At 36.6% G+C, this 144,179-nt stretch overlaps 11 protein-coding genes and 1 pseudogene across 17 annotated transcripts; 9 read left to right on the forward strand and 3 right to left on the reverse strand.

Annotated features, from left to right (window-relative positions):
• The first annotated feature begins 9,331 nt into the window (after positions 1 to 9,331).
• Positions 9,332 to 12,013, forward strand: LOC114271199 (serpin-ZX). The gene is made up of 2 exons (XM_028212807.2): positions 9,332 to 9,849; positions 10,974 to 12,013. The coding sequence occupies exons 1-2, from the start codon at positions 9,484 to 9,486 to the stop codon at positions 11,802 to 11,804; spliced, it is 1,197 nt and encodes a 398-aa protein (XP_028068608.1). The 5' UTR covers positions 9,332 to 9,483; the 3' UTR covers positions 11,805 to 12,013.
• A 27,219-nt stretch (positions 12,014 to 39,232) lies between these two features.
• LOC145822194 (serpin-Z10-like) lies at positions 39,233 to 40,402 on the forward strand. Its single transcript, XM_082918795.1, has 4 exons — positions 39,233 to 39,462; positions 39,780 to 39,852; positions 39,910 to 39,993; positions 40,304 to 40,402. The coding sequence occupies exons 1-4, from the start codon at positions 39,233 to 39,235 to the stop codon at positions 40,400 to 40,402; spliced, it is 486 nt and encodes a 161-aa protein (XP_082774921.1).
• Positions 40,403 to 42,250: 1,848 nt separating this feature from the next.
• Positions 42,251 to 44,854, forward strand: LOC114271172 (serpin-ZX). Its single transcript, XM_028212783.2, has 2 exons — positions 42,251 to 42,775; positions 43,890 to 44,854. Exons 1-2 carry the CDS (start codon positions 42,410 to 42,412, stop codon positions 44,721 to 44,723), a joined length of 1,200 nt encoding a protein of 399 aa, XP_028068584.2. The 5' UTR covers positions 42,251 to 42,409; the 3' UTR covers positions 44,724 to 44,854.
• Positions 44,855 to 46,109: 1,255 nt separating this feature from the next.
• EMB1427 (Spc97 / Spc98 family of spindle pole body (SBP) component) lies at positions 46,110 to 65,109 on the reverse strand. 5 transcript variants are annotated; one of them, XM_028212737.2, is made up of 17 exons: positions 64,476 to 65,109; positions 62,510 to 62,628; positions 62,136 to 62,399; positions 61,924 to 62,021; positions 61,334 to 61,496; positions 61,125 to 61,235; positions 59,677 to 60,714; positions 59,425 to 59,577; positions 59,230 to 59,329; positions 59,030 to 59,124; positions 49,286 to 49,477; positions 49,083 to 49,139; positions 48,732 to 48,803; positions 48,411 to 48,509; positions 46,960 to 47,091; positions 46,658 to 46,831; positions 46,110 to 46,501 (listed from the first exon to the last, which is right to left on the reverse strand). In XM_028212737.2, exons 1-17 carry the CDS (start codon positions 64,483 to 64,485, stop codon positions 46,331 to 46,333), a joined length of 3,048 nt encoding a protein of 1,015 aa, XP_028068538.2. In that variant the 5' UTR covers positions 64,486 to 65,109; the 3' UTR covers positions 46,110 to 46,330. The 5 variants fall into 5 exon arrangements, with proteins under 5 accessions (XP_028068538.2, XP_082778238.1, XP_082778236.1 ...); XM_082922112.1 differs by having other exon boundaries at positions 61,334 to 61,485; positions 64,476 to 64,902; XM_082922110.1 differs by having other exon boundaries at positions 62,510 to 62,863; positions 64,476 to 64,785.
• Positions 65,110 to 65,183: 74 nt separating this feature from the next.
• Positions 65,184 to 74,979, reverse strand: LOC114271130 (mitogen-activated protein kinase kinase kinase 5). 2 transcript variants are annotated; one of them, XM_028212738.2, is made up of 11 exons: positions 74,184 to 74,979; positions 72,126 to 72,758; positions 71,944 to 72,031; positions 69,521 to 69,583; positions 69,255 to 69,418; positions 68,857 to 68,932; positions 68,360 to 68,419; positions 68,155 to 68,280; positions 66,591 to 66,800; positions 66,288 to 66,382; positions 65,184 to 65,978 (listed from the first exon to the last, which is right to left on the reverse strand). In XM_028212738.2, exons 1-11 carry the CDS (start codon positions 74,606 to 74,608, stop codon positions 65,741 to 65,743), a joined length of 2,178 nt encoding a protein of 725 aa, XP_028068539.1. In that variant the 5' UTR covers positions 74,609 to 74,979; the 3' UTR covers positions 65,184 to 65,740. The 2 variants fall into 2 exon arrangements, with proteins under 2 accessions (XP_028068539.1, XP_028068540.1); XM_028212739.2 differs by having other exon boundaries at positions 65,184 to 65,858; positions 74,184 to 74,974.
• A 4,773-nt stretch (positions 74,980 to 79,752) lies between these two features.
• On the forward strand, positions 79,753 to 81,998 carry LOC145823077 (fasciclin-like arabinogalactan protein 8 pseudogene; annotated as a pseudogene). The gene has a single exon (XR_014365182.1). The product of XR_014365182.1 is annotated as a fasciclin-like arabinogalactan protein 8 pseudogene (transcript).
• Positions 81,999 to 98,586: 16,588 nt separating this feature from the next.
• LOC114271173 (uncharacterized) lies at positions 98,587 to 103,898 on the reverse strand. The gene is made up of 4 exons (XM_028212784.2): positions 103,839 to 103,898; positions 103,235 to 103,308; positions 98,964 to 99,097; positions 98,587 to 98,891 (listed from the first exon to the last, which is right to left on the reverse strand). Exons 1-4 carry the CDS (start codon positions 103,896 to 103,898, stop codon positions 98,587 to 98,589), a joined length of 573 nt encoding a protein of 190 aa, XP_028068585.2.
• Positions 103,899 to 104,693: 795 nt separating this feature from the next.
• On the forward strand, positions 104,694 to 105,849 carry LOC145822195 (L10-interacting MYB domain-containing protein-like). The gene is made up of 2 exons (XM_082918796.1): positions 104,694 to 105,086; positions 105,193 to 105,849. The coding sequence occupies exons 1-2, from the start codon at positions 104,694 to 104,696 to the stop codon at positions 105,847 to 105,849; spliced, it is 1,050 nt and encodes a 349-aa protein (XP_082774922.1).
• Positions 105,850 to 109,667: 3,818 nt separating this feature from the next.
• On the forward strand, positions 109,668 to 111,137 carry LOC114271174 (uncharacterized). The gene is made up of 3 exons (XM_028212785.2): positions 109,668 to 110,216; positions 110,326 to 110,557; positions 110,674 to 111,137. The coding sequence occupies exons 1-3, from the start codon at positions 109,668 to 109,670 to the stop codon at positions 111,135 to 111,137; spliced, it is 1,245 nt and encodes a 414-aa protein (XP_028068586.1).
• Positions 111,138 to 112,636: 1,499 nt separating this feature from the next.
• LOC114271133 (protein OSB1, mitochondrial) lies at positions 112,637 to 116,126 on the forward strand. Its single transcript, XM_028212741.2, has 4 exons — positions 112,637 to 113,169; positions 114,277 to 114,412; positions 114,529 to 114,610; positions 115,485 to 116,126. The coding sequence occupies exons 1-4, from the start codon at positions 112,817 to 112,819 to the stop codon at positions 115,760 to 115,762; spliced, it is 849 nt and encodes a 282-aa protein (XP_028068542.1). The 5' UTR covers positions 112,637 to 112,816; the 3' UTR covers positions 115,763 to 116,126.
• A 699-nt stretch (positions 116,127 to 116,825) lies between these two features.
• LOC114271132 (pentatricopeptide repeat-containing protein At3g26782, mitochondrial) lies at positions 116,826 to 122,506 on the forward strand. The gene is given in 3 exon segments (XM_082922114.1): positions 116,826 to 117,928; positions 121,226 to 122,142; positions 122,144 to 122,506. Coding segments are annotated over 3 exon segments (2,100 nt in total). The 5' UTR covers positions 116,826 to 116,974; the 3' UTR covers positions 122,373 to 122,506.
• Positions 122,507 to 128,984: 6,478 nt separating this feature from the next.
• LOC114271134 (putative disease resistance protein At4g33300) lies at positions 128,985 to 132,577 on the forward strand. Its single transcript, XM_028212742.2, has 5 exons — positions 128,985 to 129,829; positions 130,057 to 130,454; positions 130,530 to 130,885; positions 131,015 to 131,220; positions 131,500 to 132,577. Exons 1-5 carry the CDS (start codon positions 129,139 to 129,141, stop codon positions 132,330 to 132,332), a joined length of 2,484 nt encoding a protein of 827 aa, XP_028068543.2. The 5' UTR covers positions 128,985 to 129,138; the 3' UTR covers positions 132,333 to 132,577.
• Positions 132,578 to 144,179: the final 11,602 nt, after the last annotated feature.

The raw sequence follows: 144,179 nt of genomic DNA on the forward strand, positions 1-144,179 counted from the left end.
AAGGGGTATGTAATTTTTTTGAGAATAATATACAGATTTGCTATTTTCTTTTTCTATGTTTCTGTTTCTTCTTCCCTAGCTATTACATGGAGGGAAGGGAGGGTTAGGGTTCCGATGATGATTGTTGGGTGATTCAAAGATTTTAGGATTCTAGGGTTAGGATTTTGGTTGGGAGGAAGCGGGTTAGGGTTTTGGTTGGGAGAAAGGGACTTGGTAGGAGTGGAAGGAGGAGATATGGAGCGGCGGCGAGAGAGAGGACGCGCCGGTGAGGGGGCTAGAACGGTGGAGGAGCTCGGAAATTGTGATCACTTTCGCGCCTTCGTCTTCTTCCATTAGATTACAATTCCAAATTGAAACAAAAAATATGTCTGATTAATGGGGTGTTGAGTCAGTGGAGAGGCGGGAGAAGGGGAAATGGTTTGAATTTTTTAAAATGATTTTTTTATAGTTTTTTTTTAGTAACATTGTTTTAGTTTTTAAATGCAATTCACTTCAGTTATAAAAAAAAAAATTTAAAAAAAGAAAAAAAAAAGAATGCAATTAAGTTAAATTTATTTAAAAATTAAAATATTTGTATTTTTTTTTAAATTTAACAAATACAACAAAAATATTTAAAAAATTAGTAATCAACTTCTTAGAAAATAATTTGTATTAATTTAAAATATGTTTGTTAGTTTAAGAATATCAACTTTTTTTAGATAATTAACATTAATCAAGTTTTCATTACTTTTGACTGCCACTGCCACTCCTATTTCCAACCTTGGGCGATAATTTTTGGTATGCACTGTTGATAAAGATTTCAAACTACCACTGTTGATAAAGATTTCAAACTAAACTATACAGATAAAGATTGATGTACAAACGTTTCTTTTATAGCATGACTAAAATTTTTATAGTATGACTAAAAATAGAGAAAATTAGTCTAAAATTTCTATTTTATTTTTAATAATAGAAGAAATTTATAATATTATTTTGTGATGTTTAAAGTCCTTCAACCGCAATACCCATATATTACAGAAAAATTTGATTCTCTCAAATTAAACTGGCCTCTCCCTTTATTCATCTCTCTCTACTTTTCTCTCTTCAACGAACTCCACCTCCATCGTCGCCATCGACAGCTCTTCCCTATCGCCGTATCTCCTTCTACTGCCGCCACCGCCATCTTCTCCCACATCTTCTCTCGTGGTCGCCTCTACTCCATTATCTCTCTCTCTCTCTCTCTCTCTCTCTCTATATATATATATATATATATACATATGTACACATACATTAATAGATTTATAAACCTCTATTTTGTTTTGTGCTTATGGTATGACAGCTCATTCTGTTATGGTGATGGGTTTGATTGTTGGTGTAACCACCCAGAGATCGTATCAAGAAGTGTTATAGTAACCCAACACTTCTTGATCTGCAATTCCAAACCTAATCAGCACAAGAAGACATGATGTGTTGGTAGACATTCACCTCTCTCATCAGTTATCTACTTAATGCTTAATTATCTTCACTTCATTGAACCACCCAGGCAGCCCGAAAACAATAAGAATTGAAAAGCCTTCCACTACTATTCTTCAGCTTTTTACCCAATTGACACGTAACAGAAGAAACACTCAATTAGAAAGGGGAGGGTTATTTAGATTTGCTTTCAATAGTATAGATATTTCCACTCCAACAACGCTAACTGTTATTGCCAATACCAACATGAACCAAGACAAAAACTTCTTAGCATGGGTCAAAAACCATGCGCTTGTTTACTTAACTTCAATGCAATAAGTGCTGGAAATGTAAAGCCAGTGAAAGTGTAGTAGTTGCCCCAGTGACCTTAAAAGCTGTCCAAATGCTGGGAATCATTGTAGATCCAAAATATTTAAGCACCAACAGTACCGCAGTTAAGGCCAAGACCTCTTCCTACTCTCTATAAGAGGTGCTGATCCCTCAAATACCAAGGCATCTACAATTTGCCGGAAGGAAATCCAGAGCAAATCTCTAAATTGAAATTTAGAGAATTTATTTGGCTCTAGGAAGTCCAGAGAAATTCTCTGAATATATGTATATTGGTTGGTGTTATTGCTTATTTGGGTGATCAATTTGTGTATTGCACATCGTGATTGGGAAGACAAAAAAAGTTTTTGATTTCAACTCAAAGAAATTATTGCGAAAATCAGAGAAATTATTTGGAAATCCAAAGAAAATCTCTTAATCGAATTTTTACTAGATCATGTTGAGGGACCTTAGGCATTATGAAAACATTGGATATCCTTTATGTTATAGTCTTAATACCAGGGACACTAAAAAAAATCCCCCTAAAAATATTCTAAACATTACTACTATATATTTTTTTAAGTAAATTTGTGTATATACACTTAAAAATTATTTTTAAAACATAAATTTCAAAATAATTTGTATAACATAAAGCAATCAATTATAATTTATAAAATATTATTTGCTTTATTTGGTTTCAATTTTTATACTCAAATTTTCTGAAAATTGACCTTTTTTTATTTTTTATTTTTCGTGTTATTTTTGTTGTATTTTTTTAATATTTTATGTAATTTTTTTACTTTTTAAATACACCTAACCTAGATGTAACTAAAATGTAAAATATTCATAAAAATATTTTAAAAAATCAATAAATACACAAGAATATGAAAATATACTAAATTTATATATATATATATACATATATATTTATATTTGTGGTATTTAGTGAATTATTTAAATATTTTCTTTACAAATATTAAAATTTTTAAGTGTATTTATATTAGGTGTATTTAAAAATTTATTTAAAATATTAAAAAAATTCAATGGACACAAAGAAAAAATACAGAAAACAAAAAACTTAATTTTCAAAAAAAAAGATTCAAACCAAACAAGGTGATTTATTTTTAAATTTCGTGAATTGTTAAGGGAGTGGCTAATATAATAAAAAATCACTACAAATTATCACTTCACTCTCTATATTTTTTTTTTTACAAGTCTTTTAGTAAAAAAATTAGAAAACCAACTACAATAGTCAATTCTCAAAATCAACCTGAATAGTGAGATTTTATCAATCAGACTCATATATATAGGTTGTTGATTCAATGGTAGGTCTTGGTTTTGAGTCTCAGCATCTTCTCTATATAATTTTGCTTCAATGGTTTCAATGGTTTGGGTCTTGTCTAACAGATCAAAGGTTTTGATTTTGAGTCCCAACCTTCTCGCTATATAATTTTGTGGCTAAGGTAAGGTGTATTCGAGTTGCAACCTCCTTTCTTTATAATTTTTTTTTTATTTTAAATAGGCTAAAATGTATTTTAAAAAATTAAAATATGGCATTCTGTCAAGACCATAGTATAGATATATCAAAAAATAATATTTTGTCTAACCAAAAAAATCAAATAAGTTACCAAATTTTACGAAAGAAAAAACGATATGTGCACCATCGACGCTCTTCGGTGAATTTTTATGAATTTAGTTTTTGTGAATTTTGTGAATTAAAAACGATAATTTTGTGATTTTTTTTATAAATAAAAAATAAAAATTAGTTTATAAAACAATTTGAAAAAATTTTATGATGAAAACAACTAGTAGTTTTATTTATTAAACTAGCTTCTTAAATTTTTTTTGCAAAACATATTCTAAAACTTGAGTAAATAGATACTATCAATGAGATTTTTTTTTTAAAATCCTTGATATTAAGATTTTATAAGATAAAGAATATATAATATTTTTATACTAGTTAAAGTCTCTCAATATTTTCACAAAGAAAATTTGACTAAAAAAAATTTAGCCCGACTCAGAGAAATTTTAAAAATTCTTTGTAAAAATTAAAATTTCTTTGCTCAAAATTTGTCTAAGTTTGACGAAATTTCTCAAAGTTAAATTTTCTTTGTGAAAATATTGAGAGACCTTAGCTAATAAAAAAAAAATATTTTGAATCTCTCCTACTATACAAAATTTGAAAGAAATATTTTCACTAATTTTTCCTACTACAAATACAATTTAAAAAATTATGATTATTTCTTTTAACTTATTTACCAAATTATGTATTTAACAACCACGTTCGTTAGGACTTTTCTGCTCTCTCAAGCCTATCTTCAAATTTTTAAAAAGAGTAAAGTGCACAGAGTCCCTAATTTTTTTAATTAATAAAAAAATTACACAGCCCGTGTATTATGCGTGTAATTAATTACTTCTCGTTTTCTTTGTGTGGATTCTTGGTCTTACCTTGTCATAACCAAGAAATTCATTGTATATAGGTCACGATTGGCATGATGAAATACGTTAAAATGGAATGTCCATTTTAACTTTACATTCTCTTTTTTTTTTTATTTGGTATGCCATATATAAGTGAAAATAATCATTTTATTGAAATAATTATTTCGACAAAATGTAAAAATGCCTATTTCTTTCTCCAACTTAATCAGAGAATCACTATTAAAAAAATAAATAAATAAATAAACTTTTTTTTTTAGTTGGTGCTTACAAAAATGTTATCATTTTAGCTACCACCACCATTTCCTTCTCCTACCACACATTCCATTACCCTACCGCCACCACCACCCTATTGCCACTGCAACCACCACCACAGTTGCTGCCACAACCACCACACCACCATACTACCACAATCGTACTACCGATGTCGCCACTACTACCACCATCATTACTGCCACAACCACTATCACTACATCCACAACCATAAAACCACCAATGTCACCGTTGTTAAAACCACTACCTTAATTACTACCACCGCTCCTACTATCACCATTGTCTCATTTGTCACAACCACTACCTTACCACTACTATTACTACCTTCATAAACATCGCACCACCACCATCACCATTGCGAGAACCACCACTCCACTACTGTTGGCTGCCGCCGCTGCCACCATTATCGCAACCACAACACCACCTTACCACCACCACTAATGCCACAACAGCCTACCACCATCCTATTATCATTTCAATCACCACCACTGATACAGCCACTGCCACCACCACGACTCACACCATGACTTCCACAACTATCACCATTATTATGATCTATATAAAATTTTAATTTATTTGTTACTAATTTGCTAAAAAAATAAATAAATAATAAAAATTTATTCCATTCTATGAGTTTAATAAGTATAACCAAACATGAGAATAGGAATTATCTCACGATTCCTATATCATTCCATGTTGGTAACCAAATAATAGAATGGAAATGAATATTTCATTCCATTCAACCTTATATTGCATTCTCATTCTCATTCCATTCCTACTTCATTTCATTTCATCGAACCAAACATGCTTATAAAGTGTATTCCCCTGGATAAAATAGAATTAGCCAAAATTTGCTTTCGATTCTTAATTCTCAGTGTTCCTCAGAAATCTATTAACATAAATAAAAAGTACAAATTTCTGAACATGCTAACTAACACAAATTCTCCATTGCAGAACCTCATGCATGCTGTGATTCAAATACTAGAGAAGAAAACATGTAATGGCGAGACCAATTTCGTGTGCTCACCGCTATCACTAAATGCCACGCTGAACATGGTTGCTGCAGTAACAAAAGGCCGCACTCTAGAAAAGTATCTTGATTTTCTTGGATTGAAAATTGTAGAGGACGTCAATTCGATTTCCATGAAAATAATGGGTGTGACTTGCAAAAGAGGGCCATCTTAGAACATCACGGGAGGTCACGGAAGAGATCTGATTATCTCTTTTGTTAATGGAGCATGGGCATCAAAATGCTTTCCTATAGTCCCTTCTTATCAAGAGCTTCTTAGCAGAGTTTACAATGCCGAATCCAAACTTGTTGATTTCCAAAACAAGGTATATACATCTTTCTCTAAATAATTCCTCCGTTTTCTAACTGAAAGTTGCAATCAATAGTTCCTTTTGACAACCACCATGTTACATAGAGATGATGACTTATTGCAGGGAGCTCTATTTGTAATTTGTTGACTAATTTTGATTACAATGTTGTATTGTATCTACATAGGCTGATGAAGTGGTGGATGAAGTTTACTCATGAGCTAAGGCCGCAACAAGAGGGCTTATCACAAATATTCTTAAACCTAAGTCCTATCCCTAGACATAGCAATCATCCTTGCAAATGGACTCTACTTCAAAGGAACTTGGTCTAGAGAATTTGATGCAAAATACACTAAAAACAGAGATTTCTATGTACTCAATGGAGATACAGTTTCAGTTCTGTTTATGACCAACCACCATGACAAATATCTATACAGATCATGTGAAGGTTTCAAAGTCCTCGAAATAGTGGGAATGGGAAAGCAGCACTCAACCCCCAATTCGCTATGTTCTTGTTTCTCCCAGGTGCACGAGATGGATTGCAAGATCTCCTAAAAGAGTTTGAGTCCAATCTCGGGTTCTTGCAGAAAGACTTGAGATCAAACATGGATTTAGAAAAGCTTGATGAAATTTGGATTCCAAAATTCAAATTCTCATATGATCTTGATGTTTGTGGTGAAATGCTGGATGTGGGACATTCATTGCCTACCAATGAAAATCCAAGGGACTTTACAGACATGATACATGTTCCTAATTCTAATGCTGTGTTTGGTTAGGGGATTTGAGGAGGAATTTGGAAAGAGAAATGGAAAAGTAGGTGAAATGTGAATAAAATGTACCTAAATTTCACCTAGTTTCACACACTTTTTCCCTTTCCTTTTCCAAATCCCTCCCCAAATCCCCAACTAAACACAGTGTAAGGGTATCCCAGTCTTTGTCACAAACAAGTTTCACCAAGCTTTTATTGAAGTAGATGAGAAAGGCACGGAGGCTGCAACAATTAGTATTTATATTATGGATGGATGTGCGATGTCCCGAATAGAACATCCAATTTTCATTGCTAATCACCCTTTTTTTCTTCATGATCAAGGAAGAGATGTCAGGGTTGGTTCTTTTCACTGGAGCAGTAGAAAATCCAATCTAAGATAATTGACTACTTACATCTTCTAATAAGGAAAATTTTAACTTTTTGTCATATGATTTTCATTATCTTTAGCTTGATAATCTAGAGTTTTAGTGAACTTGAAGTTTATATTTGAGAGAGGAAGGATGAGTGGATAAAGGTTCAAAGCAAAATTAGAACGGTACCAAAAAACGAGTCATGTCATCTATACAAATAGATTAGACATTAAACACTAAAATGGTTCAATCAGAAAATGAGCCAAAAAAAAAAAAAAAAAAAAGTTTGTGGACCAACTAAAAATTATTTTATATACAAATATATTTTATTTATTTATTTATTTATTTAATAGATTAATTCTAATAGTGGCATATAATTCAAACAATGGTAATTGTTTTGTTAGCTCTAGACCAAGAAAAGTTATTTTGAGAGATAAGTTTATATTGATAAATAGTTTAATTTATCCTTTTTAATATGAATTTTTTAAAAATATATATGTATTAATTTTAAAATTATGAAAACATTGGTCCTAATGGTGAAGTCAGACCACAAGAATGACTTTGGGTTGGTCTAAATGCTAGACTAACCTACTCCAAATTTGAACTTTAATTTTTATTTCCAATGGTTAATTTTAATTTGGAGGAAGTGGAACATGACAGGTTTTGGATACCCAAATTCAAATTCTCATACGGTTTTAATGTTTGCGAGGCCTTGGAGGACACATGGGAATATAGTTGAACGTTGATCCGAGAGAGGAAATGTTTGTGTCAAACATATTTCATAAAGCTTGTGTTGATATAGACGAGGAAGGCATGGAGGCTGCGGCTCGGATGAGGAATGTTCGTTCTACATGCTGAAAAAACAAAGTTTCGTAGCGGATCATCCTTTTGTGTTCATGATCAAGGATGAGATTTTGGGGTTTGTTTTTTTCACAGGTGCAGAACTCAATTCAGCTGTTTATAGTATTTGTGTGAGGAAAAAAATACTTAAATTGTCATATGAATTTTCGTTGTCTTTGGTTTAGTTGTTAATTTGGAGTTCGGTAATTATGTCAGAAAGATTTTGATTAGGAATGAGATGAAGTTATGATCTAGTAGAAAAATAGTTTGTCTTCATTTATTTGTTTTTGTTGATCTGAATTTGAGCAAGCTAATTTTGGTAGAATGAGGAATTATGATGATGATGACAGAATAATCATAGAACCTGAATTTTAGTAGTTTGTGTTCTTCCAATGAGCGACTTGAGACATCATCACTCTATTACAAGTCTTATTTCAATGATTTAAATTATTTATTTTATTTTAATAATTACATTATTTATTTTGTAAGACAATTATGTATATAATATCATAATCTTTTTATTTTATCGAAAATAGACAGAAAAATAATAAACTTACCCATTACAACAAGAATAGATTGATAGTGTTTGATTTAAATTTGAGAAAAAGCAAAAAAATTCTAGACCTAAGCTCTAAATTTTATCAATTTAAATTATAATATTTTAATTTATTCTTAATCTAAACTTTTCTCCTACTTTCGCTAGGTAAAACTGATAAAAAAAGTTATTTTAGCAATTAAATTCAATGTAAGTGTACATAAAATGTCTTAAATATCCTTTTAAATATTGTTGAGTTTAATAACTCAAATACATTTTTTTGTCAGTTTTACTTAGCAAAAATAAGTAGATAGTTTAGATTGAAAACAACCAAAATATTAAAAATTAAATTGAGAAAATGACTAAGATTTATTTGTTTTTTTTTTTATATACAAAATAGCGGTTAGTATATTAGTAGTTAAATTATAACGCAGATTAACATCTCTCCATAGACTCGAACCTCAAATCTCACTCACCTTGACACTTAAATACTCTCTCCATGACAACTTAGGCAAAATTAAAAATTGAGTCCATATTTGTTTTGATTTTAAAAAATTTGTTTCAGATTTTTTTTTTAAAACTAAAGTGAAACAAATAAAAAAAAAATCTCAAAAAATCTCAAAAAATATCATTTTTATAGAATTGTATCTTTTGGGAGGTTAGAAATAATTTTTAAAAATTTTAATTATATTTTTGTTATCTATTTTTATTAAATAAATTTTCATTTTTTGTCCTGAAACACAAGCCAAACAGGCGACAGTGTTTCTTTTATTAAAATGGTCAAATCTTGAATTTTTTTCCTTTGAATTTTGACTGTTTTTCTTGGCCACCAAGTTAATCAAAATAATGCAGTAATAATAATAATACAAAAATGTTAGAGATCCTAAAAATTCTACCAAAAGTTTTACCAAATGTCTCACATGGTGTGGAACCCATGTGAGACATTTGATAAAAATTTTGATAAAATATTTAAAATCTCTAGCATTACTCATAATAATAATAATAATAAATTTCATTATATAACCATAATTGCACTACTAAAAAACCGGGATTTGAAGAGTCCCAAAAGGAATCTTACGTTATTGGCACCAACAACTAAGGCAAGTCTTGTACAATACATATACCTCCACACTATCTTTGCTCCTAGAAGAAACTCCCTTCTACCTCAAGACTCCATCTTCAAACAAAAAAAGAGGTTACAAAAGATGGAATTCTGCATGAGAATTACCAAGCATCTATTGCTTCAAGAGGTTGGAAAGAGCATTAAGAACAACTTAGTGTTGTCTCCATTATCGATCAATGTCGTTCTAAACATGGTGGCTGCTAGATTAGCTGGCCCTGCTTTAGAACATGTGATGGGCCATTTAGGGTTCAAAACTATCTCTGATATTCATTCCAACTCTTCTGAGATCATGGCGGTCGCGGCTGGTGATGGAGAGAATGGGGGTCTTGTTTTTACTATGGTGAATGGTGTTTGGGTTGATAAAGAGTTTGCTTTAAACCCTAGTTATGAGGAGGTTCTTAGAGAGATATTTGATTGTGAATTCAATACTGTTGATTTTCAAACTCAGGTAATTAATCTTTCACCTTTTTTCACTTTTTTTTTTTGGATCAGAATTATATCTTTCAATTATATCTTTCATTTTAATCTTTGTATTATTAGCGATTTTGGTCTCTATACGGAGGATGGTATATGAAGAAGGGATTGTTCTTCCGACTCTGTTTGACAATAGCAAGAAAGATCACAATTTATTATTATTATTTTTTTTTGGTAATCTTTTAAAAATTTCTATTAAAATTTTGAAAAATTTACCACAAAAAAAAAAAAAAAAAAACACTATGGTTTGACGCATGTACCAAAATTTTAATTTTGCTAATTTACACTTTAATTTTTTGATTTATTTTCAATCGCCTAGTTTAAATTTAAAACAAATCAAAATATTAGAGTTTAAATTGATAATTTAAAAAACTTTTACCGAAAAATTTTACTTTTTATTTAAAAAAAAAAAAAGAAACTTCAACTTCTTTATTTTTTTTTACTTATCAGATTATTTAGAATTTAAAAGTGAAAAGTTTTTTTTTAAAAAAAATTAAAAAAAAAAGAACAAAAAAAAGAGAAAAGAAATCAGTCTTGAAGAACTTTGAGCATATGATTTTCAAACTTGTTTCTGGAATATTTTCGCAGGTGTTTCCAAAGTTTTTTGAAACCTTTGAAAAAGAAAATAATGAATCCCTATAGACGCATTCTTAGGATCAGAATTTCCAATTCCTTGATTTGAACTTTGATCTCCTTTTGATTTGATTGAGTTTTGGGGTTCCTTTTTATTCCCCAGAAAATCAAGACATACCATTATGTTGAATGTATCTGTCTTAAAATAATAACTCCATTTGATTTTGTATTATGATTTTGGAATATTTTCAAAACTATCTAACCATCAATGCAAAATCATAAGGGCAGCATTGTTTCATTATCATGGGTTTTTGTTTCTAAATATTTTCTCTACAATAACATATAATAAAATTAGATTTTATATTGCATTAGTAGAAGGAAAAAAAAACATGACAAAGTGTCTTGAAAAAGAATAAAAAGATTACAGCATTGAATCCTTAATTTGATTTCGAGAGTTTCTAAATACATACATAATATCATAAATTACATAGTTTCTAAATACATACATAATATGATAAATTACAGGCTGAGGAAGTGATAGAAGAAGTGAACACATGGGCTGAGAAAGCATCGAGAGGGCTTATCACAAACATTCTAGAACCTGGTTCCTTAGATCCAATGACACAACTTGTTCTGGCAAACGGACTCTACTTCAAAGGAACATGGTCCAAAAAATTTGATGCAAATCTCACTCGAAACCGAGACTTTTATCTTCTCAACGGAGATAAAATTTCAACCCCATTCATGTCTAGTCGAAAAGACTATCTATTCAGATCATTCAACGATTTCAAGGTCCTCAAAATACCATACCATTGTGGGAATTTCAAATCACTCGACAACACCAAAATCGATGACATCAATACCGATGACTCCGATTACGACTCTGATTACGACAACACCAACGACGGCACCCCCCGATTCTCTATGTTCTTCTTGCTCCCAAACAAGATAGACGGACTTCCAAATCTTTTGGAAAAGCTAAATTCCGATTATGGGTTGTTGGATCAGAGCCTCATGAACTTGTGGAAAGCGGAGCTCGACAAGTTTTGGATCCCGAAATTCAAATTCTCGTTCGGTTTTGAGGTTTGCAAGGCCATGGAGGACATGGGAGTATCATTGAATGTTAAATCAGAAACAGTTGTTTCAGCCATTCTTCATAAAGCTTGTGTTGAGATAGACGAGGTAGGTACAGAGGCTGCAGCCATTACTGTCAGCATGTTGATGGGATGTTCACTCTATGAGCCGGAAAAACATAACTTTGTTGCGGATCATCCTTTCTTGTTCATGATCAAGGAAGAGGTTTCGGGGTTGGTTATTTTCACAGGTGCAGTACTCAATCCGGCAGTTTCGCTTTAGTTTGAAGGTGGGGAAGTTCAATTATCGTGTTTAGTTTAGGAATTTTGAGTTGCAATAATGCAAATTATGTATTGGAGATTTTAGTTGGAAATAAGGAAAAGTTATGATCTAGTCTTTTATAATCAACTTTAACCTTGCAAGATGAAAATAGTAAAAAAATATATGTATTGTTTTTGGTTTTTAGATGTGAATATTTTTGAGCATGCTGTTGTTGGAAATTTTTATGATGATTTTGATGATACAGTAACAAAAGAGGATTGGATGAAATTTTTAGTTACACTAGCAGCATAAAGAGGATGAGCCGTGCTTCAGACCCCAGTGGGGGTCGACCCCCAGTGACGTGGCGCCGCCCCATTCGCTGAAACAAAAAAAAAGAAAAAAAAGTTTTTTTTTTTTGGCCAATCACCTTTTTACACGCACGACTCCCCAGTGACCCCCACTGGGGGTCTTAGGCATTTTTCAAAGAGGATTGGATGAAATTTTTAGAAGAACACATCAAAACAGCTTAAATGGCGATGATGTAGCATAATGAGAATAATACAGTTCACATTCATTTTAGATGAAATGGTGCTTCAGAGTAGGATGATTTTAGATTTATCTTAAAGATTTTAAGGGATTTGAAGGCTGTACATGATCTTGTTCTGTTAAAAGTGTTTTGCTATATTTTCATCTTCACACTTGCAACATAATAGTAATTAGCTTGGTTAATACTACCCACAAGTCCTATACAACCTTTTGAGGAAATCTCTTGAACTCATACGCAGCTTAAATGGAAAAAGAACAATTTTTCTTTTATATTCCCTAATGACTTGAAAATAATTTTCAAAAAAAGAAATAAAATTTGTTGTATTAGAAATAGGAACCAGATATGGAGTTGGAGTTGGCTTCTTGGATCGCAGGATTCTTTGGAGCATGCTTTAAGATGGATGGTGGTGTTAACAAAGAACTGCAGGAAATTCTAATAGTTGTGGAAAAGAGTGACTGAAGGCATGTCATGAACTTTTCTAAGCATTTACAAGATTTTGCAGAGAAAATTGAAAATGCAAAGGAAATGTTAATTGCATGATTGAGTAGCAACAACAAAATGAATATTGACCCCAAATATAATTCCCAGTCTAATCTTTTCACAATGATTATATACTGCAAACTGATTAACATAGCAGAAAAGCACAACATAAACCACTAACCCCTTGGTATAGATATCAAGCATAATATGCTTAATTTGAAGAACTCAAAAGCTTGTATAGATATAATGCATAATATGCTTAATTTGAATTCTGTACAAACAATGCAATAACTCACAAGTAGATGGCATCTTTAACAATTCCAAGCAACTCCAGTCAGTCTGCTCTAACAGCGAAGGCCTTCCCCATCTTTGAAGAGACGGTTTCTGAGACAGGGGCAGTAATCAAGTTGTCATTGTCAGACATGTAGAAGTAGTTGTAGTTAATTCTAGTGACCAAACCTGCCAAATGAGGGAAATGCCCCACATTGAGCTTGAAAGATAGGACTTGGACAGTCAAAACAATTTCAGAAAATTTTACATACCCATGTCCATATATTATGTAAATATGCAAGTGTACACATCTGCTTTTAAATGTCTTTGTGCTTGGGCATGTACAAGTATTTTTGGCACAAGTGAGCCATGCACATGGATAGAAGATTACTCTGAGAATAAAGGCAGTGCAATCATCAAACTGTTTCTCTATTCGATCCACTTCCATTTCACATCTAGCCTTGATGGCAGAAACTGCTCCACCACTAATGAGTGTCTGCTGTATGGAATAGAAGTCTAGAGCTAATCCAAGGATACTGTTGATCCGACTGGCAATCAATGCCCACTAAGAGCAAAAGAGACAGTTGAACAATGTTCAGATTTATTTATGCGATGGTATGCTACTAATAGCCAACTGAACTATGGGCAAATATCTGATAATTTGCAAAGTGTAGACACAAATTTTGAAACATGAAGTGTTTCAACTCATTTTAAAATTTTATGTTACAAATGTCCACTATTTAGTTTTTGGACTAAGCAATGTTAATTATTTGAATAGCATATTCCTATTTCCGATCTGTATTCTAGATCGTTAATTGCACATTTTATATAAATTAAAACTCTGATTAATGAAGAACAAAATAAATAACAGAAGACAATTTAAAAATAAATAAATATTTTATTGAAATTATTATAGGTTTTGAACCCTCGAATACAAAGAACAATTCTTGGGCTTGGAGCCCTTTACCTATTCATTGCCATTTTGCGTTTGTAGCGTAGACTCTTGAGTTCTCTGGGTTTCTCTTCTTCTTTCTTGTAACGACCTCTTTAGCTCTTGATTTCTTTCTCTCTCTCTCTCTAATCTTCTCTAGCTCTTGATTTCTTTCTCTCTCTCTCTGATCTTCTCACTTCTGATTTTCTGATCCCCGATCTTGAGTGATAGTCCTCGTATTTATAGAGGGCCATCCAGTTGATAAGAATGCCTCATCCTTAATTTGAATTTCAAATTGAACGATAGCGCCATTTGAATTTTGAATGATATTGCTATATGATTAATTATATATCTAATTAGCTGGATTGATCTTTGGAGTTTCATCTTATGTGGTGTACTTGCTGTAGGCTCTACAGGTGTCATCTTTCATAGGCTCCACGTGTCATTTGAGCATATTGAATAACGTCGTTGAGATACGACGTTGTTTTATTTATACACTTCAACGGAACAAGTTGATCATTTTGGGAAGTGATTGCCTACAACAATCTTATCATAGGCTCCATGTGTGTCATTGACTGTATTTGAAATTTAAATATAAATTTGATTGAAATTTATGTGCCAACACAGAGGTAATAAAGTTTTAGGGCATGTTAACAATTTGAAGCTCTTTTCTTCTTTTTCGATCGGTAGGTCGATAATAAATACAGAAGTTGCACTTAATAAGCCACGTATCACCAACACATCAAATCATCAAATCATCCAACATGAAGACAATATTCCCATGTATAAAGCACAAACATGATAGCCTACATATATTGCCAAACACATACCTGAAAACAAGTATTCGGTGAAAAGTTGCAACAATGCAGGCCCAAATCCAATAGGATAAGCATGTTTAATTAGTGTGGTAGCCCTGTCCTGTATTATGCTAATTAATCTTAATTATGATTGTGATTATGTGTTTGATATGATTTTGTGCGCCATTTATATGAATATATGTGGTTTTGAATTTCTATCTGTTCACCGTAGGAATATTTGTTCAACTTACTGTTATAAACTGAAAATTGAAGGCCTTGTCGGCCACAGAAACCGAAATTGACTACGCCATTGTGATTAGCGTAATTTTTAGAGCCTACGGTAAAATTTAATTGAAAATTGATTCGGATCAAATTAAACGGATTAAGTTGATAGTATAGTGCCCAATTAATTAGTATTAATAAGTGTGATTGAGAGAGAGACTATAAAAAGGGGCTCTAATCTATACTCTCTATATATATAATCAAATGTAGTGGTTTTGTCAAAAATTTGTAAATATTCATTCCTAAATTCTCATAATTTTAAAATTATCTCTTTCCTACGTGGCAACCCTTTTTTGATTGTCTTTCGTGTTTTCTATTTTTCTCCATTTTCTACTTGTTTGATTAATTAAAATGAAAATTAATTTCATGGCTTATGGATAAAGATTTGAATTTCAAAATTCCTCCATATAGATAAACATATAAAAACTGATAAATAATTTATGAAAATTAATTTCATAGTATACAGATAAAGATAAAAATTAAATACTTAATTTCATAACTTATAGATAATTTAAAATTTCTCCCCATAAATAAGCATATAAAAATTGATAAATAATTTATAAAAATTAATTTCATGGCCTACTGATAAAAATAAAGGTTAAAAAATTGATTTAAAAAAAAAAATTACTCATGTTTTTTGCCCTTCATTTTGTACTTTAATTAATTTCATCATAAATAAACATATAAAAAATCATAAATAATTTATGGAAATTTATTTCATGACATTTAGATAAAGATAAAAATTTTAAAAATTATTTGAAAAATAATAATTTCATGACTTATAGATAAATAAACATATAAGAATTGATAAATAATTTATAAAAATTAATTCCATGGTCTACAGATAAAGATAAAGATTAACTAATTGATTTACAAAAAAAAAAATTTAAAATAATAAAATTTAGATAAATATATGATTTGTTAATCCATATCTATCAAAAACATATCTATCTAAATCTTTATTTTGGTTTACTTATATTTTTTTTCTCCTTTTATCACATATTATTTTTTTTATTTTGAATTTTTTATCTTGTGAAATACTCTTATCTATAACTTCTTATCTCTTCTTAACCTACTTCTCATAATTTTTATTATTTGTTATTATCTACCAAGTGATAAAGATATATATAAAAAAAGAATGGTTAGCTATGAATAAGAAGAGTATTAATAATTAAATAATGAAAGCTGTATGGGAGAAGGCAATACAAAAATCTCACAAAATTATTTTCCGACACTATATTTATCAAAGGTAATAATTTGATATTCTTTCTTTTAATTTTTAAAAATAGTTTACATTAGATCATTGCTATGTGTTTTTTCTTTTTCTTTCTTTTTATTTTTTTTATAAGATTGTCATTTGTTATAGTATTTTTTCAATCCCATCTCTAAATTTTCTCTTTGAAATTTCTATTTTTTTAATAATAAAGTTTAGAACTAATTTCTTATCAAATTTGCTTTGTTGAGATTATATTATCAATTTAGAGCCCATATGATTTAATTCAATGTCCATGACTTTAGTTATATTCGACCATTTTGTTGTTGAGTAACCTATATAATTTTTTTTTTTGGTATATAATGATTAAAGCTATCATTTGTTATATTTCTTCAAATACAATTCAAATAATTTGTCATCGTTTTTTTTTATAAATAAAATGGATTAAACTATTTTCTTATATAATTTTTATAATCCTACGAAATTCTTATCTTGATTTTTTTTTTTAAATGTTGTAGAAACTATACAAGTATTATTCAAGTTATGGAGAATGATTACTTACAAATTATAATTAAAAGTTGAGATTTATTCATAATTTGGTCCCACAATAATAATATAAATCATTGATTTAAAATAAGTAAATTTATGATAACTTATACAATTTATTTCTTTTAATGCTTTGTTTTTGTTTTTGTTTTGTTTTTTGTTTTTTTTTTTTTTTTTTGCATGACACTATAGTCTGATACAAATTATTTATATTAGCAAGTGATTGTAATACTATTATCCTAACAATCTTTATAATTAACAATTTTTTATGTATATCAAATTTTTATTGTGAAATTTTGTAAATTAATTATTGTTAACATCAACCAAGATAGCCTAACATCATGGCTTGCTGTTATTAAAATATAATTCAAGATTAGAATAATTTATATATCACACAAAATGTATATAGTTTATTTTTCCGTGCATCGCATGGGTTACCGCTAGTACACTTATATGCATTTGCTTTGAGCTCAAAGCTGAAAATCACTCTAAAGAGAGAGTGTGAGGGTTGGCTAGAGAGAGAGGGAGCTCAAGTTGATGAATTGCTCAAGAAGCTTGAAGATTTTGGAGTATAACTCAAGAATTAACCATAGTTTGGAAGATTTGAGCCTCTAGGCGAGTAAATTCATGGATTTTAGTTGTAACTTTGTGAATTCAAAGTTGAATGATGATCAAGAACATAAATTGAATTGATTATGATGAAATTGAGTTGGTTTTCATGAATTGGAAGTCAATATACACATGCATGTGAGAAATTGCTATGAATTTGCATGCTTGAGCATAAAATGTATAATCCATGTGAGATTTTAGTTGAAGCTCATAGTTTTAACCATCTCTTCATCATCTAAGTTGAGAATAGAAGTTGTGTTCTACATGCAAGTGCAATTCATAGAAGCGTGGGTGTTGAATATATGAATTTGTTGTGTTGGGAATAAATTTGGTATGATTTGGGGCATGCATGTATTTGATTCATGGGATTTGAGCTTCATAATGTTGTAATTTGGTGTTTGTATCATGTTAGTATATATCTATGAGAAATATGGGCTGTAAAATGCAAGAAATATCAACTTGAATGCATGATTGAAGCTCAAAGGGAATTCTGCAAAAATCTAGAATTCGGCATGTCCGCTCGAGCAGGGAAAGCGCCTCTCGAGCGTGAAATACGAGCTCCCAGAATTTTTGCAAACATTGATGTCTGCTCGAGCGAGGACATGCACGCTCGAGTGGGGAGCTATGTAGAGTGACCTTCAGCTCGAGCGTCCGAGTTCACGCTCGAGCATAAATATGAGGTAACCAGTACTTTTGCAGACCATGAGGGTCCGCTCGAACGGAGGAACCCACGCTCGAGCGGGGACCCCTGTTTCAGAAATTTTGTAAAAGTGTTCTATGTTTCATTTTCCGTTCTCTTTCACTTTTAAGTACTCTTAGGCATGCATTGAGCATTATGAATGAATTAAAAGGATAAGAAGGAAGCTTAAGAGAGATGTATGAATTAAGAACGGATTAAATCGTTTGTGACCCATCTGTGTTATGTAATGTGTAGGGTCGAGCTCAAGGGTGAATCTACCAGCAGAACACTATGAGTAATATCTTAATAAAGATATCTGAAGTATGTTATTTGTCCAATTGCTTATTTCTATATAAGTCTTATAAGTTTGTTACATTGAATTGGGGGACAAATATTTGTATGACATGAATGAATGGGCCAGAGGCCGTATGACATGAATGAATGGGGCAGAGGTCGTATGACATGAATGAATGACCCAGAGGCCGCATGACACGAATGAATGGGCCAGAGGCCGTATGACATGAATGAATTGGCCGGAGGCTGTATGACACGAATGAAGGGGCCAGAGGCCGTATGACATGAATGAATGATAGTTTGACACGAATGATAGTCTCACATATGAATGATTGGGCCAAAGGCCGCCTGACATGAATGATAGTTTGGTATAAACGATTGGGCCGAAGGCCGTCGAATCTGAACGATTGGGCCAAAGGCCGTCGGATACGAACGATTGGGCCAAAAGGCCGTTAGACATGAATGGATGGGCCAAAGGCCGTCGGGTATGAGTTAATTGGGCCCGAGGCCGTTTGATACGTCTAGAAGTTTAGTCGATTGATACATTAAATAGAGACATGAATTGGGCCCAAGGCCATCTGATGTAACTGTCTCAAAGATTGTCCATGTATCTTCCTTATTTGATATTATTCACTGGGCTTTCGCTCACGCTCATTCATGTCTATGTAGGTGAGCCAAGGGACGTCCAAACCCAGCCTCGGTAAAATATGTGAGAGACAGTCAAGGTTTTGGAGAGTCAGCCCAAACGTCTCACGCACGAGACTTGTCTTCGCCTCTTTTGCTCTTTTGATATGGTTTTATTGTATTGGCGAAACATTGAATTACTTTTGTGTATAAACTTTGGGTTTGACCGACTTAGACTTAATGATCCTATATGTACAAAACTTTGTGTTGTTATCCCTTTGGTGTGAGTTATTGACATGTATATATATGGATTGTTATGATGTGCCATGTAAGCACAGCTCTATGGACAATTTGTAAGTTTGCTTCCGTTTGGTCCTTTTTTCTCTGATGAGTTATGTTTGGTGTGGTTTGAGGCCATAGGTAATCCCTTGATTACTGGCCGGTTATGTCCTTAACCCATAGGGGCGGGTTCGGGTCATGACACTTAGGGTACCAAAAACCCTCACCTAATCGATTAAAACAATGAAATAAGACAACGTAAATCGAAATACAAGATGACAGATAAGGCATAAAGAGGGAATGTTACAATGTAACGGTCCACCAAAACATGGATACAAACACTGTTTGTCACTTGAAAGAATTTTGCCCAATGAATATCAGGGGGACTTTTATGGGTTAGATTTGCGGCAAAAGGACTGCAGCCACAGTTATGAACAGCCAACACATGCCCATGGAAAGATATTAAATTGCCCTCTGGCAATTCGAATTCAAGATTAGAAGTTCCCTAAGATTGCACTGATCCAGTGATCATGGTCCCATTGCACCAAGAAATGTTAGCAAGCTCTTTGAGTAAGACAGATGACATAACCAGAACTTCATCCAATACCTTAAGATCTTCATTCAAACACCTTGCAACATCAGTAGAGAGGTGAACACAGATATCTAGACGAATTTCAAGAAACTAATTATTCAATCTCAGGAGTGGAAGATCGTTTTGATGAGGACATTCAAAGAGCTCCACAGTATTGCTGACAAATGAATCAACAAATCTAGAAAGTTATGCTAGTTCGTTATTTGGGAGAATCTCATCTAAAGAGAATGAAAGGCTCCAAAGATGTGTTCTAGAAGTGATAACGACTTTACCACAGCTGACATCATTAACGCCCTTAACACTATGTAGCATATCTTCGTCATTGTGCTTTATGATGTAATACACACCGATTCTCAACAACTGCAACATAGATCAAAATGAAACATCCTTGTTTTAGTTTGTTAAGCGACAGAAGATAATTTCCTCATCTCTACAGTAAAATCAGGAGAAATTAAAAGGAGAAAAAACATGACACACCTCATACTTGTAAAAACTTTCAGGCATGAACTCCAACAATACTTTCTTTGCACTTAGTTTGCAACCAGGACTGGCCTTTACATTAGCTTTTGAACAGCACATGAATCCTGAACTAACCAGACACTAATTATCAATGCTTCTACTAGTAACAAGACATGGAATATGATGGGGAGAACTTAAATTCAAACATTTCCGCTCCTGATAAGATTTTGTACAAGTACTAATGGAGCAACAATTTTTGTGGCTACATAATTCATATCCAACACCAATTAATCCAGAACTCAAGTCCCTACCAAATGCCTGATCAATTTTATATCTCTTATTTGGAACACATTCTGGATAGTTTCTACTGGCATAATGTTCCATGGATTCTTTCAGCAGGTCTGCAGGAAGCATAGTTGGATGTGAATACACATCCTTCCCAGCAATAAAAAGATCTCAAGGCAGGGTAAATGCCTCAGCAAACATGGTTGAACTGTTTGAAATAACTTCTTGACCTTGAAACTGAGAAAGCATATAAAACATTTTAACTCAATGAACAAATTAATAAGATAGAATTGTTACTATTCACTTGTGTTTGAAGTTTTTGGGGGCAGTTGGGCAGGGGAAGGGTTTGGCTAGAGTTGGGTTGTTTTTATTTAAGAATATTGAAGATTATCAACGAAGGCACAAAGATATAACAGCAGCATACTTTTTGTTGCACATGATATTTATGTGTTACTAAAAGCAGGTGGAATCTTCCACTTTGAAGCTCATCAAAGTTTCCTCTACCCTTGATGTAAGAATGGAAGGTTTGATTTCTAACTTTTGTGTCCCTAAAATGGTAGAGAAGGTAAATTGCTAGCTTTATCTCTCTCCTTAATGGAATGTTACTAAAAACATTTCTGCATAGGAATGATTCATTGAGGTGTAATCACGAACAATCCACTTTTTCAGGTATGCCTTCCATAACAAGCGAGAATTTATTTACCTGAGAAAGGCAAAACAATCTTAGCAGAGTCTAAGCTGTTAAATAAAATGCTTTGCACCTTTAATCAAATTCCACACAGCTACTTTACAAGATGAAGCAGAAAATACTAGGATTACCTCATATATGCTGTTGATATTCCAAGTTGATGGGAGGTTTGGTATAATGACATCAATGCTGCCTGATACATCAATCAATTACAACCTTTCAAAAGATGGGGAAATCTGAATGAACACACAAGCATTATTAGATCTAAAGAAATTTAGTTACTTCGTGTAAGTTATCTTGTGCCATAATGTGCACAAAATAGCTTTAATCTGCCTAGTTAATCTCTTCAAGAGTAACCATTATAGTATGGACTAAAACACTGTCCTCTTTTTTTCCCTAATCAATGCAGATATCGAAAAAGAACAAAGCAAATTTCCATTAGTTCCACATTTGTGAAATTTTCAAACTGGCAAATTTTAATTACGTTCCTTCGAAAATAGGCAAACCCTGGGCCTTCAGATTCCAGACTTGAGTTCCTACGTCGCAGTGGACTTTCCCCTCTTTCAGATCATAGATTTCCTAGCTCCCACGACCGAAACGATTGTCAAAATCGTAACAGAGATGGCCCAAGACAAAGCGGCATCTATGGGATTAAAGTCGTTAGGAGAAGATGATGCAGTGGAGTTGGCGGAGCAATATAGGGCAGGAAGGGGTGTGGAGCGGCCAGTGGGACCCGTGCTAGCGACGATGATGGCACCCGTCCAACCCATTAGCTAAGTGGAACTCGACCACTGGCATATGAAGGCAGACAAATCCATGTTAACGGCAGAAGATCTAGAGGAGATTCATAGCAGATATCAAATTTCGGTGGAGGTGGAGTTGAGAGTGCCAACAGCGAAGAATAGGGTGTCAGACGTACCGCTGATGGAGTTTACTTTGTGTGAAGAGGTGTCACATGGGGGCGTGAGGTTGCCCCTCCCGTAGTTAGTGGTAGATGTGCTAAATCGCTTAGAGGTGGCCCGAGGGCAATTAATGCCGAATGCGTGGAAAATAATATTCGCATGCACGATCGCGTGGCCACGGGCGACTGAGGGGGAAGCGATGATGGTGGATGAATTTTTTTCATGCTACAAAGCCTCAGGGTAGCAGGAGACCTGGGTGACCCTGTAGGCGGTGGCGGGAAGAGAGCTGGTGGCGGAGTTGCCCTCTTCGATGAAGGGATGGAGGCCGAGATGGTTTTACGCGTCAGCGAATGGCGGGAGGGGGTGCGCACGAGTTGGAAGGTTCCCACCAAGTCGCTGGAGCCGAAGTTGGGGGGCGGCGGCCGAGAGGATGGTGAAACAGGTGAAGGAGTTGAGGAAAAAAGAGGGACTGAAGTGGGACGACCTTGTCTAACCTTCAGCTTTATTTGCCCTGAACCTGGGGCCTTAGCCAACCAAAGAAGACCCAGCTCCAGAAGAGGTGAAGATAAAAATGAAGGCGTAAGAGGTGAAAGACAAACGTGATTTCGCGATGGCCGAAAAATACAAGGAGCAGCAATTAGGCCCAGCACCTAAGTTGGTCGCGAAGAGTCCGGTCCAACCACGACCGAAGCCCTTGGGCAAGAGGGACTTAACCAATTTCATGTCGTTGCAAGTGCCAGTGGACTCGCTGAAGAAGAGAAGCGAAAAGAAGTTAGAGCTAGTATTGAAGAAGAAGATGAGGAAAATGATCGCAAAGGGCAGAGAAGAAGGACCCTTGGTGAAGAAAATGAAGAAGGGAGCGGCGGAGAGGCCTCCAAAGTAGGGAAAGAAGAGACTAGGGTTGGTGGGGGGGAGGGAAGTTTGACCGGGCTCTCGATTGGCCAAGTGAGGAGCAAAGTGGATGAGAAAAAAAGGTTGCCACAGGGCGATCGGTCGACAGACCTGCCTCCCAAGGACATGCCCTTCAAAGAAGTGCCCCCAAGTTAGGAGGTGAGAGTAGGGCAGGTGAGCAAAGTAAAGAGGGGCGCCGCATTGAGTATCGCTATGCATCATGTTCGCACAGTGGTTGGCTGCCTAGAAAGTGATGGGAGTGAAGCGAGATTGGCCTCAGACCGTCTTTTGGGGGCTGTGAGGACGCGGTCGTGCGGAGTGTGGCGCAATTTACAGAGGTAGATGTCCTGAGAGGATTCTGCTCAGTGTAGATAGAAGTAGTGACCCAAGCTGCTGCCCTTCTAGGCAAGGCAGTGGGGGCGAAGGTAGAAGTGGAGCCGCCGAAGGCCCAGTTGGAAGAGGTACATGCTCAAGTGCAAAACTTAAGGGGGGAGATGGCTGGCTGGAGAAAAACGGCGCGAAACGCTTGTGCAAAAGGTCTGGCCTACGCTCAGAGGGTAAAAAAGATGAAGGTGTTGGCAGTAATGCAGAGTTACTTGACTGAGCGCACGAGGATGAGCCAGGGTGAGGTTACATCCGAACCGTCAGTCGCCAAGTCTGAGCTGGAAGTCGTGCACCACAGGGTGATATCACTAGAGCTTGAGCTAGTGAGCGAGCAGAAGAGGACTAGCGAGGCTCAGCAAGCCTGTACTACTGCCAAGGAGAGATTGGAGGAGGCCCTTGTGAACAATAAAGAGCTACGTAACTCGACAGTGAAAGATAAGAAGGAGGTAGATGCACGCGTCGCTGAGTTGGAGAGGGCCTTGGAAGAAGAAAAGGCCAAGACAGTAGAGTCGGCTAGAATGATGGCATCTAAGAAGGTTGTCTATCCAGATCTGTGTACTGCGACAGTGGAATAATTTAAGTTATCCTCTGAGTTCCAAATAGCTGTGGACGCAGCGGTGGCGAGGAGCTTGGCCAGAGAGGGGGATGGTGGTGCTGGACCATCAAACGGGGCCGCTGCTAAGCTGGTGGAAGGGCAAACCAAAAAAGAGATAATTTAACGGTTTCAGCAATCGGATTATTATAAGCACGAGATGAGCATGTATTGAGATAGTGGTTGGAGAAACTTTAAGTATAGAGGGGAGGAGTTCTTCCTAGGCATGGATTTCAACAGGGTGAGGCCAGGAGAGAGGGACATTGCCCAGACCCCGCTGGATGAGGGCGTCGAAGAAAAAGATTTGGTATCCAGCGAGGGCAAGGAATGAGGAGTTTAGGCCTAAGTGTTGTTCGTTTTGTGTTTTGATTGTAGTTGTGTTTGTTTTTGTTTTTGTTTTTGTTTTTTTTTTTTTGTTTTTTTTTTTTTTTTTAAGAGAAAGAGCTCCTTCTAAAGAATGGTTGAAATTTGTAAAGAACTTGTGTTTACAAATTGGTATAAAGAATTTGTGAGGATCTTGAAATTTGTTTGGTGTTGGCTCTCGTAGTGGCTTACTTGGTTTATAATGAATTTGTGTATGCTAGGATGTAAAATTTGGTAATGAAATTGGTTATAAAATAAAGAAAGGTTATGAATATTGTGGAATTGCAACAATTTGTCTAGGGAGACCTATAAGTGAATTAAATGAAGCATGTAACTATCTTATGTACCAATTTGCCAAAAAGTTGACAAAACAACTTGTTATTACAGTTAGTAATAAAGTTAAGATATAAAAACTGCTGTATGTTTTTCCATTGGGAGTGTGCTCAGTATGGCTGAGGCTTGGCTTAACTCAGTCTGGCTGAGCTCTTCAGGCTCAGTTTGACTGAGGCTTTATTTAGCTCAGTCTAGCTGAGCTCTTCAAGCTTAGTCTGGCTGAGGCTTTGCTTAACTCAGTCTAGCTGAGCTCGTCAGGCTTAGTCTGGCTGAGGCTTTGTTTAGCTCAGTCAGGCTGAGCTCTAGCTAAGGCTTTGCTTAACTCAGTCTGGCTGAGCTCTTCAAGCTCAATCTGGCTAAGGTTTTACTTAGCTCAGTCTGGTTGAGCTCGTCAGGCTCAGTCTGGCTGAGGCTTTGTTTAGCTCAATTTGGCTGAGGCCTTCAAGCTCAATCTGGCTAAGGCTTTGCTTAGCTCAGTTTGGCTGAGCTCATCAGGCTCAGTTTGGCTAAGGCTTTGTTTAGCTCAGTCTAACTGAGCTCTTTAGGCTCAATCTGGCTGAGACTTTGCTTAACTTAGTCTGGCTGATAGTACAAACAATGGAGAAAGCAAAATGTGTTTGTCATTGATGCACAGTGGTGCCACTGTCAATGTATACATTGCATTGAAATGTCAAAAAATAGGTGGATCTGCTAGTAAAAGGAACAAAACAACAGGAAAGAGTTACATGTTATTGGAAATACTACTTCAAGTGCTCAGTATGCCATGGGTTGGGGAGGTCTTGGCCTTCCATGTCTTGTAGACGGTAGGTGCCTAGTCGCGGACTGGATTTGACAATGTAAGGTCCTTCTTATTTAGCCACTAGCTTCCCTTCAGTCGGGTTTTTGGTGGCAAGGATTGTTTTTCATAAGACCAGATCTCCGACTGTGAACTCCCTAGGTCAGACTTTGCGATTGTAGTGCTGCCTTACTTTCTACAAGGCTAATTAAACGAAGACTGAGTCTCGCAACTCTTCAATGAGGTCCAAATCGACCCTCTGAAAGTCTTCATTCAGTTGTGGATCCGAGTAGATGACCCTAGGCGTTGGTAGGCCAACTTCCACGGGAACGACTGCCTCGGGGCCGTATGTTAAGCGAAACGGGGTCTCCCCAGTCGAAGTTCTGACGGTTGTCCAGTAGGTCCAGAGGACGTTTGGCAACTCCTCTACCTAGAGGCCCTTGGCGGTCTCCAACTTGGTCTTGATGATTTTCAGCAGGAAGCGGTTGGTGACCTCCACCTGACCATTAGCTTGAGGGTGGCCTGGGGAAGAGAAACAGGTCTTAATGTTGAGTTCATCATAGAATGCTTTGAATTTGGCATTGTCAAACTGTTTGTCGTTGTCAGAGACGATGGCGTGAGGAGTCTCGAAGCAGCATACAATGGACTGTCAAATGAACCTGGTAGTATTTCGCTCAGTAATTTTGGCAAGGGGTTCTACTTTTACCCACTTAGTAAAGTAGTCAATGGCGACTACAGCGAACTCTACTTGGCCGCGGCTGGTCGGCAAGAGGCCTACAAGGTCAATGCCCCACTTGGCGAAGGGGTAAGGGCTGCTGAGTATGATTAGTTTTGTTAGAGGGGCATGAGGGATGTTGGCGAAACGCTGGCATTTGTCACATTTGAGTGCAAATTCGATGGTCTCTGGATTGAGTGTGGGCCAAAAGTATCCCATGCGAAGGATTTTTTGTGCTAGAGACCATCCCCCAGAGTGGTTGCCGCAGACTCCTTATGTATTTCTCTCATAACGTGGGTGGCTTGATCATTATTAAGGCGTTTGAGGTATAGTCGTGCGAATCCTCTTTTATACAAGATGTCTCTGAAAATGACATAATTTGACGATTGAGTCCCGACCTTGGCGGCCTCTTACTTGTCTGCAGGTAGTGTTCCCTATTCTAAGAATGTGATAATGTCTTGGGCCCACGGGATAGGTTTGTTCTGGAGTAGATGGATCACTTGATCATTTGGTGAAATTGTTGGATGGGTCAGGTACTTAACCCGAACGCCATGGCAGAGGTTTAATTGATCTGTTGAGGCTAACTGTGTCATTTCATCTGCTTGGGAGTTCTCTAACCTGGGGACATGTCTAATATGAAAGCTATTAAAGAGGCGGGTCAAAGGAAGAGCAATGTCCTTGTATGATCGCATGGCTTCTTCCTTTGCATCAAACTCGCCCGTTATCTGTCTGATTACAAACCGAGAGTCGCTGAACACTCGAAGATTGTCGACTCCGATGTCTCTAGCCAGTCAAAGACCCGCTATGAGGGTTTCATATTCGGCTTGGTTGTTACTTGCCGCAATAGGAGTCGAAGGGCACAGTTAAAGTATTCTCCTTCTAGGGTGGTGAGGATTAAACAGGCTCTGCTACCCTCTTTGTGGGATGAACCGTCGACACTAAGAGTCCTGAAGTGGGGGTCTTCCACCTCAGTGGTGACGCTTGCTAGTGGAGGGGATGCGTGCGGGGTAAGATTAGTGAACTCCAGGATAAAATCTGTGACAGCCTGGCCTTTGATGGCTTTTCGGGATCGGTAAGAGATGTCGTACTGGCTTACTTAAACGGGCCATTGCATGAGCCTGTTTGATGATTCTGGTTGCTGCATGACCTTTTTCAAAGGCTGGTCGGTGAGGATCATTATGGAGTGGGCCTAAAAATAAGGTCGAAGGCATCTGGAGGCAATAACCAGGGCTAGAGCCATTTTTTCTAACAAAGGGTAGTTTTGTTCGGCTCCCCTAAGTGTGCGGCTGATGTAGTAAACTGGGCGCAGTACTGAGTCGTCTTCCCTAACGAGGACAACACTGACTGCGGTGTTAGACATAACTAAGTAGAGGAAGAGGGTCTCTTATGGAAATGCTTGAAAGAGGAGAGGGGGGTTAGCCATGTACTGTTTCAGTTGTTAGAAAGCCTCCTCAGACTTAGTGTTCCATTCGAAAGCCTGCCAGAGGACTTTGAAGAATTGAAGGCATTTGTCAGTCGCTCGAGAAATGAAACGGTTGAGGATGGCAACTCTGCCTGTGAGCCGAACCTCCTTGACCATTCTGGAAGACTGCATTTCTATTAGGGCCTTGATCTTTTCTGGGTTAGCCTCAATGCCTCTTTGGCTAACCAAGAATCCTAAAAACTTACCAGACCTGACACTGAAGGCGCACTTCTCTGGATTTAGCTTCATTTGATACTTGTGCAAGGTCTGGAAAGTCTCTCATACGTCTGCTAAGTGATCGAAGGAGAGTTTGCTTTTGACAAACATGTGATCAACGTAGACTTCCATGTTCCGACCTATCTGGTTTTTGAAAACGATATTAACCAACCGTTGGTAAATGGCTCCTGCATTCTTCAAACCGAATGACATGGCATAGTAGTTATAAGTCCCTTTGTCAGTGATGAAAGAGATGTGCTCCTGGTCAGCTGCGTGCATTAAGATCTAGTTATGGCCGGAGAAAACATCCATGAAGCTAAGCATCTGATGTCCTGCCATTGCGTCGACCAATAGATTGATCCTAGGAAGGGGGTAGCTATCTTTGGGGCAAGCTCAGTTGAGGTCGGAGTAGTCGACACAGAGTCGCCATTTTCTGTTGTTTTTGTGGACCAAAACCACGTTAGATAACCATTTGGGGTAGTCCACGTTTCTGATGAACTGTGCCTTCAACAGCTTGTCCACCATAATAGCGATGAAGCTATTGCCTTCTGGATGAAAAATGCGTTGTTTTTAATGGAACGATCGAAATTAGGGCTCAATACTAAGATGATGAGTAATAAAAGAAAGGTCGATGCTTGGCATGTCTAAATGGGCCGAGGCGAAGACATCGTTGTGATCAACTAAGAAAGTCGTGAGGTCAGCCTTGGCCTGAGAGGACAGCTGACTGCCTATCTTAGCCATTTTTTATGAATCGGTAGGATAGATAGGCACTTCAACAAGTTCCTCTACTAGTTCCCCTCTAACTAACTCTTCCTCATCTCTGACATCAAGGCCTTTAATGATCATAGCCTCTCTCATCTTGACTTTCTTCAGCGAGGTGACATAGCACCCTCTGGCTACCGTTTGTTCACCCCTTACTGTGCTGACTCCCTGATCAGTGGGAAACTTCATGGCCAAATGGTACGTGGATGTTATGGCTTGGAGAGAATTAAGGGCAGTGCGACCTAGTATGATGTTGTAAGCGGTTGGGCAATCGACGACGAGGAAAGTGAGTAGTTTAATAGACTGTCATGGATATTCCCCGATGGTGATGGGGAGGTTGATGGAGCCTATGGATGTCACCTAATCGCATGAAAAATGACCAATGGGGTTTGTAGAGGCAACAACTTCTCTTCCCGACCTTGAGTTGGTGGTAGACATTGAGGAAGATGATGTCCAAGGAGCTTCCATTGTCGACGAGAACTCTCCGGACTTTGTAGTTTGATAAGAGAGTAGAGATGACCAAGGGATCGTCGTGTGGATAGCGAACACTAGTGCAGTCTGCTGTTGTAAAGGTGACCGACTCAGACCATTGCCTGGGTTGCTTGTAGGGTCGGTCCACCGTTGCCACCTCCTTATCAGAGCCTTGTCTAATTTTGCGGAGCTCAGCCCATTATGTCGACCGCGATAGTTCGCTGTACGCGAGTCCGTCGGTAATGACCCTTATTTCACCTAGCAGATGGGCAGGATCATCTTGTGCTCAGGGTTGGTGTTAGGGTTGGTTGTCATTCCATTTATGTTGTGTAGGCTGCCGGGGGGAGTGTGTCAGCGGTTATGCCTTAGGGGGTCAGTCCTAGGCCTTTGCTAGGGACGGACTGTTATGAATCGGTTGAGACGTCCTTGGCGGATCAAATCCTCGACCTGGTCTTTAAGGTTGACACATTCTTCTGTGTTATGGCCGTGGTCTTGATGGAAACGGTAGTACTTGGATTGATCCCATCGATTGGAGGGAGATTTTGAGGGTTGAGGCCATTTTAGGTTATAGTCTCGTTGAATTTGGTTCAGAACTTGTTCCATAGGTGAATTGAGATGAGTGTATCGTTCGAACCGACCAAGTGGGCGATTTGGAGCCGGTTGGTCCGAGCGTGTTGGTCGATCTGGATATGGCAAGGGTCAGTGTGTATATTGTGAGGACCTGGCCTCAGGCTCTTTTATTTTGTCGTTAGGGATGGCAATTTGAAACCGACCTGACGGGGACCTGACCCCCTAACCCCGATTAGAGCGGTTTTTTCTTAAAAAATATCCCCAACGGGTCGGGGATGGTACTCAAAAATAAATTCCCGATAATTTTCGAGCCGGGAATAGTGATATATTTTTCACCCTCAGTCCCGGCCTGTCCCTGGCCCCAACCCCGTCCCCGTTAGCCCCCCGAATTAAACTTACTATATATACCCCTTAATATAACCCTTATATTCTGTTTTGTCTCTCTTTCTCTCTTCCCTCTACGCTCTCTTACTCCCGCACCTCTCATCTCCCCTCTCTCACTCTCGCACCTCTCCTCTCCGCCTCTTCAACACAACCGTCACTGTCCGTGACGCCGGAGTCGCTGTCCACTTCGCACTGCCACTTCACCTCCGTCGACTCCGTCGTTCGCTCCACCTCTATCGTTACCCTCTCTCTTCCTGTCCATTGAGTCACCGTCATCACGGTCACACAGAGATCTCAGATCTGTGTTGATCTCATCCATCGTCGTCGTCTCTCTCTCTCTTTGTGTATACATGTATGTGTGTGTCTCTGTGTGTATGTATAATGTATGTGTGTATCTCTCTCTGTGTGAATGTATATATGTAAGTATGTATGTATGTGTGTGTGTGTCTCTCTTTGTGTATGATTTTTTGAGGATGTTGCTGATGATATGGAAAGTTGTTGTTGATGGTGTTAAATGTTGAAACAGATTTGAATCGGGGAATTTTCGGGGTTGAAGAAACCCAATTCCCGTTGGGGGCGGGGACGAGGACCATGATAGGTTCCCCGTCGGGGATCGGGGCTAGGGACGGGGAAGTTTTGGCCATCGGGGATCAGGGACAGGAGTGCGATCCCCGACCCGCCCCGTTGCCATTCCTATTTGTCGTTGGAGGGTGGGGTTTTAGATGTGGAGTCTTGGCGGGCTGCCAGGGAGTTTTCAACATTCATGTATTTTTAGGCTTTGGCGAGAAGGCCAACCATGGCGGTCGAGGGATATTTGGAAAGGGAGAAGAGGAAGTCAGATGGGCGCAAGCCAGCCATCCATGAAGCCTACGAAAATGACCTTGTCATCGTTTTCCTCCACTTGTAAGGTTTTGGTATTGAAGCGAGTGACATAGCTGCGTAGCGACTCCCCTTCTGTCTGCCGGATGTTTAGCAGTTGGGTTGTTGGATGTCGTTGTTGTTGAGCGCCAATGAAATGACTCAAGAAAGATTCGCTAAGCTGGCGGAATAAAGTGACCTAGTCTGGGGGAAGCTGACTGAACCAGAGGGGCGCCGACCCCTTCAACGTGACGAAGAATACGCAACACATTATTTCATCTGGGAAGGCATGGAGGATCATGAGCGTCTGGTATGCTTCTACATGGTTGACAGGATCGGTGGTACCATCAAAGGTGTTGATCGATGGCATTTTGAACTTGGGGGGGGGGGGGAGAGCTTTATCCCTAACGAAAGTGGTAAAAGAAGAGTTGACGGTAGAGGAAGTTTTGTGCTACATATTCTGCATGACCCTCTGTAGCTATAGTTTCATGGCTCGCAGTTCTTCGTCCCACACGGGGGCATGATCCCCACAAATAGGAATCAGGGATTGAACACTGCTAGCCTCTCCTTCATGGGCGACAGTGTGGGGTGGTTATAGAAAGGCGGCGGTATATCTTGGCGAAGCTGCGAGCCTAATGGAGGGGGGTGTAGACCGTCAAGGTTCGACGGTTGAGGCCACGGGGCGAAGGGTGGATATATTCCTTGGGACACATGTGGAGGGAATTGGTGGTGATTATGGGCTTGTTCCAGGTTGCGGGGAATTATTGGTGGTAGTGGAGGAGGAATGGGTAAATCACGCTGGAGTAAAGTGTTAATCAGGGCTTGGTTTTGTTCGGTTAGACAATTGATGCTGCTTGTAAGTTCTGCGAAATACGGAGATGGGTTATTCGGGTTAGAGGACTTAGCTTCAAGGTTACCAGCATTGTGTTAGGAAGCCATGGACCTGGTCGTTACCATCCACCTTGATGTAGGAGACGGGTGAAGACGGGCTTCCCTCTAGTGATAATGAACACAACTGTCGACCAGAGTTGGAGATTCCCACAGACGGCGCCAACTGATGATACAATAGTTTCGATGAAGGATGGGTCAGGCTGATCCACGCTTCTAACGGGTCAACTGGCCTTGAAGTACACGGAGCGTGCCTGCAAAAAGGTCCAAGGAGGGAGATGATTCCCCGGCGAACACACTGACGATTGAGTTAGGATAAAGTAGATAGATTGTGTAGAGAGAGGAGAGGGATAAAGAAGTTAACCTTTAACGTATATCGGAAGCTTCCTTATATCCTTTGGTTATCATTTTCCTTGTCCATTCCAGACTGTCTTGTTTGCCAAAAGTCTATAGTCTAGCTTGCGTCGTTCATGGTGAGTCTGTTTTCTTCGGCGTGAAGGGGTTGTCGTATTTAATGCTAAAAGAGCCTCATTAATGGCTGATGTGTGAGTGCAATAACTTTGCAGGATCTTTGTCTTCCAGTATGGTTGACTCCCTGCGCGACAGGTGTCTAAATGCTATTGGTCCTAGTCCATCATTGGTTTCTCAAGGTTACTAAGCTTTAGTATCTAGTCTGTGGGCTGGGTTCTGAGTTATGGGCTGGACCCTTTTGCGAGCCCACTCGTATCAAAATATATTCTCTACAATAACATATAATAAATTTAGATTTTATATTGCATTAGTAGAAGGAAGAAAGAAAGAAAGAAAAAAAAAAAAAGGGACAAAGTGTCTTGAAAAATAGTTAAAAGATTACAGCATTGAATCCTTAATTTGATTTCGAGAGTTTCTAAACACATACATAATATCATAAATTACACAATTTCTAAATACATACATAATATTATAAATTACAGGTTGAGGAAGTGATAGAAAAAGTAAACACATGGGTTGAGAAAGCATCGAGAGGGCTTATCACAAACATTCTGGAACCTGATTCCTTAGATCCAATGACACAACTTATTCTGGTAAACAGACTCTACTTCAAAGGAACATGGTCTAAAAAATTCGACGCAAATCTCACTCAAAACCGAGACTTTTATCTTCTCAACGGAGATAAAATTTCAATCACATTCATGTCTAGTCAAAAAGACAATCTATTTAGATCATTCAACAATTTCAACTCCTCAAAATCCCATACCATTTTTGACATTTCAAATCACTCGACAACACCAAAATCGATGACATCGATACCGATGACTCTGATTACGACAACACCAATGACGGCACCCCCCGATTCTCTATGTTCTTCTTGCTCCCAAACAAGATAGACAGACTTCAAATCTTTTGAAAAACCAAATTCCGATTCTAGGTTATTGGATCAGAGCCTCATAAACTTGTGGAAAGCAGAGCTCGACAAGTTTTGGATCCTGAAATTCAAATTCTCGTTCGGTTTTGAGGTTTGCAAGGCCATGGAGGACATGGGAGTATCATTGAATGTTAAATTGAAAACAGTTGTTTTAACCATTTTTCATAAAGCTTGTGTTGAGATAGACGAGGTAGGTACGGAGGCTGCAGCCATTACTGTCAGCATGTTAGTAAGATGTTCACTGTATGAGCCGGAAAAGTTTAACTTTGTTGCGAATCATCCTTTCTTGTTTATGATCAAGGAAAAGGTTTCGGGGTTGGTTATTTTCACAGGTCCAGTATTCAATCCAACAGAAGTTTAGTTTTAGTTTAAGGGGAAAAAAAAAAGAAGAAGTTAAATTATCATGTTTAGTTTAGGAATTTTGAGTTGCAATAATGCAAATTATGTATTAGAGATTTTAGTTGGAAATAAGAAAAATTTATGATCTCGTCTTTTATGCAGAGTAGTCAACTTTAACCTTGCAAGATGAAAACGGTAAATATATATATATTGTTTTTGTTTTTAAGGTGTGAATATTTTTGAGCGTGCTCTTATTGGAAGAATGTGGAATTTTTATGATGATTTTGATGATACAGTAACAGTATAAAGAGAAGTGGATGAAATTTTTAGAAGTATACATCAAAACAACTTAAATGGTGATGATGTAGCATAATGAGAATAATACAGTTCGCATTCATTTTAGATGGTGCTTCAGAGTTGGATGATTTTAGCTTTTTCTTAAACATTTTAAGGGATTTGAAGGTTGTACATGATCTTGTTCTGTTAAAAGTGTTTTACTATACTTTTATCTTCACACTTACAACATAATAGTAATTAGTTTGGTTATTACTACCCACAAGTCCTATACAACCTTTTGCAAAAATCTCTTGAACTCATACACAACTTAAATGGAAAAACAACTATTTTTCTTTTATATTCCCTAATGACCTGAAAATAATTTTCAAAAAAAGAAATAAAATTTGTTTTATTAGAAATAGGAACCAGATATGGAGTTGGAGTTGGCTTCTTGGATCGAAGGATTCTTTGGAGTATGCTACATAAAGTGCTATACTTAGGATTCTCTATCTTATAGAGTTCCAAAACTCTATTCACGTCACCTTTACTAAGAAAATTTTATGTGACTTAGTTACACCCCCACAAGGCTGCTTATCTATAGGCACTTGACTCGGAGGGTTTACATGACTGCATACAATAATGCAGTACATGACCCTAAGCGTTTACAAGACAACGTAAAATAATGTGCCATAGAACTCTAGGTCTTAACTTCGCAACCTTATGAGAAGTAAAATAAAGATAAGCTGCTTGATGGTTACGGATCGCCCATAGATGGCTCTCCACTAACCCATTACTCAAATAAAGTGTAAAACCTGATATGGTGGGCACTAGGTTAGGGACATAGGCAACAAACTAAAGTGCAATTCCCAATTGGGAAACATATTACGTCATCATTCACCTAACATAAACAATACTTAATTCCTTATATCTACTACACCATTGTGTTGCTGAGTACTAGGAAAAATTAATTTTCTAAGCATCCATTTCTCTTCACAGAGCTTTCTAAAAAACAACTCCAATACATACTCACCACCTTGGTCAAAACTAGAAGCATAAAAGCTCTTATCTAATTGATCTTGACCTCATATGTGCAATGGCAAAAATCATCTCAAAACTTTTGACTTATGGGAGATCAAATAGTCCTGACTAAGGTGCGTATCATAATCTATAAATGTGTCGAGATTGGGGCTAGCTATCATATCCTTACACATATCAAGTCACAAAAAATCATAGTGGACCAAATGCGCCAATACAAATGCCCTTTTGCATCTTTCCTACTTACTTGTGCAGTACCATTGCGAACAGAGTTATATATTCACATGAGAGCAGGATGTCACAAGCGAGTGGACTTGAGAGCGCCTATTGAAACCATCCATGTCATCTTCTCATTAATGTGATTAAGTATAATAAGCCACTGGTTTCATAACCAATGTCATAAACTAATTCCAATCATCCTAATGTGTGAGTTCTTACAGACAAGTGTAAAGGTTTGGGCCCAACTAAGTAATGACTTACGACTAATTCATGTTCACTAGATCATAAAAGGATGTCATGGAGATATCAAGTGTGCCTAAGTCGCAAATTTAACTAGTAAGTGCTAATCCCCTGCATCTTCAAGTCAATTTTATTCTCCATATACTTTACTGCATCTAGTTGAAACATGACGATACTCCTCTTCTCTATTTCTCGCTTCATAGTTAGTTACAATTAATTCTACTATCCACAAGAAGAAGAGAATAAGCTATCAATCTATGATAGCTCCTGAAGTAACTTAAGTGTGAATTAGGCTAAAGAGTCTAATTCAACACAATGCTCTCACGAGTGATGCGTCAAAATCTTAGAGTCATAACAACCTTGTCAGCCTTGACCTTTTCATTACTATGCTACAACTTTGGCACTTAGTGGTAAACATTTTTCAAAAGCGTTAGCCTAACTGAGGAATCATACAAAGAAGCACCTCCTCATGTCTCACACTCAAGTGTGGAAACAGTAAGTGTCCAAACTCAGACAAGTTTGCAATACTAATAGATTTTGCAGCCACTAGGTGCTAATCTTTTCACTTAGTGTTAATAGATTTTGTAGCTTCTTAACGCTAATCTTTTAACTTCAAGTGATTCTTCAACGTGCACTATTACAGTGCGTGAAATTTTGCTCCATCCACTTCCATCAGTTGGGTAAAGAGCAAAACATTGCTTATACTGGCTACTCATCTTACACTTAATGACTAACTCATTTAAGTTCGCATTTCTTGGATGACGTGACTCTTGAATGTTGCTTCATCCAATGATACAACATTGTTACAAGTCAAATTACAAAAGTCAATCCGTGTAGCTCAATAGTCAAGATCATATCTAGATCTATTGAGGGCTTACTCATTTCACAACTCCAAACTCGCCAATCAAAACTACTTAGCATGCCGCTAACCACGGCACACACATCAATTTTTATTGCGCCAAACAAGGCAGCAAAATCACGGCGACTTTGAGTCATGTTTCCTTACTTTGGCTCAATTAAGGTCTGACCTAAAATCTCCAAAACTTTTTGCTTATCTATAGAATAGGATTACATTATTCACATTTGAACATCTCTACTAAGTCTAAGTCAACCAAATTAACTTCCATAAGCTAAGTCAATTTAGAGGAAAAAATGTGCATTGAGATTAATTTGATTAGCATAATATAATTTTGCCACAAAATCTAAATTAAATAGTGATAATATTACACAAGTCGCAAGATTGAAAATTCGCTATGCTCGTAATCATTTCTTGCGCCACAGGTGACAATTATCCAAAATTTAATTAAATTTATGCACAAAATATTAGTTTTCAGGAGTAAATCTACAAAGATTTCTCTTAACTGAACAACCTCCCACTGAATATGGCATGTCTAAAGTATGATAAAATATTCTAATTCTATACAATAACATCTTAATGTAGATTTACAATCAACTCATGCTATGTTACATTTAATAATGGAATTTAAATAAAAATAATAATTAATCATGCTATTCTAATCATAACATATTAGAAACTCTAAGCAAAAAATAACAATATGCTGTGTTTAATATTTAGATTATGCCATAACAAAAAGTATATCACTTCTAAAATTTTTCTTTATTTTTCTGGTATTTTTTGAAATTTTAAATAATTAATAAATATACATAAAATCAGAAATAAATATTTCAGAATCTGGTAAAATACAACAATCATACCAGTAAATAGTAAACATTACAATAGTCTACAGTAAAAATTTCAGCCCCAGAAGCTTAGTCATGCAACACCAGAAGCATTTTAAAGTAGAAACAATGAATTATTATTTCAGGAAAAATATTTTTTATTTTCATAAAATTTTGAAACTTTTACAGTAGATAAAAATATAATTCTGAGTTTAACAGTACCAACTACGTTTAAAACAAAGGTATAATGAATTACTTATGACCATTTAAAGCAATTCTAGACTTTAAAAAAAAAAAAAAAAAAACAAACAGTGCCTCAACATCCAGCCGCCAAGCCAGCCAAGCGAGAGCGGAAAACGATGCGCATGCATGGGAAGAGCGCTTGGCGCGTGGTAGTGTGTGGCCGCCGCTGACGACATCATCTGGTGCGTGCAACTCACGCGCCGCCTTCCGTGGTATTTTCTGGTTCAATTTTGGTACTACCGGACTCCATTTTCTAAAATAAAAGCAATGGTGGACTCAAAAATGGCATTTAACAAACACAAATAATGGGGTGTATCATACTCTCTCTCTCTCTAATGAGAGTGGAAATGCAGAAACTATGCATTTTATCTTCTTTCTTAAGCCACCAAAAAGCCAAAATGAACCTAAATTAGGATTTGATTTTTCTCATCAACCGTAAGTCCAAATCTAACAAATAATATATGATTTCGAAGGTCTTAAAACAAGGATTTTAAATATGTAAGATTTGTAAACTGTAATTAAAGCATGTAAAACCATCATGCGTGTAAAGTTTCGGGAATATAAAATGGGTTTCTATTTTTCTTGAAATCTAACCATTGAATTTTCATGAAACTTTGCAGATATGTTTTACATGAAATGTACTACAACATATGTAAATTTCAAGTTGATCGGAGGAAGTTTGAAAAAATATTAATTTTCCATGCATATATCATATATATATAATTATATACATATCTTAATGCACAAAAAATAAGCACGAAAATATTCATTTAAGGCTTTGATACCAATGTAAGATATAGATAACGCAGTGAATAAAAGGATTTGGGCATACCTTATGTGATAGAATCCGAAACGAATAACCTTGTGGATAAATCACGTGCTTCACAACCACGAACTAAGAATACCCAGCAATTGAGTGATACTAGAGTATGAGTATCACCCACTCTAGTCGCAGTGCAAAGTCTTGATCGTTATTCTAATGGGAGAGAGTTAGAGAGAATATGGGAAAAATCATTCGTTATTCGATTCATCCCCCATTCCATATACCATGTCAGATATAGGTCAGATTCTAACGATTTATCCATATATCTAGATAAGATATGATAGATATAGATATTGAGATGGTGGGTTATCCAAACAAGACAAATCAAAATTCAAATTACATGGGTAATTTGAATGGGTTATGCGTCATGCCACATGAGAGTACCCAAATCCAGATTCAATACCCCACCTAATTTCCAACAATAAGAGTCTTGTGGGGTCTTATAAGGGCCGGAGGTCTAAATCATTGCTCATAATAATGAAACCAACATCTTCTTGGAATCGGAATGTCAAATCCCTTGCATATCCTTTGACATTTTGAATACTTTTCATTTTTTTTTTTTTTTTTTTGATATAGACTAGGTTTTCAATTTGAAGGATTGAGTTTTGCTTGAAGTTATATATATATTTTTATATATTATTTCAATTTTTATGTTTCCAGAATATTTTCCAAAGTATTTTGGCCATCAGTTGTTAAATCATCAGCAACGCTAAGTACTCAAAAAAAAAAAAATTTATGTGTAGACCTCACTTTAGAAGAATTAGATCTCAGTCATATATCAATTTTTTTGTTAGATTTCTAGTCCAAGGTTTTTGAGTTCTTAGGCTTTGTTCAAAATCATATGGGTAAAATCGTTAAATGATCATGGTCACTGATTGCCTCAATTTCAAATTGAAATCTCACACTAATTTGATTACAACCTTATTAATTACAACAATATTGAAAATCATTTTAGGCTGGAGACGTGATACATGAAATTAACTCATGGGCTGAGAAAGCCACCAAAGGGTTCATCACAAACATTCTGGAACCTGGTTCCTTAACCCCAATGACAGTACTTGTTCTCGCAAACGCACTCCACTTCAAAGAAACTTGGTCTGATAAATTCGACTCAAATCTCACTCAAAACAGAGACTTTTGTCTTCTCAACGGATCTACCATTTCAACCCCATACATGACCAGCCAAGAGGACTATCAATTTGGATCATTCGATGGTTTCAAGGTCCTCAAAATCCCATACAAATCAAAGAATCTCAAATCATTAAACCAAACCCAACTGTCTATGCTTTTGTTTGGAAAGAATTAATTTAGCCCGACTTTTTTTGGCTAATTTAGCCTAGCCAAATTAACTCCATTTGTGAAGAACTTTCGGTTTTTTTGGTTTGAATGTGATGGTTGTGAGAAAAAACATAAAATGATTATGGTTTGAATGTTGCATTTTGTCTTATTAACTAAATTGATCTATTTTGTCTTTTTGTGTTTATTTAGGTATTTTAGCCCTTCCCAAACAAGCTCTTTTTGCTTCCAAACAAGCTAGACGGACTTCCAGATCTTCTGGAAACAATAAACTCCGATTTTGTGTTGTTGAATCGGAGTCTCATGAACTTGGAGGAAGTGGAACATGACAAGTTTCGGATACCCAAATTCAAATTCTCATACGGTTTTAATGTTCGCGAGGCCTTGGAGGACTACGTGGGAATATCATTGAACGTCAATCCGAGATAGGAAATGTTTGTGTCAAACATATTTCATAAAGCTTGTGTTGAGATAGACGAGGAAGGCACGGAGGCTGCGGCTCGGATGAGGAATGTTCGTTCTACATGCTGAAAAGACAAAGTTATTCGTAGCGGATCATCCTTTTGTGTTCATGATCATGTATGAGATTCCGGGGTTTTTTTTTCACAGGTGCAGTAGTAGTCAATCCAACGGTTTAGTATTTGTGTGAGGAAAAAATACTTAAATTGTCATATGAATTTTTGTTCTCTTTAGTTTGGTTATTAATTTGGAGTTCGGTAATTATGTCGAAAGATTTTCATTTGGGAATGAGATAAAGTTATGATCTAGTAGAAAAATAGTTTGTCATCATTTATTTGTTTTTGTTGATCTTAATATTTTTAAGCATGCTAATTTTGGTGTAATGAGGAATTATGATGATGATGACAGTATAATCATAGAACCTGAATTTCAGTTGCTTGTGTTCTTCCAATGGGCAACTTGAGACGTTGGTGACTCCATTACAAGTCTTATTTTAATAATTTAAATTATTTATTTTATTTCGATAATTACTTTTTAAATTATTTATTTTATTTCAATAATTACTTTATTTATTTTGTAAGATTACTGTGTATATAATATCATAATCTTTTTTATTTTAGGAGCACTTTTTCATAAATCCCTTTCACCTACTTATGTTCCATTTAGTCCACATTATTTTCTTATATTCCAATAAGTCCTATGAGTGATACAGTTATCAAAATACCCCTAATAATATTCACATTTACAGTGTGAATGTTCACACTGTCAATGTGAATGTTGACACCATCAATGTGAGTGTTAGCACGTCAATGTGAATATTCACATTATAAAATATGAATATTCACATCACCAAATTGGTAACCGTTCAAAAAAAATTTGTAAGGCTAGAAATGTCCATAAAATACTTTAAATATGAGAATTAGGATTTTATAAATCAAATGTTCAAATAATAGGATTTATTAGAATATAAAAATATCGTATGGACTAATTGAAATACAAACACTTAAAAAATGATTTTCTAATGAATCTCCCTATATTTTATCAAAAAAATAGGCAAAAAAGCAATAAACTTACCCATTACAACAAGAATAGATTGATAGTGTTTGATTTAAATTTGAGAAAAAGAAAAAAAATTCTAGGCCTAAGCTTTAAATTTTATCAATTTAAATTATAATATTTTAATTTATTCTTAATCTAAACCTTCTCCTACTTTCGCTAGGTAAAAATGATAAAAAAAAATTATTTTAGCAATTAAATTCAATGCAAGTGTACATAAAATGTCTTAAATATCCTTTTAAATATTGTTGAGTTTAATAACTCAAATACATTTTTTTGTCAATTTTACTTAGCAAAAATAAGTAGATAGTTTAGATTGAAAACAAACCAAAATATTAAAAATTAAATTGAGAAAATGATTAAAATTTATTTGTTTTTTTTATATACAAAATAGCGGTTAGTATATTAATAGTTAAATTATAACATTAACATCTCTCCATAGACTCAAACCTCAAATCTCACTCATCTTGGCACTTAAATACTCTCTCCATGACGATTTAGGCAAAATTAATAATTGAGTCCATATTTGGTTTGATTTTCAAAAATTTGTTTCAGATTTTTTTTTAAAACTAAAGTGAAACAAATAAAAAAAAAATCTAAAAAAATATCATTTTTATAGAATTGTATCTTTTGGGAGGTTAGAAATAATTTTTAAAAGATTTAATTATATTTTTTATATCTATTTTTATTAAATAAGTTTTCATTTTTTGTCCTGAAACACAAGCCAAACAGGCCACAGTGTTTCTTTTATTAAAATGGTCAAATCTTGAATTTTTTTCCTTTGAATTTTGACTGTTTTTCTTGGCCACCAAGAATAAATTTCATTAATCAAAATAATACAGTAGTAGTAGTATTAATAATGGAAAATGTTATGAACTCCAAACAAATTATCAAATTTTCTACCAACCTCTCACATGGATGTGGAATTCACACAAATTAAGGGTTGGTTTGGGATATCCTAAAAAAGTGCACTTTTTGACTTATTGGTGGGTTTGGGTTGGATTTGGGTTGGGTTTGATGTGATGTGTTAGAGAGGTGATGTGATTTAAATAAGATGATGTGACTTAAATAAGATAGTGACTTTTTGACTTTTTGACTTATTTAGTACATGCCAAACTAGCCCTAAATGTGTGTGGGTCCCACACCCATATAAGAGATTTGGTAAAAAATTTAATAATTTATTTGGATTCCTTAGCCTAACTCATTAATAATAATAAATTTCATTATATAATCATAATTGCACTACTAAAAAACCGGGATTTGAAGAGTCCCAAAAGGAATCTTGCGTTTATAGGCACCAACAACTAAGGCAAGTCTTGTACAATACATATACCTCTCCACTATCTTTGCTCCTAGAAGAAACTCCCTTCTACCTCAAGACTCCATCTTCAAACAAAAAAAGAGGTTACAAAAGATGGAATTCTGCATGAGAATTACCAAGCATCTATTGCTTCAAGAGGTTGGAAAGAGCATTAAGAACAACTTAGTGTTGTCTCCATTATCGATCAATGTCGTTCTAAACATGGTGGCCGCTAGATTAGCTGGCCCTGCTTTAGAACATGTGATGGGCCATTTAGGGTTCAAAACCATCTCTGATATTCATTCCAACTCTTCTGAGATCATGGCGGTCGCGGCTGGCGATGGAGAGAATGGGGGTCCTGTTTTTACTATGGTGAATGGTGTTTGGGTTGATAAAGAGTTTGCTTTAAACCCTAGTTATGAGAAGGTTCTTAGAGAGAGATTTGATTGTGAATTCAATACTGTTGATTTTCGAACTCAGGTAATTATATCTTTCACCTTTTTTCTTTTTCTTTTTTTGGATCAGAATTATATCTTTCATTTTAATCTTTGTATTATTAGCGATTTTGGTCTCTATACGGAGGATGGTATATGACGTAGGGATTGTTCTTCCGACTCTGTTTGACAATAGCAAGAAAGATCACAATTTTTTATTATTATTTTTTTTTTGGTAATTTTTTAAAATTTTGTATTAAAATTTTGAAAAAATTACAAAAACAAAAACAAAAAAAAAAACACTATGGTTTGACCCATGTACCAAAATTTTAATGTTGCTAATTTATAATTTAATTCTTTGATTTATTTTCAATCGCCTAGTTTAAATTTAAAACAAGTCAAAATATTAGAGTTTAAATTGATAATTTAAAAAACTTTTATCTGAAAAATTTTGCTTCTTATTTTAAAAAAAAGAAACTTCAACTTCTTTATTTATTTTTTTTTACTTATCAGATTATTTAGAATTTAAAAGTGAAAAAGTTTTTTTTAAAAAAAAATTAAAAAGAAAGAAGAAAAAAAAAGAGAAAAGAAATCAGTCTTGAAGAACTTTGAGCATTTGATTTTCAAACGTGTTTCTGGAATATTTTCGCAGGTGTTTGCAAAGCTTTTTGAAACCCTTGAAAAAGAAAATAATGAAACCCTATAGACGCATTCTTAGGATCAGAATTTCCAATTCCTTGATTTGAACTTTGATGTCCTTTTGATTTGATTGAGTTTTGGGGTTTCTTTTTATTCCTCAGAAAATCAAGACATACCATTATGTTGAATGTATCTGTCTTAAAATAATAACTCCATTTGATTTTGTATTATGATTTTGGAATATTTTCAAAACTATCTAACCATCAATACAAAATCATAAGGGCAGCATTGTTTCATGATCATGGGTTTTTGTTTCTAAATATTTTCTCTACATTAACATATAATAAATTTAGATTTTATATTGCATTAGTAGAAGGAAAAAAAAATGACAAAGTGTCTTGAAAAAGAGTAAAAAGATTACAGCATCGAATCCTTAATTTGATTTCGAGAGTTTCTAAATACATACATAATATCATAAATTACATAGTTTCTAAATACATACATAATATTATAAATTACAGGCGGAGGAAGTGATAGAAGAAGTAAACACATGGGCTGAGAAAGCATCGAGAGGGCTTATCACAAACATTCTAGAACCCAGTTCCTTAGATCCAATGACACAACTTGTTCTGGCAAACGGACTCTACTTCAAAGGAACGTGGTCCAAAAAATTTGATGCAAATCTCACTCAAAACCGAAACTTTTATCTTCTCAACGGAGATAAAATTTCAACCCCATTCATGTCTAGTCGAAAAGACTATCTATTCAGATCATTCAACGATTTCAAGGTCCTCAAAATACCATACCATTGTGGGAATCTCAAATCACTCGACAACACCAAAATCGATGACATCAATACCGATGACTCCGATTACGACTCTGATTACGACAACACCAACGACGGCACCCCCCGATTCTCTATGTTCTTCTTGCTCCCAAACAAGATAGACGGACTTCCAAATCTTTTGGAAAAGCTAAATTCCGATTGTGGGTTGTTGGATCAGAGCCTCATGAACTTGTGGAAAGCGGAGCTCAACAAGTTTTGGATCCCGAAATTCAAATTCTCGTTCGATTTTAAGGTTTGCAAGGCCATGGAGGACATGGGAGTATCATTGAATGTTAAATCAGAAACAGTTGTTTCAACCATTCTTCATAAAGCTTGTGTTGAGATAGACGAGGTAGGCACGGAGGCTGCAGCCATTACTGTCAGCATGTTAATGGGATGTTCACTGTATGAGCCAGAAAAAGTTAACTTTGTTGCGGATCATCCTTTCTTATTCATGATCAAGGAAGAGGTCTCGGGGTTGGTTATTTTTGCAGGTGCAGTACTCAATCCGGCAGAAGTTTCGTTTTAGTTTGAAGGGGGGGGGGGGAGATTCAATTATCGTGTTTAGTTTAGGAATTTTGAGTTGCAATAATGCAAATTATGTATAGGAGATTTTAGTTGGAAATAAAGAAAAGTTATGATCTAGTCTTTTATAATCAACTTTAACCTTGCAAGATGAAAACAATAAAAAAATATATGTATTGTTTTTGTTTTTTAGATGTGAATATTTTTGAGCATGCTATTGTTGGAAATTTTTACGATGATTTTGATGATACAGTAGCAAAAGATGATTGGATGAAATTTTTAGTACACATCAAAACAGCTTAAATGGCGATGATGTAGCATAATGAGAATAATACAGTTTGCATTCATTTTAGATGAAATGGTGCTTCGGAGTAGGATGATTTTTATCTTAAAGATTTTAAGCGATTTGAAGGCTGTACATGATCTTGTTCTGCTAAAAGTGTTTTACTATATTTTCATCTTCATACTTGCAACATAATAGTAATTAGTTTGGTTATTACTACCCACAAGTCCTATACAACCTTTTGCGGAAATCTCTTGAACTCATACGCAGCTTAAATGGAAAAAGAACTATTTTTCTTTTATATTCCCTAATGACCTGAAAATAATTTTCAAAAAAAGAAATACAATTTGTTGTATTAGAAATAGGAACCAGATATGGAGTTGGAGTTGGCTTCTTGGATCGAAGGATTCCTTGGAGCATGCTTTAAGATGGATGGTGGTGTTAACAGAGAACTGCAAGAGATTCTAATAGTTGTGGAAAAGAGTGACTGAAGGCATGTCATGAACTTTTCTAAGCATTTACAAGATTTTGCAGAGAAAATTGAAAATGCAAAGGAAATGTTAATTGCATGATTGAGTATATACTGCAAACCGATTAACATAGCAGAAAAGCACAACATAAACCACTAACCCCTTGGTATGGATAGCATGCATAATGGACGTGTTGGTATGGATATCATGCATAATGGACGTGTTAGTAGTATTGTTAGTGTCACTGGCCAAATTTTAGCTAGTTACAGTAATGTTTGGATGCCACAATAGAAGTGCTAAGTAATGTGTTAGTGGGTTTTGTTAGCATCAGTTGCTAAGTTCTTTGTCAACTGCAGCTAGCGCAGGGAATCGTTTTTTTGTGTTACGAGTTGACCGGCCGGTTGACCGGTCAACGGAATTTTTTTTTTTTTTTTTTTTTTTACATGTTGGGATTTTTTTTTTTTTTTGGACTTGAAATTTAATTTTGGGCTTGAAATTTTTTATTAAACTAAATTATTTATTTATTTTATTTATTATATACACATATATATATATATATATATATATTTAACACACACCTTAACACATCCATTACACCACCACTCACTCTCTAAAATTAACAAACTCTTAACACATCTTAACAAACATTTTTGGGCCTCACTTTTATCACTTTTTGTCATATAACACACTTTAACAAACAATTTTAGCTATCCCATTGTGGATGCTCTAATATGCTTAATTTGAAGAACTCAAAAGCTTGCATAGATATAATGCATAATATGCTTAATTTGAATTCTGTACAAACAATGCAATAACTCACAAGTAGATGGCATCGTTAACAATTCCAAGCAACTCCAGTCAGTCTGTTCTAACAGCGAAGGCCTTCCCCATCTTTGAAGAGATGGTTTCTGAGACAGCGGCAGTAATCAAGTTGCTATTGTCAGACATGTAGAAGTAGTTGTAGTTAATTCTGGTGACCAAATCTGCCAAATGAGGGAAATGCCCCACATTGAGCTTGAAAGATAGGACCTGTAAAGTCAAAGCAATTTCAGAAAATTTTACATACCCATGTCCATATATCAGGTAAATATGCAAGTGTACACATCTGCTTTTAAATGTCTTTGTGCTTGGGCATGTACAAGTATTTTTGGCACAAGTGAGTCATGCACAAAGATAGAAGATTACTCTGAGAAGGAAGGCAGTGCAATCATCAAACTGTTTCTCTATCCGATTCACTTCCATTTCACATCTAGCCTTGATGGCAGAAACTGCTCCACCACTAATGAGTGTCTGCTGTATGGAATAGAAGTCTAGAGCTAATCCAAGGATACTGTTGATCCGACTGGCAATCAATGCCCACTAAGAGCAAAAGAGACAGTTGAACAATGTTCAGATTTACTTTTCGACAAGAAATGCTGACTTCGAAGAAAATCAGGCAATAAAAAATGCATTGCACATGCAAATATAAAAGGAGACAAGTCACTGACCAGCTTATCTGGAACAACGAAGCATTGGCGCTGAATTGACAACAAATAGGCCTCATGTACTTCTATGACTTCATCCAAAGATGCAGCTGTTGCCATACCTTCACAAAGTTCACGCCATGCACTATGATATACCTGCTTACCAAATCCAAGTCAGAGATCAAAGAGCAGGGTGCCACTCTCATGTAAATACTGCATTTTTATCTACAAAGGAACATGATGTTTGAAAAGTGTAACATAAGTCTAAAATTTAAAAGGAGACTAGTTTTCTTTATTACAGATTGGAAAACTGTGAAATCTGAGGCATGCAGCCAAATGCAAAGACTCTAGAAATAGATTTGGGCAAATTACACCAATGGTGCTTACATTTGCTCCTTGTGTCATTTTGATCAATACACTTTCAATTGGCTTAATTTTGATCCTTAATTTTAGATTTTGTGTCAATTTGATCCACTTGATAATGTCGTTAGTATTTTTGACGAAAAATAATCACTGAATTGGTTGAGGTTAACACACAGAGTTGAGTAAGTGTATAATTTTGCTCTCAAAACTACTGACACATGCCACTTATATGCTTATATTTCATATAAAAAAAATACTAAAAGTTGTAATCAATTGAATCAAATTGAAACAAAGTCATAAATTCAGGGTCAAAATCGAGCTAATTGAAATTACAGAGACCAAAATAATACAAGAACCAAAGTACAGAGACTATTGTCATAATTTGCCCAATAGATTTTGGTACTAGGACTGAAATGTGACTTTCTCACAATTATTGAAATGTTATATTTAAAAATCATGCCATTAACTATGTGTACTGAAATGTGATCTTTTAGAAGATATGAGGGATGACGTTCTTTGTAGGCCTTTACGGCAATTCTGCATGATCTAGCTCTTTTGCTATGACACAGATCCAGTAACTTTCAGAGATTTTTCAAAGTTCACTTAAATGTGAAAGTTGTCAAATAAATCCTATGGGAGACTAGCAACACCAAGTTTGAGCAACGCCCAAAAGAAAGAAAAGGCGAGCATGCTTGACGTGTCAAAAACAAATAAGCTCAGGAAACAGGATTAACTTCTATGTGCTAAAGGGATAAAAACTAACATAATCATGCAGGCAGTTATGTAAAAGTCAAAATTTCACTGACACGAGTACTGAAGATTTTTAGCTTCAAAAAAGGAATAATAAAGATTTTGGGTTGACATAGAGATTCAAGTATTCAACCACAGACTCTTTTCATAGGGAGTGTACCAGATATGTATTCACACAAGCACAACCCAAACATAAGTGCACAAAGAACTTTCATAAAACAAATATAGACAGAGTCCAGTTTAGCTTTATGAGACTTGCCAAGTCCAACATCCTACGTAAAGTCTAAATACAACACTCTTTTCCAAGCGCACAGATCAGCAATTATAAATAGCATGCGCATTAGGAGCTGAAGGGATCTTACTCGGTCCATCACATATTGGTGAAAAGCATCCACAAAATGGAGAAGTTTTTGTTCCACTAACCAGTGACGCTTGCGGTTGATTGTTGCAGTGCCTTTACACTGAAGAGCAAGAGCAATGGAATCAACAACGTTCCCGAAAACATCAAACTAAATCAGAACATTCACATTTAGCCAGAGAAAAGTCATTCTAATGATCACTTCCCAAGTTTGCAGCTTTCCATGTCACAATGTTCATTGTATAGAAATGACTTGAAGGAAGCGCGCGCACACACACACGAGGGTGGGTGGAGGAGGGAGAGGAAAAAAAGAAAAGAAAAGAACCTTCCACATCCACCTCCGAGTTTTATCAAGCACAAATTTGGCACGCTTGACTTTCAACAAGAAACTCATCACCTGCATCAAACTCGGAGCAATAAATGTGAAGTAGGGAATGAAACAATTGCACTTCTTTTTTTGATAAGAAACAAAGAAGATTGTAATAGATAATGTGCTAAGGGCTGGACAACCCAAGTACAATCACGAAAGAAAAGATAGAAAAGAAAACAGAAAAAGAAATGTGTACAGAGAAAACTTCAAAAGCCTTACACCAACCAGAAAAAAGCAACAAAGCCACACCCAACTAAAAAAATACATCAATGAATAGTACAATACAACTGACGTGAAAAAGGCTACCTGGTTATATTTTTTAATTGCTTCTGCATTAGCAATAAGTTCAAGTGGCCAAGACACCTATAACATTCAGTACACAGAAGCACTTAGAAAGATATGAAAACAGAGTGGCCATAAGTTTCAAATATTGAAGAATGGATAATGCATTTTAAACAGTGAATACGTGAATTGAAATAGTAGACAACATGCTTAACCAGAAAGTGGACCTTGTATGTGAATTTTAATGAATCAAGGCCATCAATTCCAAAGCTCTTCCCACGGCTTTTACGAGGAGTTGAGACAAGAGTAGATGCATTATGCTGCTCATCACCACTGAGACCATGATTTTTGGTGAAAGACACAACTAAAGAATCTGGACCACTCAGTAGCATGCCATCGGCAGAAGTGGCAATTGATTCCTGGAGTCAAATAAGAGTGATTCATTACTCTGATCCAAAGAATGAAGAAAACAAAACGCCTTCAACAGATACCAGATAACCTCATGGATATCATGGAGCTACCACCTTTGCTGTGTAGCCAGAAAGACATGATCCCAATTAATCCAAAACTGAAATTTCTAGAACCGAAAAGCACTCTAGTTGATTGACTATAATAATTTTGACTCCACAGGATTTTTTGAACAAATGTTGTGATAGTGTTATACTTCAAAAAAAATTATATCTTCGAAGAAGAAAGAAAGAAGTAAAGAAGAAAAAGTAGTTGTGAGGATGATAATAATATCAATATTGTGTAATTTAACATCCATTAAAAAACAAACAAACAAAAACTATTCCTAGTTTTTTATAGTGCAGTCAGGCATATGAACACTGGCCTTTGTACTGTTCATGACCTTTGGTCAAACCCCATAGACTAGGGGTACATTACACTTACCTGCCCTGAGATTTCTGACAAATACAAGAATCTCCCCTATAGTTTCAATAATTATAGAAACATTCCCTACTTTTGAAACTATTATCAAGATTCCCCCACTGTTACTCTCTGTTCGGTTATTTGTTGATGTCATGTTGATGCCATACCAATAACGACGAAATTACCCCTTAGATACCTTATCTATTCAAATGAGTAATTTCACTCACATCCCCTGAGATTTACATATATATTATCAAAGACCCATATATATTTTAACATTACTTAATAAAATTCTTAAAATTCATGCAATATTAGATAAAACTCTTAAATTGTTAAAATATTATTAAATCATTTAATGAAAAAAAAAACCTTAATTTTTATTGATAAAATACTTAAAAATAAATGATCTCTCTAAAATTAATGTTAGATAATACCCTAATAATTTAATATAAGACTTATTTCACACTACATAAACAACGTAAAATTTATTATTTTAATTAATGCATTTATTATTTGATTTTTTTTTTTAAAGTTGAAGTAAATGGATTTATTTTTTTGGATAATTTGCATTACTTATTTATTCATATGCACAAACATTATTATCTTATCTTTTCCCAATCATATATTATTCTCAAATTTTAATTTTATCTTTGTGTCATTAAACTTCTAGTCGATGCATATTTAAAAAAACACAGGTTAATATTTTTACATGATTAAAAAAAATTAAAAAATAAATATAAAAGTAAAAAAATATAATTACATCACAATAAATTAAAATTAGTTGAGAGGGAATGAAGGATCACAAAATCTTAGAATTAATTTCTCACCTTCATTAATGGTTAAATTTTATTTTATTTTTTCTATAAAAGTTCAAAAAATTGTGGAAAAAAATAGTCAAGCAATTACATTTATATTTTGAAAAAAGTATGAGAAATAAATAATAATTTCATATATATTTAATAGGGTAAATTAAATTTAGTGCATATAAGGTTGAGATTAATGTCGATAAGGTAGTTTTTTATTTTTTATTTTTATCATAACCAAACAAAGATTTTATAAAGGCACAAAGCCAAAAGAAGGGAGGATAAGGAATCCTCTGAAAAAAGTACAAGTTAAAAATAACAAAAACAACGAAAGGAAGCAAAACCCAAAATGATAAAAAAAACATTACAAATCATAAACTGACACCCAATTTGCTACAATCATAAAGAGAGGAATTCCTTTGAACAAAAGACTCCCCGACACCCAAAACGATGCTAAATGTCGAACTTTATCCCATAAAAAATCAACATCCCGAGATTCTTCTTCAAAGATGCGCCCATTTCTCTCCAACCAAATGACCTAGAAAATTGCAAAGATAGCACAAAGCCAAAACACCTTGGCCTTCTTCGACCAACCCAACACTTGAAAATCAATTAAAGTCATTTATGCACTTTCTTTTGGAGCCACCCACATAACATTTCCTAAACAAAACAAATATTTGCCATAAGCATGCTGCCACTATACAATGCAGAAATAAATGATCCAAAGATTCATCACCCCTCCTACACATTATGCACCATTGAGGACTTAGAGAACAAGAAGGCCTCCTCCTTTGCGATGTATCATTTGTTAAAGTGCCTCTATGAACCAAAATCCACAGGAACATCTTTACCTTAAGAGGAACACAAACCCTCCATATCTTCTTGTGAAAAGGGAACAAAAGTGAGTTTGTCGAAAAAAGATTTCCAAGAAAAGAAGCCCGAAGAATGAACAGCCCAAATCCACTTGTCCTCTAAAGTCGGAACCAAAGAGACATGTTCAAGTCTTGACAAAAGATCCACCAATTCCCCAACCTTCCAATCATTAAGATTTTTAGGAAATTAAAATTTCAAGAAATTGGAGCCAAAGATGAGCATGTCATGGAAGCAATAGAGCAATTATGAGACTAAGACACTCTGTACAAATGTGGGAAAGACACAACGAAGGAAGAAGAACCGATCCAAACATCCTCCCAGAATTTGGCAATTTCTCCTTTACCCACCCTCACAGAAATGAAACGGAACCAACTGGATAAATATAAGAGATTGATTTCCTAGGAGTTCGCCCATTACCCCTAGTGACCACTTGCGAATCTCTACCATTAACATGAATCCCACACTTACTTCTAATAACCTTATGCCATAATGAATCAAACTCATTTGAGAATCTCCATAATCACTTGCCAAGTAGTGTTGTGCTCCAAGCTACTATGTTACCTATGGCCAAACCCCCATTTTCCTTAGGACAGGAACCTGTCTCCCAATTCACCAAATGATCTTTTTTGCTCTCATCCTTTCCCTCCCATAGGAAGTCCCGCATCGATTTTTCTAAAGACCTTGCCACCTTAGCTGGAATCTTAAACACAGACAAAAAGTAGACTAGAATACGACTTAGAACTGTCTTAACTAAAGTGAACATACCCCCTCGCGAAAGTAAAGCCCTACTCCATCCTTCCAACCTCTTCCATCTTTTCCACAACCGGAGCCCAAAATGATTCATTTTTAGGATTACCTCCCAAAGGAAGTCCCAAATATTTAATCGGGAATGTCTCAACACTACATCCTAAAAGCACAGCCACTCTCTGGAGATGATCGCTTTCTACATTAATACCAACCACACTACTTTTTTCCAGATTAACCTTAAGCCCCGAAATCACCCCAAACAATTTTAACACCGAAAAAAGATTAACCATTTGACTTTCATCCCCTGAGAAAAAGAAAATAGTGTCATCCACAAACTGTAAATGTGTCACATTAACCATACTCATACCCACATGTAAACCTCCAAACAAGCCTTCCTCTCTAGCCCTATCCACCAGCCTACCTAACACATCTGCCATCAAAATAAAAAGAAAATGAGATAAATGATACCTAACACATCTGCCACCAAAATAAAAAGAAAAGGAGATAAATGATCCCCTTGCCTGAGTCCTCGCGAAGCTTAAAGCTCTCCCCTGGTTTACCATTGATTATCACCGACATATTACAAGTCGCTAAACACCCCCTAATCCATAATCTCCATCTCTCACCATAACCTTTCCTTTCCATTACAAAATCTAGAAACTGCCAATCCACGGGATCACAAGGATCATAAGCTTTCTCAAAATCTATCTTAAAGACAATCCCCTCCTTTCCTAAACTCCTATAATCCTCCAATACCTCTTTTGCCACCAAAACCACATCTAAAATTTGTGATGAAGATCATGGAAAGAAGAAAAATAGCAAATCTGAAATTTCACATGAAACACATTTAGGGCATCAAGAATTAAAGATGTGGAATAATTTTGAGTCTTCATGTCATTATAGTAGGTTTTAGTAATTAAGGGTATAGTGGTAATTCCAATAATTATTGGACATAGGTTGTAGGGGTCACCCATGGGTTTTTATTTTGGGTTAAGTTATTAAATGGGTTATTATATATGAATTTTATTATGTCTAAAATAATCTTAGTGGTCAAAAGTCCAAGTTTCCTAATTTGATATTGAAGTAGAATTAGAAGTCATTAAAGTTTCCTATTATGATTGAAGTAGAATTGGAAGTCATAATTGGTCTAGAATATTAGTAGTTGCCAAATATTTTTGGTTTCTAAATTTGAGAAATAATCCTTCTAGAATTAGGAGAGTCTTTATCCTATAAATATATGTGTAATCCCAATAATTCAATAGTAGAGTTAATATTATGAAAATTTGAGATTGTGTTTATGTGATTGGCCTATCCCTTGCGAGGGTGAAGCACTTCTCTCTCTCTCTTCTTCTTCTTCTTCTTCTATCCAGCAAGGTTGCTATTCACGTCACTGTTCACAGTGCATAGAACAACCACTCAACTGTCCCTAAAACCCGACCTTTTTACAAACCCTTAAACTCCAATTTTTAAATACTTTTGCAGCCACAAAATCCCACCAAATCTAGCCCTATAAGTCTATTGTTACTACTGCCAGTATATTTAAACCAGGCTCACTACTTATAGGAAAGTAATCCCTACTCGTCCTACATCAATTTGCCTACCTTTGACAAAAGCCCCTTGTGATGGAGAAACAGTAGCCCCCAATGAAGACCACAATCTTTTTGACAACACTTTTCTCAAAATCTTGTAAAGTGATGTGACCAAACTAATGGGTCTGAAATCCCTCATCCTAATAGCTCCTTCTCTTTTAGGAATTAAACAAATGAAAGTCGCATTTGAGCACAAGTTAACCACTCCCGTATCATGAAATTCCTTAAAAACTCTAAACAAATCATCTTTCACCACCTCCCAGCAATCTTGAAAGACAGCCATGAAGAAACCATCAGGACCTAGAGCTTTGTCTCTTTCACAATCAAATACCGTTTTTCTTATCTCCGATTCCTCAAAAGGTCTCTCTAACCAACTTGCACATGCTTGATCAATAGAACCCCACTCAAGTCCTTCTATCCCTGGTCTAACCAACTCATCCTTCGAATATAGCTTAGAATAAAAATCAAAGATCTGCTTGACTATATGATCTTCCCTTTCTTCCACTACCCCTGGACTAACCTCCAATCTTCTGATAAACTTCTTCCTTTTCCTATCTGCCATCTTGTGAAATTTTTTTGAGCAGATAATCCCCCTCTTTTAACCATTTTACCTTTTGCCTATTGGGTCCAAAAAGTCTGCTCCCTAAAAATCAACTCCTCCAACTTCAATCGTAACTCATTTCTTTCTCTTTTCATTGACCCATCCATCTCTCCTTACATTTCCTCTGCATCAATTTCCTTAATCCTACACTCAACCTGAGATTTTGAAGCCTCCAAGTTTCCAAAAACCTCCCTATTCCAGCTCTTCGCATCCTCTTTAATCATCTTCAATTTTCTTATGAATTTAAAACCCTCCCACCTATGACATCTAACATTATGCCACCATCCCGCAAAATTTTCCTTGAAAAGTGATGGTCCAACCACATATTTTCAAACCTGAAGGGAGTCAGTCCCCACTTAAAAGGACAACTCTCTATCACAATGGGGCAATGATCAGAAACTAATCTTGGTAATGTCTCCTGTCTCACATCGGGGAAAATCCCCTCCCATCCCAAACCAAACCAAATCAAGCCTTAAGTCCCATCAAATGGGGTCGGCTACATGAATCCTTCTTCTCCACGCAGCCCTATCAAAGGCCATTTCATTAGTCAAATTAAGTAGATTCATATCTCTATTTATAACGCTAGTCAACGTTAATCTAGGCCTACCCCGTCCCCTAACACTTCCATCTACCGTTACAGCATCGCATCTCTTCACTACTGCCTCTGTTGGTCTCCGTTGAATATGACCAAACCATCTCAAACGATTCTCTCTCAACTTATCTTCTATGGGTGCTACTCCTACCCATTCCCGAATACACTCATTCCTAATCCTGTCCTGTCTAGTCTTACCACACATCCACCTTAGCATCCTCATCTCAGCCACACTCATCTTATCTACATGTTGTTTCTTGGTTGCCCAACACTCCGTCCCATACAACATAGCTGGTCTAATAGCCGTTCTATAGAACTTACCTTTTAGTCTAGTGGGTATTCGTTCATCGCACAATACCCTAGACGCACTTCTCCACTTACGCCATCCCGCCTTAATCCTCTGGGCCACATTTGCATCAATCTCTCCCGCTGTTGTGATAATCGACCCTAAATAACGAAAATGTTCACTCTTAGGCAGTTCTTGGTTCTCAATCTTCACTTCTCCTCTGCTTTCATTGTTACTGTTACTAAATTTACACTCCATGTACTCTGTCTTAGTTCTGCTTATCCGAAATCCTTTAGATTCAAGAGTTTTTCTCCAAATCTCCAACTTTGTATTAACTCCTTCTCTAGTCTCATCCACTAACACAATAACGTCTGCAAAAAGCATACACCATGGCACGTCATCCTGAATATTTATCGTTAACTCGTCCATAACTAAAGCAAAAAAATAAGAACTTAAGGTAGGTCCTTGGTGTAACCCTACAGTGATAGGAAATTCATTTGTTTCTCCAGCTGGCGATCTAATAGTGGTCACCACCTCTTCATACATGTCCCTAATCACATCAATGTAGCCTTTTGTCACCCCTTTCTTCTCTAACGCCAACCATATTATATCTCGGGGCACTCTGTCATATGCTTTCTCAAGGTCGATAAACACCATATGAATGTCTATTTTCTTTTCTTTATACTTTTCTATTACTCTCCTCAAAAGATAGATCACTTCCATTGTTGACCTACCAGGCATAAACTCAAATTGATTCTCTGATACCTCTGTTATGTCTCGCAATCGGCGTTCCATCACCCTCTCCCACACTTTCATTATATGACACATTAGCTTAATTCCTCTATAGTTGTTACAATTCTGGACATCACCTTTATCCTTATAGATTGGCACTAAAATACTCTTCCTCTACTCATCTGGTATGTTCCTAGTCAACAAAATTTTGCTAAACAACCTAGTCAACCAAGCAACTCCATTTTTACCCAAACACTTCCAAACTTCAATAGGGATATCATCAGGTCCTAAAGCCTTATTTGATTTCATCTTCTTAAGTGCAATCTCTACTTTCAAAGTTCCTAATCCTGCGATAGAACCTATAGTCTTGGTTTATCGTATTACTGATTATTTCTTCCCCTATTGTCGTACTTCCATGTTCCTCATTTAACAATTTCTCAAAATAATTCTTCCATCTTTCCTTAATCTCATCATCCTTCACCAATACCTTAGAATCCTCACTCTTGATGCACTTTACTTGATTAAAATCTCTTGTTTTCCTCTCCCGTATCTTAGCAAGTTTGTATACCCTTTTCTCTCCCTCCGTACTATCTAGTCTAGTGTATAGGTCATCATAAACTTTCAACTTAATCTCTCTCACTACTTTCTTGACCTCCTTATTAGCCAATCTATAGCTCTTAAGGTTTTCCTCAGTCCTATCCTTCTGCCACTTTTTAAAGCACTCTTTTCTTGCCTTAACTACCGCTTGGACCTCTTCCCTCCACCACCAAGTTTCCCTAAAGCTGGATCCCGTTCCTTTCGACTCTCCAAGCACTTCCCTTGAGATTCTCCTCATACAATTGGCCATCGAATTCCACATAGTGTTAGCATCACCTTCTAAGTCCCAAGTACCTTCCTTATCCATTCAATTCTTAAATATTTCTAGTTTATCCCCTTTTAAGTACCACCATCTTGTCCTACGACGCCCACCATCCTTCCTAACTTGGTATTGCCCTCTAAAACATAAATCTAGTACCAAAATCCTATGTTGAGAGACCAGACTCTCACCAGGAATCACCTTACAATCATTGCATTTTAGGCAATCCACTTTTCTCACTAAGAAATAATCTATTTGGCTCTTAACTAATCCACTCTTAAAGTTATCAAATGCTCCTCCCTCTTCTTATACATAGTATTGGCCACCACCAGGTCAGAAGCCAACGCAAAATCTAAGATTCTCTCTCCAAGCCTCATTTCTGTCACCAAAACCGTATCCACCATGCACCCTTTCATAACCTGCTTTATCTATGCCCACATGGCCATTAAAATCTCCACCTATAACCAGGTTCTCTCCTACGGATATCTCCTATAAGATCTCATCCATTTGCTCCCAAAAATCCCTCTTAGTCTGATCATCTAACCCTACTTTAGGGGCGTAAGCGCTAATAATATTCACTATATTCCCTCCAATAATTAGTTTAATTAGCATAATCCTATCTCCATTCCTAGTGACGGCCACCACACTTTCCACAAGACCCTTGGCAACTATGATTCCTACCCCATTCCTGCGTCTATCCCCTCCCATCCCAACGAGAATAAAAATCTATCCAATCTACAACATACCATATTTTCCTGCAAATTTGACCAAGTGAACCTAGCATTAAAGAGAGGAGGATCCATTAAAGAGAGGAGGATCCTTTAACTCACACCCTCTAATAAATCCATCAAAATCCCTCATTCCCTTATTGATCCTATTCCCAGTGATCTTTTTCGAGACCTTCCTAACCACATTGAAATCCCCTCCTAAACACCAATTTAGAAAACACAACCCATATAACTCCTCCCACCACTCCCTCCAAAAGAGGTAATTCTTTTTTTTACTTCTATATTTATTTTTTTAATCATGTAAAAATATTAACCTATGTTGTTTTAAATATGCATCGACTAGAAGTTTAATGACCCAAAGATAAAAATTAAAATTTGAGAACAATATATGATTGAGAAAAGATAAAATAATAATGTTTGTACATATGAATAAATAAGTAATGCAAATTATCCAAAAAAATAAATCCATTTTACTTCAACTTTTAAAAAAATAATAATAATAATAAATGCATACTTAAAATAATAAATTTTACGCTTACATTAAATTATTAAGATATAATCTAATATTAATTTTAGAGAGACTATTTGTTTTTAAGTATTTTATCACTAAAAACTAAGTTTTTTTATTAAATACTTTAATAATGTCTTAACAATTTAGAGATAAATAATTTTTTTGCATATGAAAAAGTAAGTAGGACAAATTGTTGGAAAAAAAAAAATAATAATCCATTTGTTTCAACTTTAAAAAATAAATAAATAATTAATAAATGTATTAATTAAAATTGATAAATTTTTCGTTGTTTATATAGTGTGAAATAAGTCTTACACGTATTATGTTATTAGGATCTTATATTAAATTATTAAGGTATTATGTTAAAATATGCATGGGTCTTTAATAATATATATGAAAAACCTTAAGAGAGGTGAGTGAAAAATTTCATTTAAATAGCTTGTTGGTTTATTTGATAATTTTCATTTTCCCGCTCAATTCAAAGGGGTAATATGGCAATTTTGGATAGTAAATTAGCACCGTTTGTGCTAAATTAACAGGGTGGAGGAATCTTGATATTGTCAAGAAAAATATGGAAGGTTTCTATAATTATTGAAACTACAGGGGAGGTTCCTGTATTTGTCAGAAATCTTAGGGGAAGCAAATGTAATTTACCCCATAGACTAATGCTTAACAGAAGACTAATATATAAAAGATATGACCCAAATAGAATAGATACACAAAGAAGGAACAATCTAGGCCACCAGGCATAGTAGGACTAAGATATTAATTTGAGCAATGTACCTGTAATATCATGTTCAACTCAAAATCATCATCCCAGGTTTCTCCTTTATCCAGCTTGTCAAAAATCACAGTCAAGAAGTGCTGTAGCAAATCACCTGGATAAGCAAGGTTGCAAATTGTCACAAAACAGAAATTGAGAATGGCAACTGACCAACATACCAAAGCACAGAAAATTCAAAAGTTTAAAATTTAGAAAATACCTGAACCTAACAAGTATATAGCACGTAATACTCCCAGTTCGTCCATCAGTCTCCATTCATAAAGTAACTTTGACAATATATTCCTGCCGATATAATCAACCTGCATTCCATAGAAATAATTTTTTTGTTACAAAAACACGTAGGAGTAGGAGAATAGAAACTAAAGTTCTGTAAATAGGGATGAAAGCCACTTACCTGCTTCTTGATATAGACAACAAGGCATTCCTGTAGAATAACCATAGGAAGTGGAGTAGCTTTTGGTTCAACACTTTGAATCCAGTTAAGAACTCTGGATGGAAGAGTGCTATTTTTCTGGAAAGGTAAGAACTCTGACATATAGAGGTCCTCCTGTTTCAAAATTTCAACTTAGTTTTGGAAAACTAGGATCTGCTATAAAAGCTATAGCTATGTAATGTAACAGGTCTGAGAACTTTAATCCAGCAGTACCTGAAAAGAAGGAAGAAGAGTTGGAAATGGAAATAAGACTTCTAACATCTTTGTGTCATCCTGTGAACGAATATGTTCAGATTCACCAAACTGAAAACCAAAAGTATAGTTTGTTCCTTTAGCTGCAAGAAATGGTTCGTGTTTCCCACCAAAAATAGCATTTCTTAAGCCCTCATCATTAAGAGGCGGAAGAGAGAAACTTTCAGACAAGTTCAATGCACTCCATGCATCCTTATTCTCAAGAAGGGAGCTGCGGCATACAGCGATGACTGGATTTTCAGGACAGAATGAGTTCACAAGGGGAAAATCATCCATGCCACCTGCAGCAATATTTTTTTCTTTCACGTTAAGACAGCTGGTAGCATCCTTAGAAGCAGATTCTGAATTGATCTGTCTTTTTGGACAGAATGTATCAACCAAGAACCTATACCAAACCTTCTCTGAACATGTTATGGCTGGCAAGTTCTCACCATTCCCTCCTTCAAGTTTGTGCTTGTCCACAAAAAGTTGAAACAAAGGGGCAATTTTGGAGTTTAATGGCTCATCTTGCCAGAAGTATTTAGAGATATGATCACCATTCCCAACAAGACCTGCTAATGATACACAAAATACCTCTGACAAGGTTAACCCATCCATGCTCCGCCCATCACAAGTCTCACTCGAATCATTATTATTGGTAAAACTTCCGCAATCACCAATTTCATAATTATCCGCTCTTCCAGATGACATTGAAAATTTTGTAGGAGCATGTCGGATGAGCTGCAATGATTTTCCAGCTGAAACAATAGCTGACGCTATTTCCTTAATAAACAGAGGACAGATTTGAACATCTCTATTGTTCTGTTCTTGTCCTTTTATCGAGCTAGACAGAGAATTTGGTTCTCTTCCTGTCATTTCCTTCTTATCATTCATTAAAGGTATGCGATTAGAGGCACAAGCAACGTCACGCTTTTGATAAGCTATTCTTCTCAACAGATGGCTTTTCTCCCAAAAATCAGTCTCATCAACAGAAATTGCTTTGTTAGCATAAAAGAACATCTGGTATGAGAATGTAGAGGTGGTATGAGAAGGACAAACATTTTTAAAAAATAAAATTCTAGGAGTAGAAAATCACTTTGTTGATGGTAGTAGCAATTTTTTAAACAAAAATTAATTTCATCGGATCAAGAATCAGAAACACATGGTTTGGAAACATTCAAAAAGGAGGGGGGAAAAGAAAGATAGCAGAGAGTGATTAAGTGCTAAATACAATGGATCAATCATTGCACTCATACAGATGCTAACTAAGCAGAGATGCAAAATTTATGTACTCAATTTAGCATGGAGGAACCTGTATGGGTAAATTTCTGCAAAGGATGCTCCACAATGCAAAAAATAGAGATTTTTTGAAGGTATCTTTGCAAAACTTGGTACAAACTCCGAGATATCATACAATTTCCAATGATTACCTCCTCAAAGGGATCATCAAGTGTTCCTTCAAAAAGCCAGGAATCAAGACCCTCAATATATGGCAACAGACTCCCAACAAATATATAAAGCAGCATCCGGTATGCATCCTCCTGAAATGAGCATCAGCGCTAGATATGAATCACATTTAATGGAGACAACCATAGAAAATTAAGAATGAAAATACATGCAGCCAGGGAAATATCACAACCTCACCACCTTGCACGGGACAAATTTCATTGAGCTTCTTGTAAAGATGGTCAAGAATATGAACAACAATTTCAGCAGCCGGAACAGAAGAATCAGGCCCAAAAAATACTTCAGGAATGGCTCCATGCACGATTTGCAGTAAATATTCTGCACCTGAGCAAATACTAGTAAAAAAAAGGCAGCATCAGATATATCCATAACAGGAAGAACAAAGCAAAAACAGGTTCAGTCCCATAAATGAGTTGTTCATATAAATAGCACATAAATTCTCAGTTGATACAAACAAATGAAAAATAATAATATAATAATTATAATAAGCAGCAGCAACAGCAACAAATCCTTGCTACATGAAAGATGAATAGTGCAAATGCAAAGGACCAAAACATATTCAGTCTACAACTCTGCCATGGAATGGGAGACTCCTTTGGCCAATATTAGAAAATTAGTAACTTTCTAACAGAGAAGTCCAAGCTCATCTCTATTCAAAGTAGAAGAGCTTGAAGTGATATTAGTTTCTGCCAGCAAGGCCAAGACTGCCACAACTACTCATATCCTGAAATCCAAAACTTTTGCAAGCAAACCTGCACAAACCTTGATAAAGAACTTGACAAACCCAAGAGAGTTGGAGCAGTTCCACCGTCATAGTTGTTTATATATACTTCCTCCTTCAAAGCTATATCTCGTAATCTCTGCTCAAAAACAAGTCAGTTAAAAGGAATGAAGTCCATACTACAATAGAAAAAATGAGAAATCAAAAAAGAAATTAAAAAAAATTGATTCAACACTTGGTTGAAGATATATACTTTAAGCCAAGCTGAAACAGAGCATGCAAATGCCCTCAAAGTAGGGGAAGGTAATCTGGCAGATGCCTCCACCTCATTGACTATAATTTCTACCCGTTTTAGACATGTTGCAGCATACACAAATTGATTAAGAATGACATGAAGACTTGTCTGCGAAAGATGAGTAACATATATCCCACTTTTGGCATGAAAATTCTGTCTGACGTTGTCCCAAAAAAATAAAGAACTGGAAAAACCTTGTAATATATGTAACACACCTCGTACCTGAAATTTGAGAGAGAGAGAGAGAGAGAGAGAGAAACTAAGATGTGGAAGGACATGGATAAGATAATCCAACAGTTTTAATGGTTAGATGTATTATGAAATAAGCTTACCAAGTCAACTTCATATGTCCTCAAAGAGGAGATTGGTGTCACAAAATGTACACCATCAGAGAAGGCACCATAGATCTTATTGATTAAACTTGGAGAAGGTTCCATCTTTGCCCCATTCACTGAAAAAAAGAAACAAAAGTATACGAGAGCCAGGAAGATATGGAATATAGCAAAACTTGCAAAGGTGCTAAACAAGTGTTAGAGGGTATCAGTCGATGCCAGAAGCCTTCTTGTAAGTGTAGCTAAGTTTTTCCCAAGGAGTCTTTTGTTGCAATGTAGCCAACCCCATTTGATGGGACTTAAGGCTTGGCCTGGTTTGGTCTTTTGTTGCAATGTGACTTCAAGAAGCAGTGGCTGTAGAGATACCCCAAGACCACAGGTAACTTCAATGGTTCAACATTTTAGCTAACATTTTCTTTCAGTAACTATAACAACTTTATGAAATGTGCTAAAACCAAGTGTGCCAATATATCCTTGTAGTATAAAAAGCTAAACCTCATAGAGTAGAAGGATCAAAGGAAATATCAACTGCATATTTTTTCTCTTTCATGAAAAACAACATAGATTATAGTGATTATGTGAAAAACTTCTTCAGCACTAAAAACAGGACCCAAACTGGTTGATATAGAAACTAAGAAATGTTCTCCCATTTGTCTTGGGACGTAACTTTGCTCCCTTAGATTGACACAAAATTGACATGCTAATGAAAAACCCAACTTTAACCAGAGATGGCACTTTCTCGGTCACATTACATTAAGGCTGTGTTTGGTTCATAGATTTGGGGAGGGAATTGGAAAGGAAAAGGAAAAGGAAAAAGGTAGGTGAAATATGAATGAAATATAACTACATTTTACCTACGTTTCACACACATTTTCCCCTTTCCCTTTCAAAATCCCTCTCCAAATCTATGAACCAAACATAGCCTAAGGAATTGCAAATTTTCACTCATACGCAAAGGATTCACAAGGGATGGCAAAGGACTACATGAGGCAAGAAAAGGTGTATACAAGAACAAGGCTTTAATGAGTGGGACTATGTTCACATATGTATACTGTGGCCTAACCAAATGTCAGGCTAAGTGACAAAACGAAAATTTTGCAGTAAAGAAAACTGAATTGCGTGATAATCCCTCCACTATAATTTCAAGTGAATCTCATCAAGCAACAAATAACTATAATGAGCATAATTACTTTATAACCTCACAACTCTTGTAATAAAAAAAGTGCAACTGTGTGAGTATAACTGCGAAGGGCAGTATCAAAAGTTTCTAAAATTTTATTTGTTCTTCAGCTCAGTTCTGTGAACTAATAAATGGCCCAAAACTGGATGTCAGAGATAAGAGTGTTTACTGTTCAGAATGTCTGACTTGCGAAATGGCCAAAGATTACAACCGAACAACAAATATTGGTAAAAGTTATGCACCAAAGAAATGTGTAATTTTCGTATATACTGATTTGTTGTTTATCCAATTTCCAACTTCAAATCTCTTATTGAAATCATACTAAAAAAAGATTAGACAAATGAGAGCTCCAGTGAATAAGATAGGGTATTTCCAACTTCAAATTGGGTATTTTTTTTATCAAACAGTGGGAGGGCATAAAGAATAAAGCATAAAGCATAAATCGAAGGCTTCTTTAATTTCACTTTCTTTTCAAGTCTGTTCGATCAATTAGTGGATGACCCCTTTAAAACATCACCAGGGATACCCAAAAAAAATGAAAAAAAGAAAAAAAGTTTCTTCATATACACATTTTCTACGTTTGTGTGTTCGTATACCTTTTCAAACTTTCAAGTAACTTCACCATTTTTTTCCTTGAATTGAAGCTAATATAAAATGAATTAAAACTGTGAAGATGTGTATATTTCTTGAACAATTTTGGAGTTCTCGAAAAAAAAGAAAAAAAAAAGCCTTACACAGATTTCACTTTTTAATTCAAACTAAATGGTGTGTAATTCAAAAACATACCTATATCCATAAGAAGAAGAATAGAATGCGGATTGCAAGTGTTTGCGAGCTCTGATTGAGTGGATCAGTATTCGAATCTCTCACAATAGAGGGAGAAGAAGAGGGAAAATTTGGATTACAAAGAACCAAAATGCGTTCAAGTTTCTGTCCTTCAGCCCTAATAGTATCAAGCCAAATTTTGGAAAGATTGTCGAGTTCTCTGTATCTTTTGGCGGAGACACGAAGGAAGAAGATCACCGATCACCTCTCGATCTTGAGGTAGTTACCGGTGCCTCACAACCGGCATCTTCTTTTTGAAGTTGAACAAGACAAGAGAGACTACACCGACAGCAACGCAGAAGTAGACCCCCGAAATTTTTTATTTAATTTTGAGTTAATTACATTTTAAATTTTAAAATATGGATCCTGTGTGTGTATTTTTGTCTTTGATTTTGAGCTAATTACATTTTACATTTTAAATTGATGTGTTGGGTTTTTAAAAATGAAAATTTTGAAACCAGAAGTGACTTTCATATCATTTTTATTTTTGTAAAATAAGAATTCTCAAAATTTTTAAATAATTTTTTTGAATTTATTAAAAGTAAGTTATTTAAAAAAATAAAAATAAAAATAAATTATGTACTTTATAAAAAAAATAAAAACACAAATATTTTATTGTTTTGGTGTCAACAAGATTAAGAATGGTCAACAAACGAAAAACAAAGAACCTAACCACGAAGCCCAACTGCAATTATTTATAAGTAGATTACACAAGGCAGCCTCAAGCAGTAATGACTGTCATTATACATTTTGCTCTCTTCAATACAACAGCAGAAAAAGAGAGTGACTGAAATAGAAGTATGCTCAGAAAGGATTTCAATTACCCAAAAAAAAAATACCCCACAACATGTACAAATACAATGTCATCTAAAAGTCTAATAATTTTTTTGTCACACCTACTCCTGATTAAAAAGTATGTTCCTTTTTCATTCTTCTTTCGTGTTAGCATGAAGTTTCATCTGTGTGTTCTGTATTCGCCCAACAAAGTGTACAACAGTGACCGACTGAATTGGTCTGCTGATAAAAAAATTGCTTCTGTAACTTCAAAATCAGCAACAACAACCGTGTTGAAATGCATACTGAAATCCCATAGCCCCAAATGGGAAAAAAAAAATACTGTAGCCATTTGCCGGCTTCTTCACACCTGTACAATAGAGTTCTGTTTCCTCGGCTATACAAGAGAGATTCGATTCCCCGATCAATCCTTTGTAAATCACAAATAAATCTCAGAGGTGTGGGATTTCCCTTCTGTGTGCCCTTGGAGAAGTATGTTGACTGTTGTTCCCGGGTGCAAGGTGCAAATTGTTTGGACCAAATGCGGAAGGGGGGCTACCAAAATGTGACCTGCAGTGGAACAACTCTGATGAAGTCATACTAGGAAGGGCATCCAGTGTAGAACGAGGAGAGTGTCGGGATGCTACTCCGGTTTCCGGGCTTTCAGGATAAGATTTCGGGGAAGTTTCACTGGGAAATTTTTTTCAAACATAAGCCACATACAATTGACATGCAACAGCAAAATCACAAATTCAACACGTTTTACAAACATGAGGCCTGTTTGATATGACTTATTGCAAGTAGAAAGCTGATAATAAGAAAATAGAAGCTAAAAGCACTATTTTTCCTACTTCTCAATAATCAGATTTCCAAAATATATAAAATTATAAAAAATAAATAAATAAATAAAGAAGAAGCTGCTGCTATAAACAGCCATAAGTTGCACCAAACAGGACCGTGGTCTAAGTTCTATGGTATGGAAACAAGTTACAAACCTACCCATTACACGGCAGTTGCCTCATCCAGGCACCTGGCGAGATTGGTGATGAACCCTTCAGATTTTTTGTCCCGTCTCTTGGACTATGTGATGTATCCTGAAATCCAATAAATTTTAATAAGTAAAGCAAAAAAAAGAAAGAAAAAAGAAAAGAAATTTTTATTATGCTAGATTGCACAATGGTTTGAGGGCACACACACACGAGATAGAAGAAAAAAAGAAAAACTGAAAAAAGGAAAAACTAGAGAGAGATATTAGGATTCATGCATGGATGTAACCAACATATACTGGAATTTGGCCCTTACCATTAGTTTCATTCCAAACAATTCTCGTGCGCAACCCAAAACATCTTGATCATGTGAACTTTGCAAAAAGGAATGCTCAAGTAGCCTAGCAGCAGATGGTCGGTCCGCAGGATTTCTCTGAAAGCACAACCGGAGGAAATCCTTTCCTTCCAAAGATAATGTTTCTGGAATAGGTGGTGATTTGTTCAAAACACTGAACATTGCTTGTACCTAGTGGATAGGACACAATGGAACAATTAACTACTATAGTCTGACAACATGTAAAGAGACATCTCATACTTTTCTCCTCACAAAGCTACTTGTACAATAAGCAAAAGGATAAGAAAACATTTGGATATTCTTGAGAATTGAATCACTTCATTATGTCTGATGCATCACAGTTTTATTAAAATTAGGGGTTAGTCCATCTGCCTATAAATATTATGCAATTCTTCTTCTTTCTTCTTTTTTTCATTTTGATGGAATTGAGTACACGAAAATTTGGGGTTGTGTTTGTGTGAATTTGATTAACCCTAGCAAGGGTGAAGTGCTTTTCAAAATAAAAGTAAAAAAAGTGCTTCTTATCCTCCTCCTTATCAACATGAATAACTCAAGTATTATTCTCAATTACCAATTTACCATACAAAGCCACAGAACAGCACTGATTTCAGCCTGTGACCCATATTGTAGCTACTTCGTGCAAATATTGTCAAAGGTTAGGTCTGTAACCAATCCACTGATCCCAAACCCTTACGCAATAGGACTAAACTAGACATAGTTTTAAACCCCTAAAGTTACAATTATCCGGTCCTCCTGATGGCCATTTTTAAAATCTCACAGCTTGCCTTCTGAATATCAAGACAATTCTCTCTTTTTTCATTGAAAACCCCAATAAGCTTTCTTCTACACATTAGAACCCCAAACATAGAAACTTCCATAACCTAAATCCACCACAAACCCCAAAGTAAGCAGAATTGACAAAGTTTCCTAAATTCATCCTACATGATTCACACCTAACTTTCTAGAGGGTTTTGAGTAGTAGGCAAATCTCAACTATCAAATCTAGAACAAAAAATTTGAAGGCATAGCACCTATTAATCATGGCAAACTACATGTTTAAGTCTTAGTTTTCTAACATTCTAGAAGCAATGAAAGAGAATTGAAACATTTTTCACAATGGATGTACTCGCCAAATCATTCTCTTGCAATTCCAGTAAACCCAATACTGTAGCTCCAGCAACAGGCTTAATCTGGCACTTGAGTAAACGAACATCATAATATCATAAATTTTCATCTTGGAGAAGAACCAGAAAAGCAGCTTTCTTAACATGCACCTTACTTGCAATCTCATAGACACACAGTAGCCTTCCACCCTATTTTTGCTTTCCCAAGATGGCCCTAATTCTTTCAAAAGGAATAGGGTAATAAATATGATAACAAGAAAAATGATCTTATCAGATATTCTTCAGAAAGTTCATGCAACTCCAGAGAGGATGAATTCACACGAAAAAACAGCACACAGTGGGCATGTAGACAAACTTTAAGAAGCAATAGTAAAGCATAACAGACTAAATCACATGCTCACCCCATTAAACTCGCTCCAAGGAGGTCTACCATTCAGCATCTCAATAACTGTACAACCCAGGCTCCAAATATCAACAGCATAAGCAAGCCGAGGATTGGAATCTTTCCTCATCACAGCCTGCAAAACCTGCCGGGGAAAAAAAATCTAGTGTCAAGAATTACTACGAGCTATCTATAGAATCATAATTAAATGCAATGTGAGATACCTCTGGAGCCATCCAATGGGGACTTCCCTTCAGAGAAAGATCAATGGTACATCCCGAAAGCTGTATACAATGAAAAGCTGAAATGTTAGGACAAAAGGAGGAGTGGAGCAGTTGAAATGAAAAATATCGCATGCAAGAGTAGAGCTGACAGCCCCAGTCAGACCATTTGTCACATCTGCAGAACATTACTCTTTCTGATTTGCCATCACAAGATGTTAGCCCAAGGGAAAGTGCAGGGTTAAAGTCCCGGACTACCGGACGGGACATGGGTGTGAGTGGGGCTTACTTATAAAAAAAGAGGTTCTAAATTTTTAGCATCTAGATATGCAGAAAATGTTGAGTGAGGAGGGAAAAAAAGGCACATAGAAAAAAGGTGGTAGTCGTTAAAATAACAGCCAAGAGCATAGCTTCAAAAAATTTTTAAAAAAAAAAAGATCAGCATAAATAAAATATCAGTCGATAAAAAATTGATAGATGTTGAAAGAATATAAGCTCACATGTTTTGCCAACCCAAAGTCAGCAAGCTTGACAACACCAGATGAATCGACAAGCAAATTTGCACCTTTAATGTCCCTGTTTAAAACAATCATTCGAGTCATCAAAACACTATATCAACATAAACTACCAGAAATCATTGAGTCGTGGAAATTCATCAGATTTGCCAACAACGTTATTCGTTGAACCACATAGAAATAGAAGACAAACAATATTCTCATACTCATTGGAGACAAAACTGCAAGAATTTCAGTTTTTTCTTTTACAACCATGATTGCCTCTCATAAATTTTAACATAGCATTTTATACCATAAGTAATGTGATTGTCAAAATAGATGTTAGACTTGTGATTTTCAACCACTATCTACATTTATCCATTCTTATGAAGCATAACCATCACCTGTGGATTGTCTTTCTGCTATGCAAGTAAGCCAACCCTAAAAGAATATGGCGGGTAAAATTACGAACTACACATTCTGTAACAGCTCCACAATGATCACGGACATATTTGTTTATTGATCCCGGGTGAACATACTGCAGATATATGCAAAAGCGCTCCTCAAGCTGCACAGGAAACAGTGTTCTTCAAATGAATTGAATGTGGGAAATCAACTATGCTCAGTCAAATCTGGCTGCTAGAGGACAGCATGAAACCAAGAATCTCACCACTTCACAGCCATAGTACCGCACAATATTTGGATGCTTTAAATGTTGGAGAACTTTAATTTCCTAAAACAATAGAAAAACACAAGGAAAACAACAAATATTTAAAAAAATAACAATAATTTGAGAAGCAGTAAAGTGAAACACATATGCTATTTAGAACATAATTTCTGCATGCTATTCAACCTGCAACATGAACAGAGAAGTGTACACAACTGTTTTGAGCTATGTTATCCAATTAGGGCTATTCTGCATCTTTATTTTATCTTTCAAACAGTCTCAAGAATCAGTAATCTAGCATTGGTCACTCTTGAGCTACTGGCTCAGCAATGAAGATCATAGATGGGAAGTCTAGTAGTCTTCAGTTTTCTCCCCAAAAAAATCTGGTTCCTTTTGTTAATTGCCAAGCTTTCATTTTTATCTTAATTCCAACGAAAGGGGAAAAATAAGAGAGAAGCATAACATATAAATAATGGGAGTGGGTGGATGGGACTTAGCAGCTCACCTAAGTTTGAATGGGTTGGTTTGGCATAAACTAAATAATACAAAAAGTCAAAAAGTCACTATCCTATTTAAGTCACATCATCTTATTTAAATCACATCACCTCTCTAACACATCACATCAAACCCAACCCAAACCCAACTCATATAAGTCAATAAGTCAAAAAGTACACTTTTTTAAAACATCCCAAACCAACATTACCAACATTAAGTTGATATATGCAGGCATTGGATCAGGGAAATACTAAATTTTATTCTTCAGATAGTTGAACTCCAAGGCTTGTAGAAGTCAAAATAAGAGGATCCATGGATGAGAGATTGTCTTGGGAATTCATATCCTATGCATAACACAGACCCAGCCAAAGAATCATCTACCGAGCCTGTAGTTTTTAGCTAAGTACACCTATTTCAATCGCATCAGGTGTCAAACATGATGGGGTCCTTTCGTCAAACAGATACAATTCATATCGAAGAAACTTGGGTACCAACCAACATAACATAAATATAAATAATAATCTTCAGAGACAAAGCAAAATTATTGAACTTTTAGGACCATATGACCCAACACAAAATGAGTAACTGCAGTAACAACAAAACTATGAAAAGTTATTGAGAAAGAGGTTACACGGACAAAGTATCATGGAAACATACAAGCCTTAACCCCAAGTTATGGTCATTTTTATTTTTTTTTTGAGTAACAACAAAATTTTATTAAAACGGGAAAGAGAAAGAAAACAAGAAATCCTCATACAAAGAAAGAAAAAGATAAGAAGAAAAAGCAAAACAAAATTGCAAAACTTGTAACCCTAAGGATGGCAAACAGCAGTCCAATCCCTAGAGATCAAAAACAAAGAGACTCCTTTAAAAGGAGGAGATACAAATGCCCAAAATGAGGCCAAATATTCCGCCCTATCCCACAAAGCCTCTACACTTACTTCCTCACCTTGAAAAATTCGAGCATTTCTCTCCAACCATATAACCCAGAAAATAGCAAAAACAATGCCTATCCACATTGTTTTGGCTTTCTTGATACTCCCAAATCCGTCAAACCGAATAAGAAGCATATGCATACACTCCCGTGGAGCAACCCACTACACATCACATAACCTGAAAAGACGCTGCCATAATACAGAAGCCACCGGGCAATGAAGAAAAAAGTGATCCGCTACCTCCAAATTTCTCTTGCACATCACACACCATTGAGGGCATAAAGAGTGATGAGGCCTTCTCCTCTGGAAAACATCATTAGTTGTAACACCCTTTTGAGCCAAAGACCACATGAAAAACTTCACTTTATGAGGGACACTCGCTTTCCAAATTTCCTTATGAAAAGGGAACAAGGGAACCGAGGGATTATCAATAATCTTATCAAAAAAGGATTTGCATGAAAAGACCCCTGAAGAGACAAGATTCCACACCGTACTATCAGAAGACGAAGAAAAAGAAACCCTCTCGAGCACTACCAACAAAGATGCCAACTCCCCCGCCTCCCTATCATTCAAGTTTCTAATGAGATCAAAATTCCAAGAGATGGGTGCCATAGACGAGCAAGCCACCGACGCTTTTGACACATTTGGAGAACGAGCCAACCTGTAAAGAAGGGGAAAAGATCTAGCAAACAAAATATCCCCTAACCAAACATCCTCCCAAAACCGAACATTCTCCCCATTCCCCACTCTGAATGAAAAAAAATTAGACACAAGAGGATACAAACGAGAAATGGATTTCCACGGTGAACGACAATTGCCTCTATTAACCACATTAGAATCTCTACCATTGGATTGAACTCCATACTTATAACCTTCATTTTTATTGCATGCCTTCTCGCCAATAACTTTTTTTCTTGATCGAGAATCCAAGTAACCGTAAAGCTAGAATACAACATTATACTATAAATTAATAAGCTAAAGGCTTGACAAAATTACCTGTTCCAACTGCTTAACACATTCTGAAGATTTAGGGTCATCCCCAATGACATCAACTTCTTTCATTGCACACATAGCTCCGGTTTCACTATTAAAAATAATTATAAAAAAAAAGGAAGTAATGTTCAATGCAACTGAAACAAGTAGCAGAAAGCAGAAAACACTTCAGAGTATTCACATACCTATTGATTGCTTCATAAACACTGCCATAAGTACCTCGTCCAATAAGTTTGCCTTTTATCCATTTACTTTTTATTGTTGATACATCTTGCCTTTCCATAATGTTGTGAGTTGTAGTTGATTGTGATGGCTTCAGACCTCCTGGTGGTAGAGGTAATGGATGCAGATTGGCATGAATACTACCTTCAGGCCATCCCGCAGAACTTTCCGGGAGTGATTTATGGTGTGAATGAAATGAAACACCAGCAAGATTTCTGGTGTTTTGGCTAGCCTTTTGTAGTTTTGGGCTATGAAGTGGAGAATGGTCAGGAGTACATGAAAGTCTTGGTGAAAACATTTGGGAAGGAGAATGGGAGGAAACTGGTCCCTCTACAGCTGATGAAACCCGAAATTCTTGAGGAATCAATAAAGAGGAATGAAAAAGATCCACAGAACTAAATCTTTGTGGGCTAGGAACAGGACTTGAGAAAACACTGGTTGGAGCACTCCTGGTGGGTACATTCAGGGTGAAGTTGTGAGGAACACGTTCAACATTTAGATCTTTAGAAAATCCCCTACGGCGATATGCAGGAGATTTAGAAGATTTTGTGGCAGAATGATCTGTTGTATTCCTAACACTTTGATGAGAAAAATAGCTGAAAAATCCAAACATTGCTAACAAATTATTATGTGGAATCAACATTCTTTTAATTGAAACTAGAATGTGATAATAAATGACAAGAACCTAAATAAAATAGCATGTTATATGCTAATGTACACATTATCTCTTATATGAGATAATAAAATGAGAAGAACCAATGAAATAGCATGCTACATTCTAATGTGTTGTGTGCACATATGATTTAACAACCACAACTCCATTTAAGTAGTAGAAGGCCTAGGCTGTTCACCAAGATTTGAAGTTTTCATTTCTCATTTACTTGACCAGGCTTCTACTTTCACAAGTTGAATCCCTCAAGAGAAGAAGGATTGCCCAAGCCCAAACATGAAAATACAAGTTACTGAGATAGCAAAATATTTTTGGCATGGTTTCACCATGCACAATACTTAAACTGATATTCATTTCCCATTATGCACACATTGGCCCCCTCACCCCCTGATTAGTAATACCATTTCATTCTCTTAATTAATTGTCTACCTTTTCACTAACCCCCTCTTCCTTTTCTTTCTATTTTATTCTTGATTTCTTTTCTCTGTTCATTTGTTGGTTGACATTTTCATATGTAATAGCAATGTTTTTGTTTTTGTTTTTGTTTTTGTTTTTGTTTTTGTTTTTGTTTTTGTCCTCAAATTTGCATTTTACCCTCAAATCCCATAATTGATACTTCCATTTCTTACTTGTATCGAATCTTTTATTTTCCATGTACTTTATTCCATCCCTAAGCATCGGTAGTAATGCATTTCCCATGTTAAAACAGAATCATCTAACACCTCATGCTTTTTATTGTTCTTTTGGGAAGAATCACACTTTTCGTGCTGTTTAAACACAACAGGCTGTGAAATGTAGTACGGAAAGCAGCTGATCCTAACTTAAAAATCTAAATTAAAATCAAACAAACAAAATCATCTATCTGTACATGTTAGTACTTGTTTGATAGCTTGATATATATATATATATATATATATACATGTATTGTTATGCTTATTCCTGCCAAGTTAACAACTTAAACTTTTAAGACTAAGAGTGATCTAACATAGAGTCATAATACCCAAGGATGGGTAAGGTGCGTGTCCAAGTCTGCACTTACAAAGGAGAGCGTGAAGCGTAATCACACCTGTAATATATAACCATCCTCAGCTCAATAACTATAACTAACTTTTGGGTTGAGTTCTACCAAGACCATGTGCCAAGTACAATCACTTCTTTTTTCCTTTTTCTCTTTTTAAATCCCAGATAAAAAATTTAAAAAAAAAAAAAAAAAACCCACATGTAGTTGATACAATGACTTAACAAACAATTAAACCAGAAATTGAAGAATTATCAATCTATCATCATAGACACACAAAATTATACCCCCCAAAAAAAAAAAATGAAAATTAATAATCGAGAAAGAGAGTACCTTCTAGTGGGAGAACTTGGCGGGTTGGAACCACCAGTCCCATCCCTTCCATCTCCCTCCGCTCTGCTCGGCCCTTCTTTCGGCGACTGCGAATTGGACTGATCATTCTGCTTTACAAGGGTATTCAACTCCGGCAGAGGCAGAGGCTGTGGCACAGCCAAACTGGACCGATTGCCGGAGTTAGTCGGAGATCGCGACTCAGAACTCGGAGAAACCGGCAGCGAACGAGATTGATCGGTCGAAAACAAACCCAGCATGGCATCGGTAGCGTGGCGGAGCTTGCGCTGCCGCGTGAGCCGCCTCTTTGACCCTGACTTCTTAAAGAAATTAGAATCGTTAGAACCCTGTTTCAGAGGCGAATCACAAGGAGACGATGAAGCCGAAGACGAAGATGAAGAAGAGAAGAAGTTCCTCAGAGAAGGCATATCGATTGTTGGCCAAACAACAACAACAACAACAAGAATAATAGTCTACCCGCGTAAACATACATTAAAATTGGAAAATGGGTTTCGTAGTCAACTGTAATTAAGTTATTGGGTATCGTTGAGAAAACGTTTAACTGGGTTAGAGCGTAGATAAAACCACCTCTAGTAGTAGGAGTTGATCTGCCATTGAAGAGCTCTGGAGTCTTCGCCACGCCATGGGTATTCCAATGTTTGAATCGGAAGATTCAAGAGAGTTGCTTTAATTTCAAAGACGGAAGTGTCGCAACTCGTAAACAAAGGACACGACATCCTTTCATTCTCTGCAAAGTCAATGTATGTGTTAGAATTTTATAATCAGTGTTATTTACAGGAAGACCCATAAACTATACATATTTATTTATTTTAACTCCTCAAATTATAAAACTGTACAAGAGATCTAAAATTAAAATTATCAATAGTATGTATATATTTATTTTAACTCCTCAAATTATAAAACTGTACAAGAGATCTAAAATTAAAATTATCAATAGTATCACTTTATCTTTTATATTATAAAAACATATAAATTGACCCTCTAAATTATAAAAACATACAAATTATACTCACTAATAAAATGAGTTAAAGTGAAATACGCTAATAATTTAAAAAATTTATTTATACGCTTTTATAATTTAGAAGTTAAAGTAATACTTTTTAATTGTTTAAGGCCCCGTTTGTTTTGGGATGTAATAGATAGGAGGGGATTAGGATGGAGGTGTAGTTATTTAATATTGTGTTTGCTTGTAGAGTTGAGGAAGGGATTAGGATGAAAGAGGAGATTAAGATGAAGGTTGGAAGGGAGATTGGGATGGAGAAAGTGGAGATGGTATTAAAAAATAGTGAGGGAATTAGAAATCTTTTATTTTTTACATATTGGGAATTTTTAAAAAAAAATTAATGTTTAATTTTTTATATTTTATTATTTATATAAAAATAATTTAATAATTCCTACACTACACTAACAACTATTAGAGATGAGCAGCGGATATACCGATCCGCCAAAACCGACCAAACCGAACCGATCCGCCACATTTTGGACGGATGCGTGATGACGGCCGGACGGTTGCAGATTAATTTTCTCCAATCTACCAATCTGGCAGACGAATGGCGGATTTGAGATTCTTTTGGCCGCAACCGAACCGCCAAACCGCGAACACCCCTAATAATTTATAAGACTTTGTGTTTTCAGTTTGTTTAAATATTCTGTTGAACAAAAGTTTTTAACTTGAATATCTTTTTTGAATTGAAAAAAATAAACGTATTATTTATCTATATTTTTTTGTTTTTAAATCTATCTCTAAAAATAATAAATAGAAAATATAATATATGTTGGTTGATTTTTATTTTCAAAAAAAGATATAGGTGTAACAATACAGAGACATACAATCTCTACTACTACTTTGTTTATGGTTTTGGTGGTTCGAATTGTTTTTATATTTTAAGAACCACAAATTGTGATACTTTATATGGATGAGGCATGCTGTGATTGTAGTATGTGGATGAGGTATGCAGTGACTGTAATATTCTAAAGTTTCAAACTTTCTTGCTTTGAATGAGGCATATAGTGATTGTAATATTTTTTTAAGTCATTAACTGTAATTCTTTTTTTTTCTTTTTTTTTCTTGAGAAAGTGCTTAAGTTGAATTATGTTAAAAATTTATAAAATTTTAAACCGCCAAACCAATTCGCATCCATCCGCCAAACCACCAATTCGCTCAATCCACATCCGTCGGATTGGCGGAAGGATGCGGATTAATTTTCTCCAATCCGTCAATCTGACGGACGGATGGCGGATTGGAGATTCCGTGGCCGCAACCGACCCGCGCCCACTCCTAACAACTATCATCAAAATAAACACAATTTTACTTAATCCCCTCACTAACAATCCCTTCACTATTAATTATTTCTATTCTACCTCTGAAAATAAACAGAGCCTAAGAGTTTACTTGTCTAATTTTATAATTTAATGGATTAAAGTGATAATTTTTAATAATTTAAGGAATCTCGGTATAAATAACTCTTATAATTTCATTTATAGATTTTTATTTCTATTAATGTTGATTAATTTTACTATAATACACTTTTTTCTTCTTTTTTATACTATTTATTTTACTTTTTTATGACACTCCCTAAAGTTTGGTTAAAGTGCAAATTATCACCTGTGATTTGAAAACTTATCCATATTCATTTGTCATAATTTTTTTATTCAACAGAATTAATTAAAAAAATAAAATTCATAATTGCTTTCCTGTATAATAATAAAATTACTTAAATTATTAATTAAAATATATTTTTAACATAATTAAAAATTATTAATTGACTTGATAATTTATTAATACAATGGACAATTTGTTATAAAATTGAAAATCTCAAAGATGAAATATAATTTTTAAAATTATAAGAGATAATTCATATTTTAATTAAAATTTAGAAGATGTATTTATAATTTATCTTTTTTTATTGTTTTTGTTGTTGCGTGTATTAAGAGCTTCTCCAGGGGAATTACACATTTCCAAAATAATTATAAATTTATAATAAAATTTAACACTTTAATTATTAAAGTTCATTCTCTGTCAATGTTGTGCCAGAATTTTATGTTTAGTGTTATTTACAGGAAGACCCATAAACTATTCATAAATATATATTTTAACTCCTTAAATTACAAAACTGTACAATACATCCCTACATTTTTTATAAGGGTTTGTTTGGGATGTCCTAAATAAGTGCACTTTTTGTCTTTTTGGACTAAAAAATTTAGGAAAAAAATATAGATGTTTGTGTTAACTTTTTTACTTTTTATGAAAAAATATGTATTAAAAATTGTAATAATTGGTTTGTAAGAGAATAGTGTTAACTTTTTAACTTTTTGAATAATTTTTTCATTTTTTGACTTTTTTTTATCTTTTCAAACTTGGCGTAAGTATCATTTTATCCTTTACACTACAAAAGGCATACAAATTAACCATTTAAACTATAAAAGCATACAACTTATACCTACTAACAAAATTGGTCAAAATGAAACACGTTAATAATTTAAAAGATTCATTTATATGCTTCAACACTTTTTAATAGTTTAGAAGTTTACTTGTATAATTTTATAATTTAATAGATTAAAGTGATACTTTTAATAGTTTAAGAGATCTTGATATAAATAACTCTTATAATTTCATATATAGATTTTTATTTCTGCTAATGCTGATTAATTTTACTATAATACTCTTCTCTTTTTTTTTTTCTTTCTTTTTAATACAATTTATTTTACTTTTTTATGGATAAATTATAAATATACCTCTTAAGAATTACTTAAAGTATAAATTGCATCTTGTGATTTGAAAAATTATAAATATCTCATTATTAAAAAATTTTATTTAACAGAATTAAGTAAAAAAATAAAATTCATAATTGCTCTCCTATACAATAATAAAATTACTTAAATTATTAATTGAAACATATTTCTAACATTATTAAAAACTGTCAATTGACTTGATAATTTATTAGAAAAATGAGCGATTTGTTATGAAATTAGAAACCTCAGGAATGAAATGTAATTTTCAAAACTACAGAATAATTTGTATTTTAATCAAAACTCAGTAGGTGTATTTATAATTTACTATTTTTTTTATTGTTATTGTTGTTGCGTGTATTAAGAGCTTTTCCAGGGGAATTACACATTGTAGGAGAGGGTTCAAGAAAGGAGTTGGAAAATACGAAGATCTTCAAAGATCCTTGAAGAACAACTTCGAATTCTCTAGAATATGATGAGAGGCTTAGATTCTTCAATAATCTCAACTTAGGAACACAACAACAAAGGAGATGATGGAGATAAGAGATTGGGTGAAGAAGAAGGCAAAATGGCTAGAGAATAGAATAATGGCAAGGCTCTCCCATTGATCTCCCACTTTCACTCTCAAGGTTGATAATGGAGAAGGGAAATTAGTTCTTTCCCAAGAGTTAAAAATCTCCAAAATCCATCCCTTGTAAAGCTATGGGTGGGTGCTATTTATAGGCACCTCATGATGTAGGATGGAGCCCATGTGCAAGGCACATGGGGGATATTCTCTCTAACCACCTTGTCCGAGGGGGTGACCTCTCCGAGGAGGTGACTTCTCCGAGGAGGTGACCTCTCCGAGGAGGTGACTTCTCCGAGGATGAGAAAACCCTGAAGAGGAGATCACTCCCTCGGCGAACCCTTCTTCTTAGCCACACCTAACCAATGATCCCCAATCATCCCAAAGGGTCAGGGGTAGTCCCAGAGGACGTCCTGCCGCAAAATATTGCCGAGTCTCATGGACCCCCCGGGGTCGTGCCACCTCGACCCGGGTATAGGCTAGTTTAACCGAAGAGTGAATTTATCTCCACTCACCGTCTTCGGGATCGGGTCCTTTGTTCGGACTCCATTACGCCCATGGTTCTGGTACGTAGACCCCGGAAAGCTCCGAGCCCGCAAGTGTTCTGGGACTCATTAACGGAGCGACTTCTAGATTGCGTCTGAATCCGTTCGAAGCCAAGTACTTCGGATCTCTAGATTCGTGGATCCGAATCCTTTCGAGTCCGAGTGCCTCGGATCTCTAGGCTTGCTTAATACCCTTTCGAGTCCGGGCCCGAGTAAGTCTCTAGGTTCGTGGATCCGAACCCTTTCGAGGCTTAGAGCGATTCAATCCGTTTGATGGCGATAAATCTGGGCCCACCGATTCTTGGACTTGCGATAAATTCGGGCCCACTAATCTTGGGCTATTGGGCTTAAATAATTTAGTGGGCTCAAATTAGCCCCTCTTACATTTGCCCCTTGCGTGTATGAGAAATTTTAAATTTCTCAGACATGCATACGGTCATTTCTTCGACCCTGTTTCGCATCACGTTCCCAAAAAAAAAAACGTTTTGTCACGACAGAGCCTATGGATAAAGTTGATGACGCACTTCAATTTACAGAAAAAATTGACAAGCAAAAATTCTATTTTTTTGTACTCTTTTTTTTTTTTTTTTTTTTTTTTTTTTTTTTTTTTTTTTTTTTTTTTTTTTTCAAGTATTGAAAAATACAAAACCCCCCCCTTTTTTTTTACGTCTAAACACTTTTTTTATGGGCTTAGAAATGGGTTGGATTTTTTTTTTTTTTTTTTATATATATACATGCATATATATATTAAGAATATCTGAGGCCATATTCCATGCATCACACCCTTTTTTTATTTATTTAAAGAAATGGCTCAAAACCCTAAATCTCACAAACTTTTCTTTTTGATGAGCCGCCGAAATCAATCAACCTTCCTCTTTCTTTCTTTCTTTAACCCAGCTTTTCTTCTTCTTGAACAAGACCAACCCAGCTTTTTCTTCAGGAACAATCTGCTCACTGACCTCCATTGCATCTCCAGTCTCCGTCTCTGCCATCCTCATCCTCACACTCTCTCTCATCATCACCATTCCCACCATGAAAGCTCACAACATCACAGAGATCCTTTCTTCCTTCCCAGACTACACTCTCTTCAACAGCTACCTCACCCAAACAAGGCTCTGTGACGAAATCAACAGTCGCGAGACCATCACAGTCCTGGTTCTCAACGAAACGTCCATGTCTATCCTCGCATCCAAACACCCCCTCTCAATCGTCAAAGCCGAACTCAGCATCCACATCCTCCTCGACTACTTCGACGCTGCCAAGCTCCACGACCTCGCCACCGCCACCGTCACCACTCTCTACCAGACCACCGGCGAAGCTGAAAACGGAGTCGGCTTCGTCAACATCACCGACTTACAAGGCGGCAAGGTCGGATTCCGATCGGCGGCTCCGGGATCAGCTCTCGACTCTACTTACATTAAAGAGGTGAAGAAAGTACCGTATAGTATTGCGGTTTTGGAGATCAGCGAGCTGATCATTGCGCCGGGGATTTTGAATTCGTCGGCTGGGTCGGCTTCCGATGTGAATATCACTGATGTGATTGTGAAGGCTGGGTGTATAACTTTTGCGTCGTTGATTGTGGAGACTGGTGTGTTGAATGTGTATCGGAAGGTTGTGAATACTGGATTGACGATTTTTGCACCGTCTAATGAAGCGTTTAAGGCTTCGAATTTGCCAGATCTGAGCAAGCTCACGAATGCTGAGGTGATCGTCGGTCTGTCCATGTCCATTCTTATTCACTGTCTGTGCCATCGCCGAACTATTCCGACTATCCTTGGTGCTGATTTTGATTTGTTGATTGCTGCTCATTGTTTTTTTTTTTTTTTTTTCTTTGAGAAAGAGAATAAGACTCTGTTAAACCCATGTTAATTGCTTGGTCACTGAGAGAAGTAAAATGCCCAGATATTGAATTTTGCAATTTTGGCCTGAGATGGGTAATACACTATTGAACCTGCCCCGATTTATATAACTTGAAGAAAACAGATTTCAAATCCATGTCTGAGCTACGAAATTCTATTGATGAACTTGACTTGAATATGGCTTGTTGGCTTTTATCATTTGAGAGAAGGCACGATGGGATTATGTTGAATATTGAGCTTCATTTTTTTTTTTTTTTTCAGGCACTTGTGTTGGCCATTCTAATATTAATAGAATACTTGATGCTTGCATTGAAATATTGATGTCAAGGGTGGAGATGTGATAGGAATGATGTCACGCTTGATACCTTGCGCCAAGACCGAACCAGCCTACCATCGGCCTCTCTTTGCTGAAACTCTTCCTTCGGCTTTGACGGTCCAATGCAAACCACACACGTCGCCCGTTCAACGCGTCGTGTGTGGCCTTGCCTGACGCTGTTTAGCTCATCGTTGGTGTGCCCTCCTGGCTTAGCAACATTTTTCAAAGCTCTGAATACATAGATCTTGGCCTTGCTTTACACTCACTGGTTCCAGCCCCAATCATTGTTGACTTCGACGGTTCCAACGCACACCACACACGTTCGCCCTCTCAACGCAACGTGTGTGGTTGCTGACTCTTCTGTGGTACCAGCGTTGCTTCCGGCTTCAACTTGTCCGACGCCGACCACGCACGTTCGCCCACTCAACGCAACGTGTGTGGTCCTGCCAAGCCTAGCCCAGTCTTGTTGATTACAATCTGTAAAGCCTCTCTGATTTCAGCTTATATTTCCAACATCGGCTTCGGACTTCACCTCTCTAACAGTCCCAAATTTGTGAGTATGAAATTCGGCTCCCTCTTCCTCTCGTTGAATAATAAAGATGATATATTGTTGTTTGTTTAACTTGTGGATGCTTGGGAAATACATAGCTGATGCCAAAATTTTTGTGTGACCGTTGTAGTTTTACGTCGGCTTGAGAGGAACCAGCCCGGAGAGACAAAAACTTGATAGTTGCATTTTCATGAACTTGCTCAGAGTAATAAAATTGTTGTAGCCTAAATAGATAATTATTATTTGTTGATGTTGCCCCATTCTGATAATGCCTGAATCATGATCTGAAATTGATATTGTTTGTCTCATTTGTTGGTTTTACTATTTCAGACAAATAAATTCTTGATTGAAATCCACGTCCTCGGGGCCCTTGGAACCCACACTAATGAGAGTAAGGGCTGTTCCTCGGAAGTCCGAACAAAAGCAAGACTGTCCCTCGGGAGTCCGACGGTAGGACACACCCTACTTTGGCAAGAAAGATTCCTCTGGAAGATAACCGAGTCTACCAAGCTTGCACCAACAGAAGTAAAGACTGTCTCTCAGAAGTCCGAGCAGAAGCAAGGCTGTCCCTCAGAAGTTCGAGCAGAAACGAGGCTGTCCCTCGGAAGTCCGAGTGGATGTGCACTTCTACTTCGGCAGCTAATGGAAGCAAAGGCCATCCCTCGGGAGTTCGAGTAAGAGTCCACTCTACTTTGAAAAGAAAGACCCTCGGAGCTCGTATTGATGAAATCAAGGGCTGTTCTTCGGACCCGCACTAATGAGAGCAAGAGTTGTCCCTTGGAAGGCTCTCCCTCAGAAGTCCGAGCAGAAACAAGGCTGTCTCTCGGAAGTCCGAGTGGATGCGCACTTCTACTTCGGCAGCTAATGGAAGCAAAAGCTATCCCTCGGGAGTTCGAGTAAGAGTCCACTCTACTTTGAAAAGAAAGATCCTCGGAGCTCGTATTGATGGAAGTAAGGGCTATTCTTCGGAAGTCCGAGTGGGAGCACACACTCTACTTCAGCAAGAAAGACCCTCAAAGCTTGCATTGATGGAAGCCATGGCTGCTCTTCGGAGGTCCGAGTGGAAGTATACTTCTACTGTGTCAAGAAAACTCCCTTCAGGTTGGTAACTGAGTCTACCGTTCCTTTTTCTTCTTTGAGGGGCAACAAAAATTGAAAACTGTTTCAAGCAACATAACACAATGAAGATATACAATGTAGAGAAAAATAACTTTTAATGGAGATACATAATATGGAGGAAGTAAATTTCTTCATAACATAAGAAAGATAGAACTTCTTGGACAATGTAGTAAATGCAAACTGTAAATGTCATAGATAGACTTCTTCCACGGAATGTTGAAATTTGCCCCTAGAGTTGCAAGATCATTTGGCAAGCTTTCACCAGCTGCTCGGGTTGTGGCCATCATACACCCTCATAGCCATGTCTTTGGATCTTTTTGTACAGACTGATATCATCATCCCCGCAAGACTTTTCATGGGTCTGTTGTAGTCGGAAACTTACTTCTTGTTTGCCAACACACCGGGCTAGGAATCCAGTACCTCCTCGGAAGTAAAGTTCACCTTGAATAATTATGAATTGGGCAAGCTTAGCCATAGTCAATTTTCCAACTTTGCTTCTGAGTTGTTCGAGGACTTCTCCTATCCAGTTCTCCGGAAGGCCTTTGTCTTCAGGTATTATCGAAGGCTCTATTCTCTTCTTGATAATAATTGTCGCCTCCTCCTCAGGGATATCAACTCCTGCCTCTAATGTAGCGAGGGCATCTGAAAACTTGTTGTCGGAACGAGGCATATGCTCTATTTCGACCTTCTGAAATTTGTCAAGAAGCCTTCGGACTGTTGTTCGGTATGTGGCCAAGGCAGGCTCCTTTAAGACGAACTGTCCTGAAACTTGCTTCACTATCAACTTCGAGTCCCCCCGAATTCGAATCTTCTTGATACTGTGCTTCTCAGCTGCTATCAAGCCTAACATAAGAGCCTCATACTCGGCTTCGTTATTCAAACAATGGAAATCCAGTTTATAAGACAAATATAACTTTTTCCCACTTTTGCTTGTAAGGACTATCCCGGTTTCTCCTTTACCTCCGGCTGCTGCTCCGTCAAAGCTCAATGTCCAAAAGCTTTCCTCGGAAGCCATAGCTGCATACACCTCTCCTCTTACTTCATAATTCACTGGTTCATAGTCACCACTTGGAATTTGAGCAAGGAGGTCAGCTAAGGCTTGTTTTTTAATCGCCTTGGGGGCTACACATGTGATCTCGAATTCACCCAGTGCTAGTAACCATCTTGCCACCTTCCCGGTTATAGCAGGCCTGCTGATGAGGTATCGGATTGGATCACTCCTAGTAACAATATGAATTTGATGTGCTAAGAAGTAATGTCTGAGCTTTTGGGCGGTGAATACCAAAGCTAGGCAATGTCTCTCTATCGGAGTATTTCGGACTTCTGTTCCTCGAATCTTCTGGATGATGTAATACACCGGGCGTTCTGCTCCGTCTACATCTTGGACCAATAATGCCCCTATGGACTTGGGGGTTGAGGTTAGGTATAACATTAAAGGTACCCCGGGCTGCGGGGCTATCATGGTCTGAGGCGAGGTCAAGGCCGCCTTGATTCTCTCGAAGGCCTTTTGGTGCTCTTGGTTCCACTCGAACTTGGCATCTCCTTTTAATAAAGAGCCGAAAGGCGCAGAGATCTCTGCCAGTGCTGGGATAAACCTCCAAATATAAGACACCTTCCCGAGGAACTTCTTTAACTCCTTCTGAGAATTTGGGGGAGGCATTGCTTTGATAGACTTGACATTGTCTTCATCTGCCTCGATACCATGCCTATGTACAAGAAACCCGAGGAACTTTCCGGCCGTCACCCCGAAAGCACATTTGAGAAGATTCATCCTCATTTTGAATTTCTGGCACCTCTTGAATACCTTCTCAAGGTCTCGGAGATGGTCATCTTCTTTCTTGGGTTTCACCACTAGATCATCGACATAATCTTCCACCTCATGATGGATCATGTCATGAAAGATTGCAGTCATAGCCCTTTGGTAAGTTGCACCGGCATTCTTGAGTCCGAAAGGCATGACTGTATGGAAGAAGTTTCCGAGAGGTGTTCTAAAAGCAGTCTTTTCTGCGTCCTCTTCAGCCATCTTAATCTGATTGTATCCACTGAATCCATCCATGAATGAGAACATCTGGTGTCCCGAGGTAGTATCCACGAGGGTGTCGATGTGAGGAAGAGGGAATTCATCCTTCGGGCAAGATTTGTTCAAATCTCGAAAGTCTATACATACTCTGATTTGACCATTCTTCTTCTTTACTGGCACGATGTTTGCTAACCACGTGGGGTACTGTATTGGCCGAATGAAACCAGCCTGTTGAAGTTTTTCAATCTCCTCCTTAATCTTCTCTTCGAGATCTGGATGATATTTTCGAGCAGCTTGCTTAATTGGCTTGGAGTTTGGGAACACATCAAGATAGTGGGAGACTAGGTCAGGATCTAGTCCGGGCATTTCCTTATATGACCAAGCAAACACATCTGAGTATCGGTTTATCAACTTTAACAACTGTTCCCGCTTCTCTGGGCTAAGGCTCGAACTTACGAATACCGGCCTCGGTGCATCTTGTCCATCACTCAGATCTATTTCAATAAGTTGTTCGGGCTGAGGCTTCGGCCCATCTTGCATACATTCTGGAGCCACTTCAGGCTTTATTACTATATCATTGTCAGGAGGCTCTTCTTTTGGCTCGGAGTCGGTGACTGAAGAAACCGACTCCCCGCACCTTCATAAATAGTACACCATCTTGCCTCATTCTCGAACTTTCATCACCTTCCGAGGAATAGGCGGACTTTCTGGTCTAGACATTGCCCGCTTACTCGACTCTGCCATCAGCTCCTTGTCATCTTTGATATCCTCCCAACGAGGAATTTTGACCCCTCGAGGCTTAGAGGTGGTGGGAACTTCTTCGACAGCCAGTTCGGTGAAGTAGATGGCATCAGAATAATGAGCTTCATGGATCTCGAAAGGCCTTTCTGTAGCCTGAATTGTCACCGTCTTCTTTCCCCATTTAGCCTTAACACACTGATGATAACTCGATGGTACAGCCCCATATCTATGCATCCAGGTCCTCCCTAGAATGATGTGATAATTTGCCTCAGAATCGATAATATGGAACTTGGTGGCCGAGCGAATCTCTCCAACGGCTAAATCAACTATTACGCATCCGATAGTAACTCTCCTTTCTCCATCGAAGCCAGTGATGACTATCGGCTGCTTCACAATGCGTTCTTCAGAGATTCCGGCCTTTTCTAGAGTAGCGCGAGTCATAATGTTGATAGAGGCTCCACTATCTAGAAAGGCCCTTTTGAACTCAACCCCGTTAATAAAAGCAGTCACATAAAGCGGGCGATTGTGAGAAAAAGGATACTTCCGATCAGCCTCGGAGAAAGTAATGGCACTAGATTGCTCTTTTGCCTTCCTCGGGATAGACCCCTCAGTCGACATGCATTCCTCATGGTGTGCCTCGGCTATATTAATGATAGACTTGGTGATTTCCGTTCTTGCCTCCCTGGAAAGTCCAAGCTGGTCAAAGAACTGCTTGAACTTTACACAGTCTTGCAGGGTTTTGGCATAGTGATCCGGATCTTTTTCCACTCTTGGAGGCTCGTAGTTAACCATCTCCTCGGTCTCCTCAAAATAAGATGCCACATAAACATGGTGTCCTCCTCTTCCATAGTATTCTTCTTCTTCTTCTGGATCAAAGGGATCTTCGCCATGAGTCATAAATGTTCTGCCCTCTGGATCGAGAGCACTTCCATAGTAAACTTGCTCACCCTCTGGCTCGAGGATGTCGTCCAGATAACAGTCATCGTCATCGAGATTAGCGATAGCCTCGATCATTGGGCCTTCATAAGCTATCATAGCAACATTCTTGCCCTTGTCTCGGTGTTGAGGATATGGTTGTTCTCGGATGTCTTGAGTCCCTCGCTTTTTGAACCTCAATTCGTCTGCTTCGACTTTATCTCTGAAGATTTTCCTGAGAGTCCAACACTTCTCTGTCGGATGTTTCAATGTACGATGGTAGACACAAAATTCAGGGCTCTCACGGTCCTTTTTTTATGGCATTTCTTCAACATAAGGCAATTTTAGCTCTCCGTCAGCCACCCATTCCTTAACTAGAGCTTTCACTTCCTCGATTCCACATGGATAAGAAACATTCCCCTTTTCACCATTATATTGCTTTCTTTTCTGGCCTCTATGACCTCCTCCTTGTGAATTTCGGGTATCCGGGGCAGAGGCAGCAGCAACGATAGGTCCACGAGATGACTTGAAACTAGTCTTGTAACTGGCTTTAAATCCGGACTCCTGAGCCTGAGGAATGCTAATGTTCCGAGCTGCTTCTATTAATGCCGAAAAGGTGGGTAGCTTGTGGTTAACTAGAAACATTTTGTACCTGCTCAATGCCCCTTCTAGACAAATTTGAACCAGATAATTCTCCTCAACTGCTTCATGACAATCCACGGCCTTGTCCTGAAACCTTTTGACGTAGTCAAGGATGTCTTCACTTTCTTGTTGCTTCTCTTTACACAATGTTAGTGTGGTCACCTTCTCCGCCACTTGAAAGAACTTGGAGTGGAATTTGTTAACCATTTCCTCCCAACTTCGGACAGAGTTTGGGGCCAAATTAACATACCAACTATATGCTCGGTCGGTGAGGGACTTAGAGAATTCTCTCAGTCGGAGGACGTGGTTTGAACCATGAATACCTAGAGTCTCGATGAATCGCACAACATGTTCTCGGGCATTTCCTTGTTTGCCGTCGAACTTGATGAACTTCGGCACTGTATACCCCTCAGGGTATGGATAGCTCAGCATCTCAATAGGGTAAGGTGGCTTGATGTCTGGATCAGACAAAGAGGGTAAGGTCCTCTTGCCCCGTTCGAGATCGAACATGGCCTGCACATCGGCGAGAGTGAGAAACTGTTGAGGGAGAGAGTTTGATGGTGGTATTCCCGGGACTTGGCTTATGTACCCGAAGACTGAGCTAGGGGCGTCTTGGCCATTCTGGTGCTGCGAATTCATCATTGGTGAGGACATTTGACGATACTGGCTATCAGCGCCTATAGACAAGCCAGTTGGTGATGGGATATTGAATTGAGGCCTATAGAGTCCACCGCACGGCGCCGCTATACCAGGTTGTGCTTGCAGATTTGTTGTCGGCACCAAAGGAGGCCCGCTTGGTGCTTGGGTAACATTTACTGGTGGCGTGACAAGATTAGGTACGGGCAGAGCTCCCTTTTGTGCCATCATGCTCCTTATGCTTTCCTGGACACCAACAGTCGCCGGAGCACCATTCATTACACCAGAAACTCCCCTAGTCACCATTGGATCTTGGCTTGGCACGCCATGGAGCCCGGGTATGGGCAAACTGCCGCCGCCTACTGTGGTTTGAGCATGTGTTACTGTGGCCGTGTTGCCATGAGCCATAGGCTGATTGGGGCCTACTTCTCCTTGGATTTGATTTTGCGCTCCGGCGGGAATAACTCCACCACCAGTTTGATTTCCGTTTGGCGCCGGTGCAAAGTTAGAACTCATCACCAACATGGTGTGAGTGAGATTCTGAAGAGTGGTAAGAATCTCTTGCTGAGTATTCTGAAGTCCTTGAATGGCTTCAAGCAAAAGTGGTTGATCTGGAGCCATGGTTCTGTCATCACCACCATTAGAGGATCCTTGTTGGTGAACTTCATCTTCTCCCGCCATCCTTGTTGGAGTTGTGTGGATTCCAGATCTCGTTGAGACCATTAACCAATCCGCCTCCCCAGCAGAGTCGCCAAAATGTAGGAGAGGGTTCAAGAAAGGAGTTGGAAAATACGAAGATCTTCAAAGATCCTTGAAGAACAACTTCGAATTCTCTAGAATATGATGAGAGGCTTAGATTCTTCAATAATCTCAACTTAGGAACACAACAACAAAGGAGATGATGGAGATAAGAGATTGGGTGAAGAAGAAGGCAAAATGGCTAGAGAATAGAATAATGGCAAGGCTCTCCCATTGATCTCCCACTTTCACTCTCAAGGTTGATAATGGAGAAGGGAAATTAGTTCTTTCCCAAGAGTTAAAAATCTCCAAAATCCATCCCTTGTAAAGCTATGGGTGGGTGCTATTTATAGGCACCTCATGATGTAGGATGGAGCCCATGTGCAAGGCACATGGGGGATATTCTCTCTAACCACCTTGTCCGAGGGGGTGACCTCTCCGAGGAGGTGACTTCTCCGAGGAGGTGACCTCTCCGAGGAGGTGACTTCTCCGAGGATGAGAAAACCCCGAAGAGGAGATCACTCCCTCGGCGAACCCTTCTTCTTAGCCACACCTAACCAATGATCCCCAATCATCCCAAAGGGTCAGGGGTAGTCCCAGAGGACGTCCTGCCGCAAAATATTGCCGAGTCTCATGGACCCCCCGGGGTCGTGCCACCTCGACCCGGGTATAGGCTAGTTTAACCGAAGAGTGAATTTATCTCCACTCACCGTCTTCGGGATCGGGTCCTTTGTTCGGACTCCATTACGCCCATGGTTCTGGTACGTAGACCCCGGAAAGCTCCGAGCCCGCAAGTGTTCTGGGACTCATTAACGGAGCGACTTCTAGATTGCGTCTGAATCCGTTCGAAGCCAAGTACTTCGGATCTCTAGATTCGTGGATCCGAATCCTTTCGAGTCCGAGTGCCTCGGATCTCTAGGCTTGCTTAATACCCTTTCGAGTCCGGGCCCGAGTAAGTCTCTAGGTTCGTGGATCCGAACCCTTTCGAGGCTTAGAGCGATTCAATCCGTTTGATGGCGATAAATCTGGGCCCACCGATTCTTGGACTTGCGATAAATTCGGGCCCACTAATCTTGGGCTATTGGGCTTAAATAATTTAGTGGGCTCAAATTAGCCCCTCTTACACACATTTCCAAAATAATTATAAATTCATAATAAAATTTAACACTTTAATTATTAAAGTTCATAAACTTTAACAATAATTAATTTTTTTTTTCCAAATTTACACGTTTTCCCTTCTAATTATATCCTAAAAAATAGTTAAACTTTATGTTATATTTTTGTATAAAGTCCAACTAGATCTAAAATTTAACAAGTCTTTATTTTTTACTTGTTATGTTGTACGATGGAATCTATGTATTTTTATTTGACATTTTGAAAGAAAAATAAAAAATAAAATTGGCATAAATATTATTAAAATATAATATTTTGATACTATTCCAGTTAAAAAAATTTACTTATTGCATGTTGATTTTGTTGGTATGATTTTGGTTTGGCATCAAATTTTGCCAAATATTGATTCAATTTATTTATTTTTTATGGGCTATTTTAGGAAAATAGTTATAACTATAAGTAATTTTTTTGTGAGAGAAGAAATGGATTATAATCTGAAAAGTAAATTATAATTCACTTCTCAAAAGGGACCATCATATCAAGCTATTTGGATTCTTATAGTATTAACCTATCATCATGTCATGTCATGTCAAATTTCTTCACATTAATAAGGCTAGGGTTGCACTTGCAGAGACACACTTTAATTTTTATATTTTTATTTATTTATTTTTATTAATGGATATTATTTACAATATGAAGGGAATTATGGTTTTTTTTATTTGTGTCAAAAAAAAAATTTAAAAATTTTCATATCCGACTAGCGGAGAAGGATCTAAAGAGTATAATTAAAAAAAAAATTAATAAATACAAAAAGGGCAAAAATATAATTTTTTAAAAATTCTGTATTTAGTGGACTTTTTTTCCCATTTATATATATATATATATATATTTTTACTTGTCTAGTCTACCTAGTTGAGTAGAAGTTGGAAGACTATTTTTTTTTTTTCAAATGATAAAAAAATATTTATATAAAAAAAATTAAAAAAAAAAAAACTAAAGCAAAAAATCCCAAGCCCGCTCAAAATAATTTTCCACGATACACAACATTTGTACTAATAAATATATATATTTTTTGATTGGAAGCCTTGTAGTAATTGACTTGTTCAATTAAGGAATAAACGTAGGATGAGATGATGGAAATAGATATTAAAGGGTCATCCTAATTGGTAAGGGAGTTTGTTTCTCTCTTTACTGATCAAGATTCGAATCCCTTACTATTTAAGTGAAAGTTCAATTGTTTAGGTGGATCGGATAGCTTCCCTCAAGTTTGGCTTGTAAGGGTGGATTCTAAGAGTCTAATTCCCTACTATTCAAGTGGAAGTTCGATTGTTTAGGTGGATCGAATAACTTTCCTCCCCTTAACTTGTAAGGGTAAATCTTAAGAGTCTTGTCTTGGGTGTTCTGGAAAAAGAAAAAAAAAACATGATGGAAATAATTTACATGATCAATGACAGCAATCAGTATCATTATTATTCTACGGCAGTGTTTTAGTTTTAAAAATTTTGGGAGAATTGCTTATCAATGGGATTAGAAAAAATTATTTATAAAAAGATAAAAGAATTTATGATTTTAATTATTAATATTTATCATTTTTATCAATAATTTTGTCTAATCTCATTGAACAATAATTTCTGCTAAATATTTCTACATTTGATTAAACTTCAACGTCAACATTGAAACTACATCCCATGAATATTCGATAATTTGGTGATTTATTTTATTTATTTTAAAAAATTTAGAGTATAAATTATTCATTAAAAAATTAAGTTAATTTTGATGTATTCATATAATTTTATTACATTTATCCTAAATAAATAAATAATTTGTTTTAAATTATATATTTTTTAATTTTTTTGAGCAAAGACAATACGAATATATATTTATAATTTCCAGATTAATATGATATCTTCATTGATAATTTACACACTAGAATCTAAAATTTTAATGATGAAAATTGGGATGAGTCAGTCTTTTATTTATCTATAATAATAATAATATATAATCTATGAGACAATTTTCACTTTGTTTAAGCCATCTTGCCTGCATGCTCTTAGATAACTCATAGAATTGAATTTGATTATTATTTATTTATTTCTTGAGAGGGCACTAGATATTTGAGGACACAATAACAAATTTTAGGTGGTAAGGGAGTCAATCACCAAGGCATCATCTTAGTTAGTAAGAGAGTTTGCTCATCTTCTTATTGATTAGGGTTCGAATCCCTACTATTAAAGTGGAAGTCCGATGGTTTAGATGGACCGAATAATTTCTTCTAATTTGACTTGTAAGTATAAATCTTAAGGGTCCTACATTAGCGGTGTTTTGGGCGTAAAAAAAAAAAAACCACACAAACAAACAAATTTTAGAAGTTGACCAAGTGGTAAAATCTAAAGAGAAGATCAACGATCTCAAGTTTAAACCTCTTAATAAATCACTAGATGTTTGCGCGCTGATGTAGTCGCTAAACAAAGGCATAAAATAAAGTTTATGAATTATTTTTTCATCTTTATTTTTTTCTCTTCAATAACTAGGAAACTTACAATGTAAGCTTACAGTATTGAATGGGTTCAAAAAAACTTCACACAAGTCCCCACTGATCACTTGGAATAATTCAACTACAATTTTGTAAAGAATAAAAAATATAAATGACTGATACGAGATAAATCACATCTACAAATCAAGTCAATATACTTCACGCTTGGGGGAAGGGGCTTGGGGGAAGGGACAATGGCCATTAGGAGAAATTGACTTCAAAATTATAGAAAATGTTGATTTAAAGTTTATTTTGAGAAATGGATTAAAAGTCACTTTTCAGTTTTTGACCCACTCCTTTCTCTCACAAAAAAGTCAAAAAACAGTTTTTAATCATTTTTTCAAAACATCCTTAAGATTTGTTGTATTGGAGAGACCAATAATAAGGTTTTTTTTTTTTTCTTCTTCTTCCTATAATAATCGTTTTTAGGAAGTTAGGAAGTTTGGCAGGTTAAGAAATCTATTCTTTGCGAGGAAGAATTCTCCATTATTTGAGAATTAAGTAACATACGGTCATACTATATTATGTGAAAAACTTTACAAAATATTAATGTCAATTCAATCTATATAAAAATGTAAGAAAGCCCCATAAAATAGCAACTCATTCGACAATAGAACTAGGCCTTACTTGAAAAGTGATTTATAAATGAGAAAATTGGTGAAAAATCTATTTTAATAATTGTCTAAGCTATTAGATCCAGTGATTTTTTTTATTTTTTATTTATTATTTTTTTTTGTTAATGAAAGGTTCACACTTTGTTAAATAGTTTGATGAGAAATCCTAAAAGATATTTTATTTTCAATTTTATCCATTGACTTTTTTTTATCTGTTTGACTTTTTATTGACTATTTATTCAAATTTATTTCTATCTGTTCAGATTTTTCTGTATAAATTTTTTATCTGTTCAAATTTTTGTATGTAAATTTTCTATATGTCCAAATTTTATCTGTGCAACTTTTCTATATGTCCAAATTTTATTTGTCCAATCTTTTATCTGTTCAATATTTTTATTTGTACAAATTTTCTATTCAAATTTGATCCATACAAAATTTACAGACCAATCAAACCAGATTTACTCTGTGTATCTGTTGCAATCATCATCATCAACAACAACAACATCAACAATATGTTTCAGATCTAAGATCATCATCAATAGCAACAAAAAAAAAAAAATTAATTAATTAATTAATTTTTTTTTTTAAAAAAATGAACAGATAAAATCAGAGAAGAGAGGGCCATTTTTGTAATAGAGAATTTGTTGATAACAGGTTCTTAATTCTTAGCATAAGGACACTCTATCTCCATTTATGTAGAGCTTCCTATTTCCTCAAATGGTAGTTTCAAATCTAGAATCATTGTTGAATCACTCTTTAACAGTTAACCAAGCAAAATTAATCCAAGCACTCATACTTGTTAATGGACTTTACCATCTCGAACCCTTGATTATCCGTTAAGTCCTCGTCTCTACTCCCTATTTCTCTCAAATAATGACTCAATAACAACAACATTATATACATGTATACATACACATACACAAACACAAGAACTGATCAATTTCTATAAATAAATAAAAAATGAAAATAGAGAGAGAGACATACATATACATACATACATACACATATTACATACATACATTTGAAGCTCAAAGCTTTGATCAGAGATCTGAGCAGAAAGATCTATATTTATCAAGTTTCACTCAGGCTCCGTCAAGCTCTAGATCCAAATCCGATACCAATGTCTCTTGTTGCCATGGACCTAGAGATCTGCAAAGCTAGATGAAAAAGAGCGAGAGAGATGTTCAACAGCCGCTAGAATCACAGATCTGCTAGAAGTGAAAAGGCTATTGGAACCACCAAATCTGAAAGCTCATGATTGATAGAAAACTTTGCGGAACATAAACTAAAAACCATTAAGGATTCAATTCTATACAAGAAAATTATATAAATTTTTACTTTACAAAATAAGTGTATATGTACATTGATCCATGATAGTATAAAAACCTCTTTTGGGAAAGAGAAACCTTGAATAGAAGATCTTGATCTTCAAGTTCTTTATTTGTCTAATATCTTCAAACCCAAGTTCTTTATTTGTTTAATATCTTCAAACCACTTCTCTCTGTCTAAGCGATGGGAGTCTTCTTGTGGTGGTAACTTGAGTTTTGTGATAAAAAGTGTGGTTTGAAACCTTACACTATTTATACTAGTAATCTTCCCATCAAAGAAGCCATTCATTTAATGAACCTCATTAGATAGATTAATGTATCTTCTACATTCATAATAGATACATAATGCATCTCTAAGATTCATTTATAAGGAATCTATCACATTCAATGCATTAATACTATCTCCATTAGTCTTCTATACATTATGTATATATAGGCATATTCATCAATGATTAGTCATCATCTAATTGATGTACATGTATCTTATTTAATGAGATGAATCTAGTATAATCATGTATCAGCCACATTAAGCCATATTCAGGAAAAATTCTTACAATCTCCCACTTAGCTTACATGATTATATTATGTCACTAGATTATCATAAAATGGCTAACGTTCTCCCACTAGAATATTGTACAATCACCATTAGATTCTGTTCAATGAAATTATTAGCACCAAATTATTGTAATCAGTGATTTACACATTGATTAAGACTGTACAATGGTTATAGTGTTAATATTTTCCATCAACATTAATAAGTGAATCTTAAATCACAGAGATGACATTAGCAACATAATGGTGATTAATGCTAATTCATCTATAATGGTTCTATTGTTTATATATTCTTCTAAATTGTGCATAAGTATGAAAAATGAAAACAACAAAAATAATTGTTACTAACATAAGATGATTATAACATAACATTTATACATTCATTTCAAGTCTAAACATGATAAACTTTCTACTAAGCCCATGCATGCAACATGTTCTTAAAAGAGTTTAGGTGTGAGACCTTTAGTTAAAAGATCTGCCAACAGGAGTGTAGTGCTAATATGAGATATGGAAACAATCTGATTTAGAACCCTTTCTTTAACAATTAGATACTTGATATCAATATGCTTTGATCCTCCTAAAATTTGTTATTATTGGAGAACCAAACAGCAGCATCATTATCACAGTAAATCTGAAAGGGCCTCGAATTTGAATCGACAAGTTATAATCTAGATATGAAATTCTTTAGCCATACTGCATGACACGTGGCTTCATAACATGCTATGAACTCTGCCTCCATAGTGGAAAAAGTTGTTAGAGATTGCTTAGGACTCCTCCATTAAATGGGTCCATTAGTAAGCATAAAAATGTACCCAGAAGTGGACTTTCGAGTGTCTCTACATCCAGCATAATCAGCATCTGAATAACTAATTACTTTAAAGTTATCTGTTCTTTAATAAGTAAGCATGTAATCCAATGCCTTATAAATATCGCAACACTTTCTTAACTACTTGCCAATGATCAAGTCCGAGATTGCTTTGGTATCGACTAAGCATACCAACTACAAATGCTATGTTAGGACGTGTACAAACTTGAGCATACATAATGCTCCTAACTGTAGAGGCATAAGGAATTTCTTTCATTTGTTCCCTTTCTAAATTATTTATGGGACACTGAAATTCACTAAATTTATTACCCTTAACTATAGGGGCAACACTACTTGAACAATTCTACATGTTGCATATTTTAAGAACCTTTTCGATATAGGCTTTTAGAGACAATCCTAAAATACCACGAGACCTATCTTGGTGAATTTCTATCCCAATGACAAAAGATGCTTCACTAAGATATTTCATTTTAAAATCTTTCGTAAGGAATTGTTTTATCTCATGTATCATTTCCAAATTATTGCTAGGAAACAATATATCATTAATATACAAAACTATAATGCAGATATTGCTCCCACTGATTTTAAGGTAGACACATTGATCAACCACATTATCCTTAAAATCAAATTTGGTAAGAACTTCATGAAATTTAAGATACCATTGTCGAGATACTTGTTTTAGACCATATATGGACTTCTTAAGCCTACCAACCATATTTTCCTTGTTTTCATCCTGAAAACCTTCAGGTTAGTCCATGTAGACCACTTCACGTAAGTCAACATTTAAAAAAGCCATTTTAATGTCCATTTGATGTAACTCTAAATCATAATGAGCTACTAAGCCTATGACTATTCTCAAGGAATCCTTATTAGAAACAGGAGAATAAGTTTCCTTATGATCAATCTCTTCTCTTTGAGTGTATCCTTTAGCAACTAATCTGGCATTGTATCTTTCGATATTGCCTTTAGGATCACGCTTGGTTTTAAAAACCCATTTGCATCCAACAGTTTTGGCTCCCTTAGACAATTTTACAAGATCCCAGACATTGTTGTCTTTCATGGATTTTAACTCGTCTTTCATGGCATTTAACCATTGAGTTGCATTTCCATTATTCATGGCTTGGGCATAAGAAATAGGATCGTTCTCCGAGCCTATATCACACTCATTTAGGTAAACGTCATAGTCATTGATATGGCTGGTTTCTTTTCTCTCTGTGATCTGCATAAAGGTTATTCTGCAACTAGGACAACTTCTTTTTCAATGTGAGAAATCTCTTGAGTACCAACATTATCCACAATAGGTTCAGGTACTTCATTTTCTTGGATAATCATGGAAGGCGTAAAAGCGCGAGTTTCCTCCAAATAAATATTTTTGAAATTCATACTCCAATTAATGTCTTCATCCTCTAAGAACACAACATTTCTAGTTTCAACAATTCTTGTGCTATGAGTGGGACAATAAAATCTAAAACCCTTTGATCTCTCAGGATATTCAATGAAATAACAACTTATAGTTGTAGGGTATAATTTCTTTAGTTGTGGATTGAAAATTTTTGCTTCAGCAGAACATCCCCATACATGTAAATAATTCAAATTTGGTTTTCTACCAACCAATAACTCATAAGGAGTTACAGGCACAGTCTTACTAGGAACCTTATTAAGAATATGTACAACAGTTTTTAAAGCTTTACCCTACAAGAAATTTGGCAAAGAAGAGTTACTCATCATGTTTCTCATCATGTCCAAAAGAGTACGATTTCGTCGCTCAGCTACACCATTTTGCTCAAGTGTACTGGGCATTATGTAGTTAGCAACAATACCATTCTTAGCTAAAAATAAAGCAAAAACACTTGGATTTTGACCCGACTCAATGAATCTACCATAATATTCATTGCTTCTATCAGATCTTACACTTTTAATCTGGCTGCCAAATTGATTTTCAACTTCAGCTTTATAGAGTTTGAACATATCCAGCGCTTCTGATTTTTCACGAATAAGATACACATAAGTATACCTAGAAAAGTCATCAATAAAAGTAATAAAATATTTATGTCCAGAAATAGTTGGAACAGTAAAAGGATTACATATGTTAATATGAATTGTGTCTAATAATTCAGTAGCCCTAGTAGCACCATTTTTTTTTTGTCTTTGTGTATTTTCATTTAATGCAATTCACACAAGTATTAAAATCAGAAAAATCAAGTGAACTTAAAATTTCGTCTTTAATAAGACATTCTATCCTTTCTCTTGATATGTGGCTCAAGCGTTTATGCCACAACATGGATGATTTTTCATTCACTCGCTTTCTCTTTTTATTTACCAAGTCATTTACCTGAAAGGATAAAACAGATTGTACATAAGTGGAATCCAAATTCAATGAATAAAGATTACCATATAAAGTACCAAAACCAATCATATGAGAATTACGGAATAAAAAGACTCAATTATTTCCAAACTTAAATTCATAACCACATAAATCAAGTTGTGAAATAGAAATTGGGTTTCTAATAAAAACAGGAACATAAACTGTGTTTATTAAATCTAAAATAAAACTAGAGTCTAAAATTAGACGGAGGGTGCCAATAGCCTCAGCGTCCACTTCTATTCCATTCCTGACTGTAATGGTTTGTTCTCCTTTATTTAGTTTCTGACTTGTAAGGTATCCCTGCATGGAATTTGTTATGTGAATACTTGCACCAGTGTCAATCCACTGAGAATTAGGTGGAACATCTACCAAAAAGGATTCATAAGATACAAAGCATTGAGTGTTACCTTTCTTGTCCAACCAACCTTTAAAACATGGACAGTCTTTTCTCATGTGGCCTTTCTTTCGACAAAAATGGCACCGAATCTTATTTTCTTCATTAGCCTTGTGAGTTTCATCATTTGCATTCTTCTTCTTATTACTTACTTTTGCCTTTCTTGAAAATCTTTTTGGCTAGACCCAAGGTGGTAAGGTGAGCCATATCAGGCTTTTCAGCTTTAAGCCTCTCTTCTTCGTGAACACACATGGCAATTAACTCGCTCATCTTCCACTTATCTTTCTACGTATTATAATTGTTCTCGAAACAACCAAATTGCATAGGAAGAGAAGTCATAATGAAATAAACAAGAAAACCTTCAGAAATTTCCATGTTCATTCCCTTTAATTGAGAGGCCATGTCATTTATCTTTAAGATATGTTCACGAACATCACTCAAACCATCATATTTCATTGTTATCATTTTAATCATGAGAGTACTAGCAAGGGATTTGGAAGTTCTAATAAATTGTTCTTCAATAGATTTCATATAGCCGATTGCACTTTCAGAAACAAGAATTGCTCCTTGAATTGTAGGCGTAATTGAGCCTTTCATAATCATTAGACTTAAGCGATTAAAGTGTTTTCATTTTTCATATAAAGCCACATGTTCCTTAGAACTTGTATCATTAGGCTTTGTAGATGCTGGCTCTATTGATACATAATCTAAATCCATAATTCCCAAAACAATTCCAATTTGTTTCTTCCATTTCTTAAAATTAGTTCCACTCAAAGCTTCAATATCAGACAAGCAACTGTTAATTGCAATATGGTTCAATACTACAAACGCATAATATCCGTTACATAACTTAATATAATTACTTTTCATATGTCATGAATAAAAATAACACCACAAATTAAATATATCTAACTAGAAAACATAATTAGTTAGATACAAAATCAAGTTATCCTTCCGTTGGGCAGAATAACAATATATTTTAACAATTTCACAAAAGTAAATGAGATGACTAATAAAAATAAACAACATAAAATAAAATAAAATAATCATTAAAACCATAACGAGTTTATCACCGTTGGGTAGAAAAACTCATTGCTATATTTCTTATACTAACCATATCGGTTGTTCAAACATAAGAGTGGTAAACCTCCATTGGGCTGATCAACAATGTTTCAAGTCATAAGGTGTGTAACAAAACATTATAAGTGTATAAGGCACTATCTTAATTACCACTTATTTAATAATTTATAATTTTTTATTTTAATATCAATAGAATAAAAGATTGACCAAAAATAAAGATAAAATTAAACAAGTGTAAATCAAGGCTATGCACTGGTTACACAAAACATCATTATAAAATGAAATTCATACTTATAAGTTTTATGCATTAAAATTGAGAACCATACTCTGATACCAATTGATAGAAAACTTTGCGGAACATAAATTAAAAACCGTTAAAGATTCAATTCTATATATGAAAACTATATGAATTTCTATTATACAAAATAAGTGTATACGTACCTTGATCTATGATAGTATGAAAACCTCTTTTGAGAAAGAGAAACCTTAAATAGAAAACCTTGATCTTCAAGTTCTTTATTTGTTTAAGATCTTCAAACCATTTCTCTCTCTCTAGGCGATGGGAGCATTCTTATGGTGACAACTTGAGTTTTGTGATAGAGAGTGTAGTTTGAGACCTTACACTATTTATACTAATGATATTCCCATCAAAGAAACCATTCATTCAATGAACCCCATTAGATAGATTAATGTATCTTTTACATTCTAATAGATACATAATGCATCTCTACGATTCATTCATAATGAATCTATCACATTCAATGCATTGACACTATCTCCATTAGTCTTCTATACACTATGTATATATAGGTGCATTCATCAATGATTAGTCACCATCTAATTGATGTACATGTATCTTGCTTAATGAGATGAATCTATTATAATAATGTATAAGCCACATCAAGTCATATTCAAGAAAAATTCTTACAATGACCTCATTCTGATTGGCGACACACCACGCATGGTCTGTAAAGCCATCGTCGACGCTACTCAAAGCCACTGTGGACTTCACTAAGACATATGTGGTGTGGTAGTTCGCTGATAGTGCAATGCGATCGAGAGGTCAAGCAGCGACTCCGACAACTCAATTGTTTCAAGTGACTCTGGCAACTACTAGAAAAAGAAAGAGTTTGAAGAGAGAGAGTGAGAGAAGACGGTTGTGTGTTCATTTTGAGTAATTGGTCCGTGTAGATGATTTATATAAAGGGGCATGTTGGTTATTTTGTCAAAACTTGTCATTTTAGATAAAATATTATAGCACTTGAACTTTTGACCAAACAAAATTGAAAATTAGATTTTTAGTCTGAATACCCTTTATAAGTTGTTTTTTTAACTTATTACAAAAAAAATTATAAAAATATAAAGAGGTAATATAACTTAAATAAACTGATAAAATAAGCCTTCATTTGGGATGTGGATTGACCTTTTGGTTTTTTGACGTACGGGGTTAAAAAGCGTCATTTGGGATGAAATTTTTGACTTTTTTGACTTTTATGAGAGAAAAAATGAAATGATTATGATTTAGATGTGACATTTTGTCTTATTAATTTTTTAATCTATTTTGTCTTTTTTTTTTAATTTTTTTTTTATAAACTTTTCAAAGAGATAGGCCTATTTTGGCAACGTGGTTAAAAGTCGCGTTTGGGCGTTTGATGAAAAAGCCAAACGTGACTTTTTTGTTCTAAAACTCGTTTGGGAAGCTGGATAAACGCAGAATTGTAATTTACGAATATACCCTCCATTCACTTAGGGTTTGTTGAGTCAAAACACTTATCATTTTGCATCTCACGCCTCTTATTCTTCTCTCCATCTCAGATCGTCTTCGCTCCGCTGCACCGCTGGACGCCGCGTAAAACTTGTTTCTATCGTTAGCCATCGACATCGCCACCGACTTCCCTCTACCAAGTCGTCTTCCTCGGTTGATCTACACAATCATGTAAGCCTTCTTCCTTCCGCTGGTGGTTTGCTACCCGTGATTTGCAACCAATTGTTTGGAAACTATTAAATTACAAATAGATCTGTTAATTTTCAATTCCGTTGATGACATTACAAGTGTTATTTGGCTTTCTGATTACCATCTGCTACTCCTTTTGTTTTTTTGGGATTTTATGGGTAAACACTTGTCCGATCTGTTTATTTATGTATTTGTGTATTTATTTTTATTTTTACTACTTCTGCTGGCCTTATCTTGCTATGAAAAAAATTTACTAGAACTTTATTACGGGATGTTTATAATCTTGCGACCTATGGAAACCCCTTTCAGATTTGCTTATTCTGCTTTTGAACAACAAAAACAATGATTCATGAACTTGACAATGAGTCATTCTGCTTATGTACATGGTTGTGTACAAAACCAATGAGTCATTCTACTTGTGTACATGGTTGCATCTATGGACTACACCAAAAAAAAAAAAAAAAACAAAAGGCCTATTGGGTATTTATAGCCACTGAGCTGCATCTCCAACCACAGGAAAAACAGAGTTGACTAATAAAGAATATATATATATTTTTTTTTATAGATGTTGCAAATCAAATTTTATATATTTTTTTTTATTAATTTCACATTGATTAGATTCACAAATCTGTCTGTTTCTCCACCATTGAATGCTCTCCAAAGCTTTTCAATTTCCAAAGAGAGACAGAGACATGGATACTCATATGAGTTTAATGTCATTGGGATGTTTTGTTCTTCTATTGGGTTTTGTGAATGGATCATATGGTTTAATTTCTCATAATGTGCTGAAAAAGATGAATGTGATAAACAAGGAAGGTCCATACGTAGGCATTGTTCTTGTTTTTGTATTTGTTTTGTGGTTGATCACAAGCTTCAATACTAGGATTTTTTTTTCCAGATGTTATATGATTATTTGGCCTCATGCAACTTTTACTTGGTGGTTTTTTTTTTTTTCAAAGGTTTTAGTTATCTTACATCCTCAAATTTTCCTCCTTATGTTACATCTCTTATTGAAGTTACCATGCCAAATGATATTGCATTAATTTGATGAAGTTTGAAAAGTTTGGTTGACAAAGACTGTGCTTTTTGTTTGCTTCCATTCCTTGTCCTTGTTATTCTACTTCTCTTTATTGCTGTCGAAAAACCCCCAAGAAGATATTTTTTCCAGCAAAATAGCAGTTTATAATCCACCAACTGTCATCCATTCTAAAAAAAACAATGGTTTCATTCAAAGCCCATTATATGTCCTTTTGCCTTCACAAACCTTAAAACCATAAAAGGGTATAAGCTGTAAACCATTTAAGAGATCAAAGACTACATCACTCATGTCATCTTACTGTCTTCCTACATTTTTGCAAGATTTAGTACAGTTTGTAAATTTTGGGCATTCTTCTAATTTATGGGCCCTATGTCCTTCACATCCAACAGCGAATCGAATCAATTCTTAACTTCAAATTCCTTTCCAAAATTATATCTACAGCCCATGTTACTTCGGGTTCAACCAAAACATAGAATGTAACCCAACCATTGCGTGGAAAAAAAGAAAAAACAAAAATGAATGGTAAAACTAACTTCCTATCTCAAATTGTTAGAACTAGTGGACCTATGATAGATTTATCTGGAGAAAGTTGTAATTCCCTTGTCATACATCATATACACCAAAGCACTGGATAGTTACATGCTTCTTCCACTGGCCGAAGCTCCTACTATTAGTTTAACCTTACTTGTACCTTACTAAAATGTTTACAAATTTAGAAATTAAAAAAACAATATTAAATCGTTATGCAAAATAAAAATAAAAATAAAAATGAAAAGGGATTTTATGACGATATGAACAAAATTAGTAACCATTAAGCTTAAGCAGATGAGTGAGTAAGAATAACAGCCAATGAGTTGTACCTGTCATCAACAATGAAGTCAGACATGGTGTCTCCCTTAAAAGCAATTTCAGGCATTGTAATGGCATATGTAATCTGCCAAAGTGAAAATCTGATCATGTATAACATAGGCTTTCTAACAAGAAAATAATGGTGCCAGGGGAACTTCATAAGGTTCATCTATGTTATCCTGCAATTAGAAAACAATTGCTTCAACATAGTTTAAAAATCTTATCCTCCATTCCCTTTTTATTTTTTCGGAAAAAGGTGATGTTGAAATTGGTCCTTATGCTCCCAACCAGTTCTAACAGTAAACTTCCCAATGTTGTTAAAGCACGACAGTACAGTGCTAAAATGTCATGTCATATGGATTGAGGAATAGGGTAATGGATCTGTTCTTTGAATTTTTTTGTCATACGGTGGATGTGGTAGTACTGTTGGGAAGTGCAAAGATGGCTTGGATGTTTCCATTTTTCACATGAATTGAGGAAATGGTATAACAACAAAATACACAAATTTCATTTTAAGATTACCTATGTCAATCAGGTGTTCTCTATATGTAATAAGTCACACGTTGTCCATGGGTTACATTTTTCCAACACCCATATGATGACACATGCATTTACCTGGGGTATAAGAAACACATCCATTGACATTACTTGTTCCACACCATTATAAGGACACATGTTAACATTTCTTGTTCCACTACACACCACAGAAATGGGTTCCTCGATGTCAACTGCCACTTCTTCATGGCCACGAAGGATGTGTGCATATGGCTTTGGACACTGCTTTGTAAAGATTTCTAGATCTAACAAAAACCCAGGTCGTGCATACTATGTTTGCCCTAGTCCAACGGTGCGTATTACCGCTATTCAATGCATGTACTCCTGTACTTGTCATTTACGGTTATGTCATAAATAAATGACTCTAACTACTGAAATTGTGTATGCCAGCAATGTGTTCCGTGGGTAGGTTGGTGTGACGAGTTTCGCAGAGAAAGGGTTGCTAATGACCTCCCTCCGAATGACGTCGATCTGGGGTTACGTAGTGACGTTGATCGCATAGATCTGAGCCTACGTTTGCTTTGGACAGTCGTCGGTGCGTTGAGCGTCATAGTGATTGCCTTGTTGTTTCGTATGTGATTTATTCTCATTTTGTGGGTTTTTGTGTTATTTTCAAGACCGGACACCCTCACGCTGAACGTAGTTATATGTGTAACTTGCATATTATGCCTCTTTCACCGTATTAGACATGTTGATGCAATGCATTCTGAACTTTTGTATCAATATACGTATTGTCATATTCAGGAAAGCTTATTTTTTGTTGTCTACAACCACAGCTACGTTGTTGTACTGTAAACAAATTAACTAATTGTATTGCATGCGTTGTTGTATTGCTACTTCCATACATGTAATTAATTGTTTTGCGTTGCATGCTCATTTTCTTGTGAACTACACTTATGACCCACTCGTAGTGTGATGGCAACTACTCATACTTCACCCCGTATCCCTTCGAAAACACATGGCAAAGGTGTGACATCAAGCCAAAACTCACCTGTCCATAAATGCACTTGGGATAGTGACAACACTAAGCTGTACCTACAACTTGTCCTTGGTGAAATGAAGAAAGGTAACCGACAAATATGCGCCTTATCCAGCACTAGGTGTAAGAATATTGCCAACAAGTTCTATGAGAAAACAGGAATGCGACATTCGGCCAAACAAATAAAAAACAAATATGACAATCTGAAGAAAGATTGGGTTGCCTGGAAAAAGCTGCAAGATGCTAGTCAAGGCTTCACAGGAATAGGATATGACCAGGCCACGGGTTTGTTCACAGCACCTGAGCATTGGTGGGCCAAAATGCAAGCGGTATGACGTACTTTACTTTTCCAAATACCAACTGCCTTCTTCATTTTAATGTTTACAAATTAATTGTTGTTTGGTTGCTCGACATTTTTTTTTTTGACTCTGTTAGATGAACCAGCGATGTGCAAGGTTCAAGACCAAGCCCTTGGAGCACTTGGAGCTTATGGAAATGGTGTACTCGGGCGCTTCCGCAACAGGAAAACATGCATGGACCCCAACTGAAATTCGTGATGATGATGCGGCCGCCAATGATGCAGACGCTGACAGTGGCATGGCACCTCTCAGTGATAGCACACCACCTATTACTGTGCCTGATAGAGGCGGCGAAAACGTGGTTGATTCTTCACTATTTGATGATGCTCCTCCACAGTCCACTACAGATGGATCAGCCAATGCAAAGCGTCGAAAGAGGGGAACCCCTGGTACAGTGGCCAGTAGCATGGACAACCTTGTGGAGGCTGTTAGCAAACAAAGCAAGGAGTTGAAAATCACCCAATATGTTGTGACAGGAAGGGACGAGAACACTGTTGGGGATTGTCTTGCGAGGCTTATGAACACACCAGGATTGGAGGTGGGTGGTCCGTTATTTTCATTTGCATGCTCGCTAATGGATTCGCCGAACAACCGCGACCTCATGATGGGCCTCCCTCTTGATTGCATTGTTGCGTGGTTAAAAGAGAAACGTGCCATATGTCATCCAACTGTTGTCAGTGGAACCCGCAGTGTGTCTTTATTTGGGCCGGATGGAGTGCTTGACCTTAATTAAAGCTTGGAATGAACAAGTGCAATGTTAACCACTGCGTGCCTTTTTTTTTTTTTCTCTGTTCTTATTTACTTCTGTTTGTGTGGGATATTTGTATTTAATTTCTTTATTTTTGTGTTTCTTGTCATGTTGTGTGGAACCCAACTGTTATGGTGTCGCGACCCCAAACCGCCCCTAGTAGTTTGGTGCCGTGATGGCCAGTAATCCGTAATTACCGAAGGCCAACTTACAAAATCACACACAACAGAGTATAATATACGGGGCTCACAGATGTGGAAGCAATAGTTCAAAATACAAGTGGTCCATAAGAGCGGTGCATAAGTCAAATGGAATGGCATACATCTCTACATAACTTTAAAACTTGAATACAAAAGTACATATTACATCTTGGCAAAAGGGCTTCTCAAGCCGACATAAATATAACACATGAAATACAAATCAAAATACAAAATCTTCAGATTGCCGACATCCTTACAGCCGACCAAACATGCATACAAACACACATCTCGGCGTAGCCGACTTCTTGCTTGTTACCTACATATATACATAGGGAGGGTGAGCTTGGATACTCAGTGAATGGTACAAGTAATAAAGGGGTTAAATGAATGATTCCCGAGGTCTTTTCAAAACAATACATAGTATATCTTGTCAAAACCATACATAACATAGCTTAGCTTGGCTTGAAATAAAACATCATTTGAAACTTGGCCTTTCAAAACTTGCATACTTAACATACGTCAAATCTTATAACATAACCTCGGCATAACCTTGGTCCTTCAAAACTTACTTACTTATCATGTGTGCTACTAATGCTTAAAGTCCCCTAGCACGTACGGACTTGTGCCACTAATGCTTAAAGTCCCCTGGCACGTACGGACTTGTGCCACTAATGCTTAGAGTCCCTTGGCACGTACAAACTTGTGCCACTAATGCTTAGAGTCCCCTGGCACGTACGGACTTCCAAAGATTGACACCAAAACAAAGCTTATACTTGATAACTTGTCATTCAAAACAAAGCTTATACTTGATACATAAAATAGGGATATCATTCATGCTTAACAAATACTTTTATCGAAACAGGGCAAAGCTTTATCAAAACCTTAAGAACATATCTTTATTAGAAATACCACTCACTTTGATTCTTGGGACGTCGGGATCAAGGCAAAGGTCCAAGTCCTACAACACATTGCAAAGCATACTGAACATACTTCTCAAAACAAGTCTAACATGCATGCAAATGATCTCGGAAAAACATGTTGGAAGTCAAATCACAGTTTTACATGTCAGGAAGACATGCTGGGTACTAACCAGGTCTTTGCCGAGGTCCCACACCTCCTGGCCGAGGTGTGGCTACCTAGGCTTCGGCATGCGGCTGCACACCGAGGTGCGCACAAGACAACCAAAAGTGTAAGTGATCATGCAAGGTAGGCCAAGGTGAGATACGATGCTTGGCCTAAGTGTGAGGTCTAGGTGAGAGTGATCTCGGCGACTACACCTCGGAAAGTGAGGTCTGGAGATCTGGGTTTCCACCCGTGAAGAACAAGGAGGACAAGAACATGAAGATCATGAAGAACACGAATGCCAAAATCATAACTTCTTTATTTACAAAATCTGGGATTTCATGCTATGAGTTCGAAAACATGGACCTGGGTACCCATACTTGAAAATCATGCAAGAACAAACACAAAAACATGGATTTAGGCATGAGCCTTCGGATCAAAACATGACTTTTCTTGAAGAACACATGAATGTCATTTTCTCTTTCTAAAACCGAACTTCAAAGCAATGCATGGCTTACAAATCATTTTCAATCATGCAATGCAGTAACATAAACATAAAGAACATCATGAGCAGGTCAAGAATCTAACCTTAGAACGCGGATCTAACGGTTCGATCTCTAGGAATCAAGCTTGGAAGTCTAATCTCTCTCAAGAACCCTTCTCCCTCTTCTAGAGCTTCCCTCTCTACTCTTCAAAACAATATACAACAAATGGTGGGTTCTCTCTCTACCGGCTGACTTAACTCTCAGCTCGGACACGTGGCAACGGCTGGTTGGTTCTCTTCAAAAAGGTGATAGATTGACAAGACAAGACCCTGACAAGGCGTATCTAACAAGCTACTCGGTAAGGCACTCCGGCAAGTGGTGACATCGGCTAAGGACAAGGCTTCGGCAACTAAGATGACAATGACCTCGGCTAGGAAGGACAACACTTGACTAAGCTGTGCCACACCTTGGCCTAGATGTGCCACACCTCGGTCTAGGTCATACCACTCCAGGACAAGATCACTCAGGTGCAAAGGTAACATCTCGGCCTAGATAATACACATCTCGGCCTTGGTGATTCACACCTCGGCCTAGATAATGGCATCTCGGCCAATATGTCAAAGCAAAGATGGAGGTCAACAAGGGGGTTCCAAGATACTGCTAGACTGAAGATGACCTCGGCTTGGAATGATCTAGGCAAAACATAACCTAGGCTTCACATCAAGGAAGGAGCAAAACATGCGAGCAACACTTGGACACATCACAAAGGCATCAAAACAAGGCATGGACCTTACATACTTAAGCAAAACAAGTCACAAACATACAAATGCAAACTTAACAAGTCATAATCACACAGATGCTCATGAACATGTCTAAGACATAAATGTGGGTTATTACATATGGTGTGTTGAACGTTAAACACGTTTGAATGGTAGGTGTGTGACCATTCCAAATATTAGAGGCTTATGCATGATAGTAAAGTATGATCATTTCCTTTTAGTTATTATTATTTTTTTCCTGTGCCTATTTACTTATGTTTGTGAACTTGGGATGTTTTTATTTATATGATTTTTTTTTGTTTTTTTGTTTCCTATTATGATGTGTGAAACCTAGCTGTTATGGTGTCTTAAATGTGAAACAAGTTTGAATGGTAGTTGTGTGACCATTCCAAATAATAGGGGCTTATGCATGAGGAGTACTGACCATTCACTGTTAGTTACTATAGTTTTTTTTCTTGTTTTTATTTATATGATTTTTTTTTTTTTTTGGATAGTTGTGTGAAACCCCCAGCTGTTATGGTAGACATTCATATTGACTGCAGCTGGAATCTTATACCTTTGTGCATGTACCTGCATAATCGTATACCATTTCTTGTATATTCTCAAGTGGCCTATGAACCCTTCCTCACATAACTCTGCAGACTAGTAAAAGTAGAGCCATTTTCCAGTGGCCTATGAACCACTTCTTGTTGAAAAGTAGAAAAATATGGAAATAATGCTGCAAAGGAATCAACATTTCTTGTTCAATCTAATAGCATAAAAAGAAAGAAAATCAATTGAATTGGGAAAAAGTAATTAAAGTACAGTAAGTTAATTTAGAGAAAAAAAAGAAGACATGTTCTCAATTAAACAACTAATATAAATCCAAAAAGTGAAACATATTGTACATGGTGACTGCAATTGGAATCTTATACTTTTTGTAAAAGTTATGTGAATTGATATTTCTGCTAAAGGGGGGTACACTTGCCCATGTGATGGTGTACAAATCCTTGGGCAAGGTATTCACGTGCCCACAGGAATGAATTTGTAGTTGGGGAAGCCTACCTATTTATTTGTACACAAGGGTGTCCAATACATACGCATCACAAGGGTAAGAAATTTTAGTAGCAGTTAAGATATTCACACTTCAGCTGACGTTCCCCTAGTAAAGGTGTGTTCTCGTTATTCAAATTTGATTCCAATAGGCTTGCATGGTTGCAAGAGTAACATACGTTATGCATTGGATTCACCCTTTTTTTTTTCTTTTTTTTCTTGGTTGAATTTGTTATACAGCATCAATGGATCCGCAAGTGGGTAATAGCACAGGTGCTGTGTGCAATGGCCAAATTAATACGTGGATACGAGAGACAATCGGAGAGATGGAAATGACAACATCAATGATATGGCTAGAAATTGCACGCGTGGCCAATGAGTACTCATATGTTGACAGGACTCCATTTCACACATCTGCGTTGACTGGGAGATTATGGATGCAGGAGATGCTTACAGGCCGAGAAGAGGCATTTCAGCGTAATTTTAGGATGCCAAGGGATGTGTTCATAAAATTGTGTAACACATTAGTAGCTGATTTTGGTCTCGAACTCCCGCAGCGTCCGCATGGTATTGATGTAGTTGAGAGCGTGGAGATGTTTATATACGTGTTGCGAGGCTTCCCAAGTTGGGATATTGAAGACCGCTTCCAACACTCAGGGGAGACAGTGTGGCGTCATTTTAAGCGTGTTCTTAGAGCAATGAAGGAATTTACACGAGCCCACTGCCAACTGACGAGGCCTCAAAATAGTAGACATCCATATTTGGAGTCACAACCGAAATATTTGCCATTCAGGGTGAGGTGTAAAATGTTCTTTTTTTTGCCATGTGTCAAAATAGTTGTGTATGTCCAAAATGTAATTTTATTAGTCCCTTATGCCATGTTTGCATTATGTGAGCACGCAGGACTGTATTGGGGCGTTGGATGGGACACACGTGGAGGCAAATTTGAAGCCGCGTGAGGCACCGCCATATTTTGGTCGTAAAGGACGACACACGCAAAATATCCTTGCAGTTTGCGATTTTGACTTGTGTTTTACTTTTATCTCCTGCGGCTGGGAGGGTAGTATGCATGACAGTAGAGTGTTTAACGAAGTTACCCAAGATCCGGCGAAAAAATTCCCACACCCAATAAACGGTAAAATGAAGTGGCACTGTTCAATATCATGATTGATTTATTGTCTTTTTATTAACTAAAGTTCCTAATTAAAATTATTTGGACACACAAAGGAAAGTATTACCTTGTTGATGCAGGGTACAAGAATCAGAAAGGCTTTCTTGCACCGTTTAAGGGATGTCGGTATCACCAAGAACAGTTCCGTGTGACTGGACGAGCACGTAATGCGAACGAAGTTTTTAATATAGTGCACTCATCATTAAGGAGTGCAATTGAACGTACATTCGGAGTGTGGAAAGCGCGCTGGGGTTTTCTACATAACATGCCTCGGTATGATTTCGGAAAAGTGCAAGTGCCATTGGTTGGGGCTTCAATGGCACTGCGTAATTTCATACGCCGTAACTCAAACGAAGATGAAGCATTCAACAGGGTTGCTAATGCGGAACATTTTATTTTTAACGACATGCCCAACGCAGCGGGTGTTGGTGATGATGATGATGATGAGCTTGATCCAGCGGGTGATGATGATATAGAAATGAATGAATTTAGAAAATCTATTAGAAATGTGTTGGTGCAAAATCGCCATGAGCTACGGCTGTAATTAATCTTTACGAATAATATATATGGTTACATATGAGGAGTTATTTTGGCCTAGTGAATTTTTATTTGTATTTTTCTTTTTATTTTTATGATGATTTATATATACAATTTTTATTTTTTAAAATAGTTTTTTTATTTTTTATTTACATATGAGGAGTTACTTTTGTTCTAAAACCCATTTGGGAAGCTGGAAGCTGAATATTATAAGACAATGGTATTTTTTATTTATTTTTTATTTTTTATTTTGAACAAATTTTTATACAATTTGTATGTTTATTTTTATGGAAGACATGTAAAGGTAAAAATAAAATATTTTGGGTATTTTTTATTTTATTTTATTTATTTATTTATTTATTTATTTTTAAAAAAAACCTTGCATATCCATGATATGTACATGTCACAGTGTACAAGTTTCCCGGATGCACAAGCCATTTTATTCACAAATGGGAAGAGGGTATTTTGGTCATTTTACATTATTTTTAATGATATGACAACATTAAAAATTATTAACTAAAAAAAGTCAAAAAGTCACTTTTTACCAACTTCCCAAATCATTTATCTAAAAAAGTCAAAAGCTTGGTTAAAAGTCAAAAAATCACTTTTTATCAACTTCCCAAAACAACCCATAGTGTCATGTCTAAGACTATCTCTAGCCCAACATTTGATGAAAAAAAAATTACATTTTTGTTGCTCTAATGGTTTTGTCAAACCAATATCAAATCAAATTATTTCCGTTGTACCGAAAAAGATATGTTACCGTTTACATTAAATTGAGGATGATCGTAGTTTTCACTAATTTACTGATCAGAACTGTTAGAGTTGCAGGTAATACAACACCATCAGACGACCACTTGGGTGAAAAATTGCCCACAATATATTACAGATTTGATTGAAAATTATACTGGCCTAATGTCTGCCCAGTCATTTTCTTAATCGATCGGTGATTTGATGACTCTTTATTGGATCACGCAATATCATATATAATTTTTACTTAATTTTCTACTCAACTTTATTGGGAAAAAAAAATAATTAAACGTTGGAAGTGACCTAATATATAAGTTATCATAGAATCAAAAACAATCATTTTACAAGAAGTCAGTTATAGATTTAACAGAGTAAAAAAACTATCAAATAATATTCAAATATAATTACCCTAAAATTATAATTAAAAATTCAAATATAATTACCCTAAAATTATAAAGGGTATGTTTGATTTGTGTTTGAGAGATGTGTTTTAGAGATAAAAAGTACGAAAATATGTTTGGTTTGGTTTTTTTTAAAAGATGTTTTGGAAAATTATTTTGAGATAGAGTTTTGGAAAAAGTGATTGATTTGATATGTGTGAGAGAGAGATTTGTTTGGAAAACTTGTTTGGCTTACAAGTTTTGAGAAATTTTTTTGAGAAAATTTGTTTGGTTTGATTATTTTTGAAAACTTATTTGTAGAGAAAATTTCCCAAAATTTTTTCAAAAAATCAAACCAAACGAGCCCAAAATCTTTTACTTCCTTCCCAATCCTTTTCCTTTCTTTCCTTTTCTTTTCTAGTTTGCCAAACACACGACAAAATGGGGCTCTTCCGCGTCTCCAGAGAGAGCAACACCCCGCCCTCCCTGAACCCTAACAATTTCGACCGATCGCCGGGAAAAAGTCGCCGGAAGCTCCTAACCTAACACGCGGTCTATGGAGGCGCGTCGTCTCCGAACCCTATTCAGGAACTCGACTTCACTCTCTTCTCTGCTACAGAGTCTCCGCAATTTCTCTTCCTCCTCCTCATCATCTTCTTCTTCGGCCGCCGCGAGCCCGAGAACCTGGAAGTTCTTCTCCGACGATCCGCTGGAAGTTGGGAGTTCCGTGTACCGTCACGCCCTCAAATTCCAGCGACCATCCACCATCGAATGGCGAGAAGAGCTCCGCAACTCCGTTAGCTTCATCGGAATAGTCGGCTTTCCTCTCCGGAAATTAAAATGCCGTGAATTTGGTGCTTACACCTTCCTCAACGTCAAAACCTCCCCCAATTCCAACACCTCATTCAGGTGGGACACGCTTAATCCACCTTCTCTCTGTGTGTACATACATTATGTCTATGCGTGAACCTCTCGATTGATTATGGTGATTTTGTTCTGTGTTCTGAGCTCTAGGTTAATTAAAACTTTGTAATCTATGAATTCTTTGAATGCTTTGTATAGTTTGTTTTACAGAGTGAACTAGCGGTGGCTGTAATCTAAAGTTTGCAATTTTAGTTTGTAATCTAAAATTTGAATGCTTTAGTTTGTAATCTGAAGTTTGCAATTTTATTTCTAAATTTTTCTGTAATTTGATAAATGAAGAAGTTGGGTTGAATTTGATAATGGGTGGTAGTTATTTTCTGAAGAAGTTAACAATATGGGCATTTCTGACCCTCCCCCCCAAAAAGAATGTAGAAAGCTTCAAATCTTTCTGAGTTGTGTGCTTTGTATAGTAACCAATTTTCTGTGTCATTGCAATTAGATGAATCGTAAAGGTTTCAGCTTAACACTATTTACAATAAAGCTACGAAGTGATGATGCAACGAGGGTTGAGATTTTAGTTGTCAGATTCAAACTTGCATCATTTTACCAGGTCACTTAATTTGTTTTTAAATAGTAACATAAGGTGGAATGTGAAGATTTAAATTCTGTTGGTGGTGTTGTAATAATTATGGCAATGCTTCTCTAGTCTATTTTATGTGGTCTAATTGTTGCATATAAAGGGATGAACTGATTAATTCTCTCCATTTCATTGGTGACTTCAAAGATCGTTCTCTTACCATTTCAAAATTTGAGCAATTTAATAGAATGCTCACTATCACTATACAACCCATGTCTGAAAACTTATGGGTTACTGCCGTTGATCTGTTTCATACTTTTGTTTATCATTTGGCATGCATTTCTATGTATATAAATACATTTTCTGCCTCATCTCAGTACCTGCCATAAATTTTTGTCATATTCATGTCCTTAAGAACACAGTCCTTTTTTTTTCCTTCAATTTTTTGTTCTTTCACTTGGAAAACTGTCTTCTTCTCATGGTTTTTTTGCTATGCAAGTCCATGTTTACAATTTTATGACCTGTCAAGGTATATATGTAACTAGGCATGCTTACATCCCACAATTTGTGAACAGGATTTTACTGAAGATGTGGAATGAGATGGCAGAAATATCTATCAAACATTTGAAACCAAATGATTGTATTTATGTTTCAGGTCATTTAGGATCATATACAAAAGATGAGAATGAAAATCTCAAAACATGTTACGAGGTTTGAAATGCTATTTCTATTCTAGCAATTGTGTTCACCCGTTTAGATTGTATATCTCCTTTTTGTTCACAATTGACATATATATATATATTCATTATCTTATATGTTCTCTGTAGCTAATTGTGAAGGAAATAAATTATGTTGTGCAACCTGGTCAAGGCCCAATTGAGAAGAAATATGAGGAATCAGATTCAGGAGGTACATTTCGCATCTATAGTTGGTGTAATATATGCTGTAATAATTTTCTGTTCCCACCTCCAACAGCCCTTGCAGAGCTTGGGCTTAAGAAGTACAAACCAAAAATTAAAGTATTCCTTTGGATGGAGCAGATTGACTTGAGGACTTAATTTAGACGACTTAGAAACGGCCTGGACAGGGCTTGCAAGAGTACACAGTTATATCATATAATTGTACCTAACTGGGATCGGTGAAACACTAAAGGTTGCAAGAGATAGTTGCCTCCCCTCAACTATTTTATTTTATTTTTTTGTGATAAATGCTGCCTACCCCTCAACTATAACTACATAGAAATTAGGACAACAAGTCACAAGTGCTGAAATACCATAATGCATGCGTGATTAATGTTGGATCCAAGTCACAAGTTGGATCCGCGGTTGGGTGGTTGGTGTCTAGTACTTATCATAATCCACACTACCTCTACAATAATATCTGTGCTTGTAAGTGTACAAATAGCTAACATCTGTAAGGGGGCAAAAGCCCTGATTTTGGCTCTTGGCTGTGGGAGCTAGTGAGCTATAAAGATTAATCCTTGGTAAGTTGTTACTTTTAATATAAAGAACCTGAGCTGAACTAGTTGTCCAACCTGAGTTTATTCAAGTTGATTTAGGTTTGAGAAATCAGTTGAGCTTTGGTGGAGCGAGCTTATTTATTTGGGCTGTGGCTGAACATCATAGGATTTTACATCAGCACCTGAGATAGAATTATCTTTAACTATCATTACCTTTTCTCTATCTTTTAATAATAATAATAAAAAATTGTAATTCATTTTATGTTTGAATGTACGTTTTCTTCCCCGCTCTGATCTCTATTCCTACCCTTTTTTTAATTTCAGGTGAAACTGTTTTAGAAAGGTACAAAAATCGCCTTCACTTGTGGCAAGTGTTCTTTGCCAACCCATCTGAATGGCTGGATAACAGAAAGAGAAAAACAAAGCTAAATCAACCAGATTTTAAGAACAAGGATAGTGGTGAAGCTCTCTGGATCAAACCCAATGATCCTTCATGGATTAAAATACAACTTCAACTGCATGATTCTAGGTTGGCATCGCGAGGCCACAGAGAAGATGCAAATTCTCGTTCTAGTTTGTCACCTTGGGTTTATGACGACTAGGAAGAAATCAGATTTCTAATAGAAGAACAAAATTTCAGTGTGAGCTTCAGTTTGCAACGGATAGTGTTTTTTTCGTCTGGTTGATTCTATCCTATCTTGCTATTGCGTCTTGCTGATATACAAAGTTTCAGTGATCTTGTTATATGGAGGCCTATGAAAGGAGTAAGAGTGATATCGAATTTCTGTTTTCCCTTGTGCATAATATATAGCTGTGCAGATTTCAATAGAAAAGATAGTTGATACTAAGGTACTGTTAACTACTCTTTGCTTCTATTACATACTGAAACTCAACTTTCTAGTACAGAGATCATTATTTACTACTAGTGGTGATTTACCATCAATACAATTATTATTATTATTTTTTTTGTCTTCTTTTGTACAATGGCCATTTATGCAACAGTATTCCCTCTCCTTCCTCGGGCAACGATGGTGATGAAAACGGGGTTGTGGTCTTAATTCTGTGAGCTAGTTTGCCTGTCACTACATTATTTGGTGGCCACATTAACTGGCATCATAATAAATGTAACACATAAAATATGTTTAATCAAAATTTAGAGAATAGGCAACTCTTCTCAAAATTAGAAAAAAATTCTTCACAAAATTACAATAAATGCATTACTTTTTTCTAATTGGTTTTGAATTACAATATATATATATATATATATATATATTTTTCTTTTTTCTAATTGCTTTAGCTGGAGGGGAAGACAGGCCAGAGGTCCTCCATCCTTCCAATTTTTGTGTATCTTAGCTGGTCTTGTTTCTTGAGAAAGCAGTCCTGGCACCAGAATCAGCTGTGACACTTTGCATTGCATGAGAAAATGCTTGTATATGTATAAAAATTATATTAAAATATGTAAAAATTATATGTATCAAAATTTTAATCTTTTTTGGATATTATTTTATTCTAACCAACTTTTATTAGGTGGTCTTTAGCAGGATTCTTAAAAAAACCTACGATACTACCAAGAAGCTTGACAATAATGCTATATTTACTATTTTTTTGTACTACATTTAATTTATCATTTTATGTGACACGTTTGTATCCGCTGATCATATGAACTACAAGATTATAGATGTTCTACAATAAAGCATAAGTTAAATGCGGAATGAAAGCGATGATAAATATAACATTATTAGAAGATCAAATGTGCGAGTCTCGACTAGTTGAGGAAATGTGATGGTCTGCCAGGAGCAAAACAACCAAAAGTTATGCACCGTCAGTGTTTGTATAAATGCCGCAACAACAACATTCCCACATTCTTGGAACTAGAAACCCACTACGATTGCCTTCTACAATTCTGTAGTAGCTTGGTCACTCTCAAGCAAATCCACTCATCTCTCACAACCCGTGGCTTCATCAAACAAAGTTCTCATCTGGGTGCCAAGATCATCATCCAGTACTCCAAGTACGAACACCCAGACACTGCTCGCTCTCTGTTTGATGAAATCCACAATGGACCCAATTCTTTCCTCTACAACACAATGCTTCGCGCCTACGCAAATGGGGGTCACTATTCTCAGACTCTGGAGCTGTATTTGCTCATGCAAAGAACTCGTATCCGACCCAACAACTACACTTTCCCTTTCGTGCTCAAAGCATGCGCTTCTCAATCTTTGTCCCCACACGGAAAGTTGGTTCATGGAGATGTTATAAGAGCTGGGTTCGATTCGGATATGTATGTTGAGGCTGCTCTGGTGGACATGTATGCAAAATGCGGCTTGATTGATGATGGTCGCCAGGTGTTTGATAGAATGTCTAAGAGGGGCCTGGTTTGCTGGACAGCAATGATCACGGCGTATGAGCAGGCTGAGCGAGCCAAGGACGCGTTGATTTTGTTGGAGAAGATGCAGCAAGAGGGGCTGTTTATGGATTCTGTTGCGGCTGTGAGCATTTCCTCGGCTGTTGGTCAATTGGGAGATGCCAAAATGGCCAAATCAGTTCATGGGTATGTCATCCGTAATGCCTTCCTCGAAGATTTATGCACGGGGAATGCGATTATTGCCATGTATGCTCAGTGTGCGGATGTAGAAAAGGCACGTTTGGTGTTCAATTGCATGGAGGAAAGAGATGGGATATCGTGGAATTCTATGCTTTCGGCCTATACCCAAAATGGACTAGCTAGTGAAGCATTGTTACTTTCTGACCAAATGCAAGATTTCGGTGTTAAAACTTGTTAATGTACACCTCCTACACCACTAAAACCTACCACTACCACTACACACCTCCACTACTCCTCACCCACTCCACCTACCACCTCCACTATACCTACTACCACCACCCACTCTACACCTACTACTCCCAAAACCTCTCTATATATAGGACTTGTAATATACAGATAAAAATATCAATACAACAATCTTGTAATAAATACAATCAATAATACATTTCTCTATTTCTTTTTATAGATTGCATTTTCTTACATGGTATCAGAGCAAGGTTAAAAAATCTCGTAATTTCGCTTCACCGGCGGGCGGCAACCTCGCCTTGGCCGCCCGCCGGACCTCAACCTAATCCGCTAGAATTTTTTATACATACCTTCACTTTCCTGCATCTTCCAACTCTCCGCCATTGGAATTGAGGGTTATGAAAGGAGACTTGAAATTTCCTTTCTTCAACCTGCTGTTTGCGCTACTGTTCACACATTCTACATGAGTCCACGACTGGAACCAACCCTGTTCTATCTCCCCCTCGATGGCTTCCCCATCTCTCTCTCTTTCTCTCTCCGATCCAACAAGCAAGAACATACACAGGGGAGTTCTTCAGGAGGAGGGACGAGTGGAGGAAGCACCCGAAACCGACGAACCAGCTCCGCCACGCCACTCATCAAGAAAGCAACACAGCAACAATCACCTCATATGAGAGGAGGCACTTGAAGCGGCTGCCACGGCACTGACAAATTTTCGTCTTTCTTTTCTTCGGTTGACATTCAGTTTTGGGGACTTTGGTTTTGTAATTTCCTTGGAAGACCTTTGTGGTAAGAAAGGATGATCGAAGTTAGGCACTGGTCTTGCATGAGGCACCAATGTCCTCCTTAACTGCTTCAAGGCCTTCTCTTCCTTCATCAGTTTTGCAGACTCTGCCTCGTCTCTGTATCTCTTATACATCATCTCCTTCTCCTTAATCTTTTTATCAAATTCTGATCTATCCCCAGCGTGCTTTCCCCATTAATATATTCTTTACAACCCATTTTTCAACCACTCTCCTTTAATAAAAAAAAAAAATAATAATAATAATAATAATAAAATAAAAGAAAATAAAAAAAAAAAAAAAAACACTTTACAACCACTATCTTTACACCACCCACGTGATCCCACTCTCTTGACTACTTTGTTTATTTCTTTATTTATTATTATTTGTTTTTATCTCTTCCTCCTTTTTTATTTTTAAAACCCATTTTTCCTGACACTCCACCGCCCACTTCCTATTTCATCTCTCTCTCTCTCACCTTTCTCTCTATACAGCCAAAGCTTTGTTTAATCTACACACCACCATTCCCTATATAATTCGCATACATACACTCATGTTTTTCAGTCCATTTTTGAACCCATCCTCACCCCACTTTCTTTTTTTTATTTTATTTTTCGTACTCATTCTCAGTCCACTTTCGTTTCTCATCATCACATTACACTCTTCTTTTATCCCCCATTTCTTTTAATACTTATATTCTTTCTATTTCTTTTTTTTTTAATTTCTTTTTCATTTTATTTTTTATTTTTATTTTTATTTTTTCATTATTATTTCTTTGCAAAAAAAAAAAAAAAAAAAAAAAAAACAAAAAACAAAACAAACAAAAAGAAGAGCGAGGAAGCAGACGAACTGCACGCCATCTTATTTTATTCATGTCGGGGCTCACCCCGATCACCATTTTACACCACTTCACAAAAAAAAAAAAAAAAAAAAAAAAACCAACACAAATTGGAACAGTGAGATTTTTCGTCTCTACTCTGCCGCCAGTCTCTTCTTCTTGCTTCCGTCCTGAGTAGCCCTTGACGGTGCTGCCTCCGTGTTTTCCACGCCGCCGAGCACGTTCCCTCCCCCATACTCCTCCACTGCCGCATATGGCGGCCCTCCAAATCGGAACATCACGGTGGCCTTCCGCTTCAGCTCCTTGTTTTCTGCCCTTAGCACGCTTATCTCTGCTCGCGCATCCTTATACATGCGTTGGAGCAGAGCCAGCTGGGAGTTTAAATGCTGCACCTCATTTGTCCTACTCTGCAGCCGGTTCGACAAATTTGTGACCGCCGTCATGGTTTCCACGCATGACTTCAGAGTATACTGATTAGCCTCAATATCAGTTTGCATCGCCATTTTTTGCTCCACCGACCGCATCGGATAGTTCAATGGAGCAAAACCAGAGGTGTTTGGTTGCGGTTCACTGGCCACCGCACCAGTTATTTCTCTTGTGGGCTCGTTCAGTTCTGGAAAGAGCGTGAGCAGGTTCTGGGTAACTGGACGGGAAGAAGAGGCCATGTTTTTGAGTTGCTAAGTGTTTCAGAGAAGGGTTGGTTTCCGGGTGTTTCAAGATTTTCAGAGACAAGCTCTCCGAGCGTTCAGAGGTTTCAGACTCGTATACACAGCCTTCGCCTCAACCTTGTTTTAAATAGCCAGGGCCAGCCACGCGCATCGCGCGCCTCTTGCCGCCCGACAAACTGGCACGCCTTTTCATGGCACATCTTTTGATAAAGTGGGCACGCCTTTTGATGGCACGCCTTTTGAAAAATTGGGCACACCTTTTGAGGGTGCAACTTCTACAACGGTCCGACATGACCCCATAAACTGTCTTCTACAACGGTCTGACACGACCACACAGTGTCTGCTACAACGGTCCGACATGACCCCGTAAACTGTCTTCTACAACGGTCCGACATGACCCCGTAAACTGTCCTGCTACATCGGTCCGACATGACCCCGTAAACTGTCTTCTACAACGGTCCGACATGACCCCGTAAACTGTCCTGCTACAACGGTCCGACATGACCCCGTAAACTGTCCTGCTACAACGGTCCGACATGACCCCGTAAACTGTCTTCTACATCGGTCTGACACGACCACACAGTGTCTGCTACAACGGTCCGACATGACCCCATAAACTGTCTGCTACATCGGTCTGACACGACCATACCGTGTCTCCTATCCTGTTTTATTTATCAGTTTATTTTTCTGTTTTGTTACTCTCTTCAAACTCAAGTTGGTTAGTTCGTATCCTCCTTGAGTTTGAGGGGGGCTGTTAATGTACACCTCCTACACCACTAAAACCTACCACTACCACTACACACCTCCACTACTCCTCACCCACTCCACCTACCACCTCCACTATACCTACTACCACCACCCACTCTACACCTACTACTCCCAAAACCTCTCTATATATAGGACTTGTAATATACAGATAAAAATATCAATACAACAATCTTGTAATAAATACAATCAATAATACATTTCTCTATTTCTTTTTATAGATTGCATTTTCTTACAAAACTAATCCTGTGACAGCATTGATCATGGTTTCTGCGTGTGCTTATCTGGGATCCCGTCAACATGGGAGGAGACTCCATAGTCTTATAATTGATCTCAAGATAGAACTTGATGTGATGCTTTGGAATGCAATCATCGACATGTACGCCAAATGTGGAGATTTAGACACTGCTGTTGAAATATTCAGGAACAATAATCCCAGTAACAGGGATGTTAGTTCTTGGAATGTGTTGATATTGGGGTATGGCATGCATGGGTTCGGGAAAGAAGCACTGGAACTCTTTTCACAGATGCAAAAAGAAAGTGTTGAACCAAATCACATCACTTTCACATCCATTCTCTCTGCTTGTAGTCATGCTGGCCTTATCAATGAAGGTAGGAAGTGTTTTGCAGAAATGACTAAATTCTCTGTGATACCTGAGGCAAAACACTATGCTTGCGTGGTTGATATGCTTGGCCGGGCAGGGCTTTTGTATGAAGCTTATGATTTGATCAAAACAATGCCTTCACGGGCAAATGACGGGGTATGGGGTGCATTGCTTTTGGCTTGCAGAATCCATGGAAACAATGAGTTAGGTGAAATTGCAGCCATTAATTTGTTCCAGCTTGAGCCAGAACATTCTGGATACTATGTGCTAATGTCAAACCTATATGTAGCATCGAGCAAATGGCAAGAAGTTGGGAAACTGAGACAAGATATGAAGAGTCGAGGATTGAGGAAAACCGCCGCATTCAGTGTGATAGAGTTTCGTAAAGAGGTTCATGGTTTCCACACTGCAGATCAGATGAATCCGTACTGGAGAGAAGTTTATAGAGAAGTAGAGAGATTGGCAATTGAGATGAAGATGGCGGGGTATGTGCCCGATCAGTCCTGTGTGCTGCATGATGTCGAAGAGGAAGACAGAGCATATTCTCAACTATCACAGTGAGAAGCTGGCTGTGGCATTTGGACTCATGAAGATTGACCCGGGAATTGCAATTCATGTGACCAAGAACCTACGAGTTTGCAATGATTGTCATTCAGCGTTTAAACTTATGTCACGTATTTATGGAAGAAAAATCATTGTCAGAGATGCAAATCGTTTCCATCACTTTCAAGAGGGCTTATGCTCATGCAAGGATTACTGGTAAGTGCATGGCCTGTGGCTAGAGATCTAACAAAGATATCTGTTTGAGATATTTTCATGGAACTTGATCATACAGCAAGGCCTAATCTTTAATGGATTCAATCTAGTGGCTACTTGCTGTTGCTGGTGTTATTTGGAAAAAGGACTAGAGAAGTGCAGATCTATTTATAATGAGGCGCTAAATGGAGGAATTTTTCTGCTGACCAAGAACCAGTTTACACAAGGCATTCAGGAGGATGACATTTTGGCCTATGTATGTCATTGTTTGTGCAGTTGTGTCCTCAATTAGCACCAGAGAAATATGGACCAGAAGCACATAATTTCATATTTAGAAATTGCAGTAAAAATGTGACAAATAAAAGCCAGAAGCACATAATTTCCGAAAATGATGATCTTGGTCTTCTACTTCTTGTCAACTGTCGACTTTTGGCATGTAGTAGTCTGTATCTGAAGCACTGGATTTGGCAGTGTTGTGGTGGAATGTATGAATCGTGGCGAAATTATCCTTGGAAGCGGAAGAACTGCTAAAACTCCGCGAAACCCTCACAAGGGTCTATGTACAATTAGCTCATCAACATTTTCTTTTTATGCTAATTTGAGCAGAACCCATTCAAACACCCAGTTGCACGGCACGAGTTACTTGGAGTTTGACGTGGGGATTACAAATGAGTGCTCAGTTCGGGGTTTGAGAGCTATGAGCTGCAACTTTATTACGAGAGTGTTTGGAAAATTGCTATTTTAATAGGCTATTTTAGTTTTTGACTATTTTAGTAAGCCAAAATTTTTGTGTTTGGAAAGATGATTGGATTTTTTTGTAGTTATATGTGATGTTTGTGAGAAAAAAAATAAAATGATTATGAGTTTGATGCAATATTTTGTCTTATTAGCTATTTTAACCTATTTTTTCTTTTTACGAATTTTAACATAAAAAAAACTAAAATAGCCGTTGTCAAACACCACCATTCACAACAGCAGGTGGTACAAGACTTCCCTACATCAATATTTTCTTGAAGTCTATTTTCTAATGTGCTCATCATTTTTTTTAATTGCTGTCCCCTCTCAGGTTACAATCTTTGATGAGGCAGGTTTTTAGGCATACATATATTTGCATTTGATAATGGGATTGTTCTTTTTAAATTCAACGAAGCTGATGGTGGAATAATAGAAAAATCAGGTAGTCAGTGGCATTGCGATGAAACTGGTGGAAGTTTTACTATTTAAGTTTTTTAGGGTGATAATGTATTAAAATGCAGGTCCAATTGCAGTATCTCAAAGTCGTGGACTAAGGTGAATGAATAAAGAAATATTGTTCGGTACTGGGAACTAAATGAAGTTCAAATGTTGAAAATAAATAAATAATAAATAAAAATGAAGCTTAGGTGGGAGGAGATTTGTGCTTTGTTTTTCCGGTTTAATAATTATTAAAAGTAGTATTTTTCTCCTATTTAAGTGGCACATTTTAAAATTTTATTTTTTTTAAAAAAGTTCACATCTGCATACATTTTCTATTAACATATAAAATTCTACATAAACTCAATTTTAATTATAATAACTAATTTTATATATACTCTATTTGAGAAATACTTATTTTTCATAGATATAATTATAATTTAATTATTGTGATTTTGAAAAAAATTATCTTGATATACAAATAAATAAATAAGACAGAATGTACTTAATTATGCGGATCAAATTTATATATTTTTATCTATCTTATTGATGTCTTATTAATTTATAATTTAACAGAATAAAAAGTGTACTATACAGCATTGTACTATAAGTTTCCAAAAACTTACTTAAAAAGTTTTAAATTACTTTTTATTTATTTATTTATTTTTTACAATTACTAAAAACAAAAAACTTTAATTTATTCCAAGTAGGGGGGGTTACGATGGTCATTTTGACAGTCAACGTGCGTGACATTTGGGTTGATGGGACAACTTGAAGGGCTTCAATCGCTTTTCTGGTCTCAAAAGCGATGTCTTTTGGGTCAACGTCTCGCAAATCTTTAGTTAGAATTTGAGGAAATTATAAAGTTTATCACAAGTTTTGTTTTCATAAGTTAAATTATTTATTATTTAATTTTTTTAATTAAAATATTATTTAATTTTTTTTAATTAAAATATTTATATAATAAATTAAGATAGTTAAATATTAATATATTTAAATCAAATTTATATTATAAAAAATGAATAATTATTCTTTAAATTATATTTTTGTTCATTTAAAAAAAAAATGATTAAAATATATGATTACTGATATCCAATTATATTAATTTTTTGCATGAATATATTCTACTCAGCGAATTCAAAAAAATAAATAACTCAAATTATCGAAATCAGTCTTAAAATAAGACTTTAAAAAAAGGGTAAATTACACAAATAGTCCCTATAATTTGGAGCTTGTGTTACTTTGGTCCATAACTTTTCAATTGTGACACATTTGACCATGAATTTTGAATCTTATTCCAAATAATGACAATTGAAAATATCATTAAATTTTTCAAGAATAAAATTGTCAATTTGATAAAATATAAACTAATTTGACAAAAATAAATGCCAAACAAATATTTTTGAATTTTAAAAAATTATTTCTACCTACTAAAAATAAAATTATGTAAAACTGATAAATTTTTTAGACATTTATTTATTTTTTACCAAATTAATTTTTATTATGTGTTTAGATGATGATCATGTAAAATTAATTTTAAAAAATTAATCATGTAAGTTTTATTAATTTTATATAAATTTATCATAGTTGGATAAAAATAATTTTAAAAAAATTAAAAATATTTTTTTGACATTTATTTTTGTCAAATTAATTTATATTTTATCAAATTGACGATTTTACTCTTAAAAAATCTAATGATATTTTCAATTGTTCTTATTTGGAACAAGATTCAAAATTCATGGTCAAATGTGTCACAATTGAAAAGTTAAGGACCAAAGTGACACAAATCCCAAACTATAAGTACTATTAGGGTAATTAACCCTTACAGAAACTAAACCCAATTATCTTTAGCCCTTGTTAGGTAATGTTAGTTTTTAATTAAAAAGATAAAAATTATTAAAAATTGTTAAATTAGTTTTTTTTTAATACATTTTTTAATTTTTTTATTTTTTTTTGTATAAAATGAAAAAAGGGGCATTTAAACACAAGTCTAATTTATGAACTTATATTTCATTAAGTCCTAAGTAAGATTTTTTAAATCTTTAAGTCTCATTAAATTTTTAATAGTTAGAATTGTCCTTCAAATAATGATTGTTTATCATTTATGATCTATAAAAGAATATAATGACTTGACATTTATTTTGAATTTCAAAAATTTAAAATATCAACTTTCAAATTGAAAAAATTATCCCAAAAAAAAATTTGTGTTTTTTTGAAAAAATTGAAAAATTGATTTTTTTTGTACAAAATTGAAACTTTTGTATCTATAAAAAAGCATGATGATGGAACATCGATGTGCAAAATTGAAAAAAAAAAAAAACTTTGAAAATGAAAATTTTGATAATGTTTTTAGTTTTAAAACTGAAAAAAATTATTAATATTCTTGATTTTATTGGATAGTTGAATTAAACCAATAAGTAAAATGGTAAAAACAATTATTTAAAATATTACTATGCAAAATTGATAATATTTTTAGTTTTAAAACTTTTTAAAAAAATTGATAATATTCTCAATTTTACTAAATAAGACTTATTAGTTCAAAATTTTATCCTAAATTTTATTGTAATTGCCATGTTCTTTTCTTTTTTTGGGGAGGAATAAATTACAAACATACCTCTTGAGATTTATTTAAAATATAAATTATTTTCTGTGATTCTTAAAATTAAATCATGTCTCTTGAGATTTCTAATTTAATAATAAATCGTCTATTTTATTAATAAATTATCAAATTAATTAACGATTTTTAACGATATTAAAATTTTATTTTAATTAATAATTCAAGTAATTTTATTATCATATAGGAAGAAAATTATAAATTTTATTTTTTAATTAATCTTTTTAAATAAAAAATTAAGTTAAAGTAATATTTATAATTTTTTAAATTACTTCTGTATTTTAAATAAATATCAGGTAATACATTTATAATTTATCATTTTTTTAATGCGTTTATTTCAACATTTAACTAACGAGGATATGGTAGTCCGTCAACAAAGCCGCCTTCGTGGGGCCAGTGATTTTTTTTTTTTTTTTTTTTTTTTTTTTTTTTTTTTTTTTGGGGGGGGACAGTAGTAATCACTCTCGCCTCTCTTTGGGGAAATTAAAAAAAAAATAAATTTTTTTTTTATTAATTTCTTGATTTATTTATGTTACATTATTTTTTTACTCTTTATATATATATTTTTTGTAATAAGCATAAAATTACCTTTTTTAGATTTCTCAAAACAACCCTATAATTGGAATAATTGTATTTGGACAATAAAAAAATAATTATATTAGTGATTAAAATATTTTATAATGCAAACCCCATATATAGAGAAAAAAAAAAAAATTACATTATGTACATAAATGAACTTGCCCTACACAGACTTATATCTCAAGAAAATAATTTTTTTTTCCACTTATTTGAGATTTCTCCAATCTAATTTCCTCCACCATCCGCCATGATTTGCTTCAATGTCCGAAAAACACTTACCATTTCTTGTCCCTATTCGAAAGACTTCAACAAGTCTTACATTTGGTTTGATTTGGCACAGTAAAAAAATTGTTTTGTTTTGGTTTTTTTAATGTTTGCATTACTGGTGGGCGTCAAAGTTCTTTATGAAAAGATGTTCGTAGACTGAAATGATTTCTCTTTTTTAATTAGTGCCTTTGAAATGGAACATATATGCCATGGACCAAACTCCGACCACTAGTGTTGAATTCCAGAGGCAATGGGGTTTCATTTCATGCATGGTGATGGTCATCTTATTCCTATAATTATATAATTATGATTATTAAATTAATTTATAAATAAATATATCAAATCATTATAATGGAACTCTCGATAGACTAATATGCCTGAATTACACTTTCATTCATAGGAGAGAAGTCATCACCTTTGTATAAGATCTTGCATTTTGTAGTTAATTTTAAACTACTATTGTGTGCCTTATGATGGCCACCCGACTAACCTTTTTATTTATTTTTTTCTTGAAGAAAAATAATATTTATTATTGAATGAATTTTATCATTTAAAAAAAAAATCATAATAAATGTTATGTATATATGTAAAATTTACTCTATTTGTGTAGGTTCACACAATACTTTTGTGAGAGTCTCACACCCTATCACAAGTGCGCTTGTTTTTTTATTTTTTTTTACATGGAATCTTCTTGAAATATGACAATATTAGACCCATTCCTACAAAGTAAATTCAGAATATACTGATGAGAGTTGAACACAAAAAACTTAAATTTACAATTCATCACAAGGTTTAATTTAATATTTTTTACTTTTTTTTTAGGGATATTATATGCGGATATGAAATTTATTGGGTGGATTCATTCATAAGAGTGAAAAAATAGTGTAAGTAATATATGACATTTTTTTTCCCTCTCCAATAGCTATGGGTAGAATTTCTAGACTAAGAAGATGTCCCTCTAGAAAAACCCTTCTAGAGTTGAGAGTTGAATTTATTCACAAGTTTTTGACACAATTAACTGCATGTTAGAAATAAGAAATTTTTGATAGAACAAATATTGTAATAATAATAATAATAAACTAAAAATAACAAAATAAATATTAATAAATTTTTTAAAAACAATTTGTAAAGTGATTTAGACACTTAGTCTTCGTTTGGGAAGTGCTAAAATAATCTGACTTTCTGGCTATTTTAGCCTCGCTTAATTTTTGTTTTTGGTTTTTTTAACTTTTGTAATAGAAAAAGTGTAATGATTATGATTTGTATGTGATATGTTGTCTTATTGACTTATGTAGTCAATTTTGTCTTTTGTGTTTTTTTAGCCAAAAATCCCTTGTCAAACATAGCATTAGAATCGCAGTCTTGTTATACATTTCCTTGAATTGAATGATATTCCCTTTTAAGAATACAATAATAACTTTCAAATGTATTGATTTTAATAAAAATGTATATTAAATTTAGACAATTATAGAAAAATGATATCAATATAAAATAATTGTAAAGTGGTGAAAAATAATTTATGAATTACATTGTGCATCACTTGATAATACTGTTACTGTTACCGTTTTTTTTTTATTTTTTATTTTTGCAATTGTTGCTATTAAATTGAGTGAAAAATAGATCATGTTATTATTAGAGGGAAAACTAAAAAAATGCTATAAATCTTAAATAATTTATTAAATTTCTCATAATTGTAAGATTTACATGTGAGTTCCATACTATATAAAGAATTTGGTATAATGTTTGAGATCCTAACACGTGCCTTTGGAGCCGAATGATCCCTACTGCAAGTGAGCAATGGATGTTGCTTCTAGTCTGGATGCCAAGGCAGCAGTACAGGCCGCAGTCCGGTGGCCAAATTTTTTTTATTTTTTATGATGTCTTAATTAATTTTTTTAAGTTATAATTAAAAATTCGTGAAAGGAAACGCTGAATATGCTTTAATAATATTTTGCGCGTGTCCGGGGTCACTTTCGGCAATTAACTTCAACTTCAAACTAACTTTTGAAACAGCCAGGGACTATTCAGTAATTTAACTCATCACCATCGTCCTCCCGCATCATTTTCCTCTATAAAGGGCGTGACCAAATTTCGACTTTCTTACTGCTCACTACGCAACAGAGACACCAACCAGGCATAGATGGCGGTAACGGACTTCTTCGCCGGCGAAATCGCCACCGAACTCATGAAAATGCTAATCCAAATCTCCAGCAGAGCTTGCCTCTGCAAATCCAGTGCCGAGCAACTCCGATCCTCCATCGAAGAACTCCTCCCCATAATCCAAGAAATCAAGTACTCCGGCGTCGAACTCCCTCCGGCACGGCAGCGCCAGCTCGACGCCCTCTCCGAAACCCTCCGCAACGGCACAGAACTCGCCACCAAAGTCCTCAACTCCGGCCGCTGGAACGTCTACAAGAACTTGCAGTTGGCTCGAAAGATGGAGAAGCTCGAGAAGAACGTCTCGAGGTTTTTGCAGGGTCCGATGCAGGCTCACATGCTCGCCGATGTGCACCACCTGAGGTTCGAGACTGCGGAGCGGTTCGATTGGCTCGAGAACTCCGCTCGGCGGCTGGAGCAGCGGCTCGGATCCTTGAAGATTGGGGTTGGCGGCGGCGGGTGGTTGGAAGAGGCGGTGAAGAGGGTGGAGGAGGAGGAGGAGAGGTACGAGGGTAGTTTCGTGAATTTCGGGGTTGGGATGGATTTGGGGAAGAGGAGAGTGAAGGAGATGATTATTGGGAGAGACGATTTGAAGGTTGTTGGGATCTCTGGGATTGGTGGTAGTGGAAAGACGACTCTGGCTCGAGAGATTTGCAGAGACCCTGAAGTTCAAAGTAAGTATATATCTATTTTTGTATATCTATAACTATGTATGTATCAAATGACTCATGTTTGGTTGCTGAGAAAATGGACTCAAATCAGCTCAGCAAATAGTCCTCAATTTTCTTTGAAGATTGAATTGTTATACCAACATAAATCAGTATACTACAAGTGTTTGGTTCATATGAGTATATTCTTTGTGAAAGACCTATGTTTGACTCTGCTAATTAATGTTTTTCAGGTTATTTTAACAACAGAGTTTTCTTCCTGACTGTATCGCAATCTCCGAATGTGGAGCAATTGAAGCTCAAGATTTGGAGAATGATAACAGGAAATGAAATGGTTGGTTCTAGTGATATGATTCCACAATGGACCTTACAATATGAATTCAGTATTGTTGTGAAAACACTAGTGATTCTAGATGATGTTTGGTCGGTCTCAGTGCTAGAACAGCTCATTTCCAGAATCCCCGGATGCAAAACCCTCGTGGTTTCCCGGTTTAAATTCTCTTCATCTGTCATCGATCGCACCTATGAGATAGAGCTGTTGAGGGAAGACGAATCCTTGTCATTGTTCTGCCACTCTGCTTTTGGGCGAAATTCCATTCCTTTTGGGGCTAACGAGAACTTGATCAAGCAGGTAACATTTAACGTGCTAAGCTTTATCCTTTTCTATTAACTGTTTTCTATTGCTGATTGAAAACGCTCTCAATAGGTTGTTGATGAATGCAAAAGGCTCCCATTGGCTCTGAAAGTAATCGGAGCTTCGTTAAGGGACCAGCCTGAGAAGTTTTGGACAAGTGCAAAGAATAGATTATTGCGAAGCCAACCTATTTGCGAGTCCCATGAAGTCCAATTGCTTGAAAGAATGAAATTAAGTATCGATTACTTGAAAGAGAAGGTTAGGGAGTGTTTCTTGGACTTGGGTTCTTTTCCGGAGGACAAGAAGATTCCACTTGATGTTCTCATCAGCATATGGGTTGAATTGCATGATATTGATGAGGAAGAAGCTTTTGCAATTCTTATCGAGCTTGCTGACAAGAATCTCCTCACCCTGGTGAAAGATGCACGGTAATTGAAGTTATTTTCTGCTGTCAATTATTCAATTTCTGGACCATGAAATGCTTTGCTTAATAAGTTGTTTGGTTGATTTTATCCAATATTTGTGTTTAATAAACTTTCAATTTGTCAATTTGGCAGGTCTGGAGATATGTACAGCAGTTACTATGAGATCTCTGTCTCTCAGCATGATGTTTTGAGAGACCTTGCTATTCATTTGAGCAACCGCGAGAGTATAAATCAGCGAAGGCGGTTGCTTATGGCAAGAAGAGAGACGGGGATCCCAAAAGAATGGGAGAGGAATATCGATAAGCCATTCAATGCCCAAATTGTTTCGGTGCATACAGGTATTATGGTATTGCCATTCATATTGTTGAATTCTTTGCAGAATAATCTTGTTTCAATAGTGATACAAGACATCCACATTTTAACCAAATCGAATGGCCTCGGTGTATATGAATGTCGAGGAATAGTTAATTAAAACAAGAATAATTGACAATAAGCAAAGATGTACTAGCAAAAGTTGGAATAATTGCTTATTCGATAACCAAGTATTTATAGCCTCCTAAATCGAAATCAATTTTTTTTGCTTTGTATGCTGACATTGTCGACACGCTGCAACACAGGTGAAATGAGTGAAATGGACTGGTTTTGTATGGAATTTCCTAAGGCAGAAGTACTCATCCTGAATTTCGCCACGAGTGACTATTTCCTCCCTCCCTTCATTGAAAACATGCCCAAGCTCAGAGCATTAGTATTGATTAACTATAGCACCTCAAATGCAGTTATTCACAACTTATCAGTGTTTTCAAATTTGATCCACTTGAGGAGTCTCTGGTTTGAGAAAATCTGTGTCCCTCACTTACCCAAAACAACACTACCCCTAAGGAACTTGCGTAAAATATCCTTAGTTCTTTGCAAGATCAACAATAGCCTCGATCAGTCGGTTGTAGACCTACCCAACCTTTTCCCTCAACTCTCAGAGCTCACAATGGATCACTGTTTGGATTTAACCATGTTGCCTCCAAGCATTTGCCAGATGCGCAAACTCAAGAGTCTGAGCGTCACCAACTGCCACAGTCTCTATGAACTTCCAGCTAACTTGGGTAATTTGAACTCTCTACAAATTCTTAGGATATATGCATGCCCTACTCTGAGAAATATTCCTCCCGGACTTTGCAATCTGGTTCGATTGAAGTACCTTGACATTGCGCAATGTCTAAATTTGGCATCCCTTCCTGAGGAGATTGGCGGGTTAAAAAGTTTGGAAAAGATTGATATGAGAGAGTGTCCACAAATTAGGTATCTGCCAAAGTCTGTAGTGGCATTGCAGGCATTGCGTGTTGTGATTTGTGACGAAGAGGTTTCTTGGTTGTGGAAAGATATGGAGAAGGCTATGCCAGATCTTTGTGTTCAAGTTGCTGAGGAATGCTTTAACTTGGACTGGCTTGCAGAGTGAAACATGTATCAAAAACCTTACGCGCACAGGAGGTTTTTGGTGCATTCTGTTCGTGTAACGTTCTGTGTGCGTATCATTTATGTAAATATCTTATCACCCCTTTCTGGTTAACATTTTTTATTTTTCTGCATGTTTAAACTAGTTATAGCAAACTGAAGTAGAAAGTTGGTTGGCTACTCACTTTCTCTTTTCTTTCTGGGTTCTTGTGAAATAAAATGTAACCGATTTGCCCTTTTTGGATTCAACTCTTGTTGGTGTCTTTCAGATTTAGCTGGTACTTGTGATTCCTGAGTAATTACTGTGGTACAAATTGTGTATTTAAATAAGATAAACATATTCATCTGCAATTAAATTTATATTACAGAATAAGAAATCATGTATCTAAATCATGGTAGAGGTTACAACTTAATGAACAAAAATATTTAACAAAATAAAATATTGAAATAAAATAGTAAAAGGAAGCAAACAGAAATCTGTGTGATGTCTGTTGGCTTTTTGGCTTGCGAAGGTTATTTTTGTAATTGCGAGCGTGCCAGTAAGGATCAATCAGTCCTTACAGAAAATTAATTGCCAACCAATTATCAGACGATTGTGTTTTAATTCTTTCAGCCTCAATGAAAAGAACTTTTACTGGTGGCTTGATTTAGGAGAATTAAACAAGATAACAATTAAATGAAGAACAATTTGAAGCATTTCATTAAAATGAAAACTTACAATGATTCATACTCAGCCTCGTAGAGGTTTACAGCAGCACTCTACTACTTGAAACTACTCCTATGAACGAAGTGTAGTGCAGAAATTTAAAGTAGAGGAATGTAAAGTACAGGAAACGTAAGACTGAAAATGTAAAACTGAAAAGGAAAATAAGCAGAATAAGATTGGTTTTTTGGATTTGAGTCTGGGGCCTTTTTTGTGGGCCTTCTCTGCTATTTATACTTCTCAAGGATGACCATCGAACTGTATTTCTAACAGTCGAACTGTTCCTCCATAATCGCTGATCATGTTGCCTTATAATTAGCTCCACTATGCTGTCACTTGCAGTTAGGCTTCCCTCTTAATTTTTGAATTTAAATGTGAGTAACCGTTGAAGCCACATCACCTTGCATCTCTTTGTTGATCAACTATTACTCAGATCTCGTAATAACCAATACTAACTGCCACGTGTACGATCAAGATCGAAGACTTGAATAGTCTTCCGGTATTACCCTTATTCTGCCACGCGTCGAATTGTAATTGGCTCGTACAAAATATGTAGCCAACATTACCCCCCGCACTAATATACCCAATACTTGGTGATATTAGTGGATCTAGGTCTTTTACCCACGTCTTAGAACGTGCATGGGCTTTGCATTCTTCCAGAAATGCAACTGTCATTCATCATCTGCATTAAATTCTCCTTCAATCTTTTGAATGCCCCCACCACCTTAGTATTCGAACAGGCTGATATATATTTTTTATGGCCGAATCGATTTTCACCTCCATTGATCGAGCACATATAGAGTCATCTGATGATGCTGTTTTTCCTCGAAAGAACCTCCATGCATTAGTTAGCCACCTTTACTTAGCTTTCTATATTCAGGTCATGGATGCCTTTGCAAATTATCAACCCTTGGACTACGAACACATTGCCCTTAATCCTTTGATTCAGAAACTTACAAATATGGACATGGGAAGTTCTTCTTCTGATTCACCCTTGGACTACGAACGAATTGCTCTCAACCCTTTGATTCAGAAAGTCACAAATATGGACATGGGAAGTTCCTCTTCACAACCCTCTGCATGGGATGTGGCTTCTTCTTCCTTTGGGGCTTCTGACTGGGCAAGTTGGTCGAAACCTGAAGCCTATGATCTGAGGGAGCGAATTAACCATCATTTCGTCGAGTTCACTGATCCTTTAGAGCTTCTTTCCTATGCGCGAAGCTCGGTGGTTTATCCTTACGTGCCCATCGACCGACGACGCAGTTTGGAGGAGAATCTGCTTGTAGCATGGTATATATCCTCCATGCCTACAAAGATAGTGCACGCTGCCCAATGCCCATAAGGGGCACAAGGGTACAATCCAGCGTTCTTAGCTCAGAAGGCCAAGCTTTGCTCTTCTGACTGGCTCGATTATATTAATGCCCTTGTTCCTTCTGCCCTTGCTCCTTCTCCCGACATGGAAGCTCCCATACCTCATTCTCCACAAAATCCTTGCTGGACAGAGAGACTGAGGCTTGCCCTCTCTGCGGATAAGGTCTTTTCTCCTTACAAGACTCCACCTTCCCCTACTCCAGCTGAGCGGAAGCAAGCCTAATTTCCGCTTGCGGCCTTCTCTCATTTGCCTTTCAATGTTCTTGAGAATGATGCTCCTCTCAAGAACCTTCGATGGGCTTATGATATCCTGACTCGGGGTCACGTCCTCAACCCCCTCGCCCAAGCAGAACTTCATATGTTTTTGGACCAACTTCCGCTGCTTCTTCATTGGCATCGAACTTCTGTGGCCACCACTCAATCTTTGGACCAACTCTCCGCCCTTCGAATTCATGCCCAGTACGAAGCAGAGAACTTCATTGAAAAATTCGATAACTTCAAGAATAAAGACTCTGCGTACTGGGATGACTTAGATATAGATGAGTTAGAACAAGAATGGAGAGAAACAGTATTCGAAATAAAGGCTGAAGAGCTCTTTTATGAAGTGAGAGCACATCAACTTATACAGCCAATCCTAGAAGAAATAGAGGATAGAATAAAGAAAGAACAAAAATTCATTGATCATAGTTGGACAAAGTTTCATGATCTTGTTATTTATTCTATTCCTTACTTTTATGAACTTGAATTTGTACCAAAAAAGGGCCATTCGATGTAATTGCTTTTGCTTTAATACAACTAAGACTTTTCTATTTGTTTGGCATTGTTTGGTCTTGTCTCCGTTTGTCTTTAAAAGCAAATTTAGGGCTTCGAATTGCACAATCTTATCCTTCGAATCTGGATTTACTTGTTTTAAATGAAACACTAACAAAAATGAACGCGAACTTTTCCAATTTATGGAATGCAGTTGATAGTTTTTGCTGATTTTTCATTCATAATCCGTGCTTCGAATCTAACAATCTTGCCCCTTAAAATTTGTTTCAATTATAACCAAATATATGGTCATGATTTAGTATGATCAATCAGTTTTAAATTGACCATTTTGCTTTGAACAACAGTCCATACTTTCAAAAATATGGAAGCTCTTTTTGAGGGCTACACTGTTTTAATCTGAAAAAACAATCTTTTCTGAATATATATAAACCAACTATTGGTCTTGATGTTTCGAACACCAATTCTCATCCTTAAGAGATCTCAAGTTTTGCTTCGAAGGACATTACTTTCATTGAGAAACCTGAAACAGGTCTTTAATCCCTTTGAAATAAACAAATACTTGAGCATTCTTATATCCATAGGTATGAAATGTACTTCGAAGCCGGCTTCTCAGTTTTGAAGCCGTTTATTATTTGAGTTTTGGCGCCAAAATCTGGTTTCGAAGCCAAATACTATACTTCGAAGCTGGCCTCAACATCGGGGTGTGTTTTTCTCTCCAAAAGTATCAATATTGAAGGAAGCTCTTCGTATTTGTACTTTTAATACTTAAAGAATTACGCGATACATTTTTCAAACACAAAGTTTTTGTTAAAACCCTTTTATTTCGTGTTTTGAAATCACTCGCTCGTCTAACACACAAACCCTTTATCTCTACCGACTCTCTACTCCCTTTCTTAACTTCATCCTCTGAGAAAGATTTCAATCAATGGTTTCTTCTTCATTGAAAGTACCAGTCATAGAGCGCGCGAGCCCGTCTGTAACCCTAAAAAGGATCATTGAGGCAGAATGTGAAAAGTACAAGGCTGGTGATAAAAGCGCCATCGATGGACGCATCTTCATCCCTCGACGTCATGAGCAACAAGACTATGTGTTTGGGCCCATCTTCAAGGAGATTCTTACTGAGCTTCCAGCGTTCTATCCACGTCTAGAAGACCACTGTCTTCTTTACGAAGGTGGTCTTAATTGGGGTACCTGGAGGATGAACCGTCCCCACCGATGCTGGCCCACAGTAAGATCGGAGTGGCAAGAATGGTACGATCGGGTTGTCCCTGCTAGGACTTTGGACCTTCAAGAGCTCTGCCTTCTCAATGCCCTTCGACTATCCAGGTTTACCATCTCAGAGGACCCTTTCTTAATTCCTGCTGCCCTTTGTTTCTGGAATTCTGTTTTTAATTTTTTCCAATTCAGATGTGGGATGATGGCCCCTACTGTTCTTGATATTTGCCATCTACTAGGATTGTCTCCCATTGGTACCCCCATTGGACCAGATTATCCTGACTCACGAGTCTCCTTTTCCCTTCCCTCCCTTAACTCATCCTACAGTGACTTTGTCAAGGCCGAGAATAGAAAAGAGGGCCCTATAACTGATAGGGAATTCTTTTCTTTCATATTATATTGGCTTTGCAAATTTTTTTTTTTATACTTCTTCTCAAAGAATTATGTCTGAATTTGCCCCTCTTGCCAAAGCTCTTGTCCTACAGAAAAAGGTGGCCTTAGCCCCATATGTTCTAGGTCATGTATATAGAGCTTGTTCTTTTTTCAGTGAGAAACCCTTAGATACCAATCAAGAAGGTCCATTTTGGATACTTCAGTTTTGGCTTTTTGCTTATTTTGCTGAGCTACAGTCTAAATACCTTAAATTTTTTGAGCCAAACCCTCGTACTCATGGCATGAGGGTAGCCAATGCTTCACTTTATCCTTCTACCTTTGCTTTTTACTTCTCTTTCTTCCACCAACTTCCAGCTTCCCTTCATTCTTACAGCTTTCTTCCCTTCGAACCCATTACTATTGGTCTATCTTTGGTTGAAGAATTTTCTAAGTGATAGGCTCTGTGCTTCACCTCCTCATAAAGATATATGGGCTTCTATTCTGATCTCCAGAGAGCTATTTATTGGAACTATGAACCCCAGAACCTACAAATGCATTGCCGAGCCTTATTGTCCTGCTCAATTTGCTAGACAATTCGGCTTCTCACGAGGGGTCGCAATACCTCTCTGCAGTAACACCAATCTGAGTCTTACTAGCAGGGATTTAAAGGTTCGAAGGTCCAGACTAGAAGAGGCAACTTCTAAGTTTATACAGGACTTGATCGATTTTGAATACATCCCTTTCATCCCTCAAGGTAACCCATTGAAGAGGTACCAAAATTGGTGGGTGACCAACATGGAAGTATACTTGGCCATTGCTCCTCAAGACTTATTAATGGTGCTAGATGTGCCCCAATCCAAACCCAAAGGAGCTGGAGTTGCCACTTCTTCCACTGCTCTTACCACTTCAGTTCCTATGTGTAGACGCGCCCCCGTGGGCCTCGCTACAGTTCGGACTCGATTTGTGTCACGGTTCTTAATCTGAACCAAAGAGTCCAAATCCGGCAAATCGTTTTGAGAAACAGATTTTTGAAAAGAAGTGCCAAACATGGACTGCTTTGCCAGATACAGAGTCGCCACCTAAATATTTTTTTTATGGGGGAATTTAGGAAACCCTGACTCGGTGCCAAAGGCCACGTGCCCGTCATCACCAAAGTTGCCTCGGCTCGGGAGCTTGGGTACGATTGGGGAAGGTCAGCTATAAGCACCCCCTCTCGCCCGATCCGAAGATCGGCCTCTACTAACCATGATATCCAATTTTGAAAACGTTATGTGTTCTTATTCCGGTTATTAGCCTAGAATTACTATGTTTATGCGCACAGCAAACAAGTATAGACTAAATCACCTAAATTGGAACAAAACATAGCATGTTTGTTTTGAAAATGGTTTGCTACTCGCGAGTAGGCTAAAATGCAGGTTTTGCCTCCCTCAAGTGGACTTTTAGAAGAAAAGGTTTTGCCACTATCGAGTGGGCTTAAAACTCACAGTTTTAATGAATTATCCCAATTCAAGCAATTCGACCTTCATCCACAGGCATTCAAGCAGTTATATCACATAAGCAGCTAGCCTCATGATAATCATGCAATTATGGCAACACTCACACGCATGCAAGGATGCTAAAGCATAAATACTTACATCGTACTCCGTGCCAAAATAAAGAGCTCGTTAGCAATCAATGCATGATCCAAGTCCATGTTTAAAGGCCTAATGCAACGCATGCGGGATGTCACTAGAGTAGGCTCGGCTATTCTATGAATGACATGTGAAAATGCACAAGTAGTATGTATTCAAGTTAGATTTGAAATGCTAATGCAGTTAGCATGATGCGCCGAGCCCGGTGCATGCAATACTGATAAATGATGCACGCATGCATAGCATAAGGTATGCTAAATTAAACGTGACCTATTACTAACCATCAAAGCAGGTAAGTAAAAGGGAGAAAGAAGTGGGTGTTGGAAGACATGCGCACACTCACTCACACTTATTACAAATTTGCCCTCGCTCGGAGGGACCAAAAGAATAATACAATCCGAATCATGAATTACCTATCCTAGCTAATTAATTATTACAGACCCTCTAATTTAACAATTTAAATGCAGAATAGAGATAGCCCCAGCCCTGCCTCGAGATACGCGAATGATGCATGCTCGATCCGTCTTGTCCGGAAACCCGTACCATGCCACTGCTGCCTCTGTTAATGCTGCCCTGCTCCTCTGAAAATTGCCAAAGTCTTGGAATATGTTCTCTGAACACTGTAGAACACCATCGGCTAAGGGAAATAACCACCGGCCATGGGAAATCTCAATCGGCTTCTTCCAAGGCTATCGGCCACATATTCTTTGCTGATCGGCACTAAACACTGCCGATCGGCCACAAATTCCTGCTGGGACCTGCAGTTGACAGCAACAGAGGGCGAAGCAGTACATGGCATGGAATTTGGAGCAAATGTGAGCTTGGTCACACTCCCAATCATGCAAGAAACTCAAGGGAGCGTGACCCTCGACCCTCGGGCCATCAATTGTGCATTTTTGATACATGATGGCCTAAGAGGCCGAGGTTGCAATTCAATGTAAAATGCATGCAAACAAAACACATGAATACCAACACCCTATCATGTTGGAGTCAAGGGGATTGGCGACCGAGGGTTGAGGCGTGTTTTGTCACTTGAAGTACAAACACTCCTCAATCCCCACGCCCGGTTTGACACCCCAAACCAAGCAATGCAATGCATATATACGAACTTGGCTCAAATGCACAACATAAGGTTAAAATGCAAAACATGCCAAATGTAATGCAACCTAAACATGCAAACTAAGTTAGTCCATTCTAAATGTGCCAAGTATGGTACAATGTATATGAGATGCAACTAGATAAATGCCATGCCAACATGGAAGTATGATACAACGTAAGCATAAGGACCAAAACAATGCAACATGATCATGCAATGGTGGTGCTAAACCGTGAAGGGCAGACCTCAGTCCATCCCAAAACAGTGACCAAAAAGTGCCCAAAATGGTGAACAAGCACTCATGCCAAAATGCAAGCCGAAAGGGGCCAAAGCTAAGGCACAAACAAGAGGCATTCTACTACAACCATCATGACCACTCATGGCATGGACTAAGCAACCAAAACGGATGTTCAATGCAGTAAGATACACCCAAAAACCCGCTGATATGGCAGCCCCAAAATGTCTTAAACATACAAGCATGCACAATGCCCATTTCAAGGCACAAAACTACAACACCTTAAAGCATGGGAAGGGACACAAATGACAATATAAGACCACCTTACATGGACTGAAATATGATCTTAAATAATGCCAAATCATGAGGATAGTCTAAGTTAAGCATGCTAGAAGCCAAAATACTCAAGGCCTACAAGCCAAAATGCAAAGCAACTACATCAAGCATGCCAAATATGACCAAAACAGTGGCCAATAGACCTTAAGCATAACAAATCATGACCGAAAGCTTCAACAAGCTAAGCTAAATCATGCAAGCATGGAAGCCTAAATAGAAGATGCATTTCTATGCAAAAGGGAGGGATACAAAGCAAGGGTATTATGCATGCAAAAGACCACAAACCCGACCAAAGATAGAGATATATTATGATCAAAAGACACCTAAAAACCTCTGAAATAGGGCCGAAATCAGTCAAGCATGCATGTTGCCCTTTAAGCCAAAACAAGGATAAAAGAGAGACAAAAGGGGAGATGGGTGTCCCTCCCCTATGCAAGACCTCAAACGATCTTTTTCACCACTAAAAATCCACTGGATTTCAGTGGTGAAAAGAGCAATACAACAAAGGTCAACAAGGCTTAAAGAAAAGGCACCAAAAGAGGCCAAAAAAGGCCTAAGAGGGGGAGTTCGACCCCCAATGCCAAAACGACCTCAATGAGATGTCTTAAGCATGAAAATACAAAGCTTTTTTTCAGTTATACACAAAGTCTAAAACAGAAAGCAAGATAGGTCAAAAGCCAATGCAAGATTGGGGAAACTAAAGTCAAGTGATTACCCTTGAAGAACCCTTGAAGAACAGTTGGTCCAACCACCCTCTACTGACCAAAATCAGTCCAAAACCTCAACAAACAACCCTCAAAGTCCCTCAAAGTCGAAGTAAGGTGTGGTAGTGTGTGTGTTAGTGCAAAACTAAGGTAAAAATGCACTTTTAGGCCACAAAACACACACAAGGGAGGAGAGAGAGGGAAATATAGAGAGAGAGTGTGTATGTATATGTGTAAGCTCTGGTTTTTCTTTCAAAATTACCCACTTAGAAGAAGGAGGAGAGCTCTCCTCTTATAGAAGTTCCCCCTTGCAAAGCTTACCAAACAAGCTTGCTTAGAGGGAAATCCCTCCATACACGTGTATGGAGGGGAACAGAGTGGGTGCCAGCTATCACAGCTGGCACAAAATATCTACTAAAAGAAGATGAACAGTGATCGGCCGTTCAAAATTGCCATTTTGGCAAAATAAACGGCCGACCGACAACAAATAGTGCCGACCGGCAATATACATTGTCGATGGCATAAAATCACTGGCCGGTGGCCTCAAGCCATGGCTGGTGATGCGTGGGGATGCCTCACAAGGCATTCCCTGCCCCTCAAAGGCAAAACACAAGTGTTTGGTGCAAAACCAGACACAACATGATCGAGTCGAGAGATCCTGAGGCAAGGCGCGCAACCGAGACCTCTGGGAACTCAAGACGAACACAAACAAGGGTAATCACCAAGTGTTCCAATGGTGACGTCCAAGTCTTGAGGACGGTCAAAAATGGGGTGTCTACAGTTGCCCCTCTTTGACAGAACTCGAAAGTCATAACAATGGCGGGAGTGAATGTCAAAACCCAGAGACGACCCATTTTTGACAAGGCCGAAGTCTCAGACAAACATGCAAGACAAACAAGATATGCGCCCGAAGGCAGGGGCAAAATGCAAGACAACGCACAGAGCCGGACATAACTTATGATCATGCAAAGAAAGCTGTAATGAAGCATGCATGCGACAATTTTAAGCTAGCATACACCAAACTACACTATAATGCAGAAAGGATGTAAGAGAATTATGTAATTCTCGATACGTCTCACTCGGAATATACTACACCTGTCCGGTTCGTCGGGTTGTACCAGCCTTAAATGAACCGTACATACAATATCGTGCCTGCAAAGAAAACAAACTTAACAGGTACAATATCGTTAGCAACATGCATAATAATGTACTCGAAATGCGTGACAACGCAAAGCAAGTGGGAAGCATAACAACGCTGTGAAGGCACAGACATGTAAGTGGAGCACGCGGTCTATGAAGGCAACGAAATTTGATCATAAGCATGCAGTCTACGCAAGCAATGAAATTGAACATAAGCATGCGGTCTACGCAAGCAAAAAAATTGGTTTCAAACGTGCGGTCTACGCAAGTAGAACAAGCGGTTTTCATAAGAATGCGGTCCACGTAAGTAGAACATGCGGTCTACGCAAGTAATGAAATTGATTACAAACATGTGGTCTACGCAAGCAAAACATGCGGTCGACGCAAGTAATGAAATTGATTACAAACATGCGGTCTACGCAAGCAACGTAATTAATTATAAACATGCGGTCTACGCAAGTAATGAAATTGATTACAAACATGCGGTCTACGCAAGCAACATAATTAATTGTAAACATGCGGTCTACGCAAGCAAAACATGCGGTCTACGCAAGTAATGAACTTGATTACAAACATGCGGTCTACGCAAGTAGTGTGATTAATTATAAACATGCGGTCTACGCAAGCAAAACATGCGGTCTACGCAAGTAATGAACTTGATTACAAACATGCGGTCTACGCAAGTAGTGTGATTAATTATAAACATGCGGTCTATGCAAGTAAAACATGCGGTCTACGCACGTAATGAAATTGATTACAAACATGCGGTCTACGCAAGCAACGTAATTAATTATAAACACGCGGTCTACGCAAGTAATGAAATTGATTACAAACATGCGGTCTACGCAAGTAATGAAATTGATTACAAACATGCGGTCTACGTAAGTAGTGTGTATGAGAAGAGTTAAATGTACACGTGTAAGTAAAAACATGTTATTCACGATGCTGGAATGTAAAGTACTGTAACACAGCATAATTGAAACGATTTGTGGAATCCACAAGACATGAAAAGGATACGGGAAGAGACGTTCTTCGTACGTACCGAGCATCGCTCGTAGAAGTTGTGGCCTGAGGTCAACTCGAAGGTTCACGTTTCAAAAGTGTGCTTTCCCGCATTGTCTCGAGTGATGAAGGTGCCAAACCATGTAGTTAACCCAAACAAAGGTGCGGAAGGTGTGTTGACCGTAAGGGGAGTTTTACTGGTATCAATTCCGACACTTTGCTACCCTGCCATTCTATGCTTTACTTTCCTTTTTTACTGGTAGTTTAAGCACATTGCACTGCCTCGGGCAGGTTTTATTCTTTATCAAAATTACATATTTTGCAAAACACGTGATGGGAATGAAACAACCATTTTGTTCAAAAGATGTTGCATTTGTAAATTTTCTATGCATCACATCGCAAGGTATCACACCACAATGTGAACGAAATTGAACCTGTTTTGAACATTGAGTACTTGCATCGTAATAATCAGGTAGTGAACCGACTTACAACTCGATAAGCAAAAACAAAGGCATGATATAACCAAACAAGTGTGAGTACAACTCGATAAACAAATCAAAAACTCAAAGAGAGTGAAATACAACTCGATAAGCAAATGTACAATAACTCGATAAGCAGACAGGTGTGACTCTGCAAGAATCGATCACCGGGGGGCATCGGAGGTGGTGGAGTTCCCCAATCCCTAGCGTAAACAGCTCAGGGAGCAAGGAGGAAGACCATCGGCCAGGGATAGAGGCCATCGGCCACAAGAAACGGCCATCGGCCAGAAATTTGTTCTGTCGGCAAAAGGTGATGGCCGGTCGACACAATATTTGGCCGGCCGTCCATGAATGAAGGAATCACCAGAATGTTGACACCTGTCCTCCACCCAACCTTATCTCCTACAAAAGACCTTAGCTTCGTAGTTTTTCTCAATTCCACACTGATTTGCTCTAATGGAAGAGTTTCTTGCTCAAAATCTTACAGCTTGGATTGCTAGCTTGGATGGCTCGAAAAAGTTAAATTTCCGAGGTTTCGGCATAAATGCACTATTCACTCTGGGTCGTACCCCGTTGCACCTTCCGTTTCTCCATGCCGCGGCAAGGTTTTGGAATCCGGTGACGCATGTCTTTAGCTTCGCTGGGCAAGAGATATGTCCTACCTTCGAAGATTTCCGAGCCTTAACGGAGTCCGAGCGCGACGAGGAGCTCCTGCCCCAACTTAATTTTGGCCATGCCCAATCCTTAGGGCAAATGTGTGGACTCATTATGCGTGACGCTCGGTCTCTGATTTGTG

The sequence above is a fragment of the Camellia sinensis genome, chromosome 3, assembly GCF_055761805.1.
Source record: "Camellia sinensis isolate YWXY chromosome 3, ASM5576180v1, whole genome shotgun sequence".
NCBI classification, from domain to species: domain Eukaryota; kingdom Viridiplantae; phylum Streptophyta; class Magnoliopsida; order Ericales; family Theaceae; genus Camellia; species Camellia sinensis.

Excerpts from the sequence above, each read along its gene's own strand:
- LOC114271199 (XM_028212807.2), top strand. The coding sequence starts at position 9,484 with ATGGAATTCTGCATGAGAATTACCAAGCATCTATTGCTTCAAGAGGTT. Across the intron at positions 9,850-10,973 it reads CTGTTGATTTTCAAACTCAG|GCTGAGGAAGTGATAGAAGA; the intron begins GTAATTAATCTT and ends GATAAATTACAG.
- LOC145822194 (XM_082918795.1), top strand. The coding sequence starts at position 39,233 with ATGACAGTACTTGTTCTCGCAAACGCACTCCACTTCAAAGAAACTTGG. Across the intron at positions 39,463-39,779 it reads TCATTAAACCAAACCCAACT|TCTCATGAACTTGGAGGAAG; the intron begins GTCTATGCTTTT and ends GTTGAATCGGAG. Across the intron at positions 39,853-39,909 it reads AATTCTCATACGGTTTTAAT|GAAATGTTTGTGTCAAACAT; the intron begins GTTCGCGAGGCC and ends AATCCGAGATAG.
- LOC114271172 (XM_028212783.2), top strand. The coding sequence starts at position 42,410 with ATGGAATTCTGCATGAGAATTACCAAGCATCTATTGCTTCAAGAGGTT. Across the intron at positions 42,776-43,889 it reads CTGTTGATTTTCGAACTCAG|GCGGAGGAAGTGATAGAAGA; the intron begins GTAATTATATCT and ends TATAAATTACAG.
- EMB1427 (XM_028212737.2), bottom strand. Across the intron at positions 49,140-49,285 it reads CATTAAAATTCACATACAAG|GTGTCTTGGCCACTTGAACT; the intron begins GTCCACTTTCTG and ends TGAATGTTATAG. Across the intron at positions 47,092-48,410 it reads ACCAATATGTGATGGACCGA|GTATATCATAGTGCATGGCG; the intron begins GTAAGATCCCTT and ends TTTGGTAAGCAG.
- LOC114271130 (XM_028212738.2), bottom strand. The coding sequence starts at position 74,608 with ATGCCTTCTCTGAGGAACTTCTTCTCTTCTTCATCTTCGTCTTCGGCT. Across the intron at positions 72,759-74,183 it reads CCAAGTTCTCCCACTAGAAG|CTATTTTTCTCATCAAAGTG; the intron begins GTACTCTCTTTC and ends TGGATTTTTCAG. Across the intron at positions 65,979-66,287 it reads AGGCAACTGCCGTGTAATGG|TGAAACTTCCCCGAAATCTT; the intron begins GTAGGTTTGTAA and ends AAAATTTCCCAG.
- LOC114271173 (XM_028212784.2), bottom strand. The coding sequence starts at position 103,898 with ATGTGTCCTTATAATGGTGTGGAACAAGTAATGTCAATGGATGTGTTT. Across the intron at positions 103,309-103,838 it reads ATGTGTTTCTTATACCCCAG|ATTACATATGCCATTACAAT; the intron begins GTAAATGCATGT and ends TCACTTTGGCAG. Across the intron at positions 98,892-98,963 it reads TACAAAGCCTAATGATACAA|GCTCAATTACGCCTACAATT; the intron begins GTTCTAAGGAAC and ends TGATTATGAAAG.
- LOC145822195 (XM_082918796.1), top strand. The coding sequence starts at position 104,694 with ATGGCAACTACTCATACTTCACCCCGTATCCCTTCGAAAACACATGGC. Across the intron at positions 105,087-105,192 it reads GGTGGGCCAAAATGCAAGCG|ATGAACCAGCGATGTGCAAG; the intron begins GTATGACGTACT and ends TGACTCTGTTAG.
- LOC114271174 (XM_028212785.2), top strand. The coding sequence starts at position 109,668 with ATGGATCCGCAAGTGGGTAATAGCACAGGTGCTGTGTGCAATGGCCAA. Across the intron at positions 110,217-110,325 it reads CGAAATATTTGCCATTCAGG|GACTGTATTGGGGCGTTGGA; the intron begins GTGAGGTGTAAA and ends GTGAGCACGCAG. Across the intron at positions 110,558-110,673 it reads ATTCCCACACCCAATAAACG|GGTACAAGAATCAGAAAGGC; the intron begins GTAAAATGAAGT and ends TTGTTGATGCAG.
- LOC114271133 (XM_028212741.2), top strand. The coding sequence starts at position 112,817 with ATGGAGGCGCGTCGTCTCCGAACCCTATTCAGGAACTCGACTTCACTC. Across the intron at positions 113,170-114,276 it reads AATTCCAACACCTCATTCAG|GATTTTACTGAAGATGTGGA; the intron begins GTGGGACACGCT and ends ATTTGTGAACAG. Across the intron at positions 114,413-114,528 it reads ATCTCAAAACATGTTACGAG|CTAATTGTGAAGGAAATAAA; the intron begins GTTTGAAATGCT and ends TGTTCTCTGTAG.
- LOC114271134 (XM_028212742.2), top strand. The coding sequence starts at position 129,139 with ATGGCGGTAACGGACTTCTTCGCCGGCGAAATCGCCACCGAACTCATG. Across the intron at positions 129,830-130,056 it reads CAGAGACCCTGAAGTTCAAA|GTTATTTTAACAACAGAGTT; the intron begins GTAAGTATATAT and ends AATGTTTTTCAG. Across the intron at positions 130,455-130,529 it reads ACGAGAACTTGATCAAGCAG|GTTGTTGATGAATGCAAAAG; the intron begins GTAACATTTAAC and ends CGCTCTCAATAG.